This window comes from Coenobita brevimanus, chromosome 55 (genome assembly GCF_032717465.1).
Source record: "Coenobita brevimanus isolate Jiangsu-jjx chromosome 55, ASM3271746v2, whole genome shotgun sequence".
NCBI classification, from domain to species: Eukaryota; Metazoa; Arthropoda; class Malacostraca; order Decapoda; family Coenobitidae; genus Coenobita; species Coenobita brevimanus.
In genome coordinates this window covers 20,699,315-20,843,493 of record NC_137008.1, presented here as the reverse complement: position 1 = coordinate 20,843,493, position 144,179 = coordinate 20,699,315, and the positions used below count along the sequence as shown (strand labels likewise).

At 41.1% G+C, this 144,179-nt stretch overlaps 1 pseudogene; it reads left to right on the top strand.

Annotated features, from left to right (window-relative positions):
- The first annotated feature begins 53,483 nt into the window (after positions 1-53,483).
- LOC145401273 (uncharacterized) lies at positions 53,484-132,487 on the top strand (annotated as a pseudogene).
- The last annotated feature ends 11,692 nt before the right edge of the window (positions 132,488-144,179 follow it).

Genomic DNA, 144,179 nt, shown 5'->3' with positions numbered 1-144,179 from the left:
TTACACACGTTGTCCTTTGCCACATAGTAAAAACATTATTCTAGTTCAACATAGGCACGTGCTGTAGATATACCCGTTGTCTTTTGCCAGGGTGTGTAAAAGTTATTCTTGCTGAACACAAGTACTGTAGGCATGCCAGCCAGTGTAAAAGCCAGTTAGTTCAACACAGACGTTTAGATATGTTACTTGTCTTTCTCCTGGGAGCATAAAAATGGTATTAGTTCAACACAGACACTTAGATATGTCGTTTGTCTGTCTCCTGGGAGCGTATAAATGATAGTAGTTCAACACAGACACTTACTGGAGATATGTCCGCTGTTTTTCGCGCGGAGTATAAAATTTTAGTTCAGCACAGAGACGTTTTATCGATATGCTCGTTGTCTTTCTCCTGGCAGTGTATAAGTTACTTTAGTTCAACACAGACACATAAATATGTCCGTTGTGTTTCGCCTCTTAATGTTAAAACTTGACACATGCACGCTAATATGCCTAACGCCATAAAACAACAAAAGTGCTTCACAGGTTATGAAAGTGAAAAAAAAATCTGAAACCACAGCTTCTCTCAATCAACCTGCCTTATACTGACTAAGGTTATGCGGTTGTGAGAAGGAAGAAAGGATGTGACGGGGCAGTGAGAAGGTTGGGAACAGCATATGATATGGTTTGGTGTAGTTAGTTTCCTCGCAGTATGTAACACAAGTGTCTCGTTTTATTATTTAAATGATATATACAGTACGTGGCACCTCACTACTTCCAGGAACAGCATCCCATTCTCCTAACCCTTTCCACCCCATACTCCTTTTCCAACACTATTACTAAAGAAAAAATGTAATCTCTTGTTCCACGAGTACCAAGGTATAACGAGGAAAACTGCCTGAGTGTGCTACTTCATTTCTTCATTATACGCGTACTTAGTCATCTTCCCAACATCTCTGTACTATAACCCACCACCACCACCACCTCCAGCATCATTGTAGATGACATGTTCTGCACCAAATACCACTGAACGGCACAGGGGCATTAAGGACATGGCTCTGGTGAAATTGATGTTAGTGAGTGACCATGTACCCGAACAAAGTCAGGTAGGTACCAAATTGTTAGCTTCAAAGAGGTTAACTTAGGAATGGCCTTACCTGGCCACACCATTATTAGGGAAAATAGGATATTTTTCTGGTAATGGAAGTTGAAGGTGTGTAGGAAAGAGGCGGGAGGAAATGTGAAACCTATATCAGTACTGACAGTCGTCATAATACAGTGTGACCTTGAATAAAGTGCAGCAGAGTTTTTCTTCATACACGATTTCAAAGGCATTCGTAGAATATGGTATTAGAATGCACCCATATCTACCTCGAGGAAATGCAGTGTATGTATATTTTGAAAAAAAAAAAAAAAAGATAGCTAAGCCGTGACAGAATTTAATTTTCCACTTAACAATCTGTATTTAAAACCTGTAGGTTGATTAAATGCATATAGTACTGCTTTTGAGCGTGATAAACTTATATGAAATATATTTATTGTTTAACATTAATAACGATAAATTCAAAATGACTGCCAAACAGCTCATTTGGAGCTTTATTTTTCCGTGTACTTGTAATGACAATACTTGAACATGTCAATAGTACTTTCACTTTTGCGATTTCTAACAAGAAAATGTTTCTTTGGAATTTCCTTAACCATGAAATGTTTAGTGACAGTGTACTCGGTTGGTGACGACTGCGTCTTATGCGCTGCAGTTTTCTCACCTTAGAGGTAAGTGGAGGTTTCTATCATGCAATATGCTTTAAAGGATTTAAGTTGGTCTCCTGACCTAAAATTATGTACACTACGGTGGTTGCCTAACCCTGGACCCCTAAGCCTTGAAATTGACATTTTCAGTGTTACCCTACTCACTCAACAATCGTTTACACTGAGCGACAAGCCAAAGGGTTCCTTACAACCAGCAAACCGTTTACTATATAAGATGGTTATCATATAACCAATGAAAGAAAAGCATTCGGGAGCCGAATACTAATCTCCCGCCAAAATATGTTCTTGACCAAGTCCAAAATTTGGCCATATCTTGATACCCTGAAGGTTTCAAGCCGTTCATGAGATATAATGGTGCTATAGACGGGCGATAAAAACTAGTTGACCTTTGACAGCCATTTTGGTGACCTTGAACTTGACCCCGAGTGCCTATTTTCGAACTCGCCTAAGATATTAGCCATATCGTGATACCCAGAATGTTTCATGTTGATAGCTCAAGCCGTTCTTGAGATATAATGGGAACACACACACACACACACACACACACACACACACACACACACACACACACACACACACACACACACACACACACACACACACACACACACCGAGGCGGCCAATAACATTATTGCTCTGCCTTGTAAAGCGGACGAAAACAAACAGTAGCCTCATGATCTAGTGGGATAAGGCACTGCAGTAAGATGTGCTCGACAAGGAAATATATCTAAGGTATGGTCAAAATTTATTGTTTACAGACGCTTTAAAAAGATCTTTTCTGCCTTACTTGTTTGAACTGGACAGCTTAGCCATAGCCCATGAGTCACTCATTTTCTTATTGGCCAATGAAACAATGCTAATGTATGTATGATTTTTTCTTCTTTTTAGAATCAGCAACAGTGATGATAGATAAACATGTATCTAAGTGACTGAAAAACAATTCGGCCAGATCAAGTTTATGACAATGAAGTCATGTAAGGAAAAGAAATGGTTAGGAAGGGTATAGGGAACTAAATTCATGGAAGGTAATTATTCAGTTGCCGTTATGGCAAAGACACAATTAATATATAATCGGTGTGTCCTTCCTGTTATAATTTATGCATGAAAACAACGAGTCTTGACAAAATTCTTATAATGTAAACATAGGAGTCCTCAGGAAATGAATCAATTATGCTGGAGGTATCACACGGAGGGATAAAAGGAGAGCTTCAGGAATAAGAAATCAGGCGAAACTTGAGGATGCAATTAGCACAACGAGGTTAAACCGTCCTCCTGAATGATGGAAAGTTATTCGGCAGTGCTAACAAAGTTCTTCTACACCGAAAGTCTTGGGAAAGCCCATGCCACATATCACTTGGCAGTTTTAAATAGAACGAGTGTTTGATAATGGATAGAATCGTTCGAATGGATTCAATTTTGTTCGAGTCGGCTGGAATTTAATAGTCTTGCCTCCAGATACCTATCCATAAAAGAAAAAAATCTCGGAATAATGCATCACCTTGAAGTATGTTTTTGATACAAAATTTCTCTCTGAAAACTTTGCGGGATTTTGGTAGGTTTTGGCGTCATCCTATTGAAAAAGAACATAAATGGATGTGGAAGGAACAATTCCTTCTATAAAGCAGAAGGGCAACCAAGGTAACTGAATGACAACCCTGGGTAGAGTTAAAGGAAGAGGTATATAGAGAACAAGATGGCAAGTTGAGGTTCAGAAATGTGCTTGGAAGGCATAGAGCAGGTCAACAAGCAAGAGGTCAAAGAGGAAAAGTAGGAGAGATCTTTGTACTGCAGTGAACTGACTCAATCTGACGATGTGTGGAGTTGGTGGTGATAGGTGATGGTGTCGTTAAGTGGGTAGTGGGCTGGCTATACTGAGAGGTGATGATTTTGACGAAAGGTTGTTGTATGATGGGTAGAGGTGGAAGTGGAATGATGATGGTGAAAGTTTATGGTGATAGTGAGGGAGTTAAAGGTTGCTGCTGTTGTGATGTTGTTGATGATTGTGGTGTTAGTAGTGACGAAGTGAGGCATCAGTGTAAGTGATGATGGTGACAGGGGATAATGGCAGTGGTGGAGGTCGTGGGGGTGATAATGTTGTTAGATGTTGATTGTCTGTGGTCAAGGAATAACACTGACAATAAAAACAAATATGAAGAAAACATAAGTGACAGCATGGGTTACCCTGGCGGAGACAAAGGGAGGAAGGTTGATGGCATGAATTAGGATGGCTAGGAAATGGAAGTATACAGAGAGAGAGAGAGAGAGAGAGAGAGAGAGAGAGAGAGAGAGAGAGAGAGAGAGAGAGAGAGAGAGAGAGAGAGAGAGAAATCTTTGTACTACACCCGACTCTCTCACCCAGCAAGAGGGATAGAGGGAACGGTATGCATGGGGTTTAGTTGTGGTGGACAGATTAGGTAAGGTGTGTAAAACTTTGTAACAGAGTCTGTACAATATGATGTAAAATTGTATTGTGTAAGACATGCTGTGTAATATATTGTGACAGACGCGCTGTATACACACACTCAGACACAAGGACTCACACACCTCTCTTCCTGACATAATTTAGTACACACAGTACGCAGACAACCTACCGTACACTCATCTGACCACCCCTCTCCCATTCACCTTCTTAAACATAGCTTATCACACATTTTCTGCAAACAACTTACCACACACTTCATCTGACCCTCCCCTCGTCCCCATCATCTCTTTAACATAACTACTTATGCACATACTCTGCAAAAAACTCACCATAAACTTCTGATCTGATACCCGTCCCCCACCTGTCTTACATAGTTCATTACACACATATTCTGTAGACAACTCACCGTACATCACTTATCTGACACCCCTCTTATCTTTTCAAACATAGCCTTTTACACACATTCTGTAAACAACTCACCATACATCTTTCATCTGATACCTCCCCTCCCTCATCTATCAAACATAGCTTATTACACACACTCTGTAGACAGCTAACCATACATCACTCATCTGCCACCCCCCCCCCCTTCATCTTTCAAACACAGCTTTTTACACACATTCTCTGCAGACAACTCACAATACATTGCTCATCTGACACCCTCCCCCCCCGTCTCTCTAACAGATTATTACACACATATTCTGCAGACAACTCACACTGCTGGTCTGACACCCCTCTTTCCTGATCATCCCCAGTGCATCTCCGCCACCCCCTCCCATCCCGTGGAGCCTATGGTCCTTTCGCAGCAAGAAGTCCGTTCACGGTGTGGCAGAAGTTGGAATTCCCCCGAGTGCGACGTTGCCAATTTGACCACCAATTATCGGATTATCACTGAGCTACCCCCATCCCACCTGTTTCTCTCTCTCTCTCTCTCTCTCTCTCTCTCTCTATATATATATATATATATATAAATATATATATATATATATATATATATATATATATATATATATATAGATATATATATATATATATATATATATATATATATATTTATTATTTATTTTCAACTTTTTTTTCCACACCACCTATGAGGTAAAAGTCTAGGCGCATTTTATTTTTAAGAGGTTTCCCCTGTAGGCCTAATCCTCTCTCTGACCCTGGGTCCCTCGCCGACCTCGGCGTGGCAACATGGGAAAAAAGCATTGCCACGTGTCGTAGAATTCATTTAAATCGTTGTTATAATTCTAAAAAGTGATACTCAGTGTACTATATAGCTTCTTTTACTATATACAGAATATAAAATACAATTTCAAATAGCGCATAGATGGGAAATAAGAGAGAGAGAGGCATGTACTACGGTTGATTTGGCAGCATCGCTAGAGGTGATTCACCAGGTGGGCCCCACCCTGAACGGACTTCTTGCGGTGAAAGGACCATAATTCAGCTAAAGATGTCACAAGGGGCACAAAACCACACTCTAATAGATCACTAAAGGCAATATCCGGATACCCACCCGCCAAATGGTGTACAGTGTGTGGCTTGACAGCAGTAAAAAAGCAAGTAGTGCCTCTCCCCTATCTGCCACAACGTTTGCCACACACAGTGTCTAGACGACTCCCAGTCCAACTTTGAATGCACCACAGTAGGAGATCTGAGGCAGTGCCTGAACATCACTGATCCTGTTGTATACCTAACCACACCCGCTAAGGACACATCACCTAGCACCACTGCTTCCCCGTCCACCTCTGAGAAAGTAGACGAGTTATTCCAGCTAGATGCCACTTCGCTGGTGGACATCATCCTAAACCTAAGAAAGGAAAACAGGAGATATAAGCTCATCCTCAACTACTTCGACAGGATCTCCAAGGACTTGGCTGAGAAATGCAATGCTGTAGTAACAATCCTCAACTTTATAGATAACATCGCCACCACACAGACCAGCCTCAATAACTTGACTGTCAACAACATCTCCAGCTCTGCCCATGGCTACAACACTGACAAGGACAAGTAGAAACAAATCACAACTCACAAAGAAGCAAGGGATTGGTGGGCCTCAGGGAAATCACGTGCCTTACAAAGAAGCTTCACCAGCACCGTCACCACAGGTACACAAGTATACCTGCCTGACCCCCTGTCCATCTCAACACAGGTGCACATACCCAACCCAGAGGCTTCTTTACCACAAGTGCACATACCTAACCCCCTGTCCACATCAATGCAGGTGCACAAACCCAACCCAGTGGCTTCCCTACGACAAGTACACACATCTGACCCCTGGGCTCCCTCACCCCAGCCAAGTAACCCTTATCCACTGCCTCCACCTATCAAGACTGGAAGTACACCGGCAACGCCACCCATTACTCAATCCACCAATCTCATCAACTCAACTGACACGAACATCAGTAATACCAGCAACAACACTAGCAACAACAACATTAGCAGTGACACCAACAACGCCAGCAGAATCACCAACATCACCAGCAACAACTCCAATAATACCAGCAGAATCACAAACAACACTAGCAGAAAGACAAACAACAACAACAGATACACCAACAACACCAGCAGATACACCAACAACAGCTGTGGCAACAGCAACAGCACCAGCAGCAACTCCAACAACACCACCAGCAGCACCAACAATATCAGTGGCAACACCAACAACACTTTAGAAAATCATCCAGCTAAGAGTACCTTCATAATCTGCATCCACAACCAAAAAGGCAAAGCAGGTTGTTGCTTCAACGACAACAACAACAGCGAGAGCTTCCCACCACAGCCTTCTTGGACCTCTCAGGATCATAGGCACCCAGCTGCACCCCACTCGAAAACCAGGTGGACCTGAATCACAACCAGCCGACTCATTGCACCCTCCTGCAGTCCCCAGACATGACAATCTACCTGATAAGAAAGCCAAGACTCCCCCTCACACATCAATCAACAAGATGGACCGGCCAGCCCTACACTGCCGCACTGCATGTTCACACAACCCTCGTACAGTGACACCCCACCAACCAGCCCCACTACAGCCCTCGTTACCTACCCAAGGCTCATCAAAGACTTACTGCTACCACTGTAAAAGATGTGGACATTCTGAAAAAAATTGCCACTGGCTTAGCTGGTGTGACCACTGTCACCATGCATGTCACACCATTGAAAACTGTTGCACTCTTCAACCTCAGGAAAGGGAAGAAACAATCTCCCACCAGCTGTCACTGCTGGTTGACACCCTCAACAGGCACTTCTTGAGGCTTGCACCCGTCAGCGGCTCACCAACCACCCTCTCAAAACCCCATAACACACAATTCCCCCAATCATGCCGGAGTTATGCCAGCCGTTAATAATATAGAGAAATTGACCATCATTTCAGCAAATGTCAGGGGCCTCCAAACCAACATAGGAGACCTAAACCACCCTTTTATTATACCGCACAATCCAGATATCATTGCCACTGTTGAGACCTTTCTCAATACTTCAGTACCTGCTAATTTTGGCCAAATGAAAGGATACTCAGCATGGCATCAAAGGGATCGTGCCCACGGCACCTTTGTGGGCATCGCTGTCTGCTTCCGAGATGGCCTCGCTGTGATGGCCCTAGATGCTGACCTGGAGGAACACCTGGAGACGTCATTCTTCAAGCTATGGACAAAAAACAATGACACCTTCTTACTCTGCGTCTGCTACTGGCCTCAGTGGCAGGGAAGTACCCCCATCCAGTTCATTCATGCCAACTTAGACTCACTGCGCCTCCAGCACTCCTGCAAACACCTTATTATTGTTGGTGACCTGAACCAATACCTTGTGGCAAGACCATTTCAGGAGCTGTTAACTGATTATGGACTTACCAATCATGTCACTTTTCCCACCCACATCTCAGGCTCATCCTTGGACCCAGTTATCTCTGAACCTTCCACAGAAAGCGATCACCTGTTGCCCCTTGGGAATGGTGGGATCATCGGACCACTCAGCAATCCTCACCACTATCAGGACCTCAGTTGAGCGGGATGTGCCTGGCCCCGCACCAACTGTCTGTGGGCTCTGGGAGACTGGGACAGCCTCACAGGGGAGCTGGACTCAGTGGAGTGGACCTTATTACTCATTAGTGACATCGACTCACAAGTAGACGTCTCCAACAACGTCCTACTATCCCTACAGAGGAAATTCATACCCAGCCAAGAATACAAAACCAAACCTCGGGATCAGCCATGGTTTGGCTTTCAGTGTCGGACTGCTGCTGATGCCAAGAGCAGGGCCTGAACGAGGTATAAGTCTCACCCCTCACAGTAGAACAAAAATGCCCACAAAGAAGCCTGCAAAAACATAAGACGGGTCCAAAACCAAGCCATACAACACTGGAGAGCAGCTGTAAAAACTAAACTCAGTGGTCAGACTGTAAGCAGCAAAGAGTGGTGGAGTGGGGTTCAACAGCATCAGGGCCTGGTTGCTGACAATGCCATCCCACCGCTCACCAGGCCTGATGGAAGCATACCCACCCGGGCCACCAACAAGGCCCAACTATTAGCTGCTCACTTCTCCAAAATGTCTGTACCAGATCCCACACTGCCTCCCCCTAAGATTCCTCCTCTCACCACTGCCTCACTAGAAAGTTTTACCATCACCACTGAGGAGGTCAAGAAACAGCTGCTCCTGCTGGATCCCAAAAAGGCACTTGAACCTAACAACATCAGTCCTCACGTCCTTAAGAGATGTGCTGCACAGCTGGCCCCACCCCTCACCATCATCTTCAATAACTGCCTCTCCTCATGTAAGTGGCCAACGCAGTGGAAAGAAGCTAGAGTGGTGTCAGTACACAAGAAAAATAGCAAAAGTGACCCAAAGAACTACAGACCAATATCCCTACTCTCCATCGTTGGAAAGGTAATGGAGTCGTTCATGGCCAGCAAAATCACCAGCTTCCTGGATGCCCACCATCTCCTCAACACCAAGGAGTTTGGCTTCAGGAAGGGAAAGGCAGCTGCAGACCTCCTCCTCTTCAGTCCGCTGCTTGGAATCATTCTCTCGACAGAGGATTGGACACCTTCGTTGTGTCTCTAGACATAGTTGGAGCCTTTGACAGGGTGTGGCCAGTGCCGGATTTGGGATGTGGGGGACCTGTGGCCTGTTTTGGTGGGAGGCCCATCGCTAGCATCAAATTAGCATGATGCTAAATGAAGATACATTTTTAACCCTCTCACTGTCGCAACGATATGCTCGCTCGCTCGATACGACTCGCTCCAGACTACCCATGATAAAGTGGGGCCCCTCAACTAGCGTTTCTTCAGCAAGCGATTTCAGAACTAGCACTAGGATGGAAACTGTAACAGCCCCCATAACAAGTGCTAAAACCCCACAAACTAGCGATTAGGCAGTTTGAATTTTGGTCAAGATTAGTCAAAGTAGTCAGTGTTGCTCCCAAGGTATTTTGACTGATATTATGTTTATAAGGACTTTACCATATTGTAAACACACACTTGTGTCAGCTCCCCTGATGAAATATAGGCTCCAGTATTGAATTAAATAGTTCAGTGCACACAAACATAAAGTCGTGTGGGTGTCAGTAAACACAGCAAGATACGAAGTGAAACATGTGACCACACTATTAGTTGATCTGTTTTTGGCTACACACCATATCTGATATTATTTTTAAAATAATTCATTGCTTTCCTAGTCCACTGAGCATTACATTACTTAATAATAATAATAATCAAATGTCAAAACTTATTTTGACATTATTATTATTATTATTATTATTATTATTATTACTATTATTATTGTTAACAATAACCAGTACAGGTTATATATAAATACAGGTATATTCTTTCAGGGGTTAAAGGTTTTGACCAAGCAAGTAAGAGTAGAGTGCAGCCTCCACCAATTTAGAAGGTTTTGTTTGTCCAATCAGCTGATGGTGAAGCTTTTTTTTATTTCGATTCATATCCCGCAAAATTGCCTAAGCAGACAAAAAGAACAAATTTTTAAAGAAAAAAATAATAGATAAAGGGACACAGACACAAAGAAAGAAAAAGAAAAATCTATCTGTTGTTAAACAATACCAGATCATGCTTATTCATTATCAGACGGATTTTTCATTACCAAGTCGGCCCTGATCTGGTAGTGAAAAATACCAATTGTCAAGTTGCCCAACGTTTGGTGGGGGGCCCGGGGCCCAGGCCCCGTGGGCTCACCCCTGAGTCAAGTCCTGGGTGTGGCACCAGGGCATCATCGCCAAACTGGGGAGCCTGGGTGTGCGCGATGCCCTCCTGAACCTCATCCAGGATTGCCTCAATTGTAGGACTCTCAGAACGGTTGTAAACGGCCACACATCCAACCAATTCCCCATAATGGCTAGTGTTCCCCAAGGCAGGATACTCGGGCCTCTCCTCTGGAATGTATACTTCAACGACATCCTCCAACTCATCCCAGAGGCTAAAATATATGCGGATGACTGCACTCTGTCATTCTCCTGTGACAGAAGTGAGTGGCAGGACACAGTCTACCGCATCAACCAAGCACTAAAGAACATTGTGTCTTGGAGCAAAGGATGAGAAGTCACCCTGGCCCCTGACAAGAAGTCACAGCTCATGCTTATTTCCCGCAGGCAGGACCTAGTTGACTTGTCCCCACCGGATGTAGAGCTAGAGGGAAGAAAGCTTCTTTTACAGGACTCCATCAACATCCTCGGAGTAGAGTATGATACAGGCCTCTCGTTCACCAGCCATGCCAGGAAAGTGGCCAAGAATGCAGCCTGGAGACTGAACTGTGTCCACCAAGTGTCTCACCTGCTGGACGCCAAGGGAATGGCGGTGCTGTACAAGGCGTAAGTACGCTTTGTCATGGAGTATTCTCCACTTGCCTGGTCTTCATGCCCTCCCTCTTACCTGGCCACCCTAGACCGTGTCCAGGCCAGAGCTCAACGACTAGTGTGACTCAAAGCAGCCCCACACCAGCCTGCCCCCTTCCAACCCCTCCAGGTGCACAGAGACGTGGCAGGTCTGTGTGTGATGCACAAAGAGAGAGAGAGAGAGAGAGAGAGAGAGAGAGAGAGAGAGAGAGAGAGAGAGAGAGAGAGAGAGAGATTTCTAAAAGGGAAAAAATAGAGATACATTTGTCAAAAGAACATGCCGAGCATAATAACACAAATGTGAAACGTTTAGATCAATTAGATGATCCAATCCTGGAAAACAAATAAAACACAAATTTGTGGATGAATGTGGTATGTACTGCAAGAAAAGCAATGAGGAACGTGAGACAGAAAACATGGAGTCCATAGTGGAGTTAGGATCTGGAGAAGGAAAGGGATGTTGCCGTCATTTTGTATTATCTGTTCTTCATGAAGTGCACATATTAAAAGTTTTTGATGCAGTACCAAACATCATGATAAGCAAAATTTTAGGCACAGGCATGCAAAGTAACCATAAAAATGGCTGGCCAACTTTCCCTCATGCAGAGAGTCCCATGTACTCTATTAATGCCAAGTTTCCAAATTCAGAATACATTCCACCAGCGTCCTACGTGGGTTAGTCATATGACTATTTTTTTTTCTTTTACCCATTTCCTCTACGAACTGCTATCCCTTCTCCCTTGAGTAATATTACCGTACTGTCCTAAGCCGACGACCTGCCCTTAACCTCACAACACTCCAAAACTCAACAAGCAGCAGTACAGCTCCAACTCTACAATGCCTATCCGCTCGGCAGAACGACACTTTAGTCAAAACAAAATGACTACTTCACCAGCCAAATCATCCGTCACCCTCCCGACTCCCGACAAACATAAATCTCAATCACAACCTCGAGTTTTCTTGTTGAAACAATCTGTGTCACTGGAAATACACCCAAAATTTCCTCACATTCCAACAGAATCTGACATGACCTTTTCTCAAGAACAAGTAACAACAGTGCAATGGCTTGTCATAAATTATATGGGATGCCTTGAAAACAATCACTGGGACTGACTTCGGGTAACAGAAAGAATTGCTGAATTCTGTTTACAAACAGTTCAGTGATCAACAGCGAATTATGCTAATCCTGGCTAAGCTTCATCCTTACCAACACAGACTTGAAAAAGTTACAAAAACACAAAGCCGCAAGAATAATAAGAGAATGCAGTAAGTTCACAAATACTTATCACATACATTCAGAAACAGAAATACTTCCAATAATGGACAATGTGGATATGAAAGGCACAGAGTTCACCACTTCAGTTCAAAGTCCATCCCATCATTGTTTTCTTTTTAAGTTACATCACCCTCATAAACAACGAAACGGACAACTAAAAACTGCTGAACAATTCATAGGGGGTGCCGATACCCTCATTCACTTTCCACCCGACGTTGCACTTTGTATACACGTACATAAGAAAACTTCTTGCCAAATAGCATCCTTCACAAAAGCCAGCCATATATCCACTTCTCAGATATTGCCCAACGGAGAGATATAATTCCACCTAACCAGACTGCGACGCAACAGTCAATCTTCCTACTACAATACAGTATCAACAAAAAGTGCAGCTCAGTAATAGTCCACTGTCCACAATGCATTGCTACTTCATGTACCACACTATTACAACACAGATAGTCCAACTCTACTTCAAGAGAAGATATCTGGGACCACTCTGTTGAACTGGTCAGTTACCAGTCGTTGTCAACTCGGCTCGTTCCCCTTGAGCCTGGAGTTGCAACAACAACAACAACAACCCCTGACTACTGTCTCTTTACATTCCCCCATTTCGCTCTTCCATTATATATTTTCACAATCAGTATTCCTTGTCTTTCCTCCCATGTTGCAATATTCTCTCTCATGCTTGCCAAATGCATTTCGTCTAGGCCTTTCGCCTCCATTCCCATTACCCTCCTCCCTAACCCCGTTGACCATTACGTCTTTTATGTATAGTTTGATGTCACATAAAAGGTAGGTTATTGTAATGCATAACCGACTGAAACCTGCTTCGGTGTAACACGTTTGCGAAAAAACAAACAAACATAAAATCAGAGTCTAATATGAATCGTAAGCTGGATTTTGACATTTTATAAATACAGTATAGTTTCCTGTTAATGAACCCTGTATCGCTTTTATTTCGGATCTTGGAATACCCTTCATTATTAGTGTGAAGGTGGAAGGTGTCAGTTCACCATAATGAAGCAGCCTGCCTCTAGATGGCGATTGCAAATGTAGACAGCTTTAATTAACCTATGATATCACGTTATTGATACTTTGTGTCATTTAGGAACGTATCTAGTAAAATTTTTTACAAAGAAGGTGTCTCCTTAAGCAAAACTGAAGGGTGTCAGTTCCCTCCAAAATTAAACCATAAAATTTCAACCTCTTCTAATAATTTATAATAATTAAACAACACATCCTCAAAATTTCATAACTGAGCAAACTTCATGCATGAACATCTTAATATAGAAAAATTGGTAGTTAACATTTGAAAACATGGAAAAGAAGTGCAAGCTTAGGCCCAATTCACACTATAGGGTCTGCCGCACTCCGCTCATGGTCTGGTCAAATATCATTACATGCATTTCAGTGGAAGTATTCACACTGCCAATGACGGTCAAGGAATGCTCCACTCTCGCTCCGCTCACGATCCATTCAGAAGATATTTGCCCGGAACGAGAGTGGACCGTGAGCGGAGTGAACCGACAGTGTGAACACCCGCCACGGTCTCGCTCAGCTGCAGTCTTGATTCAGCCCTCGTACGGATGGATATTGCTGCTCTGAATCTCTTGGAAAGATGCCTTTCCTTCATGGTTCCAGACATAATGTAACACTGAAGGAATAAATGGTGATCCTCTGTACCTTTATCTTTTATTACCTTTCAGTCACGCTGAATGATTAATCTAAGTCACATCTTTCATTTACATTACCTTAGACACACAGCCAGGTTTTGCCTCAGAGCGATTGCTTCTCATGAATAATGTGTTTTCCTTTTTCAGGCCATCCTCAATTTTTTATAGAATTTTTTCAAATGTTCCTATGTTCATTCTAAAATAGCTGTGAAATATACTCTCATCATCAATCAGATGAGGAAACAGTGTATAGAATTCCTTTTCACTTTTCCTATCTTGCAAGATTGGATGTACCCACACTTTCTTTTCCGACTTTGTTTTCTTCTTGTTTCTTCTTCATCCAGTGCAATGACGATCATTGCCAACTCGGCTCGTGAAAAGACACACATCCTTCGTCAATGGTGGTGGCACTTCTACTGTTGAGGGAGACGGGATGACGGGACCGTGAGCGAAGCGAAAGCGGACCGGACGTGTGAATGCACCAGGACCGTGAGCAGAGCGAGAGTGGAGCGTGACTGGAGTGTGACCGTCCCTATGGTGTGAATAGGGCCTTAATGTGACGGTTTTAGAATGGGGTCAGCGTCATTCAAATTTGCTCGCGGTTGCACTTTTTCATTTTAGTAAAATTTAGGCTTCCCTAAAGTTTGTGGCTTCGTGAGTTTGAAATTTTGATAATTTAATATTATCCTTTGAATATACAGAACAGGTTGAAATATGATGCCCTACTCTTGTCCGTCTGCTATACGAAAGTGTAGTTTAACCTTTAGGAACGTTCAAAGAAGCCTGAATACTGATGGACTAGTTTTTGACGGAATTTGGCATTCCTCTGTTTGGCTGAAGAATAAAAATTTTTAAAGATAAAACCTTTCTATACTTTAGCCTTAGTTTTCGTAAGTTTTTGTTTGTTGGGGTAAGTCTAGAGATATCTGAGTCAGCAGTTTTATGGGCTAGGGCTGTTCTTAAATACACAGACTTAGGGTTAACGATAAAAGTAGACTGACAGGTGGATCGGTATACAGATAGATGAATGGATCAGATTAGTGGGTAGGTTGATAAATGGAGGGATATATAGCCTAAATATATGTGTGAGTAGTGACCACAAATGGCAGCTCTACCCACTAGCCTGGAAGTTGCCAAGCGTCCCTGGGTGCACCGCTCCCTAATGTGTATGAAGGTAATAAATTTTGCTGGACGCAAGCCCTTTCTGAGAGAGTCTGGCAGGAAACACATTGGCTGTTCTAGCGTTATCCTTTATGACAATATATCTAGCACTGTGCAATATCCTACATACAATGCCAGTGGAGCCTAATGGCCATCTTATTATCAGAACTACTGTAGTTTACCTGAGCATAATAACTAATGTAAGCAACCCCAGATATTACCGCAAAATGTTATTATCGTGAAGTGTTAGGCCAGTTTATCTCACTAATGCATTAGGGATGCAGTAACTCATTTAACACATGACAGTTCCGTCCATCTACCTGGCAGAAATTGGAGAAACATATACTGACGTTGGGGAGTGAGAGAGAGATGATAGAAGACTTGAAAGCAGGGAAGGAAAAGGGATATTATTTTTTTTATTTTCCTTAGCACTGGGAAAAGGGACAGTGGGGAGTATGAGAGTTTTCATGGTAAGTGCCTTTGCAGAGAGGTACAGTAGTCAGTGAGTAACCGAGTTTTTACAGTGGGGAGAGAAGGGGAAAAAATGCCCAGGGATGATTGAGAGAGCTTGTTTGCAGTACAGGATATTCATGGGGTTACAAACATTTGTAACCCAGTGAGTAGTAATGGATAGTTGAAAATTTTTTGAATTAAACAGCAGTGGTTAAAGCCAAACAGAACATAAGGCGACTTAATAACAACTGGACAGCTTTGGGACCACTTTGATGTTAAAATAGGCTTGAAGCAGAGGTGTGATTCTCTTTTGTTGTTCTGTGTAAATGGATCGAGGCATTGGGAAAGTCAAAGGAATGGCAACGTGAAGGCAGACTAGTGTGAAAATGAAAAGAAAGAAGTGTAGTAATAAATTATTCTCTTCTCTTTATGGGTAAAAAGGTGTTATTTTAAAATGAGGACATGGTTCTTGGAGGAATTTTGAAGTAACTCTGGAAAGGCACCTGGCCGATGAAATATAGGTGTGTAACGCACTACAAAAAACATTCTGTGAGACTGGATGGTTTGGTGATGGAATTTAAAGGAATTTTGCCTATTTACCAAGGCATGATAGCACGTGGCACTGATGAGGAAGTGAAGCCGTTGCGTTAGTCACGATAGTAATAACTGCTTTGACAGCATTTATGGAGGGCAGAAATGTGAGAATACACGTAAACAGAGCCATGCATGTTAGTATGCTGTAGTCAGTCTGACGGCTGTATGTGAAGGTCATGAGTTTTAGTAGAGAGGAGTTACCTAGGGAGATATTCATAAAAAACGAACACACAAGCTAGATGTTGAATTAAAAAACAGTAATTTCACACAAGGTTTTCAATCAGACTTCCATTTCTTTAAAGGCCATGTATCCTAAACCGTACAATAATTGGAGTGTGACTGAAGATTCCAAAACGCTGGGGACGATTTTCTGGGTAAATCAGAAAAAAAAAAACATAATTAATTAATTCCGAGTTTCTTTCCTAAGTCAAACAATCCCACATTTAGCCGAAAGCACTGCTATAAATTCTCATCCTTCCTCTCGACCACCACCCGGATCCACTGCCCCATTAAATAACCCAACATCATAACCCCACATCATAAATAGTTACAGGTACACTATTCAGTAACCGGCAGTTCCGTCCTCATCCTGCCCACTCAGCCGTCTAATGACCCTAAACACACAATCTCTCTCTCTCTCTCTCTCTCTCTCTCTCTCTCTCTTGGGTAATAGCTTCTTCCAGCTTCCCCCATCCACTACACCTAAACTCCGACATGAGATCTACACCACCGCCCCACCAGTACCCTCGATCACCACACACTCCAAAGAACTCAAGTGGCATCCCGTGACTTTCACGCATAAAACTTTACACTGCCTCATTCCCCTCTTGCTAAACGTTTGCTTCATCTGAGGGTTTTCCACTAATTACCATTATTATTTATTTTTATACATGTCAGACGCTGGGGATAAGTTTGGCATTCTGTTCCTTATGGGCGAGCATTCTTCCTACGTGCAGCACATCTTCAATTGTCACCCCGTCTGCGTTCATACCCAACCTTTTGTGGAATATATGCTAGGAAAGTCTCATGAGAGTATAAGCAGTGAACTCTTACGTCCTGCTGGTGGTTCTTGTGCAGGATCAGAAATGACTGCTTGCACGAGGTTTAAATTATCAAAATGTTACATACTCCTGCCTCGGCTCAAACCCGTCATTGTTTACAGCAGGTTAGTTCTATAAACAAGTAACCATCTTTGAACAAATGTTGTACAGATTGGCTCTTGTTTCTATTTTGATCACATACTGGCCATCCTAATAATAATATTACGCACATAATAGGATACAATTTTGTACCATTTGCACTCCCTCAAACATATGCCGCAAATCTAATCCTTCATACCCTAACCTGGAACCATTTCAACAACCCTCACAATATTTATCTCTGTCATCCCTACAGCAGTTTAACCCATGAAAACGAGTATGCCTTATGTGGAATGATTGTATGTTCATAACGGTGACAGCAACTATTAATAAGTGAAGTTTTCTTTCTGAAAATTTATAAGATGGTCAAATTGAACAAGAATGAGATAGCGCAACCCCTACGCCAATTCATTGGTAGGGAGATTATGTTACATTTAATATTTATATCAACTTAAAAGAGTCTATTCCACAACACTCGTGAATTCTCTAGATTACAGAAAACGAGGGTACACAGACCATCCAGTATTGAAGGACTACAGGATGAGGTGGTTTGGAACAGTGTCGGGATGCGGTCGCCATGGAAGAGAGTCAGCAATTTTCTGTATGGTTTCTCATGACTCTTTGTTGATGAGGGGAGAATCTTGATGACGAGAGAGAGAGAGAGAGAAAGAGAGGGGTGGGACTTAAAATACACGAAATTTTCAGCAAAAGAATATAAGCACAGAACTTCGTAAAATTTATTGACATTTAGAATTATTAGTCTCGGATAATTTTTAGCTAAGTATAACGAAATTTACGGCATTTCGGTGTTCATGGGTGCATTCACTTTAAATGCAAGAGATATTTACGTTGTACCCTATCATTTCACTAAGAAAGCCCATGGAAGTGGTGTGGATGGAATGAGCAGGTCTAGGGTAGTCTCCATAACGAAGGTACCCTGCCTTGTGAGGGATCCTTACTGAGTATTGACAAAAAAAGACGTTATCTGGGTTTACTCGTATTGCTGAAGCCATGCAACATCAACTAATCGCCCTTGGGATGAGTCGAAAGATCGTTGGCATGAGATATAAGTTTTGTCTAATGCCTGAATATCAACAGCCTCTTGTACTGGTCTTCTTACTGAACCATACGTTCTGATAAAAGAAACTGGACGTAGCCTGTGCTGTACTTATAAACCTGCCATGTGGAGACATTTCTGATGTTTTCATTGTAAAAATAACAGCTTGTAAGGAAGCGAGATATGGAAGTTAACCCTTACACCGCGGGCTTACTTTGCTTTTTCTTGCGGCTCCCGCGGGCATATTCGCGCTTCGATAGACTCTAAAAATATTTGCCAAAAATCAGTTATTAGTCCTAGAATATTAAAATAAAAAATGCTTATGGCACATACCTTCAGCTTTCTCCTGGGGTGTTTGTTGAGCCTTCGTCGAGTACCATAGGACTTCTGGAGACCTTTGAAGTTGGGTAACAAAGTCTCCACTTTACACTTCCCGACAACCCATAATATGATTACCACAGTCTGATATTATCACTAGAAACACTATTCTATGATTCTCAAATAGTCTGGAATCCATACTCCAAAAAAGAACACTGTGTAAGCAATGAAAATTACAAGGGTGTGTGACCTTCCCACTTGTGCTAGTTCGCCGCTGGTGTTCTGTCATTTATTATTCATAAAAACACTCACAGTTTATATTTCTATTACTATATAACACTTATATATATCTACAGTCTTTATCCATATGTTTCCTTCAATAATAGTAGTTTATTTTCACTGTAGGCATTCAATTTCTTTCAGTAAAATACGTAGCATTCACTTTCTCGTCCTGTATACTAGCATTGAGAGTGAATGTCACTTTCACCTTCAGTCTCATAACTCATAGTATTCATACATGCTAGAGTGAAACTTTCACTTTCATTACTCCTAGGGTATATACTCGTATTCTTCTAATACTACTCATTTTGCATTTCTATTTACGTTCTCTATTTTATTTACGTTATTTGCATTTCTATTTTATTTACACTGTGTTATGCACTGTCACTTGAAGTAACTTATAAAACTATTTTCCACTGTTCACGAATATGTACATTCATTGCTTTCACTTGCTGTTTCCACATTATTTACTCATTATTTACAATTCCACTTGCACTGTTTTACTCAATAGAAAGATTGTAGTCACTCTTTTATCATTTGTCAGCCCTTTACCTCTTTCCACACGAGGTTTAGTAGGGTGTAAAGGTCACAGGGCCCTTTTCATGGGGCTGAAAAATGGCGGTAGTTAGCAGGAGCAAACAGACGTACCTTCACTTTGAAAGACGACAGTGAACTGATAGTGGTGGCCTCCTGCCGCCTGGCTTGGGTGAGTGCAATACTACCAACTTTAACCTTGTGAGACCTGCTAATATGTAGCAATGAAATGATTGGCAGGAAACCAAGACAATACATAATAAATTAGGTAGTTCCAGCTGAATGTAAATATCACTTAGGCTTCTCCCTTGGATAAAATCAGTGGAAAATTCCAGGGAAGACTTACTTAGCGTAGAATACAGTGTGGTGGCCTGCAATAATTAGGTAGTCCCAGGTGAATGTAAATATCACTTAGGCTTCTCCCTTCCTTTCTTATATATATTTTTATTACGAAAATAGATTATACAGCATATTTCAAGGGGAAATAAACAGCGAAAATTAGCGAACGAGTGCACGTGAGGTGTTGTCAGGTGATAATTAGCCAATTCCAGGTGTATGGCACTCTTACTTAGCTTATTTCTTTCTTGTATATATTATTTGGTATAAGAATAGGGCATAGGGCTTATTTCAATGGATGAAATCAGTGAAAAATTCCAGGGAAGATTTACTTAGCATAGCACGGCCGGTTTGGCAAGAGGATAGGATAATGGAGGGGAGGTAGGGAGGGGAGTCAAGAACGGGGAGAAATGGCTAAATTGTCAACAATGGATGGGAGTACAGATGAGATTAGGAGTGCTGACCAGTGTTGGACATAGGCAGTACTGATAGATGATACAAGCCACCACTTGAAAGCCCGGGTGAATTCAAAATAACACAGAATCACAAAAGTGACGCCCCACGGTATGATCTCTTGCTCCCAAGCGTCACGAAAGTGATGCCCCGCAGTTAAGGGGTTAATGAGGCTAAGACCTGACGGATTCGACTTATTTGTCTCTCTGGCAAGTAAACTGAAGTATAGCCATAAAGAAATAAATCTCCCCAGTATAACTTCAGAGGGTTTGGCCAGGATTCCTTTTGGATTGAATGGCGAGTTAAAGAGTGTCTGGACTGTTTCACTGGGCAAAATGTGCTGTACTGCCCCCTTCCTCTTTCCCTCCTTTTTCCTATCATTTGTTTTGGAAAGGAGACGACGACGACGATGATGGTGATGATGATGATGATGAACTGCATACAGTTAATGGAAACATAAACCATGGTGATGTGGTTTACTTATTAGGTGGTAGATCCTGGAAGGAGCAACACACACAGTAGGTTTCCATTAGTGCCTTCATGTACAGTAAAGCTTGCTTCCTGAAGCATTCATATATTTAAAGAAATAAGTTGGAAATAGATCATTATATCGTAATAATCATGAAAGTTAGGTAGCCATCCTTTCCTATCTGCCAACCTGAGGCAGTGCCTAATACACACTGGGGGCATCACCCCTTCTGCATTGATGGAACAGTGTGGAGACCTTCCTGTCATGGCCAATCCCCCTGGTTGGGAGCTCCGTGGTAGAGCAAGGCGTCGTGGATAAGAAGCACACCATATATAAACATTCATTGCGGTAAACAGTAAATCAATAAATTATTTTCTACAAATAATCTTATTGAAAAATAACCTCCTCTTTTCGATTGTCTAACTCAATTTATGATGGTCCCAAATGGTCCAGGGAGAGTCCAGCTGCTGCTCCAGGAATCCAGGGGAGCGTTGTGGGCATCACCAGGCCAGCTGCTCCTCACAAGTCTACACCATTACATTGTTAGTTAACATATATAGATTTTTATTTTTTGTTTTTATCGTTTTTCTTTGAGCCCCCCCTCCGAACCATTACATTTTCTTCCTTTTTTTTTTTATTAGTATTAGTTTTGTAGGCTAAGGATTCTAGTTCATCACCATGTCTTCATTTTCAATAAAAAAGAAATATTTAGTATTTTTTTATTTATATCCTAAATTTGGAAACATATTACGCAGCCCCAGTGGAGACAAACATTATCTAGCCCCAGTGGTCTAGGGTTAATGGAAATATATTTTAATATTACACCAGTTACCAACCAGGCATTGCTACTGTGCCTGAGGTGGAGACTTGAGTTAAATCTTTCAGACCGATGGCGTATGTTAGTATTATATTCTTGCTAATACCAGAGAATTTTTATTTTAAATGAACACCTAATAGTGGAGGAAGTACTTATTTGTACATCTGCCTCCTGGAGTTTGAAATTCTCAAAGGTGATGAGTTAATATTGGGGGTGGGGTTGCGATGGGTAGATCGAGAAAGACGTGGGACGAGATCATTAAGTATGCTCTCAGGGGACTGAGCAGGGAGGCTGCCATAGATCGAGCAGCATGGAGAGCCGGCATTAGGTGACCAAGGCCGACGCATCCAAGCATGTTGGAGCCTACAAAAAACGAAACGAACCAACTGCTTTGCACCTCATTCCTAAAAATGGTAAATCTAATTTAAACAAAGTTATGTGGTACATCATATCTACTTAATGAAAACATTGTCACTGTTTTATGCTTTTAACACCATTTATATGTTTGCACAGTTCAGTAATCCGTCACCATGAGCCCTTTACCTATTCAGTAAGTATTAAATCTGCTGTACAACTCCCCCCCCCCTCCCTCTCTCTGATACTCCCCTCCCGTCTCATGAATCACTACAAATGAGCCAAAGACTGGAGATCCGCAAGCAAGTTGTCCCTCCACAGAAAAATTAAATACAGGATACCCCTAATCATGAACAGTTCATTTGGAAATGTCCGATTTCTTTCTCTTTGATCGACTGGATGTCATAGGCAGACGAAAATACTGCTTAAGAAGATAGTTTCAGTGTTGACAAGTTGCATATGTGAGCAACTGAAAGTTTTTGTTAACTCTACAGTAAAGAATATGACAGAAAATGGTTGAGAATGAATTGCTTGTCGGGTGTTTCGCGCCCATGGTAAACGGTAAGGGGTACAATATAGTGTAGGAGTAGTTACCGGCATCGTGACAGTGGAAGGAAAGAGATGCAACACTGCAGCAAAGAGAGTGGTTGAAAGGAGTCGTCATTGCCAGGGAGGTGGTGAGATGAAATATCTGTACTTTTTCTTGTCGTCTAATCAAACATATTGTCACTACTAAAGTTTACAGGTTGGACAGCATATCTAGGAGCGGGCCTGTCAGTCTGTAAATCGCTGATTATTTTCGGAAACGAAGTGCTCCATTTGAGTCCATTATCAGGGTGTGTTCTATCATATCTGTCTAGAGTACTTTTGTACTTGTTACATCACAGCTTCAGATGAGGTATTTATAATTTCTTTCTTGCTAACTATTACACGCTACAGATGGTGATGATGGTATATGAAGAGGCATATTCTTATATTTTCCCCAAAACTTGGTGTACCAGGCTAAGAGTAAATTGGTGAACATTCAGAGCAATATCATGTTGACAGAGTTTCGGAAGAAAGAAGGAAGGTGGAAAAAAAAAAAAAAACTAAGTAAATACAATTACGGTCTGCGTTACATGGTGGACAGCAGAATATGGCAGAGGAAGGCATAAGGAATTAGGCAGATGAATCACGGCAGAGAATGAAATGCAGGGGGGGGGGGAGGGTAAGGCAATGGAGGAAGGAAAAGAAAACTAGAAAAAGTTACGCAGAAGTAGTATGGCAAGAGAAAGCAGAGGAAAGATAGGGAGTAAGTACAGAAGGCTTGAGTCAAGTTGAGACAGAAAGAGTAGATCAAGGAGATTAAAGCAGATGAAGCGTAGTAGCGGGATGTAGAGGGAGTAAGGCAGGGACAGGAAGAGAATATAAAGTATAGAGTGTTAGACAGAAGGTGTATTGAAGGAGAGGCAAGAGGAGTAAGACAAGGAGCGGCAGAGCTAGTAAAACATAAGTAAGGCCGAAAGAGAAGTAAGACACAGGAAGGAAGTGTTAGGTACGGGAAAGTGGAGGGAGTAAGGCAGAAGGAGCCTGACAGAAAAATGTAAAGCAAAGGAAGGTGGAGTAGGTACGAGTGGGCGAGTAAAAAGGAGGGAGTAAGACAGGGGTAAGAAGAGGTAGTAAAGAATGAGAGAATGATTTAAGATGATCTGATCGGATTTTTTTTTTTTTTCCGGTGGTGGACAGTATGATTATACCATGAAACGTTTTTGTTTGCTACCATTAGACTGACAGTCCTCTCGTAGTAAGCACATGAGAATCATTCTGGAATAGTCTTTGCGGTACGATATATATTTTTGTTTATTGGTACTGTCACCAAGCGATTTTACACCAACACGGAACCCTTCCCTCCCCCTAGCTTACAGAAGTGATAAGTATAATGAATGGCATTGGTAAGCTAGAAAAAAAAAGAAAAGAAAGCTGACTATGTGGTATTTGAAACGTTAAACCCAAAGAACCTACCGGACAACGACTTATCTCTCCATCTGTTAACTGATGCTGCATCTTCTCTCAGCAATGATTTCGCCTTCCACGACACACCACCGTCATTATAATAAAAGCATCACATTATATCTCCACCCAGTAGGAGCAAGGGGTGGTGTTTATGAGAGTCGTGGGAGGAAATGTAGTTGCCGAATAGGACAAACAAAACAACATGAGCAACAAGTATTTGTGGACCTCTGCGACTACAGAAATATGCAGTACCCTTGCCTCCCTCTCTTGTCCTCCCACTGCCGTGCCCCTCTTGCCCTGGCCTACCCTGCCCTGCCGTGGTCATCTCTTTCAGCCCTCATCCACCTGAGACTGACTAGTGCCTCGCGTTTAATCCCAGGCCGGGAATACTTGGTTCAGAACGATGTAAAATTGTGTAATTAAGCGCAACTCGTACTGGCGCTGTTTAAAAGACGACCCCAGCTCAGTGGGATGGCTTGTTTGTCTGATATATCATGCCATTCAGAATAATCTCTCTTGCTTTCCATGACAGTTTTCAAGCAGATTTTTCATAATGTTCTTTCATGTTGAATAAACTGTAGCAGTACCAAGATACAACGTATTTGAAAGTACTTTAGTCGAAACTACTAAAACAACCCAGCACAATAAAAATGCATTAGACTGCTGAAAGAAAAAAGTTATAACACATGGACAAGGATGCAGAATACAGTATATTAGTGTCACATAAATATCTGATTATTCACACAGTACTGTTCTGGAAGGAAACAGGTGTTGCACTTGACACTGAATAACAAGATACTGCAAATTTTTTGTTATTATCAGTATAATATTCTGTAATATACTCTGATAAACTTAACATTGATTATTATCTATCCTGTTCTTGTGACTGTGTAATGACATGACAGGTACTATTGATCAGGTAATTTGCTTCGTGCGGCACCGTATTTCCTAAACAATACCTTCCAATCTCGTTACTGAAATGAACTTATTCTAACTTGAACAAAGGTGTGTAACTTGCCCTTTCAACTCGCTGAAGCATTACTACTGCTCTGTCTCTTTTTTGTGGATTTGCACACTTCATTTATATTAAACACATTTCTCTAGAGAAAATAGCTAAAACTTTCTCCACCCACGTCATTATTTGTCTCTCACATTATCGGTAAGTGTTCGGTCTGCTGCAGAAGCACACTTTATATCCATGGCTTAACAGACATGCCGGTATATTCTTCTCCATTTCTATTAATCGGTCTACCATACGCCTTTCATATAATTTCATGTGATTTATTTCTGGGTAAATAATTTGATCTTGTTTACCTTAACACGAAGACACAATAACAGCCTTCTTAAATCCACTGGTATAATTACACACATCTAAGCTTTATGACATATATTTAACAATGGTTTCAACGCACTCCGGTACATTTCTAAACAGCATCTGTCACTTTTGCCAGTGTCATTGAGATTTATCCTTTAGGACATGTTTTATTCTCTCTCTCTCTCTCTCTCTCTCTCTCTCTCTCTCTCTCTCTCTCACACACACACACATTTACACTGTCTGATGGTCCAATCCCCGGTCACATCTCATTCTACGTTGCCATTCCTCCTGTCATGTTTCTCCACTCCATTAATATTTCCATTCAATCAAGAACTCATACCCTGACACTAAGTACTGTCAGTTCATCCCATCACTACCTCAGTTATCTCAGGTCGTATATTTACTTCCCTGTTATCAACATTTCACCTCTTAACACCTTTAATCAGATAAGATATTCTTTTTTTAATTCTTTCAACCTTCAGACAATCCTGTTAAAGTTAGGAGAAACATTTTTATCTGTGGCGTTAGATAAAGCATTCGTTGACCCTTTCGTTACATCAGTTCTTCCCTGTGAATAATAAAGACTTCTGGGGATAGCAAAAAGAAATCAATAGAATACATCACCTGACTGAAAAGATAAATGAGCTTATGCACTCAGTACCTCGTTCTGGAATTCACACTAGCCCCATTATAGTAAATATATATGCATTTTTTCTCACTCACTTGCCAAATCTTTCATCTCGTATTACATCTAAAGCTACATAGCCAAGAACCCAGCCACCTACCCAATGCTGTGTGTCTCAGCAGCACCATGATGGCTAGTTTCAACAGAAAGACAAACCGACAGTCGGAAAGACAACGCAACTTTAAATATACAGTAATATGAAGAGACTCAGAGAAGTGATTATCCAGAAGCGTTCATGTTTTCTTTGCTCTTGAAGCAAGGTGAAGCTCGTAACAGACTGCACTGATTAGTATGAAAAAAGTACTGTAGGTTCCCGGCGAGCCTGTAAATGTTCGCACATCCGGGTCGCGTCTGGAAAAATCTAAATTCAGTTCTCAGGAAACTCACACTCTCGGACAATTTTTCTTTCCTTTTCTTCCCCTCCTTGCTCTATCAGCAGTAGGCTGCAGCTGCACAGCTTGATGCATTTTTTTCGTTGCGTGTTATATTGCAAGAGAACATTGCAATTTAGTATACGCTGACTCCATGCCCTTTCCCCACTTCAGTCAAGTGTGGCATATATGTTACATTATTTTACCATGAACTTCTTTGATTTGATTCACTTCATTTTCCTTTACAATATGTTTAATGGCACATCTGTTGTATAAGAAAGAGACTTGTACCAATGTGTAAGAATATTTAAAGAAGATTCTGAGCACATTCTAGTCACTGACGCTCTTTAGGACGGAAGTAACAATTTTACTGCTAGGCGAAAATGTCGTTTTAAAAAGTAAGTATTTCTCTGCCTTTTATTTATTTATTTATTTTTTAAGTGAATTACATAATACAAGGCACCACACCGCTGTCAGTAACACTGTAAAATTCAGTAAGCAGTATATAAATTTACACCATTTCATAACAACTGTGTCACATATGCTGCTTTAGGCCATTGTGAGTACCCAACATAACTTCTGTGTATCAAGGACAAACTCGAAGGAATGCGGGTATGGAGATGAGGTTTGGCAAATGCGGCGTTACTCTTCTGAAGAATATCCATTCCAAACCAGAAGATAAGAGACAACTCCCTTGCAACTATTATTTTTGGCAATCTTTTTATTTCTTTTCTTTCTCCTTCTAGATCACCTGAGTGATCAAAACTGTGGTGCTACAGGAACCACAGGAGACAACATGATAAGGAAGTCCCCTGTGAAAAACCACACCAGAGATGAAAAATGAAAGCTGAGGAACAGCAGGTTTCACAGTAAAGAAGGACACTTTCGTTGCTTTATGCCGATGGATGGATATATCATTTATTACAATTGCATGAACTATGTATGCATTCCAGCCACATAGTGAGGTGAAGACATATTCAAAGAAAGGTAAAAACAACACTGGAGTTGACTGGTGACCCATCCACCTGTCCATCCACCCTACCCACCCACCTACCAATCTACCCAGCCCATCCATCACATGCTCACACGGCCAGCAAGTTTTGACCTCCACAAGATGACTTGCAACTTTACACACACACACACACACACACACACACACACACACACACACACACAAGCGAGCGCAGAAAGACGCACAACTGTTTTTATACCATGGGTGTAAAGAGAATGGAGGTGTTGATGGTGGTGAAAATGGTATATGTGAATAATACTGAGGTTGAAAGGAGGCATGATAAAGAAAAAGGTAAAATTATTCTAAGAAAACAGGGTATAAAAACTGATAAAGCCAGAGAACTGACACCCATCGGAATGACTTGGTCAACTGTGTTTAGGGGGACACAGCACGTGCTTCATCACCGTTTTCAGTTTAATATTCATTGAATTGACGCTGTTTTGCAGGTTCCTGTAAGCTGCATTTCTAAAGGAGTTATGTGCCTATGGTTAGGCTATAGCTGGAAGTTGGAGCAAGGAATCGTAGTGATTGAATAATGTGTGAATAAGTGTCTCACCCTCGTTCATGCTTTCTTTTTATTGTTTGAAACCCACCCGCATCCTATCCTGAGATATTAAAAAGGGCCATGGTGGTGATAATGATGATGATGATGATAGCAGTGTTATTATTATTATTATTATTATTATTATTATTATTAATTATTATGAGTGTGAGCTGTGGGAGGATATAAGGATCCAGTCAGTAGAGCCAGAGGCCGAGGCAGGACATGTGGGACACTGAGACCTGTCATAAGCCGCCAGAATGACACATAACTTCTCTCCGCACGAGTTGGTGCCGGCCATTACTCCCAAATTCATGGAGGACTCCACTTACGTGCCCAGGGTTTTCCCTCCATACGTGCCAGTGTTTGCCTGACTTTACTTGCATTAAGTTGCGTTGTCTCGTAGTCTTTTGTTGTTTAATTACGTCTTCCGTAGTCAAATGTATATCTAACTGGGAACGCTGTATACTCATTGATAAAATTTCTGCATTAAGGTACAATCTACAGTCGAGGGTTGTCCAACTGGGAGGGTAGGGGGTATTCACAGCGGGGGGTGCATAAACGCTCCGTAGAGGGCAATAATATTTTGTACATTTCCACCATCCTATCAGTTCTAGTCTGTGTCTAGTTTTATCATATTCTATTTCTGTCACGCCTGAAAAAAGAAACAAAAAGAAGAAAACGAAGTATGCACTACTCTCCTTGATACTGACTTTAGTAAACGAAGAGTTTAATAATTGTCCTTAAATATTATACGACCATGAATTATGGAAGACGAGTACATTGGGAATCAAGGACAGTAAATAATCAGTCAGGCTCATGTTCAATGAAGTCAAACTAAAAATTTGTAAGGCGAGGATGCGTATGTTTAGGTGTGGAAAAAAAAAAAAAAAAAAAAACACCCGGTTCTATTCCGTTTCTCACGAATTCTAGAATCGTGAGGTTGTAAGTAGGTTCTGCAGTTGATAAGGTCACCCAGTGTTGATCCAGTTTATACCAAAGTTGGTAGAAATGATGTGGGTCAGGTAAGTGATTTTTTTTTTTTTTCATGTAAGAACAATCGGTTGAAAGTGGAAGAAGTCAGATTTTCGGCTCTTAGACTTATTGGTGTGCCGTGGCGTTGCTCTTGGACTGATTTTTTTTTTTTTCCATCCCTGATTTTATCTCGTATTTTGTGTCAAGTCTTCCATAATGAGTACACACGATACACACGACTCTTTATATGAAATGGTAGTTGTTTTTAACGAATATTTAATCAGTGTTACATAAAAAACTTACATCGATAATGTATGGAATATTATGAATAAATGAAGGGAATTTGAAGGTTAGGATTCATTTGTTTTGGCTGTGCACATGCTGATAAAACATAGACGAGAGAGAGAGAGAGAGAGAGAGAGAGAGAGAGAGAGAGAGAGAGAGAGAGAGAGAGCAATAATCCACCATATGTATCTGCAATGGGTACCTGTAAATACAGAGTAAGAATGTTTACAGTTTCAAGTACACTCCAGCCGTATCGGTATTTATATTATAGTACACTAGCACAAATCCTGCTACTCACATCACCACCGTCACGATCACCGTTGATGTAATAGCTGGTGCATTTAGCTTTCCTGTGGCCAGTTATCAACACCAACAACTTAACTATCATCAGAAACATCACCATCACTGCATTAACCCTTGTCGGTATTCATATGACTGTTACAAGCATTACTATCATCATTACTTACACCAATATCAGTTACATCATGACGCTACACGCACCAACGCCACCACTGCCATCACTGCAGTTTTTGACCGGGCACTGAGTAGCCTACTAAAAAAAAAAAAAAAAAAAAAAAATGCACGCAACCACAGTAGATACTGACAAACATCAGGAAAGTGCTTATACACTACAGAATGCACAGAATACACAAATCAATCTTTGACCTTCACTTCTGACCTTGACCTCCGATTGGTTGTTCTCAAGATCCAATTGCTTGCCTGAAATTTCCCACCAAGTTTTGGTCTAATCTGGATTTTAAAAAGTAAAACTGTTCAAGTTGTTGGTGTCATATGACCTTGATCTTCAACCAATTATTTTAAAAAAATAGTTTTGGCTGACCCGCAACACTTCCATAATGTTTCATCCAAATCAGATAAGAGATATTTTATTTTGTTCACACACAACCTCTCACGACTCTATTTCCCTGTGACCTTGACCTTTGATTGATTAGTCTCTTAATCCATTTCTTCTTGCCTATCCATGAGCCATTATACAATGGTCCATCTAAATCAGATCAAAACTGTTAATTCACTTTACCTTTCACTTTGATAATTAACCTATTGTTTGTAGAAACAACAATTATTCCCCTGGACTACCTCTCATCCTTTCATCAAGTTCGGTTAAACCAGATTAAAACTGTTTGAAAATACTTGTTCTTAATCCTTTAACCGCGGGTGTCATTCCAGAATGACATTGACAAAACTGGACCAAACCGCGGGTGTCATTCTGGAATGATCGTGAATATTTTGAACACCGCGCATTTTCCTGGCGCGCAAAGTGTCTCACGCAAGAGTAGCTGTCGAGTTCTTTCACGCCAGCCATCCCACACCTCCCTCCTCCAACCCCGAGGGGGCCCCCCCCACCCCTGCCCTGACCTGCATCAGTCAGTATCTGTCCAGCTCTGTGCGTGAGAATGGCACTCCGTCCCGACTCATCGTCGCTCGCTTCCTCCTCTAAAGTGATTAGTGCTAGTGTTCCCTCTACCTCTACACCGGTAAGGGAACTGCCGACGGCGAGGCAGAAGGGGTTGAGCACTCCTGAAATTAGAACTGAGCTGGACAAAACAGTAAGTACTACTCTTGACTGTGGCAGTGAAAGTGACACACTCACAGCAAGCAGTGACGATTTGGCAGTGATTGGTGGTGAACCATTTTCCATTGATAGTGACAGTGATGAAAGTGATCGTGTTGTTTCCCCCCCACCACCCCCAACTTACTCTGGGAAAGGGAAGGCTCCTATGGGCAAATCTGGTATTGCACGTTGGAAGGGAGTGAAGCGCAGGCTCACGTCTCCCACACCAGGCCCTAGTAAGCATTTCCCATCAATTTCCCGTTCCCCTAGCCCTATTGCCCTCACATCATCATCATCATCTGCCATGCCCTCTCCTCAGTCTACATCATCTGAGGAGTACGAATTCCCAGAGCCTGCAAAGCGAGGGAAGGCAGGCCGTGCAGGCCGTGCAGGCAGGGCAGGCAGGCCTAGAACAAAGGGGATGTGTGGCAGTTGGAGGGCAAAGCTGGGCGATAAGCGAGGAGATAAGCGAGGTGATAAGCGGGGTAGAAAGGGTCAAGTTTCACCACGCACCAGGTCAGAAACCCCCCCGACTGCCCCCCGCTCAGCTCCCTCACCCTCGCCACCCCCCCACTCACCGCCCCCGCACTCACCCCCCTCCCCATTGCCTCCTGCCTCACCCCCCTCCCGCTCACCTCCTGCCTCACCTCCTGCCTCACCTATTGCCTCACCCATTGCCTCACCCATTGCCTCCACCTCAGCTCCTTCTCACGGGGAAACGAGTGCAATGCAACCTGCCACTGCCACTGAATCACCCACAGGGAAAGTGGATGCATTTGTTTGGTCTGACGGTGCAGATTTTCAGCCACACAATCCACCGTTTGATATGACAAATGCTGGAATACAGCCTGCCTTCCCATGCAACACAGGAGATGACTTTGTTGACTACTTCCTGGCCTTCATGGATGATGAAATCGTGCAGCATGTCAGCGATGAGACCAATAGGTATGCAGCTCAGTGTGCAGCAGAAGGGCTGGGACCTATTGGCTCACCAAAGCAAGTGTCGTGGTTGCCTGTCGGAATCAGAGAGCTGTATGTTTTTTTTGCCCTAATGTTTCTGATGCCCCATATAAAGAGACATGAGTTGGAGGAGTACTGGCTCATGGATGACATTACTACTATCCCAATATTCGGGAAGTATATGTCACGGGATCGGTTCCGACAGCTGCTTGGATACCTGCACTTCGCTGACAATGCAAACCCGTCTCAAACTGACCCTTTGTGGAAAGTGAGGGATTTTCTCAACAGGATTAGGGATCGATTTATGCGATTTTTCCGGCCTATGCAGAAAGTCGTCATAGACGAACCCCTGGTATTGTTCAGAGGACGTCTCAAATTCATGCAGTACATCCCCAGCAAACGCCACCGCTTTGGGATAAAGTTTTATTTGTGCGTGTGACTGTGAGACGGGGTATATCCTGGATTTTGTCATCTACTCGGCTAGTACAATGGATGTGAACAGGAAAGACCCCCTTGGCTTCTCTGGCTCCGTTGCAAAAGTGCTGATGGAGAGGTATTTTGGTGGTAATCATGTGCTGTACACAGACAATTACTACACAGCACCGAAACTCTCCAAATACCTTGCTGAACACGGCATTGGAACTGTTGGCACTGTACGGAGCTATAGGAAAGAGTGGCCAAGTTTTCCCGAAGCATCATCATCATCTAAGGGAGATGTTCACCTGAAGAAGTCAGACAAGCTTCTTGCGATCAGGTGGCATGACAAGAAGGTTGTGAATATGATCAGCACCATCCACAAGAGGGAATTGCAGAGAACTGGAAGGTCAACTACAGGACGGGATAGCCAATCATGAAGCCTGATGCCGTCAATGATTACAATGTCAATATGAGACTTGTTGATAAGTCTGATATGATGATTGGCGAAATCGACTGTCTCAGGAGAAACACCCGATGGTACAGGAAGGCTTGCCTGCACATGCTCGATATGTGCATGCTCAACGCCTTCATTCTCTACAAGACACAAGTCGGGGGCATAAGGCAACCATCACTGAGACAGTTTTCCAAGACTGTCGTGCAGCAGCTACTTGCACGATTTGGTCAGGTGACGGCATTGATCCCGAGGCGACACTCTGACACACAACCTGACCGTCTTGAGTGCCGCAATTACATGAGCCGGCACCAGCTTGTGAAATTACCTCTTACAGCAGGCGGCAGGTTGTCACAGGGCCGCTGCAGAATATGTTCTAACACCACACGGAGGCCTAGGACGAGAAAAATGAGCACACACCAGTGCCTGGAATGCCAAGTCACTCTATGTGTAACTCCGTGCTTTGCCGAGTACCACTCTCTGAGTAAATACTGAAAGTGGCAGTGATATACAGTGATGCGACAGTGACGTGCTTTGCCAATAAATGTATAATGGATAATGTAGTACGGTAATAAGGGATATTTTGCCTAGAAAAAAATGTAAATATTGGCCAGTATAATAAGTGATATTGTAATAAGAGAATCTGCGGCACTTGTGTAATTCTGCAGCACTTGTGTAATTCTGTGATGCGCCAGTGACGCAATGTAGTAATAAGTGTAGTGTAAATATAATGTATATTGCCCAGATTATATGTAAAATAATATTAGAAGTTAGAAAGAATGAAAAGATCGGATGAAACGTCAGTGAGCGGGTGCCGCCGCAGTGAAGTGAGGCACAGCCGCAGTGAAGAGCGGGCGAAGCCGCAGGGAAGTGCCTTTTACCTACCTCAGTGAACACAGAGTGGGTGTTTATCGTATGTACAGTGTTCATATATGTTTATATTACTATTATGAGAGAGTGGTTGGCATTTGGTACTGGTGTGTGGGGCGTAAAATAGTTATTTCACACCCCTCACTTCTAACGGCTCTCCCCGTCCTGTGAAAGTCAACAAAGTCATGAAACCTACATCAATGGAAAGCTGAAGGTTAGTACTTTCTAATGGTACCTTATTTTTTTCTCTAGCTTTATTCTGTGCAGAGTTATTAAGGTTTAAAGGTTTGTTTACATTTGGCTGAAACCCCCGCTGGAGAGGACAGTCAGACCAAAACAATACCCGCGGTTAAAGGGTTAATAAGTTGGCCCTTCACTTATCGACAATTATGTCACATCATCAGTCAGTCAGTCAGTGGCAGAGTGTGATGTTGGGATGCTTATCACCACCTATAAATCCCACTGTGTGATGTGTTTCTGTCTAGCACCTCTCACAATCAACACATCACGACGATTCATGTCTTTGTTGTTAGCAGCTGTAAAATTTAACTTACATCTTCATTTGGCTAATCAGTTAATCAGAGCAAAGCAAACTCTCCTCGTCTCTGCCCATTACACACAGACCGCCTTGTCTCCTCCTATACAGGAACTCTTTTTTCACCTAAATTTTTGCCACTATTTTTTTTTTTTACAATATTTTGGCACAGATTTTCGTCCTTTTGCATCTCATTTCACGTAGCTCTTTGGATGAAAGAAACGGTGATGAGTCTCTACACCGTTTCCACAGAATCTCTTCATGATTAGCATCATGTACTAATTCTTATCTATTGGCACATCTCAACAGTGAATATCGGGAGATGGCAGTTTTAAGCCAAGTTAGAATAAAAGAAATGTGATAAATTAATATTTTCAGACCTGTAGAACACCGAATAGTAAAGATTTTAATGAAAGCCAGCGCCACCAGTTCAAAAAGTGTTCAGAGCTGGGTAAATCATCAAGTGGAAGAACTAGTACAATCCAAAGTGCTTCCTCCCATTAAAGAGGCTGATAGGACGTTCTGAACCACAGCACATTTGTCTATACAGTCACAAAGAAATTAGTCTTTCTGCTGCAAGTACAGTAAAGGAAGTAACCAGTAGCCTCTCACTGCAGTAGTCATCGTCGGTTATTTTCTTCCAATATGACCAGGAATCTAGAACTAAACGGATATTAATTTGGTTCCCGAATCCTCGATATTCTTCTAAAGGGATCATTAAGTTTCTTCCTTCCTTACAAACAAAAACCTGACTGCCCATGAACTTCCATCGTTCATCTGAGGCAGTTACGAATATGGAATGCTCTGCAACTCGTTTGTGAGGGGGAGGCGGTGGCAGAATCGATAGAGAGGCTGGGGCAGGGAACAGTTTAAGGATTTGAATTTCATAAAAAGTAGACTTTTCTGATCTACCAGATGACCAGCCGACATGTAAAAATGCCCTCGCTAATACCAGTACACCAGTCCTGTATGAGACAGCCCTAGCAAGTATTCAATATGGATGGTAGGTGTTAGCCCCGAAGTGGTGACATGTGGTGATGTAGGAGGACTACTGGGCCCCAAGGAGGACTACATGGGCCCTGAAGCCTTTGCCCAGAGTCGGACAAGTTAAAAAAAAAAAAAAAAACTGCTTGCTGTGAGGTCAAGTGGAGGCAGTTGGAGACACTGGCAGTGCAAATATAACCTAATTTCCCCGTATCCTTCTGGCCTCACCTAACCACAAAGCCTCAACGCGGATATACTTTTTGCAGTAAGGATATCATGCAACGTAAAGTGTTTTGGACACAGGCAAGCAAGATTATGTGTACAATCTTGTTCATGTAGTTTTACAGTAAAGTACAGGCTTAAGCTTTGTATGTATTCTTGTTGATTTTCCTGGCTGGGGTAGCCAATTTTTTAAAAATGCATTCTGTAATCTATATAATGTGGGTTCAATGCATATCTACTGTACATCTGGGCAGATTTACCAAAAGATATAAAAACCGTCATTCGAGATGGATGGATTTATTCTCACGGATTCCTTCTCACACCTACAACTTTATCCTGTAAAGACCAGAATGATTTGGAAAAACTGTGTCGTTAAACTCTAAGTACACGACCGGAAGTTGCAGATATATTTGGAACACATGAGTGTAACTCGACAACATACATTTCCTTCCCAAAGAATCCGCTATTACACTCTTTCCTTCCCTTGCCCCTTATCCCCCACCTTCTGCCAGGGTCCCGCCAAGGGTGGTCGTCGCAGGACGGGTCAGACTGGAATGCAGCAATATGACTTTCCAAAGTTCTCCTCTGTCTGCGTTTCGTCTTCGCCTTAGTTATTCTCTTCCTTTGCCCCATGTCTTTCCATTTTCCTTCCCCTGACATTCTTCTGTTTCATTTTCTGTCCCCAGGTCTCTTGCCTCTTTTCTCCACTGCTATATTTTTCTCTTTTGGAACCAGAATCTTGTGAACACATTGACCAAGATCTCAGGTTCTGCTGCCTCATTGTATTCCATTTCTGTTGCTTTCCTAGTCTTCATATTATGCTTTCTCTCTTTTTCCCTCTATAACAGATATATTACAATTTCTACACAATACTAATGTGCACAATTTTCTACAGTATTTCCAACAATAATTTTCATGCTCCAGATTCGTTAGCACAAGAAAATCATATCAAACTCTTGAACTCTTATGAAACTTGAAATTTGCTGCAACCCCTATATCACATATTTTATGTTTTTGATGCCATGGAAATATGATCTTTATAATAGTGATGCGAATGGGAAGGGGATTGAGAGACGAAAGATTCGAAGCATTTAGCAGAATAACTGATTAGAGGAGAATCAAACGTCCTGGATCTTAACTAGTTCAATCAGATGATGCATTTTATTTTCTACTAGCAGGGGTACCCGGCGTTGCTGGGTTAAAAAGGCGAACACTCTAAACCAACTTGTTCTAGTTCAATCTTTGTTTCTACTCCAGAAGGACCATGTACCTCTTATGCTTTTGAAGAGAGATAATAAGAGGTTCAGGAACTTTCTATTTTTATTTCTATTCCACCTTAGACGATTCCTGTGCTGTTCCTCCATCACTTCCACCCTCTGACTTCATAATGGCTGACAATAAACTTTCTTCAACTAATGTATTTTCTGCCAACACTGGCCTCAGTACTAACAAGGCATATGGGCCTGAAGGGGTCCCTCCTATTTTCCTCAAGAACTGTGCTTCTGTGCTTACATCCTGCCTAGGTAAACTCTTTCGCCTTTGTCTCTCAATTTGTACCTCTCCTTCTTGCTGAGAGTTTGCTCTCATTCAGCCAGTCCCAAAGAAGGGTGACCATTCCCAACCCTCTGACTATCCTCCAATTGCTTTAACATCCTGTGTCTCAGTGTTCGAGTCTATTCTTAACAGAAAAATTTTAAGCATATTTCCTATCACAACCTTCATTCTGATCGTCAGTATGGGTTCCATCAGGGACGCTCCAGTGGCGATCTTCTCACTTCCCTTTCAGACTCCTGGTCATCCTCCTCTCGGGACTTTGGCGACAGCTTTACCATTGCACTTGACATCAAAGGCTTTCGATCGAGTCTGGCATAAATCTTTAATTTCCAAACTGCCCAATTACGGTTTCTATCCTCCTATCTGTGCCTTCATCTACAGCTTTCTTTCTGGTTGTTTTATAGCTGCTATTGTAGACGGCCGTCGTTCTTCTCCTAGATCTATCAATAGTGGCGTTCCTGAGGGCTCTGTCCTATCACAACTCTCTTCCTCTTATTCATCAATGACCTTCTAAGCTGAACATCTAATCCTATCCACTCATACTCTATGATTCCACCCTTCACCTTTCCATTCAGTTCCCGCAACATCCATCTCCGCAGTTACTTCAACAAACAAGGGACGAGACTATGGCACATTTAATATCTGAGTTGGCTCTTGTCTCTGACTGGGGTAAGAGTAATCTTGTTGTTTTTAATGCATCAAAGACTCAGTTCTTACACCTATCAACGTGACAAAATCTTCCACAGGAGTACCCACTAATGTTTAATAGTATCTAGCTCAATCCTGCATCATCCTTAAACATACTTGGGGTTTCATTCTCTCGGGATTTATCTTGGAAAGATCATTTTACATTCTTGTAAAATCAGCTATGCCGATTCAGTACCTTCTTTACCCCTGAACAATTGTTGACTTTATACACGGGTTTTATTCACCTCTTTGTAGAGTATAACTCTCATGTGTGAGGATGTTCCCCACATGCAGCTCTTTTGAATAGAGAGGAGTCAAAGGCTTTTTGTCTCATTAACTCTCCTCCTCTTACTGGCTCCCTTCAACATTTGTCTCTTCACCACACTGTTGCATCGTTATCTCGTTTCTATCACTGCTTCAGTGGTAACTGCTCCTCTGAACTGTCTGCTTGCATCCCTCCACCTATACAACGGGCGCGTAGCACCCGTCTAGCAACAGACTCTCGTCCCTTTTCTGTCCAGTTCTGTAATGCAAGAGTTAACCGTTACTTCCAGTCCTTCATTTATGCAACAGGTCATCTCAGGAGCTGCCTCTCTCTATCTGTATTTCCTACTTTCTATGATCTCCAGTCTTTCAAGTGCAGTGTGTCCAGGCATCTTGAAATGAACGGATCTTGGATTTGGCCGTATGTTTTTTGCTTTTTTTCTTGGAAGGAACAGTTTGCGGGTTCCTGGCCTTTGTTTCCTTCTTCCTTGCATTAAAAAAAAATTGTGTGCACTTGTTTACTATTACCGGTGACCTAAAATGACCTTGAAGGTCGACCTCACATAGCCTATGTCCTAACTGGAGGTCATGTGAGTCTCCACGCCAAAAATGGGCTGCAGGACACCCGACGTTGCCTGGACCAAAAAGGCAAACACTACACCTGTGACCTAAGATTACCCAGATCTGAATTTGGTCCGCCTAAAACCATCCTTGGGTCACCTTAATTTAGAATATATTTGGGTTTGGGGGTCTCTGGCCCTTGGTTTGAGCATGATTGAAGAACAAACAAACAAACAAACCACATGGCCCTTATAATGGTTATTGCTATCGCCAGACCATTTAACCCCTTAACCGTGGGGCATCACTTTCGTGACATTCGGGAGCAAGAGATCATACCGCGGGGCGTCACTTTTGTGATTCTGTGTTATTTTGAATTCGCCCGGGCTTTCAACTGGTGGCTTGTATCATCTATCAGTACTACCAGTGTCCAGCTATACTCAGTTCTGCTAATGTCACCTGTACTCCCATCCACTGTTGATAATTTGGCCATTTTTCTCCTGTCCTTGACTCCCCCCCTCCTTACCTCCCCTCCATTACCTTCTCCTCCCGTCTGACCAGCTGCGATGTGCTACACAAATCCTGGTGGATTTTTCCACTCATTATATCCATTGAAATGTGCCCTTTGCCCTATTCTTAAACAAAATAATATATAAAAGAAAGAGAAAAGATAATTGATACTGCCATACATGTGGAATGAGCTAATTATCACCTGGCAACACCTCACATGCACTCGTTTGCTAAATTTACCTGTTTATTTCCACTTGAAATATGCTGTATGATCTGTTCTTATAATAAAAATATATATAAGAAAGGGAGGGAGAAGCCTAAGTGATATTTACATTCACCTCGGACTACCTAATTTATTATGTATTGTCTAGATTTCCTGCCAATCATTTCATAGTGTATATATTAGCAGCTGTCACCACGCTGTCATTGGCAACCCTTCACTGCCCCTAGGCCTCAGTATTCAGTATATTGTCATCTTTCAAGGTGAAACCACTTCAGATTCGCACCTCTCCAATTCCGCCGCTTTTTAGCCCCATGTAAAGGGCCTTGAGACCTCCACCCCTACTAAACCTCGTGTGTAGGGGTAAAGGGCTAAGTGACTCTGCTGTGGAACGTGAACTGGCTAATGTGTCAATGATAATGATGGACAGTGACTACGATCTTTCTGGTGACTCTAAAACAGTGCAAGTGGAAATGTAAATATTGTGTAAAAAGCAAGTGAAAGCAATGAATGTAAATATAACTGAACAGTGGGAATTAGTTTTATAAGTTACTGCAAGTGACAGTGCATAACATAGTGTAAATAAAATAAAAATGTAAAAATTGTAAATAGAATAGAGAATGTAAATAGAAATGTAAATAAGTAGTAATATAAAAATACGAGTATATGTACTAGGAGGAATGAAAGTGAAAGTGAAAGTTTCGCTCTAGCATGTATGAATACTCGGAGTTTGAAAGTGAAAGTGACAGCTTTGCTCTCTATGCTAGTATGCAGTACGAGAAAGTGAGTGCCTGGAGTGAAAATAAACAACTAGTCTATCTGTCTATCTATCTATATAGGCTGCTTCCCCCAAGGAAAGGGAGGTAGCCAAGACAGGACGACACACTCCCCATTTACTCCTCCATTCAAACACATTCGTTAGCATCTTAGCCCCAAAGGGGTGAAAGGACAGATCCTCACCACACCACACTGCACAAGGGTCAACTGCGCAGGGCAATTAGTGACATCCGCAGCAGGGCCCTACAGCAGAGCTGGTTTACCCCTGCCACATCATAATAGAGCCATCCCATTACCCGCACCTGACCTGACTAGCTGATCAGACCAAATGTGGGAGATTGTCCCCTCAGGGCTGAGTCATCATTTATTCATTCACAATTTCTCTCCATTTATTTCTGTCACACACAGTCACTCTTCCTTGCTCAACAGACATCCTTCTCACATCCAGCACTCTCTTCACACTGTCCATCCATCTTATTGGTGGTCTCCCTCTCAGCCTTACACCTCTCACATGAGATCTAGTTATCTTTTTCACCAATCGCTCATTATCCATTCTCTCCATATGCCCAAACCATCGCAACACCCTCTGCTCAACTCTATCAGCCATCTCCCGAACAACTCCAGTTCTCCTTCGCACTTCATCATTTTGCACTCGATCCATACGCGGCACTCCACACATACACCTCAGACACCTCATCTCCATTACATTCAAACTTTTCCTCTCTGCTACACCCATATTCCATGTTTCAGCCCCATACAACTCAGTCGGTGCCACACACCCTCATACAGCCTTCCCTTTACATCCATTCTAAGTGAACGACATCTAAACACCTTTTTCATTCCTCCCAGCACCTTTCCTACTTCATTCATTCTAAACTTCACTTCTGCATCTATTCTTCCATCCACAGCAACATGTGACCCTAAATATTTAAAACACTCTACCTCCTCAAACAACTCACCATTCAAAACTATATTCATCCCCCTACCATCTACCAACCTCGTACACTTCATCACTTTACTCTTATTCTCATTTACTTTCAATTTCCTCCTTTCACACACCCTTCCAAACTCCTCTACCAACTGTCTCAATCTATCCTCTGAATCAGCCACCAGTGCAGTATCATCTGCAAACAGCAGCTGCTTCAGTTTCCACTCTCCATCATCAACATTCACCAGACTTAGACATTCCCCTAGCACTCTTGCATTCACCTCCCTTACAACACCATCCATATAAATATTAAACAACCAGGGCGACATCACACATCCCTGTCGCAGCCCCACTCTCACAGGAAACCAATCACTCAACATTTCCCACTCTTACGCACGCTCTACTATTTGCATAAAAACTCTTCACCCCTTTTAATAACCTACCATCAAGTCCATACAATCTTTAAACAGTCCACAAAGCCTCCCTGTCAGTTCTATCATACGCTTTCTCTAAATCCATGAATGCCCAAAACACATCTTTGCCTTTCGCTAAATACTTTTCACACACTTGTCTCACAGCAAACACCAGATCCACGCATCTTCTCCCTCTCCTAAAGCCACACTGCTCATCACCAATCACTCCCTCTGTACTCTCTCTAACTCTCATAATTAACACTCTACCATACACCTTACCTAGAACACTCAAGAGACTTATACCCCTATAACTAGTACATCTATACTTATCACCCTTGCCTTTATACAATGGGACCACACAAGCACTTGCCCAGTCAATTGGCACCATACCTTTCACAAAGCACACATTCAACAATCTTACTAACCAGTCTACAATAGTCTCTCTACCACCCTTCAGGCATTCCACAGCACACCCATCCATACCTGCAGCTTTCCCTGTTTTCATCTCCTGTACTGCCTTCTCCACTTCCTCCTTCGTGATCAAAGAATCGTTCAACTCACCCAACACATTTATTCCTTGCACCCTTCCATCCGCCACAATCTCAGCCACACTTTCCTCCTCTACACTTAACAATCTTTCAAAATACTCTGCCCATCTCTTCCTTACTGCATCCATCTCAATTAACATCCTTCCATCCTCTGCTTTTACTCGCTCTTCCTTCCCAGTCTCTCCCTTTTGCACCCTTTTCACCTTCTTCCAGAACATTTTCTTATTCTGTTGAAAATTCTAAGTCAGCCGCCTACCCCATCTCTCATCTGCTGCCACTTTAGCATCACGCACAGCCCTTCTCGCCCTATTCCTCTTTTCCTTATACCTCTCATATGACCCCTCATCCTTCCTCTGCAGCCATGCTTCATATCAAAGTCTCTTCTCAGCCACAGCCATACTTACTTCCTCGCACTACCGTTCACTTCCTTTTCTTACACCACCACCCACACATCTCATACCACGCACCTCTTCTGCATGCCCCACCATAGCACTCTTAAACAACTGCCATTCCTCCCCCACACTGCCATTTTCCTGATCTTTCACTGCATTCCACTCATCTTTCAATTTCCCCTGATACTCTATCATTTTCTCTCTTTTATCCAACTCACTCACTTTCAAAACCTCCCTGCCACACCTAACCCTCCTAGGTCTCACCAATCTCTTACCAACTCTTAACTTTCCCTCCACCAGGTAGTGGTCAGACATACCTTCACCCTCCCCGCCCAGAACTCTCACATCCAACAAAATTCCTATTACATTCCTGGACACAACCACATAGTCCATCAAAGCTCTATCAACAACCCTTCCACCCTCCTGTCTCACCCATGTATACTTATAAATATCTTTCTTCTCAAACAGCGTATTTCCAATCACCGTCTCTCGCTCAACGCACATCCCTATCATTCGTTCCCCATTTTCATTTCTTCCAGGCACACCATGCATACCAATTAAACCTTCAAATGCTTCATTTCCCACTCTAGCATTCAGATCTCCCATTATTACCACATTCACATTCGCTCCAAAACTCTGCAGACACTCATCAACATCATCCCGGAAAGACTCCCTCTCTTCTTCATCCCCTTCACTACCAGGCCAATTTGCACTCGCAAACACCCACAACTCACGTTCAATTTTCGCTTTCACCCACATCAGTCTCGATGACACCTCCTTTCATTCAATCACACACTGCTGTACTTCTGGACTCACTAACAAGGCCACACCTTCTCTTGCCCTTCCTCTATCAACACCTGACAATCTTCCATTCACACTTCCAAACATAGACTCCCCCTTCCCTTTCATCTTCATTTCACTCAAAGCTAACACATCCAACTTCCTTATCACAAACTTTCTCCCAGTCTCCTCCCTTTTAGCCTCAATCGTACTACATCCACGCACATTCATAGACCCAGTCTTCAGGGTATGGGGATAACTCCATCCCCCATCCCTTTCTCTAGCCTGTCTCTTTTTAGGAACTAAAAAACAGAGGAGGGGGTCCCTAGTTCCCTCACCCCGCCCCTTTTAGTTGCCTTTTACGACATGCAGGGAATACGGTGGCAGTATTCTTCCTAACACAACCTGGCCACAGAGTAGTAGTACCACCCCATAGTGTGGCCAGATACCGCCACCGGGGAGGGGGGGGGACAACTAGTACTGAAAGAAGCTCATAGATAAATATTGTATATATAAATAAGTGTAATAAAGTACTAGGAATATAAAGTGTGAGTGTGTTTATAAATAATAAATGACAGCTCCGCCTCAGAATACCATCGGGGAACGAGCACGGGAGGAAAGCTCGTATGCGCTCGTAATTTATATTGCTTTCACAGTGTTATTTTTTTGGAAAATGGATTCCAAACTAATTGAAATTAATAGAATAGTGTTTGTTGTTATAATATCAGGCAGTGGTAACCATATTACGGGGTATTGGGAAGTGTAAAGTGGAGATTTCGTTGCCCAGCTTCAGAAGTCTCCATAAGTCCTACGATTGTCGATGAAGGCTCAACAAACATCCCAGGGGAAAGCTGAAGGTATGTGCCATAGGCATATATAATTTAATATTCTAGGACTAATAACTGATTTTTGGCAAATATTATTAAAAAGTCAGTTGGAGCGCGAATATCCTCGCGGGACGCGCAAGGAATGCAAAAACATCCCCGCCGTGTAGGGCTTAATGACCGAATTTATAACCAACGGCACCAGCACTCTAGTTTCATCACAAATACTTTACTTAAAATTACCCAAGGATACCATCCTTCTGTGGACGACATGGTATCCAGATGCACACTGTGTAAACGCTGCAGTTTAATTTGTATTCCTGGATGCAACTTGACCGAACCTAATAAACCTTCCAAACAAACATCCACATCTACTTTGTTACCTAATTATGGGAAAGAGAAGATCGATTAGGAAGGGCAGGAAACAAGGAAAAATATAATAGGAGGATGTTCTCGAATAAGGAGTTTGAAACTTAAGAGAAAAATTTTGGTAACTCTTGTAACTGACTTCCAAATGCAAAGGAAACCAGGACCTTTATTACTGGGTTTATTTTTTTTCTCGGTACTTTACCCCATCATTCTGTATCCGTTTCTCTAGTCTTAGTTCTGCAGTGGGCTTCTCTGAGGTGAATGAAGTCTTATGGTTCTGGCCCAAATAGATGACAGATATCTCACTTCCAGCTCAATCATTTAAATAAAACAGTTTTTAGTCAGTTGTATTGGTTATTTATTCATTTATTTATTTTACCGATTTAGAGTTTTCCGAGTACGGTGCGATCGTGTGGCTTAAGCAGGAAATAATTTAAAATGAGTAGTTTCCTGTAAGCCAAGAAACCATTTATAACGCTGGGTGGTAACGACATAACCAAACCATACGTGCTCCCTACGTGTCAGCAAGTGGGTTGGTGGAGGGTTAGTGTCTCTCCCCGTAAAACAAATAACTCAAAGTCAAATGGCCACCCCGTACGGCATTATGGCGTCTGGCAATAGACAGGTAGATAGACTTGCAAGGTAGAAACAAACAGTTACGGTGGGCAAGCAGTGCCTAAATGCTGGTGGCATGAGTGTGAGAGAGGTGACCCGCAGCACCTCCGTTTGATGACCCACCACGAAATCCATGACTCATGAATCTCAAGAAACAGAGTGAATTGTCTAAGTCCTAAGTCGCATACATCAATAATTTGAAATATTTGGGTGGGAAGGGAGAGAGATGTATAACAACTGAAACTACCTGGGAGGAGAAACTAAGAAGGGCTCTGAGGGAGGGATGGAACGATTGGGAAGAGGGAAACGAGAGGGAAGAGAGGAAGGAAGAAGAGAGAGGGCATTAGGGAAGCTATTTATAGAGTGGGAGCCAACATAAGAGGATTTGGGAAGGATGGAATTTACTTAGAGGGAGGGAAGTGAGAGAGTTGTAGATACACGAGTGGAATGGAAATTGTTAAAACCGTTTCGGTACACGAGTGGAATGGAAATTGTTAAAACCGTTTCATTATGTTTCATCTTCTTCTGTCTTTTTCCTACTACAGTTTGATGGTAATATTCAGAGCTTAGGAGAGACCCTTTGTTGTGATCTGTTAATAAACAATATATGTTAACGTCCAGCACAACAGGAGGTTTGTCCTAAAGTAAATTAAGTTTTCTGGCAGTAGCAAGAATAAGATAAAGACGCCATGATAGTGATGGAGAGTGAAGCAAGATAAGGGACAGGATGATGAATGCTGGAGTGATAGGACATGGCGTGAAGATTTAGTTATACACTAAGAGAAGTGGTTCGGAAATAGTGCAGAACAGGTGATGCTACATAGCGATGGTGTAGCTACTCTCTCGGCCTAGTTTAACTGGCAATTAAGAAACCCATATGATATTCTAGAACACAACACAGAACCATTGGTTTACACCACCAAAAAGTGACCAGTAAAAATAAAAATGACATGTAGCGTAAACCATAACGTGCTGATAGTTGTTTATATTTATGCATTTCCAAATACACTATACTTCAGCAGGTCAGTGCGTGTAACTGAAGGTGTTCCATTAACCCTTTCAGCATCAATGATTCATGCTGAGAATGATCTCTCTTAATGACAAAGGTCTCCCCTAAAGAAAATAAAAATGTTTGACAGTAACGTGAACAAAATATAAAATATGTCGTGAAGGAGTTAAGATGGTTGCCAGGCAGCTCGTCGGTATTTGTAACCCTATAACGTCCTGTGCAACAGGAAAAATGTCAACGTGTAACGAAATGACTCAAGATTCATTAAGAGATATTGCTATTGTTACTTGTAATTTTGTCATGGGTACCACCCGTGCTTGTGTGAGTTTGGTAAGTTGATAGCTCAGTGTCAGGCTAATGTTAATGCCGTGTTAACAATTGTGTAAGCTACAACACCTTCCTCTTCCCACCGTGCACCATATCCTCGTGGCGACTGCTGAGTCATACAAGTTTTGTAAATTTAGAATAAATAAATAAATAAATAAACATCATACAGTTTTTCTGGCTATGAGGCGCGGACCGCAGATAGTTGTAGAATAGGAGGCACAATGCATTTGGGATATGCCCATACCTGCTATGCAGCCAAAGGAGCTGCAGCCTATAATCTTGATGAATATATGCGCCTTAATGCTGTACTGCACACTAACAGTGTAAAACAGAATATCAATATCATCGTTCACACAATATATATACTGTACCTGTATACCTTAAAGCAAAATAATAGAGAAACTTCACAAAAACATCGGCATGTTAAAAGAACTGATATACCTGACCTCGTAATATGTAGCCACGTTCGAGTCTCGACGACTGTACAACAGATCGTTTGTTTATTGCTTGTCTCAGATTTGCATCCACCTTGTTAAGCTATATGATCTTTTCACCGGGAGATGTGAAGGTGCAAATCCGTCCTTTATCATATAAACGATTAACTTACCCCTTAGCTCGTCGCTTTTCACTACCTATTTACTATCCTCCCTACATTCCTTATTACCTACTCACTTTCCTACCTACCGTATATTGCAGCTACCTACCCACCTACATATTTGCCCACCTATTTACCCACCTTATCTCCAGGTTCCCTGCATACCCACTTCCCTCTCTACCTACTTAGTCCCCGTCTACTTGCCTACGTATCTTCCCGCTTAGCATCCTGCCTGCCTGCCTCGCATCATACCTACCTCCCTTTCTGCCCACTTGCCTATTTCCTACCTACGGTCTTACCTATCTTCCTGTCAGTCTCCCAGTCTTCATAACTACATACCAACTTACTTAGCTGCCAACTTCCTGGATATAATGTAGTGCTAAGTACCCTATTTCCGGCAGTATGCAAGTGTCTCGTGAGTTTCATCAACATTGCGAAGACAACATAAATTAATGAATTTTCTGTGTTCTTTCAAAATATAATATTTTACAACAGTACTCATGTAAATGTTGCTGCATGCTGTGTTGCCTCACTGTGCTCTTGGGACTGACCTGAGCGTCATTACCACCAAAGAGAGAACACACTGTCAGCTTAAGAGGACTGATTTGACACGGCAATTGCAAACTAATAAATAAATAATAATAAAGCATAATTATAACACATATAGCGCGAACGTCAATTGGTTCAGGAGATATCACTCCCAGAAAAGTGTTACTGACACTCGGACCCACATAAACACGCACGCACGCACGGAAAGACCAACCACTTGCTTCCACCTGCATCATAGGTGGGCGGAAACATAATTAGATCGACATCTATAACCGTTTTCGTGAAAGAAACAAACAAACGCACAGACAAACACATACAGAAAATGACTTTAATATCTGTCTATCTATCTATCTATCTATCAATGTGTATATAAGTAAACAAAGACTGAGAATCGGTGCGTGAACATTCTCGGTTATGTTTTTAATCAGAAAGTGGCTGGAGGAAGAAAGTTTTGTGGCATATGTAACAGGATAGTGAGAAGGTGATGTAAAATACTCCAAAAGATAAGGAAAGATTTTAAGATGTCTCATCCATTCTATGCAGGGAAGTAGGGCACAGTGGAATTCTTTCTCTTAACCTTCTTTAATTTATTTTCCTGTATACACTGAGCTGTATAGCCATTGGCACCGGAGACTTCGTTTCACCAATTTCTTTGCGATTAAAGTTGTATATTACCCATCACCGTTCGCTTGTACGAGTAGGAGTATGTCTCTGCGTTATTATATTTTGTATGAGTACCACAAATGACCGTTGTGAAGGTTTGAGATGCAGAGTAAACCGATGACAAAGGGGCATTTTGTCGTCACAAAAGACAAAATTATATATTAATGCCTTAGGGGCAAAGAGTGTAAAATTGAACTATTTGATAGATTTAGAATGAGAACAGTATACAACGCAGTGGCATCACCAATACTTTTCCAGCCAACACACACACACACACACACACACACACACACACACACACAGGCATATATATATATATATATATATATATATATATATATATATATATATATATATATATATATATATATACAGAGAGAGAGAGAGAGAGAGAGAGAGAGAGACAGACAGACAGACAGACAGACAGATATAGATATGGATATAGACATAGATATAAATACATATATAGATAGATATAGATATAGATAGATAGATATAGGTATAGATACAGATATAGATATAAATACATGCATACTGTACATAGAGAGAGAGAGAGAGAGAGAGAGAGAGAGAGAGAGAGAGAGGGGCATAGGAGGAATGATCAAAACGTTCGGCGAATAGTGCTGCTAAAAATCAGTGAGTTGAAGTATGTGAGGGTTGTTGGCGATTGTTATATGGTCCATCTTTCAAGCTGCCACCAGCCAACTGACACCACAACGGCACAGGCCAGTATGCAGCGGCAACACATACAGTGAGGTGATGTCTGTTGCATCTGACGCATTCGGGGAAATGCCACAGTTTGAGCAACTTGCAGTATCCAGTCATTACTGGCTGGGAAAAACATTCTGCTCGTGCCGCATCCACCTTATTCACCCGACTTGGCTCCTTGTGACTTCTGGTTGTTCCCGAAACTGAAGCGCAAGATGAAAAGGAGTAGTTATGAAACGGTTGAAGACATCCAATCCAAGTCGACAAGCCTTCTGAAGGAGATCAGAAAGGAGAACTTCCAACAATGTTTCAGGCAATGACAGGAATGATGGAACAAGTGTGTGTGTGTGTGTGTGTGTGTGTGTGTGTGTACAGAAGGGGAGTACTTTGAAGGGGTGGTCTATATTATGCACCTAATGTTCAATAAAATACGTTATTTTAACATTCACCGAACTTTTTGATTACTCCTCCTACGTACTTTATATATATATATATATATATATATATATATATATATATATATATATATATATATATATATATATATACAGAGAGAGAGAGAGAGAGAGAGAGATTATATATATATATACATATATATATATATATATATATATATATATATATATATATTGTTACATAGCCTATGATTTCATCATCCTTTGTATAATTCTAATGTACAGTATGCTGCATGTTTGATCACGATTCGCCACGTGGCTTCCATAGTGACCAGGCTTGCGTGTTCTACCTCACTCCCCCCTTCTCCCCCTTATAGTAGAGTAAGTCGTTCTTTCTGTTGTTCAGAGCAGGAGTGTCAACTCTTCGTCCTCTATGCCTTCATTTGCACGTCCTTCTTACAAGTTGAATCAAGCTCTGCCGGCCCCCTATATAGAGCTCAGTCTCTGCATTAGTTGCCACTTAGATCTACTCCTCATTCTGTTCACATCTCTGTCCTCCCCTGTACAGTATATTATTATTTTTGTGAGTGCTCAGGAAGTCTCCAACCATCTAGCTGCTGTATAATTTGAGTATAAGTGTTATTACCATTTTTCTTGTACTGTATAGCATAAGGCGTTATTTCGTAAGCCTGGTAATGTTTTTACTGTCAGCCAGTATTAGTAATATTTTGTATCTGTAATAATATTATATCTTGCTTTAACTGAGCATTATCCGGTTTTCTCATTTTATCAGGGCTGATCTAGATAAATTTGCTCTTGCTAAATTCGTGTTAATAGAGGCTATTGCAGTTAACCATATATGTAACCTGTTTTGCCATTACATTATCCTTATGAGTCCTGAATGTTTAGTTGTTAGTTTGAGCATTAAACTTTAACTTGTAATTTTACCTAAGTCTTTTGTTTTGAACCTGGAACTTTGCGGGACAGTAGTGATTTTAGTATTCTCACTTGAAGTGTTCATTATCTCTCTCTCTTCCGTAACATAAATTTGGCGACCTCTTGTCAGGATATTCAGGATATTATCATAAGGATATTGCTTGATATTTTGTGACTGTGATTTATTCATGATGTCTACTATTACTACTCTTGATGAAGCCAAAGATTTTTTGTCAAATGTGCAAACAGTGTGTGATGTAGAAAACAGAACAAAGAATGAACTAATGAACTTAAGCTTGTTGCTCAACAATTGGGAATTGCTGTTTGCTCTCATCATTCTAAAGATCAAATTGTTGGCATGATTAATAAAAGCTTGTTTAATGTAACTCCTCCAGATGAGCAAACGCAGATTGAAATAGCTAAGTTACAGCTAGCCGTGCAGGAGGCTTGTGCTAAGGAGGCTGAGTTTCAGGTTCGTGCTAAGGAGGCTGAGTATCAGGCACGTGCTAAGGGGGCTGAGTCTCAGGCTCGTATTCAGGAGGCACAGGCACAGGCTCAGGCACAAATTGAACTTGCTAGGATTCAGGCAGACCATGAGTATCGCATGAAACAAGGTGGAACTGGATCATCTAGCTCTGATGATTTTGATGTGGCTAAAAACGTTAAACTTGTCCCCCCTTTTAATGAATCTGATTTAACAAAGTATTTTCAGTTGTTTGAGAGGGTAGCTACAGGTTTTAATTGGCCCAAAAAGTATTGGCCAGTACTCCTTCAGAGTGTTCTCACCGGTAAAGCTCAAGTAACTTATGCATCTTTGCCTCAGGATCAATCTGATAATTATGATGTAGTTAAGAGCTTGATTCTTAAGGCCTATGAGCTTGTTCCTGAAGCCTATAGAGTAAAATATAGGACAACTTATAAGCAAGATAGGCAATCCCATGTTGAGTGTGCAAAAATCAAAGAAGATCTGTTGGAGCAGTGGTTAAATTCTAAGAATGTAAATTCTGATTTTGGTAAATTTAAGCGGATGATTTAGCTGGAGGACTTCAAAAGGTGTATTAATAAAGATGTAAGCCTATATCTTGATGAGAAAAGAATAGATAATTTGTCTGAGAGTTCCCAGAATTCTTTAACCGAGTTAACTGAACCTGCTTTGAGGGGTAAATTAAATTCTCATGATGAAGCTCCTCTTTTGAGCAGTAACGTGGGTAACACTCTCAAGAGTTCATGTGCTAATTTCCTGTCTGATGGTTTTGTCAGTCCTCTGGACGGTAATGACAGGAAATCAGTTAAAATATATCGTGATACAGGTGCTTGACAATCCCTTATGCTGACCAGTGTTCTGGGCTCTAATGTTCATTCCTCTAATGAAACTGTAATCTTACAAGGTGTAGGGAATAATTACTTCTCTGTCCCTCTGTGCAGAGTGAATTTAGAGTCTGGTTTTGTTGATGGTTCCGTTATGGTTGGGTTGGTTGAGACACTCTCAATGTCAGGGGTAACTTTCTTACTTGGAAATGATATTGGTGGAAGTCAAGTGTATCCAGCTCCTCAGTTGTCTAGTGAACCAGTGACTGCGACCCAGGATTGTGATATCACTGATATGTTCTCTGCATGTGCTGTCACTACAGTAGGGCTAAGTCTAAAGTTACTAGTGACTTAGAGGATAATGATGATGATGATGATGATGTTATCCTAGCTGACACTTTTCTTGCTAATTTGGACCACTCACCAGATGAGGCAGTACCCCGTAGTGTTGATAATTTGTCTCGTCAAGAGTTGGTTGAATTGCAGGTTGCTGACCCTGAGTTGAAAGGTCTAGCTAACTCTGCTTCCAGTGAGGAAGAGTCAGCTGGTGCTTCTACTTGTTATTATATAAAGTCAGGAGTACTTATGAGAAAGTGGAGACCCCCAACAGCATCAGCCGACTGTGAATGGGAGGTTTTACATGAAGTTGTCATCCCATCCCTCGTGTTTGTAGGCAGGATATCATTAGAGTGGCTCATGATTCCAGTTTGGCAGGACACCTTGGAGTGAGGAAGACTGTGGCACGCATTTTGAAACACTTCTACTGGCCAGGTATCTTCAGAGATGTTTCCTGGTATTGTAAGTCTTGTCACACCTGTTAAGGTGTGGGGAAGTGTAATCAGACCGAAAAGGTTGCACCTCTAGTTCCCATTCCTCCTTTTGAGGCGCCATTGACCCGTGTGTTGGTGGATATTGTGGGCCCTCTTCCTAAGACTTCTTCAGGATTTTTTTATGTGTTGACCGTGATTGATATGGCTACTCGTTATCCTGAAGCCATTCCACTTAGAAATATCTCAGCAAAGAACGTGGTTAAGGAAATGCTAGGGTTCTTCACCAAGTTTGGTCTGCCCAAGGAGGTACAGTCAGACCAGGGAAGTAATTTCATGTCAAATGTTTTCCAGCAGTCTCTGAAAGAGTTGGGCATCACCCAGATCATATATATATATATATATATATATATATATATATATATATATATATATATATATATATATATATATATATATATGTATATATATATATATATATATTTATATATAGATTTATATATATATATATATTTATATATATATATATATATTTATATATATATAATGAAATTTAACTAAATATTAAAAATGTTTCATTACAACATTACATTATTTTATGCTATTTATGGTATGACCGTGTATTCTATAATATGACTACCTGGCAGTTTTACAGGACAGCTAACTGCCCTTCCAACATACTTTCCTGTGTATATCATCGCAAGCAGTGACTGTTACAAACAACCGATTTTGTAAGTATATAGGCTGCTTCTGAGATAAGACAAAATAACAAGAAACACGCTCTTCTTACTGCAAAACAAGACATGGCCACACACACACACTTTGAACACGCACGTCCAACACATCACTACACCACAACGCCCATAAACACGCCCACACATTTCTACTCTCTTACACTCCATACCTGCACCGCCTCTTTGCTACTAGAGTTATTCTCCCACCTTAATGATCCTTTGGTGTTAGGCCTAATGCCCTATTAAGAAAAAAAAATATCGTGGGGTTTCGATAATAAAATATCCTCTGATTTGTTAATAGTTACTATTAAGAAGCAAAGTCTTACAGCTTTTTTTTTTTTTTTTGTGTCCGACTCTGGGCATAGGCTTCACAGCCTGGTATCAAGGCCCAGCAGTCCTCCTACATACCATACACCTCTACATGTCACCATTTCGGCGCTAACACCCACCGTCCATATTGAATACATGCTAGGGCTGTCTCATACAGGACTTGTGTATTGGTATTAGCGGGGGTATTTTTACGACATGTCGGCGGGTCTTCTGGTAGATCAGTAAAGCCTGATTTAATGAAATTCAAATCCTTAAACTGTTCCCTGCCCCAGCCGGGATTCGAACCTGGGTCCGGTGGGACTGCAGGCCACCTCTCTACCGATTGAGCCACCGCTATAAAATCTGGCCTTCTGTCGATGAGCAACTAATCCAGTAGTCCAACCATTATGATATATACAGGCAAGCTAAATGTGTAAATATAGAAAATAGGCTGTAGCTTGACGGTAACAGGGTAACAGTACTCATACTTTGATATTCGACGATTTGAATGAACCACTGTCACCCTTGATAAACTTCTTGTGGCTTAAGCCACACTTTATTAAAATCTGATAAAAACTAACCAATGCATAGGTGTTACTTATGTCTGTTTTATCGCTCTATAGAAACAGTTATGGATGTTCAACCACGACATCGTGTGAGGCCACCACGAACGAGGGCTAACCGTCCAGAGGTTATCTCCCATCGCACCAGGATTGTTGCTTATCACGAGTCAGGGAAGGGGATACGGGAGATAGGTCGCCTCCTCGGTATCTCCAGAGATACTGTTAGGCTTTGGCTGAGACGATATCAAAAGGAGTGTCACGTGCTCACCCGGCCCCGACCAGGTGGACCAAGAGTCACCACACCTGAGGAGTATGAACTGATAAGAAGAGAAGCAGAGAGAGCACCACTATCAAATGCTGTGAGCATAACAAATACAACCGGACTTCACTGTCACCCGATAACCACCAGACGACGCTTACAGGAGAGTGGGCTACGGTGTGTCATACCAGCCCACAAGGAAACCTTAACAGAGGTGCAGAGAGAGGCACGTCAAACGTTTGCCCAGACATATGTGAATGTGGGGGATGACTTTTGGAAATCGATTATTTTCACAGATGAAAAGTGTTTCACGTCTGTCTCGATAGCCACTCGCCAGTGTTGGAGATTGCATAATACGAGGTATGTGCGTAGAAACATTCAGGAGTTATCAAAAAGTGGGCGTGTGACAACCTCCCTCCATGGATGGATGTGGTGGGGAGGTGTAGGTGAACTGTCAGACATTGAGGGGCACATGAATGGAGAACAATATATAACTATATTAGAGACCTCCTTTATCCAATCGGTGCGGGCTTATGCAATTCCTGAACCACAGCCCATACATATGGTGCAAGACCGTAGCCCAATTCATACATGTCGTACGGTCAGGCGTTGGTTCGAGGCTCGCCCAGAAATTATTCTGTTGGATTGGCCTCCTAAAGGAGCAGACTGCAATCCAATAGAGAATCTCTGGGCATTTATGGTTCAGGAATGGGGTGTGGAGGAAAAAACTAGGGAGGCAGTGAGGCGCAAGGCAAGATTGGTATGGGAGGGAATAAGAAACAGGCCGAACATATGTAGCAATTTAGTAGAATCCATGCCTACAAGACTACAGAAAGTCATAGAAGCAAATGGAGGCTGGACAAAATACCAAACTAGGTCCAACAGGTATTTCAGCGATAGAGGCCTTGTAATGTAACTACAGTATATTACACGTGATATATGTTTGATAATGTTATTGTGTTGCAGGCTGGTAGTTGCACACTGCATACTGGTTGTTTCTATTTTATGTCTAAAGTGTTTGGGATACTTGTAATTATTATCTAAAATTTTGGGGATACTTGTAATAATTAGGTCTAAAATTTTTGTGAATTGTATTTAATAAACTTGACAAATATAAATCCGGTGTCATCTCATTATCCAACGCTCGTGTTATACAACACTGTCGATTCTATGTAATGTGAAATAATAATTTATATCTGAAAAGCATCACCATTTTAATGAGATTATCATATACGGCAGAATGACTGTAAGAATGAAGAATGAGTGTGAAGGAAACACTGAGCTTCAGGAGGAATCACGATCATAATGAACTTTCACTAACGTTAAGCTTACCAGATTTTCGTGCTAGATAATTATACACAATAGATACGAGTAATCACATTAAAGAAACAATTACTGAGGAAGAATCTTGATGTTACAGTACACACACACACACACACACACACACACACACACACACACACACTGAATACCTGTGTGTTCACTGGGTGGTATGGAAGTGCTTCGTTTGATTCGTAATTCTTAAAAACTTATGGGTATATTCCTTTGTGTCCCTGTTTAAGGTAAATATTTGAGGAATTAAAATGCAGTAAAGAAATATATTGATATTTTTGCAGCCAAAATATTATTGCATAGTATAACAACAGCAAGAGTTGTACGGTTTACATGACAGACAGTGAGTCAGGACTCTTTTTCTATTTTTCGAAGCTTATGTGTTCGTGTGTGTCTGGTCTTGTGATAGTTTGAGTGGGCTGTCGTCCAGAAAGGATCCGAGCCATATCTCCGGCCCAAACTCAGGTGGGCTAGAGATTGTGGTGCGTGAGTGTACATAAGTAAGTTTGATTTGTTAAAGGGATACTGGCAAGTACCTATGACTGAACGTGCTAGGGAGATCTCATGTTTTGTGACCCTAGGAAAGACTTTTGCATGTTCTGTAATGCCATATGGTATGAAGAATGCACCAGCCACTTTTCAGAAGCTCCTGAATGTTGTAACAGAGGGTTTGGCAGGGTGTGTTGTTTATATTGATGATGTATTAATCTTCAGTGACAGCTGCAAAGATCACCTATTCCATCTCAGTAAATTTCTTGAGCGTTTGGTTCAGGCTAATCTTGTAGCTAATTTATCAAAGTGTGAGGTTGGTCAAGCTAAAGTTCAGTACCTTGGGTACGTAATTGGTGATGGACACGTCGCACCACCAGGAGCTAAGGTTCAGGTTATAAGTGATCTTCCCAGACCTAAAAGTAGGAAAGAGCTACAAAGATTTTTGGGAATGGTAGGTTATTACAGGAGATTTGTTCTTAACTTTTCAATTCTTGTATCACCACTTACAGACCTACTGAAAGAGGGAGTTAAATTTGTCTGGACCGATAACTGTGAATCCTCTTTCAGTAAACTTAAAGCTATCCTATTAAGTCAGCCAGTGCTCGCTACTCCAAATTTTGCTAAGCCTTTTAAGATGGCTGTTGATGCAAGTGGTACAGGAGCTGGGGCTGTTTTGCTGCAAGAGGATGATCAGGGTATTGAACACCCTGTATCTTATTACAGTAAGAAGTTCACTCCACCTCAAAAGAACTACTCAACTATTGAGAAAGAGCTTTTGGCCTTGATTTTGGGTTTACAGCATTTTTCATTTTATTTGTGTTCCGGTTTTGACCCCATAGTCATTTATACCGATCATAACCCACTGAAACTTCTTAGTAAGTTTAAAGATAAAAATCAGAGATTGACAAGATGGAGTCTACTTCTTCAGGAGTATTCATTAGACATACAACATGTCATGGGGAAAGAAAATGTTATTGCAGATTGCTTATCTAGACTTTAGACAGATTGTTTTAGAGTAATAAGAAATTTCCTTTGTAAATTTCTTTTTCTTTGTGGGGAGGTGTTACATAGCCTATGATTTCATCATCCTTTGTATAATTTTAATGTACAGTGTGCTGCATGTTTGATCATGATTCGCCACGTGGCTTCCATAGTGACCAGGCTTGCGTGTTCTACCTCACTCCACCCTTCTCCCCCTTATAGTAGAGTAAGTAGCTCTTTCTGTTGTTCAGAGCAGGAGTGTCAACTCTTCGTCCTCTATGCCTTCATTTGCGCGTCCTTCTTACAAGTTGAATCAAGCTCTGCCAGCCCCCTATATAATGAGCTCAGTCTCTGCATTAGTTGCCACTTAGATCTACTCCTCATTCTGTTCACATCTCTGTCCTCCCCTGTACAGTATATTATTATTTTTGTGAGTGCTCAGGCAGTCTCCGACCATCTAGCTGCTGTATAATTTGAGTATAAGTGTTATTACCATTTTTCTTGTACTGTATGGCATAATGTGTTAATTCGTAAGCCTGGTAACGTTTTTACTGTCAGCCAGTATTAGTAATATTTTGTACCTGTAATAAATTTATATCTTGCTTTAACTGAGCATTATCCGGTTTTCTCATTTTATCAGGGCTGACTTAGATAAATTTGCTCTTGCTAAATTCGTGTTAATAGAGGCTATTGCAGTTAACCATATATGTAACCTGTTTTGCCATTACATTATCCTTATGAGTCTTGAATGTTTAGTTGTTAGTTTGAGCATTAAATCTTAACTTGTAATTTTACCTAAGTCTTTTGTTTTGAACCTGGAACTTTGCGGGACAGTAGTGATTTTAGTATTCTCACTTGAAGTGTTCATTATCTCTCTCTGTTCCGTAACAATATATATATATATATTACATAACTTTTTGATCACTACTCGTACGTGTATATATATATATATATATATATATATATATATATATATATATATATATATATATATTACATAACTTTTTGATCACTACTCGTACGTGTATATATATATATATATATATGTGTGTGTGTGTGTGTCTTTAAATTTGGTTTTGAGGTAGCTTTTACCTTAATCAGTAACATATTTTGGCTGGCAATTAGCTTTCGGCCCCAGAATGCTTTTGTTTCATGGCTCATGGAGAAAATTCCCTAATTAACTAATATTTTCCCATGGACATATATTCTCATAGAACTATTGTCTCCAAGGTCTTATTCTCACCATTGGTATTATATTCTCAAGGACCAATTTCCTTCATTAATTTACAGTCCCTTCATAGGCCAATTTCCCTTCTATGGATGTTTGCCCATTGATTTAATTTCCCCCTGGACCTATTTTCCTCATGGACCTCCTATCACTCATTTACAAATTTTGACCCAACAGAGGAAACATAGCATCTACACATGAACCTATTTCTCCCATGGGTGTATTTCCCCAGTGGATTTTAATTACCCACTCAGCCTAAGTTTAGATGTATTACAAAAGCGTGGATTTAAATCAGGTCCATATCCGAACAGCGCGTGATAACATAATGTATATTCATAAATGCATAAAGGAAGCTCAGTCATTCCATGCTTATTTCAATGAGCAGAGTGTTAAGCAACACAGCCGACTGTATTTGTCTTCATGAAAGTACTTCATAGCATTAGATTACAACCTAGATGGTTAGGATCACATATCAACCAGCAAAATTTGTAAGTTGAAAGAGACTGGAGAAAATGTCATCTCGCAGTGCAGCAGGTACATATTAATGAATCAGTACATGAGACCTTTGGATCTGCGTTTCAAGGCAAGGGTGTATGTATATCTTATGGGTACAAAAGAGCTTTATCCCATGCACACTATTTGATGAGAAAATTTTTTCAGATGCATTCACCAAATGCTGGATATACCATTTACACGAGGCATGGCGAAAAGGTACAAAATATAAAGACAACAGATAAACAAGCCAATGGTTGATTCTTTTGTATGATTTTCATTTCATTTTTTCACTGACCCAGCAGGAGGAAGAGATTGCCTTATTGATGTTTTGGTGAAAGACGCAACACTGGATAATAGATAACTGCATTATGAGGAATGTGTTAACAATTAAGTGTTATCCTTCTAATATCAAAGAGTGGTTGTTTCACCTGTCTCCCCGTCACAAATCGTTAAATCTTGTTGGATTCAAGGACATAGAGGCTTCCCAGGTAATACAAAGTTAGATTTCCTTTCCTAGCCAGCCAATTCCCTTCACCTTTCTTTCTCCAAGTCGATTCCATGCTCGGGTTCCTTCCTTCCTTTGAACTCTTACTATTGCAGGATTGGCAATCTCTCCACTCACACAAAAACACTAACAAACTATATTCTGTAAATCTTTTGCTTTTTCTTGATCCTGCCCTGGACACACACACACACACACACACACACACACACACACACACACACACACACACACACACACAAACGACGCTGGGAATCCGTACTTAGTCATCTTCGAGTACGCCATACTCGACTTACCCACGGTCACTTCATGACTAATGATCAGCCTGGCACTTTTCAGTGTTTCCCACAAACCTCTACACTGTCCCCAACTCGATAACATACGACAACTTCTCATTAATGGCTCGACTTCGTCGGATCCAAACATCAGTGACGTTCTACATAAATCTTGCTCCTTTCCCATGACTGGTATTAAGTCCATTCTCAGTCACAGTAACGTTTTTCCAACTTAAAAATCGTCTTTGCCTGTCTGCCGGATAATGTGTCTCATTTAGTTAACTATAAAAAATCTTTTTCCTCTCTTCCACCACCTTTCTCTACCACAGTGCCTAATGGCCTTTGTCACCTGCCGCAAGAATGCTCGTTCATTCATTATTCAGTCAACCTATCAAGTATTTTCTTAGAAATGAAACCAAATATTCTCCGGCTTTAATATCCTACCTTCACTTCCCAATGGTGATCATGGCGAGAAAAGACATTAACATCTGGCTAATGAAAGAGGCACGCCATAGGTTCAGTGATGACAAAATTAAGCCGCTACGCCGATAAAAAAAAATACAATGTTTCCTTGGATAAAAATGCGCTTATGATATGCAGATATGTACCTTTGTAAAACACTGCTGTGGTCATAATAGTGTTAATTTCCCAAGGGTCATATTTCCCGTAGACATATTTTCTTGCAAGGACCTGTTTTTTCAATGGCTCAGATCCTTATGAACCAAGTTTTCTACTACCAGCCCACCCAGTCGACCGACCTACCCTTCCGCCCACCTACCCCACCACTTTCCACCCAACCTCCAACCTACCTAATTCAGTCACCCACTCACCCATCTATCCACCATCCATCCCTTCACCCCACTCAATCCGAACCCTCCCAGTCGCTCATCCTGCCTTTGCACATATGCACTCGCCCACAGACACACACAATCCATTCACCCCATACTCATCTCACCCACCGCACTCACCCACCCACCCCACACACTCTGCTCAGTTTGTGCACCCCACCCCGCTCATCCAAACCACCTACTCGCTCATGTAGCCCAACACACACTGCTTACTCTGTCCAAACCACCCCGCCCACTGAACCCTGTCACGGGGTTTTTATAAAATATCACTGAGTTTTTAAAATAATTGCAAAATATTATTTAATTGATAATAATATTCAATAATATTGAAGAGCAGGAACAATGATTGTCTTGCTACATCAAGCAACGATTACTTTACGCTGGCTTGCGCACGATTCTCTAAGAACGAGAATTTATAAACTTTCTCAACAGTACACAGCAGAGACTAATTACTCACAAATGCTGAATTACTGTTAGCCTCTGGAGAAAGTTACTTCACCCCTGACAATAAATAACTAATACTAATAATAATATCAGATTCTTGCTGATGCTTAACTCCTAGGTGGCACAACGGATTTTAAGCTTAATACACAAAACTGGCCTAAGTACCAGTTATGAAAGGCAAACGTTTATGCAAGCTAGGAGCTATATGGGAAATAAGCTTAATTATGGAGAAATGAAACAAGAGTTTACATTACATTAAGCTCAAGAAAAAGAACTGTTAAATTTATTGATTACAAAATAAATTTAACGTTACAATTCAAAATCAAATTAATGAGATTGCACTCACTCACTCACGCAAAAGCTAAATACTTACACCTACGAAAAACACCTTAACTAAGCCCTTAAAACTAGGATAATACAAAAAGGAAATACTAGTCAATGAATGCTGCGTATCACCCAAAGCTGAACTAAGGATGGGAGCACTGGAGGACTGTGAAGTGGAGTTTGGGTACTAGCTGACCTCTCACACTGCTGGCACAGGACCTCTCTCCGTCCCAGCAACAACTGGACTGAGTAAGTCGTGGGAAAAAAGGGGAGCAGTAGGCCGCATTTTTTAACGGTCGAGTGAGCGAAACGCGCCCAAAACAAATCGCTCAGCGGAAGCGCTAATGTCTCACGCAAAGACAATAACGTATGACACTGAAAAATTGATTTGACAAAGCTTCCGTCCGAATGAGCGGTTAATTGAACGATAAACAGTGAGTTTTCCACTAATAGTTCGTGGCTTCTCACAAAAAGGAAATGTCACGAATTTGATTCGTGACATTACGCCCCTACAAAATTAAATTTTTTCCTTATGGGAAAAAATTTGTGGATATATATATATATATATATATATATATATATATATATATGTACACATCCTAACTCAGTCACACAAGATTCACACTGTGGTGTGTGTGCTATCCTGCTACAGGAGAAAGTCGCAGTCGCCAGTGAGTTAAAAAACCTCGTATTTACGTTAATAAAAGCAAGCTTGAGGGAAAAACTCCGTGACGACGGTGAAAATCCTGTACTCAGGTCAAACTGAGCGAAAAGTTGCTACATTTACACTGACAACTAATTGTTGTGTAGCGTGGTGTATGTAATACATGGTGTAGGTGTGACAGTTGTAGTGTAACTGTACCTATGTGTAAAATGACACAGTAAATAATAGGGCGACGACGAAGACAAAGGAGAAGAGGCGGCAGCGTGCGGCAGATGATCAGCTGGCCTGCACAGCAAAACTGCTACACCCATTGCTGTACCTGCAAAACCAATTGAGGTGGAGCATCAAAAGTGTCAATGAGACAAAATTTTATTATGTTACAATTACTCTCTCTGCCTAGCAGTCAGTGCTACGACGTACATTCGAGGTCGCCATTAATTATAGCACACGATTATGGTCGGCAAGTTGAGAATCCTTGTGCAAACTCGAGTCTTCCATAGCCTCGAACTGCACACGGGTCCTCAACCTGTGCCTTAACCTACAGCACTTATATTAATATCGGGAAGTTGAGAATCCTTGTGCAAACTCGGGTCTTCCATAGCCTCGAGTCACCTCTGCGGAGTTCTCACTTCCCTCTTAACCTACAGTACTTATATTACTATTGGGGAGCTGAGAATCCTCGTGCAAACTCGGGTCTTCCATAGCCTCGAGTCGCCTCTGCGGAGTTCTGTCTCGAAATTCCCCCTTAACCTACAGTACTTATATTAGTATCGGGGAGCTGAGAATCCTTGTGCAAACTCGGGTCTTCCATAGCCTCGAGTCGCCTCTGCGGAATTCTCTCTCGAACTTTCCCCTTAACTTACAGCACTTATATTAGTATCGGGGAGCTGAGAATCCTTGTGCAAACTCGGGTCTTCCATAACCTCGAGTCGCCTCTGCAGAATTCTCTCTCGAACTTCCCCCTTAACTTAAGGTACATAATATGTATGTACAGGCCCTGGACATAATGTGTCCTGTGGGGCCAACAAGTGAGACGTCAGGTCTACACTCACTTCACCACTATCCTGTCTCTCAACTGACTCAGAGATTACAGGTGTGGTTACGAACGGCACAGGAAGGGCATGTCCCTGATTAGTGGTGTTACTTTGACACACACTGCAGGAACGGACAAAACTATCTATGTCTCGTCCCATCTCTGGCCAGAAAAAGTCAGCTCGGATATGGCCCTGGGTCTTCCTTTTGCCCATGTGACCTCCTGAGGCTGAACAATGACCCCATCGTAACACTGCTAGGCGGTACTTGGCGGGAACAACAAACTGCAGTCGAACCTCACCCTCGGGTGTTCGTGACTCACGGTAGAGCCGTCCTTGTTTACGAAGGAACTTGGCTCGACCTCCCCGTGAATACTTTATCACTCGACCCTTTTCTTTGTTCCACACGGCAGCAAGTGTCGGGTCAGAATATTGTTCTTGTACAACAAGTTGACTACACATCAGATCTTGCGGCGATTCAATGATCACTGGGGTGACACAGTCTGGAGCCTCAGCCATGGCTCGTGTTACCACAGCCGAAGTCTGAGTAGCGTTATCATCGGAGCAACTATCCTTGACACCGGAAATATTGCCGATGATGAGTTCAAATAAGGGTTCTGGCATGACCACAGCAAGTGTCGTACCAGTATAAAATGGAGGTGCCACCTGGATACATGCCTCAGGGAACAATCTCACTGATCCATCAATAAGGTTTGCATGGATCTGTCGACCTGTGTACTGCTCAGGCCGAACTAGCCTCTGCTTGACAGAGCAACCTGAGGAACCATTATCTCTCAGGACCTTCACAGGAATGTCTCCCACAAACCCTTGCTGAACAAGGAAGGTACTGTCACCTGTGGGAGGGCCTGTGGAGGAAGCAGCTAGTCACTCATGAGGCTGCTGAATTGATGCGGCAAACATTGTGCCTTGAGGATTATATTGGGAAGATGGAATATTGGCCATCTGTGGAGGGGGGTTCACTGTCACTGTGGGACTAGCGAACTGTGGGGGAGTACCCATACTGGTAGGGACGTGACCACCGTGCTGCTGCTGAGGAATGAAGGCTGCTTTCGCTTCCTGCCTCTTTTGAGCTTGTGGTGAAAAAGTTTGTCCCGACGGTCGGTTGCGTGGCTGATACTGCTGCTGGTTAGGGTACTTGTTGTACCTCTTCCACTCAGGTTTCTGAGTGTTTTGCCCCTGGTCCTTCCACTGCGGTTTTGAACCTTGGCCATTATTCTGAGAATGGCCTTGGTGCTGGGATTCAGTCTGTGACAGCTTCTCAGACTTGGCAGTATCTTTTCTGCTCCAGGTGTTTTGCTTACGAGTTTGATACCCGTATGCAGTAAAGAATGCGTCAGCCTTTTCTGCCATTTGGCTGGCATCTTTCACCTGGCAGATTTTAAGCTGTGCTATGAGCTCAGCAGGCCACGACCTCTCTAGCTGTGTACGCAGCATAAGATCAATTATCCCCTCATGCGTGGAAGGAGTTTCATCTTTCTCCATCCACTCATTTAAGTAAGCTGTGAGACGATCGAGGAACTGAACAGCTGTCTCCTTGTCTTGGAGACGAGCTTGCACGAACTGAACTTTGGCGTCGTCTACTGTAAGACCATACGCCTGAATGAGTGCAGCTTTCATCATCTCATACATGAGATTGTCTCCACGAATTCTGTGGAGAATATCGAGGGCAGGGCCCTCAAATAAACTAAGAAATTGGATCCGCTTAGCTGCCTCATCCAGTTGATACATGTCTGCCATGTCCTCAAAACGAGCTATGTACGGCTCGATTCGCTCGCTTTCCTTGTATGAAGGAAGCTTGATGCGTGGGGTCGCCAGGACATGTGCAGGGGAAACGCTCGTGGAGCTTGGACCAACTGCACCAGACGTGTCTGAAGCCAAGGAATCTCGCTGGAGCTTCAGCACTTCAAGTTCATGTTTTTCTCGTGCCTCACGTTCAGCACGCTCGTATTCGCGTTGAATCTTACGCTCTTCACGGGCATCATTCTCGCGCTGCTGCTCCTGATTATGCCGTGACAGTATATACTCTTTAATTTCGGTTGGGTCCGAAAGACCCATTTCTTTGGCTTCCTGTAAAAATACAGTAGTAGCCATGGCGCTAATTTATTAAGCAAACCGAAACTGAGTACTGATTGCTTCGCAAACGAATGCTAATAACAAACAAAGAATACAGACACAAGCTAGTGGTGACCAGTCTTATCTAGTTAACTGGCAAAGATTAAAGCAAAAATGCAAATAACTGAGAACTCAATAATTAACACAATGGGCACGGTGGCTGCCCAGGAGCGAATAAAATCGTCTGGCGTTACCAAAAATAAAGTACTAAATAGAGTTAAATACTCTATGGATTGATAAAGCAAAAATTCACTTGCTAAATTAACGGTAAACACCAGTAAACTTGTGCCTATAAACTTTAATGATAAATACCTATATATGAACGAGTGAGTACTATCTCGTGAATAGCTTTAGAGCTAGGACTTAATATCCTGGAATGAGGTCGCCAATTGTCATGGGGTTTTTATAAAATATCACTGGGTTTTTAAAATAATTGCTAAATATTATTTAATTGATAATAATATTCAATAATATTGAAGAGCAGGAACAATGATTGTCTTGCTACATCAAGCAACGATTACTTTACGCTGGCTTGCGCACGATTATCTAAGAACGAGAATTTATAAACTTTCTCAACAGTACACCGCAGAGACTAATTACTCACAAATGCTGAATTACTGTTAGCCTCTGGAGAAAGTTACTTCACCCCTGACAATAAATAACTAATACTAATAATAATATCAGGTTCTTGCTGATGCTTAACTCCTAGGTGGCACAACGGATTTTAAGCTTAATACACAAAACTGGCCTAAGTACCAGTTAAGAAAGGCAAACGTTTATGCAAGCTAGGAGCTATATGGGAAATAAGCTTAATTATGGAGAAATGAAACAAGAGTTTACATTACATTAAGCTCAAGAAAAAGAACTATTAAATTTATTGATTACAAAATAAATTTAACGTTACAATTCAAAATCAAATTAATGAGATCGCACTCACTCACTCACGTAAAAGCTAAATACTTACACCTACGAAAAACACCTAAAATAAGCTCTTAAAACTAGGATAATACAAAAAGGAAATACTAGTCAATGAATGCTGCGTATCACCCAAAGCTGAACTAAGGATGGGAGCACTGGAGGACTGTGAAGTGGAGTTTGGGTACTAGCTGACCTCTCACACTGCTGGCACAGGACCTCTCTCCATCACAGCAACAACTGGACTGAGTAAGTCGTGGGAAAAAAGGGGAGCAGTAGGCCGCATTTTTTAACGGTCGAGTGAGCGAAACGCGCCCAAAACAAATCGCTCAGCAGAAGCGCTAACGTCTCACGCAAAGACGATAACGTATGACTCTGAAAAATTGATTTGACAAAGCTTCCGTCCGAATGAGCGGTTAACTGAACAATAAACAGTGAGTTTTCCACTAATAGTTCGTGGCTTCTCACAAAAAGGAAATGTCGCAAATTTGATTCGTGACAAACCCACCCACTGGTCAATGACAGTACGTCTATAAATCTCATTCAACCATCTATCACCTGTTTACCTACACACCTAAACACATTCCCCTCCTCCCTCACCACACCTACCCTTCACTCCCCACCACCACACTCTCCCCCTCCCCTTTCCTAAACCAATCCCACTCCATCCACCTACACATCAGTCCACCCTGTCTTACCAGCCACAGGACATTCACCCTGCCTCCAAACCCACAGACCCCACCCCATTCTCCAAACAACCACCCTACCTACTTTCTTCACCAGTCCCACATACCAACCCATCAAACCATCCCACCTATATCTATATCTATCTATATATCTGTAAACACACACACACACACACACACACACACACACACACACACACACACAGATAGATAGATAGATAAATATAGATATACAGTAGATATATATCCAGGGGCAGGATCCCTCTGCTACCCTGTGCGTCCCTAGGTGGCGGATAGGGGAAGGCCTTGTAGATATTCGAAATACCATTTTAGACGGCACGATCCATGGGACCCCCTATTGATATACAGAGCTCCACCCAATATGATGAATAAGGTGTACAAATATTACATCTCCTCAGAAATTCTGTGGCAGGGAGGTGAGAAATATTTGCCACAATCCCCCCAACCAAACATGAATTCTACTGGTAATGATTTCTCGGGCGTTCCTGTTGGATCATCGTCTGCTAAAGGTCCCACCCCACTGCTTCCTGTGCTTACAGGGGGCGTTCCACCGATAGTGAGTAGGCACTATCTCGGCGAATCAGAGACCGGGACATTAAACAAACATAAATCCATGAAGATCTACACATACAGTGTAATAAGCCTCGCAGAGGATTACAGACTTGCTACCTGAATGACTCTATTAGAAAACATTAGTTGGGATATTGTGGGTCTAGGTGATATCCAGAGAAAAGAAAAATTAATTCACCTCCAAGACAACAACCACCTATTTTACTATGGAGGAGGGCAAAATGAGAGTGAGTGGTGTAGGATTTCTGGTTAACAGAAATCTTGCAAAAAACATTGTTGAATTCAGCAGCGTGTCTGACAGAGCAGCATGGATTGTAATTAGACTGTGCTAAAGATACACCCTGAGAGTGTGACAAGTATATGCACCGACTTCTCAAAGCTCAGATGAAGAAATAGCAACATTCTTTTTTATACCTCCCAGATTATGGAAGAAGAAAAGACCAGATGTGCTGTAATCATTGGAGATTTCAATGCAAAAGATGGTAAATAAGAAAAAATGGAGATGAATTTATGGGAAAATTCAGAGTAGAAGGAAAGAATGATCGAGGTGAAATTGTGTTATATTTTCCTGAAATGTATAACATGAAAACCATTAAAACATTCTTTCACAAAATAACAGGGAGAAAATGGACCTGAAAAAGTCCAGATGGAGAAACAAAGAATGAAATCGAGTACATTAAAACAGATAAGACTGACACGATTATACAGTAAATATCACAGATATCAACAAAGTACATATAGGAAGTGACCATAGAATGTTGGGATGCACAGTCGGATTCAGTTTCAGAAGTGAGAGAAAGAAGCTGATTAAAAATAAAAAGATATGACCAATAAAAGAAAGAGAGAACAAAGCAGCCTTTCAGTTGGAATTAACGAATATATTCAGGCTCTAAGTTACGCTGAGTGTGACACTGATAATTGGAATGACAGGCTAACAAAAGTGCTAAGAGAATCAGTAGAGATGGTAGGGAAAGCTAATACAGCCAAAGCCAACAAATATTCAAAAATGACCCTCGAACTCATGAACGGAGTTGAAAGTTAAAACAAAGAGAGATGATTCAGAAAGAGCGATATTAAATGAGCTTATCAACAAGAGTGAGAGAGATAGAGAAGAATAAAGAAAGAGATACATGAATCCTATCAAAGAAACGATCAGAAAAGGAAAAAGTCTGAAACAGGTCTGAAGTAAAATGACACTGGGAAGACAACAGATTATATCGCTGAAAGACAAAAACGGCGAAGTCACCAGATGCAGAGATAGGATGGTGATGAGAGTTGAAGAATTTCACAAAGAACTGTATGCATCAAAGACAATAGTACCAATAGCTAGCTTTTCAGTTGAAACAAGTGAAATACCTGAGATAACACGAGACGATGTAACATTTCGCTTAAAAGTATGAAAAGAGGGGAGGCCCCAGGAGAAGATGGAATAGTAGCAGATTTACTGTCAGAGGAAGGAGTAGAAGGCGCACAATTGTCTACTCAGTGAATCAAGAAGAAAATTCCCAAAACATGGTGTAATGCAGTACAGTAGTTATTTTTTGCTTTACAAGAAAGGCGACTCAAAAGATCTTAGTAACTATCAGCCCATTGGCTTATTACCAGTTATTTAGAAAGTCTTCACTAAAGTCCTTACTGACAAAATAACAAATCTGGAACAAAACCAACCTCGTAAACAAGCAGGATTCCAAAGCATGTATATGACTATTGATTATTATCAACACACGATGAATCAGCTAATGAAGGAAACTACAGAATATAGTTAACCACTGTGCTTAGGTTTTGTTGATGACGAAATGGCATTCGTCTCAGTAGAACACATAGCAATCAAAAATTCATTGCGTGAACAAGGAGTAAACGAAAACATTGCAAAACTGCTCGAAAACACTATAAAGAGGGAACTGCTAGTTAAATTACGTAATGACTCGAGAAAAAGAAATAAGATTTAGAAGGGCGTGCATCAGGTAGATATAATTTCACCAAAATTATATACAGCCTGCCTAGAAAGTAATTTGAGAATGCCATACAGGGAAAATAAAGGAGAAAACATAGATGGATGAAACATAAACTTTTCATATATGCAGATGACATTGTCCTAATCTCAGAAAGAGCAGAGATAATGCAAGAAATGTTTAGTGACCTAAGTAGGGAAAATATCAAATCAGGGCTAAAAATGAACCACATTAAAACTACTGTTTTACACCAATACACCAAAGAGCGTCACCTGAATAAGGGAAGAAATTATTGAAGAAGTCGAGGAATACAATTACTTTGGGCAAATACTAAAGTTAACGAAACACCATGATACCAAAATGAAAAGACGCATTAAGTTGGATTGAAAGCTTTCGGTAAACATAGGCACATCAAGAAAAGTTGCTTGCCAATGTGTTTGAATCGAAATGTATATAACGAAATATAATTCCAGCTACGACGTTCACTAGTGAGACATGGAAACTGACAAAATCGATGGAATATCAACTAATCAGTTCCCAGATAGCAATGGAAAGGTCAATATAGGGAATATCTTGAAGAGACATGAAGAGATCAATTTCGATGAGAGAGCAGACTAAAGTCAAAGACATTATAACAGTTATAAAAGAACAGAAATGGAGGTGGCCCAGTCATGGAGCTAGGTAATGGGGATAACCGATGGAGCAAGAGGCTGACTGATACGACTCCAAGAGATAGTAAATGTGGCAGATAAAAGCCAGACAGCAGGTGGAGAGATGTGATAGAGAACTTTGCAGGCAAAACATGGCAGAAATTGGCTCAGTCATGGGATTCATGGAAAATGTCTGGGGAGGCCTTTGTTCAGCAGTGGACTTGCAATGACTTATGATTTTATATATATATATATATATATATATATATATATATATATATATATATATATATATATATATATATATATATATCATCAGCCGTTTGAGTATCCACTGCAGGACCGGCCTATCCCGACCGAAGTCGGGAGGATACAGCAAATGTATCTCTACTAAGTGGCTCACAGGCTGTCTGGTAGAGATTGTATGTAGGGTGAGAAGTGCTTGTAAGTGTAATTGTAGTATTGGAGTGGCTTTGGCTGTGTGTGTTGTCTGTGAACCAAGTGTAATCAGCCCGTGCAAGCCGACTGGGCGCAAGCATAGCGACACTGGTTCAATCACAGCACCCCTTGTGTCCGCCAGTGCAGTACATGGCCGAGTGAACACTCCCAGAGTTTATTACCCTGGCGGGGTTCGAACCCTGGTTCACCCGTGTACGAAACGCACACTCTACCACTGTACCACAGAGGCTCTCTCTCTCTCTCTCTCTCTCTCTCTCTCTATATATATATATATATATATATATATATATATATATATATATATATATATATATATATATATATATATAAAATGCAACTCACTCTTAATAGTTCGAATAGTGCTACCCCACAATTTACTCTGTAACTACTTTAACAGGTTAACTACTTACTGTTTTTCATATCTAGCATCGTTTGCCTTTGTACTGATATTCTGATTTTGCAGAACAAGCGTGCTACTTTTAGAGATTACCCCCCCCCTATTTTTTATCTCTTCTCCTTATGCTCCTATTTTTCTTATGTATGCTTAAGTAAGGTATCTTTGAATTTTTTTTTTAATACTTTTCCTGACTTTCATTGTTTTCTTTTAAACATTTAGATCCTCTGATGATGGAGTCTGTGTCTCCTAAACGTAAGGAACAATAAAGATGCTGTTCATCACAACGATGGTACAACTTTTCCTAGCAAGACTATGGTTCCGAAGAGGAAGATTTATTGCGGAGATTTTATACATACATATATACATACATAGATACATATATATACATCATATAAATAAACAGATAAATAAATAAATAAATATAATATAAATATAGATAAATAAATATAGAGATATATAGGGAAAAATAGATAGATGGATAGATGGATATAGATATATCATTTTATTGTTATATTTTTCTAATAAACCCCATTTTTGCTTATTTAAAATTTATTGCATGGTGTGTTGTGTGAGCATTTTATTCGATACACTTCTTCCCAGTAAATATATCAGCATCTTTTAAAAACTATTCTCATATATACGGGCATCTATTTAAAGATGTCATATGGTTTCAAACTTTCTACAGCAAGAGAAGATAAAAGCTGATATATAAATTGCCTCTAATTTTTTATTGCTTTGGATACAGCATCCAGTACCCACCGAAAATAGAAAAACGGATTTCTTAGTAATAGGTTATAAAACGCAGAGTAGTAAATGTGGCGCAGTATGTATTACATTTACCTGGCTTTTATCATCTTACATTTACCTGACTTTTATCATCACATTTTCTGCCGAACTATTCTGTGTGGGTATATATACTTCTTCCTGCTACTGTGTATTATCAGATCTTCAGTTTGTTCACACCTGGTCAAGTACATGCATTTTCTTTCTTCCTGTGCCTGTCCTGCGTCGCAAAACCTGACATATGGCACAGCAAATCCTCTGAACGACTGGGGGGAAACCAATGACTTCCTGGCAGCATCGTGTCACTGAACAATAGTGTGGCTTGCTTGACGAAGGGTAGGCAAGTCGACTGCTGGGTCAATAGAGGAAAGCTGTTGGACTACCTGACAGACCCAACATTATGTACGTACATGGAAGGTAGGTAAGAGAGAGAGAGAGAGAGAGAGAGAGAGAGAGAGAGAGAGAGAGAGAGAGAGAGAGAAGGAGGAAGATGCATAAAAGCTTTAGTCAAATTATACAAGTATAGGGAGCTGCAAAGGAGCCAAGATTCTCTAATTGTCTTAAGATGTTTAACACTCCATATAAAGCAAAGCGGAAAGACAAAGCACGATATGATGAGAAATACTAACACGAAAATCATACCTTTTGATATTACAACCATACTTTGTTTAGCATACCACATATATCTATATATATATATATATATATATATAAATATATATATATATATATATATATATGGCGCCTTTGGGGTACAGTGGTAAGTGTGCGTTTTCGTACATGGGAGAATGAAGGTTCGCGCCCCGCCAGGGTAAAAAAAATAAATAAATAAATAATTGGGAGTGTTCTCCTGGCCACGTACTGCTTTGGCGGACATAAGGGGTACTGTGGTTGAACCAGTGTCGCGTACAATAAAGTATGCTTGCACCCAATCAGCTTGCGCGGGCTGATTACACTTGGTTCACTGACAACACACACATCCAAAGCCACTTCAGCATAACAGTCACACAAGTGCTTCTCACCTTACATACAATCTTTACCAGATAGCCTGAGCGACTTGGTAGAGATACATAGCCTGTATCATCCCCACTTCGGTCGGGATAGGCTGGTCCTGTTGTGGATACTTAAACGGCTGATGATGATGATATATATTTTTTATGCAAGAAAGAAGGAACCAAAGGCCAGGAGCCCACAAACCGTTCCTTCCAAGAAAAAAACAAAAACAATACAAAAGAGAGCCAAATTCAAGATCCATTCATTTTGAGATGCCTGGACACACTGCATTTTAAAGACTGGAAATCATAGGAAGTAGGAGATACAGACAGAGGGAGACAATTCCAAAGTTGACCTGTTGCATAAATGAAGGACTAGGAGTAACGGTTAACTCTTGCATTAGAGAGTTGGACAGAAAAGGGATGAGAGTTCCTAGGTAGACGGATGCTATGTACCCATTGTAGAGGCGGAGGGATGCAAGCAGACAGTTCAGAGGAGCAGTGACCATTAAGGTAGCGTTAGAAAAGAGATAAAGATGCAACAGTGCAGTGAAGAGACAGAGGTTGAAGGAAGTCAGTAAGGGGGAGGAGAGTTAATGAGATGAAAAGCCTTTGACTCAACCCTATTGAGAGGAGCTGTAAGTGGGGAGCCTCCCCACACATGAGAGTTGTACTCTACACAGGGGCGAATAAAACCCGTGTATAAAGTCAACAACTGTGCAGGGGTAAAGAAGTTATGGAGTCAGCTTAGGACACCCAATCTCTTGAAAGCAGATTTTACAAGAGATGCAATATGATCTTTCCAAGATAAGTCCTGAGTGAATGAAACCCCAAGCATGTTGAAGGATGAGGCAGGATTGAGCTGGATATAAATAAACGTTAGAGTGTACTCCTGTGGAAAATTTTGTCAGGTTGATCGATGTAAAAGCTGAGTTTTTCATGCATTAAAAACAACGAGATTATTTTTACCTCAGTCAGAGATACGAACCAAGCCAGACATTAGGTGTGCCATAGCCTCATCCCTTCTTTGTTGAAGTAACTGCTGAGATGGACGTTGCGGGAACCGAATGGAAAGGTAAAGGGTGGAATCATCAGCATACAAGTGGCTAGAGTTAGATATACAGTTTAGGTCATTGATGAATAAAAGGAAGAGAGTTGGTGATAGGACAGAGCCCTGTGGAACGTCACATTGATAGATCCCGGAGACGAGCGATGGCCGACTACAACAGCGGCTATAGAATGACCAGAAATGAAGCTATAGATGAAGGCACAGATAGAAGGATATAAACCGCAAGAGGGCAGTTTGGAAATTAAAGATTTATGCCAAACTCGATCAAAAGCCTTTGAGATGTCACGTGCAATGGTATAGCTTTCACCAAAGTTCCGAAAGGAGGATGACCAGGAGTCTGAAAGATAGGTGAGATGATCACAAGTGGAGCATCCCTGATGGAACCCATACTGATGATTAGAAAGAAGATTTGGATAGGAAAGATGCTTTAAAATTTTTCTGTTAAGCATTGACTCGAAAACTATTGAGACACAGGATGTTAAAGCAATTGGATGATAGTTAGAGGGCTCGGAATGGTCACCCTTCTTTGGGACTGGCTGAATGAGAGCAGACTTCCAGCAACAAGAAAGTAGAGCAAGTTGAAAGACAAAAGCAAAAGAGTTTACCTAGGCAGGGTGTATGCACAGAAGTACAGTTCTTGAGGACAACAGTAGGGACTTCATCAGGCCCATATGCCTTGTTAGTATTAAGGCCAGTGATGGCAGAAAATACATCAGTTGAAGAAATTTTAATATCAGCCATGAGGATGTCAGAGGGGGAGAAGTGATGGAGGAACAGCACCGGAATTGTCAAAGGTTGAATTGGAGGAGAAAGTCTGAGCAAAGAGATCGGCTTTATCAGTAGAAGAAATAGCTACAGAGCCATCAAAGTAGACAAGAGTAGGGAAGGATGATAAGTTAAAGTTGTTAGAAAGGTTTTTGGCAAGGTGCCAGAAGGAGCGGGAAGAAATTGAGTTAGAGAGTTGAGAGCATTTGGTACGGATGAAATTATTTTTAGCAGAGCAAAGAACAGACTTAGCACGATTCCGGGCAGAAACATCAAAATTTGGCTCTGGTACCTTTTAAGAAGTCATTGCATGATGGTATTGTGATCCCTACCCTGACGTATGGAAGCGAGGCGTGGACATTGCAAGAGGGGAACAAGTCAAGAGTGAGAGCGGTGGAAATGAGTTACTTGAGAGGAGCATGTGGAGTGACGTGGAGGGACAGGTTGACGAATGAAGAAGTGAAGGAACGTTGTGGGGTAGATGTGAATGTGGTTGAAAAGATTAGGAGAAATACACTAAGGTGGTTTGGACATATGGAGAGAATGGAGAATGAAAGACTGACTAAGAGGGTGTATGTAGGTGAGGTGGAGGGAGGGAGAGGGAGGGGTAGACCGAGGATGAGGTGGAGGGATGGAGTTGAGAGGTATATGAGGGAGGGGGGGGTGAGTTGGGGGGAGGGGAGTCAAATGGTGGGTGACAGAGTGACTTGGAGGCGTTTTGTCTGCGGCCACCCTTTGCGGGATTAGGGCGTCGGGCTATAGATAGATAGATAGACCTTTTATAGGCCCTTTCCTTGTTGTGGACAGCATTAGAATATGCGTGATTAAACCAAGGCTTTCTTGCATTTGTCAAAGGATATGAGAAGGGATTGTATGCTTCCATGCCGGAGAGAATAACCTCCGTAATGTGCAAAGCAACTTGAGATGACTGCCGGCCATGGAAGCAATAATCATTCCAGGAAAAATCAAAGGAGTACTACCTGAGGGCCTCCCAATCCGCAGCTCCAAAGTGCCACAGTTGACGTTTCTTTGGGGGGTCTACTGGCCGTACTGGAGCAATAGGACAGGTCAAGGTAATAAGGTTGTGAATGTAGGAGCCCAACAGAGAGGAAAGATTAATTGCTTAAGCAGAAGGATTAGTTGTAAGGAAGAGGTCAAGTATGTTGGAGCTCTCTCCAAGGCAGTCAGGAATACTGGTAGGGTGCTGTTCAAGCTGCTCTAGGTCATTAAGGATAGAAAAGATGTAGGCTTATTCACCAGGTGGATCAGTGAAAGGAGAGGAGAGCCAAAGGTGGTGGTGAACATTGAAATCTCATAGAATGGAGATTTTAGAGAAAGGAGAAACGGATAGAATGTATTCCATTGTAGAAGTAAGATAGTTGAAGAATTTTTCATAGTCAGTAGAACTGGGAGATAAGTAAACAGCGCAGATATATATAGTCAGAGAATGACAGGGAAGCCAAAGCCAGAGAGTAGAGAATTCAGAAAAATAAAGGTCAGGAACACGAGAGCAATATAAGACGTTGAATACATATACACAACAGCCACCTTTGGCTTTGAAATGAGTACAAAGGAGTACAAAGGAAAGCAAACAGCAACAGACCTTATGGTCCTTTTGAGGCTGTTTGGTACAGAGTAGACTATGACTACAATATCTAACTCTCCATGCTGAAGGATAAGGATAGTAAAGCAAGAAGGCTCCCACCGCCTCCAAACCCTCCAGCCAAAACTGGCAAGAAAAAGTGAGAAAAACCACATGCAGCATGGAAAAACTGACATGGAAATTTCATAGGAAACTCTGAAAAGAAAAACTACATTCTATAATACATTATCTATAAGCTACCAGTATGAATAACCTGAAAGAGAAAGTAGTAAAGTACAATGAGTAATCGAATAAATAAATAACTAATGCATGTCGCTGTACGGGTACATTGAGTTGACGGGGCGTCTGCAGACACAGCGTGGAAATTGCACAGTGCACAGTGTGGATATTCAGGGGTAGTGTGGCAGCCTTGCCTGGCGCTATTAAGGTAGGCAGCAGTCAATCAGGCCCCAGCTCCATTCATTCCACTAAGACTAGGAACTTTCCCATGCAGGACAAGCAAACAAGTCACCTCCTGAAGCAGTGACCCCTGGTACATTAAAAAAATCCTGATGGTGGCCACATAACTAACAGGGACCCTCAGTGATCCACAGCCCATCACAGGTCGATAATATGAGTAGTGACCGTTAACTCAGGGCTATCTGTGCATATCCTAGTCTGTGCATATACTATATTTGCATTTAATAAATTGATCCAGGCTCTAAAAAACTAAAATAAAAACAAAACAAAATTATACGTACACAAGTGCTTTATTCAGGAGTAAACATATTAAGCTGAGGGTTGGATGCCAAATACTTATCCAGGCGACCTTTAAAGGTTTGTACTGTATTACAATCTATTACGTTGAAGGGCAGTTTATTCCATATATTTACAACTCTATTGAAGAAGAAATGCTTAGCTTCATGCGACTGGAATCGTTTGCCAATTATTTTGTGCCCATTGCCTCTAGTGTAGTTCGAGTGATCAACTGTGAAGTATTTATCGACAGCCATGTTATCATGTCCTTTGAATATCTTGAATACTTGAATTAAATCTCCTCGTATCATCCGTTTTGTTAGGGTAAAGAGATTCAGGGCTTCTAAACGTTCCTCGTACGGTTTATTTCTCAATCTAGATATCATCTTTGTCATCCTTCGCTGCACTCTTCCAAGCTTTTCAATATCCTTTTTATAATACGGTGACCAAAACTGAACGCAATACTCCAAGTGCGGGCGTACTAAGGAATTATACAAAGTGAGGACGATATTATCGGATTTATATTCAAATGCTCTGCCTATGAACCTAATCAATTTGTTGGCTTTTTTCACAGCTTCTGTACATTGTTTGCTTGGTTTAACATCATTTGTTATTATAACTCCTAAGTCTTTTTCATGGTTTACTCTATCAAGCTGGACATTATTCATGCTATAACTTGCTCTTACATTTTTACTGCAGTGTTTAACACTTTGCATTTATTAATATTGAAATCCATTTGCCAGACTTGGGCCCAGATAAACAGTTGATCAAGATCTCTCTGAATTGCCTGTCTTTGCACTGCTGTATCTGCTCTGTTACCTATTTTAGTATCATCAGCAAATTTTGAAATCTTACAACACAATCCTTCGTCAATATCATTCACATATATTAAAAAAAGAATAGGACCTAACACTGAAGCCTGCGGCACTCCACTTGTAACGTTTATCCAGTCTGACTCTTTTCCATTTATTACAACTCTTTGTTTTCGTCTGGTAAGCCAATCTTCTACCCACCCGAGAACACTGCCGCTGAAACAGAAAAGGGTTTGCTGTCAGTTGCCCCAGACAGCTGAGTCTCTGTCAGGAACAGAAGGTGAGGTTTAGGGAAGGAGAGGTGGTGTTCGACAGAGAGAAAGTTAGAGGAAAGGGAGTAAATGTTGAAGAAATGAAGAAGTGAGTCAGACAGTGGTTCCAGGCATCTCGCTGAGTCGACACCAGGAGAGGGGCGGATGGGGGCATTTATGTCCCCCTCCCCTTTGGGAACTCTGAGGCCTGGTTTATCTGTGCTTTTTTTTTTTCTTTTAATTTTGAAAAGGAAGTGTAGTGTGTTGTGCATGTAGATTGGTGTTGACAGTTAGAGAAACTAGTACTGGAGAGCATGCTGCCCTACTCCCTGTGTTATTGAAACACTGAAAAATTCAGCAAAGGAAAATGGTCAGGAACTAGTCCCGAGCACTGATGAAACGGGAGCTCCAGCTCTCCCTGTTAACAGCTTTCCATCCATCTTGGGAGTACTGCCCCGTTCGACTGGTGTTACAGTCTACATAAACACACACACACACACACACACACACACACACACACACACACACACAAAATATATATATATATATATATATATATATATATATATATATATATATATATATATATATATATATATATAAAATGCCACTTAGTATATGTTTTGTGGATTTTGAAAAGGCGTTTGATAGTGTTTCACGTGGAGCTATGTTGAAAATTATGAGATTCTATGGTATACCAGAAAAGTTTGTAAATATTATTAAAAGCTTGCATGAAGGTACTTTTACTAAGGTAATGGTGGGTAGTTCTTTGAGTGATCCATTTCAAGTTAGATCAGGAGTGATTCAAGGAGTTCTTTCGCCATTGTTGTTTGTTTTGGTTATGGATTATGTTATGAAAAAGGTTGTAAGGAGAACAGGTGCAGGAATTAACTGGAAAGAAAATAGGAAGCTGATGGATTTGGACTATGCTGATGATATTGTACTGATTTGTAGAAGTATTTACGAGATGCAGAGGGTGCTTGATTGTCTGGTGGAGGAAGGAGAAAAAGTGGGATTGGTAATAAATTGTGGAAAGACTGAAATTATTAATATGAACGTGGAGAACCAAATCGATTATGTTATTGGGAATAATGTGGTGAAGAATGTAGAAAACTTTAAATATCTGGGAACGATTGTATCATCTAATGGATCATTAAACAATGAAATTGAGGAGAGGATTAGACAGGCTTGGCGAGCTGTTGGAATGTTGAAATCTGTTTGGAATAATAATATGTTTTCGGTACATACTAAAGTGAAAATTTACAAGTCCATGGTTAGACCAATTTTAATTTACGGGCATGAGTCATGGTACAGTACAATTGCAACAGATCAGAAAGTATTAGGATTTGAAAATAAAATACTGAGAAGGATTCTTGGGGTAAAGTGGCAAGACAGAGTTACAAATGCAAGAGTAAGGGATATTACGAGAGTGGAACCAGTTAATGAATATGTGAGACTGTCTCGCTGGAAGTGGTTGGGGCACATATACAGAAAAGAAGGTAGTTTAATACAGGATGTGCCAGAGTGGACTGCTAGAGGAAGAAGAGGTAGAGGTAGGCCGAGGGAAACCTGGCTGAGGACAATGAAAAAGAAGCAGGAGAGGAGTGTTGGTGGGACCTGAAGGAGATGGCAAGAGACAAATATTGGTGGAGAGAGTTCATCGAGGCCCTATGCATCCCGTGGGGTGCCACAGGAAATGATTGATATACATATAGATAGACAGATTATATATATATATATATATATATATATATATATATATATATATATATATAACTCAATTTTTTTTCCAGCAACTGAAGAACACAATGTGTGAGTGCAAAAGGATCAGGAGGAAAGAAGAAAAATTTGCTATTTTTTACATGGTTTTTGAGGGGTGGCGGGCTAATCTTATAATCACATAGTTCTCCATGTACCACAATGCTTCGTCCGTGTTTGATAATGATTAGTGCAGTTGGAGGGCCGATACTTTTTCGGTTGGCTGTATCTGGACTCTGTTTTCGTCTAGACCACTTAGTTTTATCATATGGCGTTATTACCTTAAAGAGAAATGATATCAGCAATGAGACCTGTGTCCCCTTGTGTCAACACCACCTTCTCATATAGGGGGTTTGTTGGCCACTTGTCATTCGCCTCCCCATGGGGGGGTGGAGAGGAAATCTTTCGTTCGTTTCAAGATTCCCTCCACCTATAGTGGAGGCCTGGCCATACATTGGCCTGGTCGGTGGGGGTAAGCGTTTTCATAGTCAGTGGGAAGACAGGGCCTGGGGGGTCCTGAGGGGCCGCCCAGCACACACGCCCTGTCTTCTGCTGTTTGTTTTTGGTGTGCGTGGGGGAGATATGTTGTTGTTTAAAGATTTTCCTCTGCTGTGCAGAGGATCGGGCCTTATATTGGCCCGGTCGGGGGAGATAAGAAGAGACGACTTTTAAATGTCCCTTTCGACTGAATATTTTTATGTAAGAAAATGGCATGTATACTTACATGTCGGATAGAATAACCTCAGAAATGTGCGAGGCACACTCAGATGGCTCTCAGCCATGGAAGCAATAATCATTCCAGGGAAAGTCAAAGAAGGGCTGCCTGAGGTCCTATCGACCAGCAGCTCTAAAGTGCCACAGCCCCCACTTCTTGTGTCGGTCCACAGGCCCTACTGGAACGATAGGAATGGTTAGCGTGATAAGGGTGTGAATGAAGAAGCCCAGCAGAGCTAAAAGAATAGTAGCATAAGGAGAAAGATTAGTTGTAAGGAAAAGGTCATGTATGCTAGAACTCTTGCCAAGGTGGTCAGGGATACGGGTAGGGTGCTGATACATACTGATTGCATGATCAGAGGTCGTTTCCATTAGAAAACAGTATCATAAACGGTTAACGACATGACAACACTCGATTTGTGGATTTTTTTCCTTGTGTGTGTGTGTGTGTGTGTGTGTGTGTGTGTGTGTGTGTGTGTGTGTGTGTGTGTGTGTGTGTGTGTGTGTGTGTGTGTGTGTGTGTGTGTGAGAGAATCAGGAGAGGATTAACGTAAAAGATATCTAAACCGAATAAAGAAAGGCTGAAAAGTAGGCTTGAATATGACACGTTTAACCCATTCTAGAAAAGGAAATGAAGAACTGGAATGTGCTAATATACATATATACATAACACTGGCAGTCTTGGCAGTGCAAGTTCATAAGAACGAAATCAAGCAAAGAACAGTAATTGGCCTGAGGGCCTCTCCTAAGCAATGTGATACCTTGTAGAATATGAATAATTTTCGTCTACTTAATGGAAACTGAAGATTGTATGATAATTAAGTTGTCCCCGTTTAAGAGAATTCATTAGAACACTAAAGTGTTACAAATTACACAGACCTTATATTTGTGAGTGATCAGAGAGAAATGGAGAGACATATCCTGAGCTTTATATGGAAAGACGAGAAGAACCTCAGGCAGTGCAACACCAGCGCCGTACACTCAATCTTAATGTCCAACCACACGATTATTGAGCATCTATGGTTTTGCATTTATGGTAATGAAAAAATGTTCGCTATTAATAAGATAGAAGTGATGAAATGAAGCACAGTCCTGACTTTGTTCTACGGTTAATAATTTCATTCGTCACTATGCTTCGAAACGGATGAACAGTGCGCTCGAACACGATAAATGGCCCCATGATGGTGTGGAAGGGCCTAAACCTAACCACTGAGATGTGTGGAAGGGCCTTAAGACCTAACGTTTGTGCTGCCCTGTACCCTTAACCTTTGAATAATTTATCTCAAAATAATATTACTTCGCCCTTGCCTGACACTCAGCCCATTCACCAAGTGCAGCTGAGATAAAATATTCTCACTTGACCTTGGTCTGCTCTATGACCTTGACCTTCGATCTTTTATTCTTGGCTGGCTATTGCACTAAGTTTCATACAAATCAACTCAGTTCTGCTTGAGCTAAATGACCGAACTTTTGACCTTGCCCTGTGACCTTTACTTTATACCAATTTTTCTCATATTTGAATCCCTTCCTCATTTCTTCTCTTTCAACCCTTCCACTTTTTTTTTTTTTTTAATAAAAATTGGATGAAAGAGGTTTGTGTTGACATTGCCCTTGACCTATGATCTATAATAATTATTTGCTAAAAAATAATTGCTTCTTCCTCTGATGATCCGTAATCATTATGCCAATTTTGATGCAACTTTATCCAATACTGTTTTCGTAATTTTGCTGAAAGACAGACATACATTCAGACACAGAGAGAAACACAAACAAATCACGCCAAACACATAACCCCCTCGCGCGTTCATGTGCTAGTTAATAATTATATGTTGTACTGTACTGTAGTGGACAATAATACCGTTCCAATTTTAGTTAAGCATATATGAAACTCCGACAAAATATTCCTGAATGTTTGCTGGATACCAAAGATCTCATCACTAAAGTCTGAAAGTCATTATTCACTATCTCGTTATTTATCAAAACAGTGTAAGTTGTTTCGGAAACAGACAAATATTTGGTTATGCTAACCCCCGCTGAAGAGTAGGTAATGTCAAGGGAAAGGACGCAGAGGACAAGATGGATAGATGGGATTTGCCGATCTGCTAGAACTGAATGGAACAGTTATACAGACAAATGGCATGAGTGTAAAAAACTGGGAAAGCCCTCCGTCTAGCAGTGGGTTGTCTCAGGCTGTTGTTAATGATGATAATAAAGCCGGTACTTTATGCCCTCGTCCACGTTTTACCACCCATTATTATTCTCTTCTTCTCCTTGCCTTCATTTTCTTCGGGCTCGACCTTGCAATTATGTTGATGGAAAATATTCAGGCCCGGCCAGCGGGGTGAAGGAGGCGGCTAACGTATTATCCCTACCACATTTTTCCCCAACAACTTCTTTTTTCAACGAGTAAAACAGTCAGCACTGAGTCATGGGCGCCATTTGGCCATGAATCCGGGAGGTTTGTTATCTTTATTCTGTTAAGGATTGAAATTTTGTGCTTACTGGCGGCAATGACAGTAATGTATCCTAGTGCCTGATAAATCCAGAATTACAGTGCAAAATCAGCACAACATCCACATCAAATTATTTACTGCACTTATAAGTTTTTATTATTATTATTATTATTTTCATCCTTGCAACCACCTGACTATATTATTCAGCTTAGCAGTGGCTTCTTGTATGGATAGAGGTGTATGAAACTTGTTTTCAGCCCCCTCCCCTCCCAAGTAGAAAGTTTGCTCTTTGCTGAATGACATCGCTTGGGCATACAAAGAAAAATGCAATTGGAGATAAAGTTAGTATTGTGCTGTAAAGTACTGTATTTTATATTAAATTTTACAAATGATTCCAGACTTATAGGGCACTCAACAGTATTCTACATAAAATATAGACCTTCGTTGTTGACATTACGGGAACTACCGGATACCAAATATAAGTGTAAAGTGAAAGTGGCTGCTTGGCATCATTCCATCTCTTTGGAGCGTCTTCTGCATTTTTTTTTTTTTTTACCTTGATCTGGTTACTGCTTCATTTTCTTTGCACTATAATGTTATTTTTAATCGGTATTTATGTAGCAAATTAATACATTCTGACAAATATGTGCTTTGCTTATTGCAATAACATCTGCATATTACATTCACTCTTGAAAGTTCGTCTGCCTTTGTTTATTTTTTACCATTAAGCAGTAATCGATGCAAATACCTTTCGCATATTAGTACCGACTCATATTTTTTCTCTGCTTTATCTCTAATCACACACAACCATATCCAATACCCTCTATTGCACTAATAATCCCTCTTATTCCTGGATACCAAGTAGAATAGTTGAATGGTGCACTCGCTAATCATATAAAAATTCCTCACTCTCCACCTCCACCCCTGGCTGGAAGGAATTCGTAGCCATTGTTTGAAGGCGTTAGATAACCTGTTGTTCAAAGTTAAGGTGGCATTTGAAAGTTTTGCTAATAAAAGCTCCGAACAACCACCAACAGTTCTTCGTTCAGTGTAAAACCGTGGCTACGACTTCTTTCAGCGAGGAGAAGAATTAGTGGGAGAGCGGAAACTATTTCTCGAGAGTGTGCTACCGTTCAGTGCCGAGCCGGAATTGTAATGTGCCTGACAATATTATGATGGCAAATTTGGAGTTCATCAGGCGGTGGGAGGAATGGCAACTCTTGAAAACACTGAAATAATGGTAAACTTTCATTTTGCCAGGGATAAGAATAATGTGAGAGACGACGATAAGTAGTGGAAGATAAAAGGAAGAACTATGAGAGGGAAACAAAGCAAGAAAGAAGCTGTACCAGAAGCACGATGAGAGAAATTACCAGGAATGTGAAATCAGTGAAATGGTGATGGAGAGATTGTGAGACAGATGTGGTGGAGAGAAGTGATAAGAAACAAATGATGTGTATATACTGTATATGGATGCAAAGGGGGCTGAAACGGAGTGTAGGGAGTATTGATGGAAGAAGTAGCTAAAAAAGAAGAAAAAAGTGAGAGAGAGAGAGAGAGAGAGAGAGAGAGAGAGAGAGAGAGAGAGGAGACAGGAAAAATATTACTTGAAAGGAAAGCCGTAAAGAACCAAGAAAAGAAAACGAGATGGGAGTAGAAGAAAAAGGGCCGAAGGGTCGAGGCATGAAGAGGACTGGGAAGGAGGAAAAGAAAGAGAGGAAGTCGTTGCAGAAAAAAGGAAATGGAAGAAGAGAGAGATTGTGATCGGATGCAGTTGGCCAGAGACGTAAGGCCGAGCAAATATACTTAATAAAAATACCCAGAGAACTTTAGCCTTTGAGCCAGAGGACATAAATTTTACGCTGGTCTTCCTATTTCCTGGCGATTTTTATTTATATCATAATAAACTTTCGGAAGTGAATGAAGCATGCACAGCCTTCATTAACCATTTTCCTCTGCTGGCTCTCCTTTGCTGAATAAAATCATCTGGTGCAAAAGTGAAATACATGGATAAATGAATAAATAAACTGTGTGGTCATCTATACATACAAGCACTGCATCCATTTGTCCGAATACACAGCGATGCTCACACGGTTTCACCCGACAATACCTTCAGGAAAATGGACGTATTTTCCATTTTCTTCTTGGTACTGCTTCTCCAGTATGTGAGAGTAACTTTTTTTTTTTTTTTTTTTTTTATGCGAGGAAGAAGGAACCAAAGGCCATGGCCCGCAGTAACAGTTCCCTCCAAGAGAAAAACAAAATACAATAGAGAGCCAAATTCAAGATCCGATCATTTTGAGATGCCTGGACATACTGCGTTTGAAAGACTGGAGATCATAGGCAGCAGGAAATACAGACAGAGGGAGACAGTTCCAGAGCTGACCTGTTGCATAAATGAAAGACTGGGAGTAACGGTTAACTCTTGCATTAGAGAGTTGGACAGAAAAGGGATGAGAGTTTGCTGCCAGACGGGTGCTACGCGCCCGTCGTAGAGGTGGAGGAATGCAAGCAGAGAGTTCAGAGGAGCAGTGACCATTAAAGTAGCGATAGAAAAGAGATAAAGATGCAACAGTGCGGCGAAGAGACAGAGGTTGAAGGGAGTCAGTAAGAGGAGGAGAGTTAATGAGACGAAAAGCCTTTGACTCCAGCCTATTGAGAAGAGCTGTATGTGGGGAGCCTCCCCACACATGAGAGTTGTACTCCACACAGGGGCGGATAAAACCTCTGTATAGAGTCAACAATTGTGCAGGGGTAAAGAAAGAGCGGAGTCGGCATAGCACACCCAATCTCTTGAAAGCAGATTTTACAAGAGATGTAATATGATCTTTCCAAGATAAGTCTTGAGTAAATGAAACCCCAAGCATGTTCAAGGATGATGCAGGATTAAGCTGAATATTATTAAACATTAATGGGTATACCTGTGGAAGATTTTGTCGGGTTGATAGGTGTAAGAACTGAGTCTTAGATGCATTAAAGACAACCATATTATTTTTACCCCAGTCAGCGATACGAGCCAAGTCAGACATTAGGTGTGCCATAGCCTCATCCCTTGTTTCTTGAAGTAACTGTTGAGATGGGCGTTGCGGGAACCGAATGGAAAGGTGAAGGGTGGAGTCATCAGCGTATGAGTGGATAGGGTTAGATGTACAGCTTAGAAGATCATTGATGAATAAAAGGAAGAGAGTTGGTGATAGGACAGAGCCCTGAGGAACACCACTGTTGATAGATCTAGGGGAAGAACGATGGCCGTCTACAACAGCGGCTATAGAACGACCAGAAAGGAAGCTAGCGATGAAGGCACAGATAGAAGGATAGAAACCGTAGGAGGGCAGTTTGGAAATTAAAGATTTATGCCAGACTCGATCGAAAGCCTTTGAGATGTCAAGTGCAATGGCAAAGCTTTCGCCAAAGTCCCGAAAGGAGGATGACCAGGAGTCTGAAAGGTAGGTGAGAAGATCGCCAGTGGAGCGTCCCTGACGGAACCCATACTGACGATCGGAAAGAAGGTTGTGATAGGAAAGATGCCTTAAAATTTTTCTATTAAGAATTGACTCGAAAACTTTTGAAATACAGGACGTTAAAGCAATTGGACGATAGTTGGAGGGTTGGGAGTGGTCACCCTTCTTTGGGACTGGCTGAATGAGAGCAAACTTCCAGCAAGAAGGAAAGGTACAAGTTGACAGACAAAGGCGAAAGAGTTTGCCTAGGCAGGGTGTAAGCACAGAAGCACAGTTCTTGAGAACAACAGGAGGGACCCCATCAGGCCCATATGCCTTGTTAGTACTGAGGCCAGTGATGGCAGAAAATACATCAACTGAAGAAATTTTAATGTCAGCCATGAGGAAGTCAGAGGGGAGAAGTGATGGAGGAACAGCACCGGAATCGTCTAAGGTGGAATTGGAGGAGAAAGTCTGTGCGAAGAGATCTGCTTTATCAGTAGAAGAAATAGCTACAGAACCATCAGAGTAGAAAAGAGGAGGGAAGGATGATGAGGTAAAGTTGTTAGAAAGATTTTTGGCAAGGTGCCAGAAGGAGCGGGAAGAATTCGAGTTGGAGAGTTGAGAGCATTTAGTATGGATGAAATTATTTTTAGTAGAGCGAAGAACAGACTTAGCACGATTCCGGGCAGAAACGTAAAGATGATGTGATTCAGGGGTGGGTTGGCTCCGGTACCTTTTGTAGGCCCTCTCCTTGTTGCGGACAGCATTAGAACAAGCATGATTAAACCAAGGCTTTCTTGCGTTAGTCAAAGGATATGAGAAAGGAATGTATGCTTCCATGCCCGAGAGAATAACCTCCGTAATGCGCGAGGCACACTCAGATGGCTCCCGGCCATGGAAGCAATAATCATTCTAGGGAAAATCAAAGAAGTACTGCCTGAGGGCCTCCCAGTTCGCGGCTCCAAAATGCCACAGACGACGTTTCCCTGGAGGGTCCACAGGCCGTACCGGAGTGATAGGACAGGTTAAGGTAATAAGGTTGTGATCGGAGGAGCCCAACGGAGAGAAAAGATTAACAGAGTAAGCAGAAGGATTAGTTGTGAGGAAGAGGTCAAGTATGTTGGAGCTCTCTCCAAGGCGGTCAGGGATACGGGTAGGGTGCTGTACAAGCTGCTCTAGGTCATTAAGGATAGAAAAGATGTAGGCTTGTTCACCAGGTGGATCCGTGAAAGGAGAGGAGAGCCAAAGGTGGTGGTGAACATTGAAATCTCCAAGAATGGAGATTTCAGAGAAAGGAGAAATGGACAGAATGTGTTCCATCGTAGAAGTAAGATAGTCGAAGAATTTTTGATAGTCAGTAGAATTAGGGGATAAGTAAACAGCACAGATATATTTAGTCAGAGAATGACAGGAAAGCCGAAGCCAGAGTGTGGAGAATTCAGAAGAATCAAGTTCAGGAACACGAGAGCAAGATAAGTCGTTGCGTATGTATACACAACAGCCACCTTTGGCTTTGAAATGAGTATAGAGAAAGTGGGAGGATACAGAAAAGGGTTTGCTGTCGGTTGCCTCAGACAGCTAAGTCTCCGTCAGAAAAAGAAGGTGAGGTTTAGAGGAGGAGAGGTGGTGCTCAACAGAGCGAAAGTTAGATGAAAGGCCGCGAATGTTGCAGAAATGAAGAAGAAGAGAGTCAGACAGTGGTTCCAGGCACCTCGAGTCGTCACCGGGAGAGGGGCAGTTGGCGGGGGCATTTATGGTCCCCCCCCCTGGGGACTGCGAGGCTTGATTAATAGACGCCATTTTTGTTGATTTTTGAAAAGGAAGTGTAGTGTGTACTGTGCATGTAGTTTGGTGAAGATAGTTAGAGAAATTTGTACTGGAGAGCATGCTGGCCTACTCTCTGTGTAACTGAGACACTGAAAAAGTTCAGCAAAGGGGGATGGTCAGGAACTAGTCCTGAGGGCTGATGAAACGGGAGCTCCAGCACTCCCTGTCATCAGCTTTCCATCCACCTCGGGAGTACTGCCCTGCTCGACTGGTGCTACAGTCTACTCCTACCAATGTTGGGTTTAGCTGGAATTTTCCTTTACTTTCCTATTCTCGAGCATTTCTAATCTGAATGAAATAGTGGCAACAGCAAATAAAACGTTAATGATGCCCTCTGGCAGAAGGGATACCGGGTGCAGGCCGACAACATATGTGGGGCATGAGAGGGCAGAGAGTGAGTAAAAATAAAAAAATGACATAGCTCTCAAAACACTCTACAAAGACTTTCTGTAGTTACTGAATCTGAGGTCGGGATGCGAGAGCTGGTGCCGTTCTGAACTGCGCAAGCGCACGTGTGTGTGTGTGTGTGTGTGTGTGTGTGTGTGTGTGTGTGTGTGTGTGTGTGTGTGTGTAAACAAAATCTGGAGATCCGATTTTAACCGAACATGGCGGAGAGAACAATAGGCCAAAGGTCACAGGCCAGGTGAAAAGCTGACCTAACAAAGTCAGTTTTAACATGCTATCCAGTTTAGACCAAACACGAAGGAAGGTTAAAGGGTTAGAGAGGACAGAACTGATTAACTTTTGAGAATAATAATCAGTCAAAGGTTAAGGTCATAAGGTAAGGCCAATTTTCGTCTCGCGTGTGTGTTGTTATTTCAGTAACTCAGTTTTAACTCGATTTTAACCAAACATCATGGAAATGTTGACGAGAGAACCATACGTCAAAGGTCGGGGTTACAGGGCAGTTCAACTTATATACTGTATATATATACTGTATATATATATATATATATATATATATATATATATATACTCTATATATATATATATATATATATATATATATATATATATATATATATATAATGTATATATAGTTTTCGCCGATTTGAACCAAACTATGTGGAAGACTTGAGACTTAAAACAGCAGTTAAAATAAATAAACAAATATAGATAGATAGATAGATACACAGATAGATAAATATCTTTTGAGAAGTCACGAAGGAACAAAGGCCACGGTCAGAGAAAAATTCAGCTCACACCTATTTGATATGATTTGAAGTTAGCATTGGAAGTGTTATGGATCAGGCGAAAACGAAGGGAACCAGTTTTGACGGTAATCAGTCAGACGTCAGAGTTATGGGGAAAGGTCAAACTTCCTCTCTTGTGTCTGTGTATGAAAAAAATTACTGAAATAGTTTTAATCTGATTTGGCTTATACTTGATAGATAAGTTGAGGAGCACCTAAGAGGTTGACCTATTCTTTATTAGAACAGTAAGTCAAAAGTTAAGGTCACATAGGAGGGTCAACATTGACAGTTTTACACCATGTAGACTAAATTTCCTGGTGTGTTCCAGGTTAAAGCAAGGATACAAACATTCGATTCCGTAAACACTGTCAGATGTCTAGGTCACAGGGAAGGGCCAGCGGTTAAGGTCACTGAGAAAAGTCAAGTGAAACAGAACTAATGTGAACCAAAGCTAGTGGAAGGTTAAGAGTTAGGTGGGAAGGAAGTAATTTAATTTGGAGAGTAATCTGTCAAAGCTTCTAGGTCACATGACACAGTCAAATATTCGCCTCTCAGAACAGTTCGTGGCCGACGATGTTGCGCTCTCTGAGTACTGCTGCTTGTTATATTATTTTATCTATTTAGTGGTATCTCCGTTTGTTTTCAGTCAACTTAGGAAAAGCCTCTTTCATTGGAGGGGTTTTTGAAGCCTGTCTGCATCAAAATTTTTCTTCAACGTTAACTAACATTAGCTTGTGGTTGAAAGCGTATAATAAAACAGACGTCATGGTGAAAGAGGTCAACCGAGCGGAGGAGGTGCGAAGATCAGTGTGAGACAGATGTGTATGGAGGGCTAAACAAGTAATGGCGTGAATATGCATGTATTTGGCTAAGTTAAGCAGGACTAGCAAGAATTATTAACCCCTTCAGTCTGATGATCATGTATTATATAAGCTGTTATCCAAACTTTGAAACTGGCTGCCTCTCTCTCTCTCTCTCTCTCTCTCTCTCTCTCTCTCTCTCTCTCTCTCTCTCTCTCTCTCTCTCTCTCTCTCTCTCTCTCGAATATCAGCAACCGAGGATCCAGTAGCTAACCTGATGTATATAAAACTGAAGATCAGGACATGGAGACGATGAACTGGGACCATGTTCGAGATTTAATGAGTTGAGTTGGATTACCTCGAAACATCAAAACTGCATATATATATATATATATATATATATATATATATATATATATATATATATATATATATATATATATATATATATATATATATATATATATATATATATATATATATATATATATATATATATATTACCATGATGGTGGATATTGGTGGAGAGAGGATTGGCGCCTTTCACTGATCATTGCGAGAGGCACCAGGTTATGTGGCGTCACGGGTACCGTCGCATCCCACTGGTTGTGTAGGCCACTGGGTGGGACGTTAGGCAGTGATTTAGTCACCTTCCATTGACAACGAACTTAGTCGAAGGAACCAACACGGGCAGGAGGATGAGTTCCCAGAAGACAAGGCACGTTACCATACACTAAAGTTTGCACTCAAAGCTTATTATATTAAACATGGAGGCTATACCTCTCAAACAACATTACTTCACAAAAAGTTCATATCTTTGAGATTATATTTAGCTGCAAGATAAATCTGGCATAGTTTTGACATAATCCAAACATATCTGGCTGTTTTTTTTTTATGAAGTTGTTAATAAATTTGCGGTTGTTTAAGCTAAAATACAGTTAAAGTATTTTTCATTTCTCCTTTTTATGTGGGTACTAGAGAAGGGATCAAGGATAGTGATACATAAAAGTCTAACGCCTCAGAGAACATAAGGTGCTTCAGCTCCCCTATGAATGACTAGCTATAGGAGTATATGCACTCATTTTGAACTGATGGATGGAACTGTAACAATATGAACTACTTCAGTTGTCCATCAGTGCGTTTAGTTTTTTTTTTTTTCTTTTTATGATATACCGGTAAACATTTGCGCAGTTATCATCATCCTCTCCTTTGGTTTCAGTGTATAAGAATGGAAATCACCCCTCTGCCAATAGGCCACATGCATTGTAGAAGGTGGTTTGGACTTGGGATAATATTCGTTGTTCGTTCTGTCACGGTTTAATTTCCTAATACCTCGTAAAATGAATTTTCTTTGTTAATTTAATTATTCTGCTTCTACCTACACTTCAAATGTTTGGAAAATAAACTAACTTTCCGAAGACGAGTGACAAATATAATGTGTTCCATATGACCTTGTAAACTTTACATACCAGGGGTCGAGGAACAGCGGTTAATTACCTCAAGTGAGGTAAAAATAAAATCGAGGGTAAAGTGTGCGGTATGAGAGGTAATGAATGCGGTATATTACCGATTTTTCACATAAATTATGTAAGTTTAGATGTAAAACCATGTATCATGTACCATGATATTTGTTGTTTAGCAGCCGTACTATTAACAAATGTCTATGCAGACGTGACCTTTTTTATTTTCAGATGGGGGAAATTTCATTTTGCTCAAATTTATTTTCGGGTAATACCCTAAAAAAGTTCCCCGACCCTTGTTGTAAACCAAATAGCGAAGAGTACACTCCTTCAAGTAAATATTCAGCTATAAACAGCAAATAATAATGTAGCACCATTTCATCAAATTTAGTATAATGTTTGCATCAGTTTACTTCATCCTGCACGAGGAACTGGGTCAGCCTGTTCCCAGAGCAGGCTGACGCACCAGGTTGTTGTGAAGGGAATAGCCCTCTAGTGATGGTGTAGGAGAGGCCCATATCCGATGAGGTGTAGTCAGAGACGAGTTAAGGTTATTAGTATCCTTGTTATTTCCATACGATTTTATGCTCTATAATAGTGACCTTATGACCAGATGAAGCTTCATTACTCGTTCTCTTAAAGACGCCTTCCCTGCATTGGACAGAATCTTCTGGAAATTACAACAATCAACCAAAATCAGACATCATCGTGTTCAAGGAGTTAAGCTGACCTTGGGGAAAGATGTTAGAGGTATGTAAACACCTTAGAATAACAAGATATACATTTTTTAAATTGCTCTATTGTTTTTGACACCTTTCAGTATTTGTTCCGTCTCTCTGTTTAAAAACAGATCTACTTTCTTACCTCTAGAAAGTTTGTTTTAATTTAAGAGAGACTTCGCAATCTGAAGAGTTAGATATATCCTTAAAAAGGCCATTCACTATAACGGAAATCTTTTCAGCTTAACACAGTTCTTTAATAGGAGGAAGGGGGCAAAACTATAGTGATCATAAGGAAGGCGTGCCACGGAAGGAAGAAAAAAATGAGTACTTATGAACCTCAGTACCTACTGAAAATGCTGGAAGAGACCAAGGCCCGTATTCTCGTAAGGTAAGGAAACTATCTAGCACCTCCCCCTTAATTATAGATTTCCCAAACTTCCCATTAATACTGGTGTGTGTGTGTGTGTGTGTGTGTGTGTGTGTGTGTGTGTGTGTGTGTGTTCGTTTGTTTACCTTCCACCTGACAAAGTCAAGGAGGATGTTGTTATCACTGAGATAAATAGGTGTCCGTCTGTAGAGTTGGCGGCAGGGTGGAAGGACAGCTGGCTGGGTGTACAGATTTCGTTTCTGGGCCAGAAATCATAAAGTATTTCACAATAGAGTCATGAAATTTCACATAGTCATGTGTCTTATGGCGAACTGGTGTCTTTTGATAGGTGGAATGCTGTGTCTTATGTAGTTTTCTTCAAAAAAAATGAAAAAATATATATATATATATATATATATATATATATATATATATATATATATATTATTTCCAGAGATTTCAATGGGACCTAAGCAAAGAATCTAAAGGGCCCAGGTTACGTGTCCTCAAAGCGTTCTCCTTACGCCCATCTTAAAAAAAAAGATTGGGGGGGAGGGCCGATTTGAGCTTGGTTAGGTGCGCAGGGAGGCGGAGGGGGTATGTGTTTGGTCAGATAGGGGGTTGCAACAGCGTAGCATTGCCTTGCTTTTTCTTTCTTTCTTTTTTTTCTTTTCTTTTTTTCTGCTTCTCATATCTTTATAATGTTGACAAAAATTACATGAAGAATGCATAAGAATGCAGTAATGGAGCAGAAGCGGAAATAAACCGGTAATGAAGAGGTGTTAGTAAGCTTCTTTTAAATGTCAACAAAGATTGCATGCATAATACATAAGAATATAGTAATTGAGCAGAATCGGGACTACATTGGTAAGGAAGAGGTGATAGTAAACTTTTTTTTTTTTTTTGTCAGCAAAGATTCCATGAGTAATGCATAAGAATAATGTAAGGGAGCAGATTCAGAAACAAACCGGTAAGGAAGACATATTAGCAAGGTTCCTAACTACATGAAAATACCACCCCAAGTGATTTGTCTTGCCCCTTCCTGCCTGCCATGTACAGTGCCCTGCCCTGCCCTGTGCTGCTCATCTCTGCCAGCCCTTCCCAGTATGAGAGATGGACTGGTGCTTCTCGCATATTTCCGGGCTCGGAATCCCTCTCATGGAATGGGAAGTACTTTGTGCACTGAAGTGAAATTCATATTAGCGCTGTTTATGAGACAACCCCAAATCAGTAAATGGCATGCTAGTCTGAAATATCATGCACTTTATAATTACTCTCTTTACAAGCCGCGATAGTGAAGTTGGTATTACTTTTAACCCGCCGACTCCTGTTGACGTATATATACGTCCACACATTTTGTCACTGACTCCCATTGACGTATATAAATGCACAGGAATTGCAAAGTCCCTAATTTGCACAATTTTCATATTTTGAGCATGATTTTTGGTACATATACATGGGACACCTTCCTCTACAAGATGCCAGGCAGGGTCAATGCCTTACCCCGCATGTCTCGACAATTCACCTGTTACCAGTGACCTGGCCAGTAAAGACATGTCGTGCCACGGTATGAAATTCAAGGCTAGAGTGATTCCCCAATCGATGACAATGTGGAGGACAAAGTTTACATAGCATTAGAGGAAGAAACATTCAGAAATGATCAGGTAATGTCACCAAAAAAGATCAGGTATGTTGATGTGTTTGGTGAGTGAAACAATGCTTATATTGCCTATATTACTGTGTGAAAACCAATATACTCTCGTACTACATATAAATTCGTACCAAATAAATAAATAAATACCGTTTATGAGTGGTGTGGAATAGTTACCCTCCCATAGAACTTGTTTTCTTTGGAGCCAGCCTGATAGAAAACACAGTAAGGTAAGGGGTACCGCTACCTGTATTCAGTATTTTAAACCTTTGGTGAATTTTCGATGTTTCTCACCAAAAGCGGAGATTCAATCCAAAAAAAAATTTTCTCGGGTTAATGTGTGTGTGTGTGTTAGCATAACTTCGCAACCACTCAAGACATCATCACAAAATTTTCCAGGTGTGTAGTGGGGATGAAAATCTCTTACAAGTATTGTTTTCAGTTTGTATGTGTGTCTGTGTGTCTGTGTGCCTGTTAGCACCATACCTTTGCAACCGCTCAAGATACCATCACAAAATTTTTCAGGTGTGTAGTAGGAATGAAAATCAATGAGTTCGAAATTGGTGAAAGTAGGTCAAATTCTTTGTGTCTGCTGCCGTGATATCTTTGCAACCGCTCAATATATCATCACAAAATTTTACAGATGTGTAGTAGGGATGAAAATCCAAGAGTTGGAAATTGGTGAAAGTAAGTCAAGGTCAAGGTCATATTCCGAGCCATGCTAGATATGTATCTGTTTGTGGCTGGTGTGATTCCTCCCTTGGGGTGGCCTCTAGTGTCTTCATTAATATTCTACTGTATATATAGATTCTTCATGCTAACCTATTATGCCCGAGAAAACTGATGCAGTCTCTAAAATAGCGAACCAATAAATCTGAGGAATCCCTCATAAGGTAGAACTATATGATCTCTACTCAAAAAAACTGAAAATTACATAGACAAATAGTAACCATGCAAGATATGTCATATGGTAATGGCACAGTAACTAAATACTTGATCATCTATACAGCACAGTTACAAGGAGAAATACATTTGTTTCGCTGATCATTATAACAAAACACTGCCACATTTGACTGCTCATTCTTTGCAGGTTGAGTGGGTTTGAGGTCAGATATTCATGTGACTGAGGATTTTACAATGATACCTTCTCCCTCGGTCTTGCAACTGCAAAGTGCACAAGTACAGCCGCGCACACAATATCACAGTACAGTCAGCGTTGCAAATCCTGTGGGTGACCCGGGTTCAGAGTTTCACAGTATCGAACGTGCGGGGGAGGGAGGGAGTAGAGACCTGGCTGGCATGTGAGGCGGGTATAGGCATACTGGGGATAGGGGGAGGGGGGAAGGAGGAGGGGGAAGGGCGGAAAGACAAGAGGGATGAGAGGCGGTTAGTGAGTTCAGTAATACAAGGCAATGTTTTATTATAGTATAAGATATATATATATATATATATATATATATATATATATATATATATATATATATATATATATATATATATACACACACACACACACAGAAAGAGAGAATAAACATATCAGAATATAGAATAATCTCCATAGGATCTATGACAGCACTTTACACTAATATACATAGCTTAGTGTAACAGGTTACCATACTATGAACAATTCGTGTTTTGTAGGGAACTGTCAGAGATCAGGTGATTCCGATGGTGCTGCCCTCGAGGGGGTCTGTTAGTTGCCGAGCGGGCGCGTGTGCCTTGCATGTTTAGGTTCGTGTGTGTGTGTGTGTGTGTGTGTGTGTGTGTGTGTGTGTGTGTGTGTGTAATATAAGAAAAATGTATCATGATCCCGTTTACCGTCTCTAAATGTCCGCTTATGTCACTAGGTTTTGTTTGTCAGATACAGTGATTCATTTGGTAGGTTACTTATTTGGAATATGAAATGCTTGGTGCATTTATATTTATTATTTATATCTGACTTATGACACCGTTCCGTCTACTCATGTTGGAATAGGTGCAGTGCACTGGGAAACAACGGCTAATATATATGAACACATTAGAATCATGATCGAATGCATAATTATAGGACATCATATTTGGGAGAATATGACATGCTTAAATTTCACCTGATAGGTGAAGGAGAATATAACATGCTAATGTGATGTCGACTCACTAGTCCCTCATGACACTATTATTAAATCGTCTCTCCAAATACTCACAATTCTCGAACACCTACTTAGCAACTGTCTCCAATGGTTTCTGTGTCCAACGTGTGCCAATTGTTAATCATTGTCTGTCGGTCGTGTATTGTATTTGAATAAAGTGTAGATGGAAGTAATGTTTGATTATGCGTTAGTTTCGTAGCAGGTTTACTTTTACCCATTCTTTAACGATTGTTTTAGCACTTTAATGAATGAAATGAGACCCACTGTACTGGTTTGTTAACAGCGAGAACAGGAGCGCGTCGGAGGACAAACGCGGAACCGGATGGCATGATTGTGGCAGCAGCTGAAGCAAACCCCTCACACTAACGCCGCGACTATCGCACAGAACCTGCAGTTGCATGTCAGCGCTATGAATGTAAGGTGCAGACTGTACGAGAGGGGTATACAAAACAGAATTCCTGTACAGAACGAGAAACTAACTAATGCTCACAGAGCCGGGAGGCTGGAATTTGCACTACTCCATGTTGAGCGAGACCTTCAGTTCTGGGGACGTGCAGTATTCACAAATGAGAAAGTATTCTCCTCTACTTCTTATGGCCAAGGCCATTGCTGGAGAGTAAATAACACAAGGTATATTCATTAATTGTTAGTTAATAAGCTGCAGCCTAATTGCTTGTGGAGGACTTTGGTGGAGGACTATAAATGTGGCTATACGATACAGGGACAGAGATGTCGTGCAGTCGCAAAACTGAGTGTGAATGGGTCTGGAGACGTTTTACAATGCACCAGGACCTGCAGCCAGGTAATTATGTTGCAGTAAATAATGGAAATGTAAACAGCAGGTTTTTCACAGTTATGTATCAACTGTAACTGGGTAAGTTATTTATGATATTTACTTACCTGAATGTTACGTTAACCTGATTTATGAATAATAAATAGTTACGATGTATTGAAATATTTAAACTTAACCAGTTTGTCCAATTTGCACATGAACATAATCATGTGCATTAATTCCCTTAATGTTCTGTAAATGATTACCACCCTGGAGATTAGGTAATGAAATATGTAATACTTAATACCTAACAGTTCATCACATTAAGATAACAAATCCGTATGCAAAAACAATTACATAAAAAAAAACATACAATTTCAAATACCTCAGTTGAAGAAAAATAGCTCCAGGTATAACAAATCATGTGGCATGCTAAAATCTTAGTTTTCTTTACTGAGGTAACAGATATTCATATGGAATATTCAATTAATATGTCAATATTGACAGTGTTGTTTCAACTGCGGTCTAGCGGTATTAAGTGTTCCATGCCTGGTAATTTGGTCGTGAAGTGTGGACGAGGTGGTAATTATGGATGGCCTGCCGGTTTACGCATGAACATTATATTGCTGCTCTGGCGAAAAGGGATTTGTTTTAATGTATGTTTATGGACTAATACATATATGAATACACAATGTTTATGCACAGTTTTAGGCGTAATATACAGGAAAAATGCACATACGTCAATAATCCACTACCTCGTAAAATGCTTGCTGATACGAGCATCGTAACATCATGGAGGTAGCTCGTTCTGGCAACGTCACCTGCAATGTGTGGGGCTGGATCTCGCTGCATGGTGCAGGTGACGTGTTCCAAATTGAGGGGCGCTTCACAGCAGATAAATACATTGAGATGCTTGAAGAGTCCTTCTTGCCATCCCTTCATGAGAAGGATTTTCCGTTTCCACCTGGGCCCATACTGTTCTTACAAGACAGGTGTCCCGTCCACGGCTCGCACAGTTAGACGCTGGTCTGACGAACAGGACCACTTTCAGATCCTGCAAGTGCCCACCAAAAGAGCTTATATGAATGCAATTGAACACATTTGGGCACAGATGGCAAACACTTGGGATATGGCACAGGAAAGGAACAACCGGGAGGTCATGGCACACGTCTCTGAATCGTGGGAGACCTACAGACGCCGACCAGAGATGGTGCGACGTCTTGTTACGTCAGTGCCAGACAGACTGCGCGAGAGAGATTGCGCGTCGTTATTGAAATGGGTGGGGGTTGGACTGGCTATATAATAAACTCTTGTATTAAGTAGTTTTTGTTTTCCTACGGTTTCCTTACAAAGGTTAATTCTCACGGTTATCAGAAACATTCCATTTACACACTAGTGAATGTTAATCATAAATATTTCAGTGTTGCTGGGTATGTGATAGCAGTCATAAGCACTGTTTGTGTAATAAGGATGAGGCACCATCCTCCCCTCCCCCCCGTTCTTTTTATTTCCTGGAATTTCATTACTAACTAACCAGTGCTATCTTAAATACTTAATAGTTGCAACTGGAGAGGTCAAGGATTCATGGAAATACTGAGCAACAGGTGTTGAAAGTTATCCTCCCAATTACAATATACAGTATCAGGTAAAGTTTTAGCATGTTATATTCTCCTTCACCTATCAGGTGAAATTTAAGCATGTCATATTCTCCCAAATATGATGTCCTATAATTATGCATTCGATCATGATTCTAATGTGTTCATATATATTAGCCGTTGTTTCCCAGTGCACTGCACCTATTCCAACATGAGTAGACGGAACGGTGTCATAAGTCAGATATAAATAATAAATATAAATGCACCAAGCATTTCATATTCCAAATAAGTAACCTACCAAATGAATCGCTGTATCTGACAAACAAAACCTAGTGACATAAGCGGACATTTAGAGACGGTAAACGGGATCATGATACATTTTTCTTATATTACACACACACACACACACACACACACACACACACACACACACACACACACACGAACCTAAACATGCAAGGCACACGCGCCCGCTCGGCAACTAACAGACCCCCTCGAGGGCAGCACCATCGGAATCACCTGATCTCTGACAGTTCCCTACAAAACACGAATTGTTCATAGTATGGTAACGACCTGTTACACTAAGCTATGTATATTAGTGTAAAGTGCTGTCATAGATCCTATGGAGATTATTCTATATACTGATATGTTTATTCTCTCTCTCTCTCTCTCTCTCTCTCTCTCTCTCTATCTATCTCTGTGTGTGTGTATATATATCTATATATATTGTTACATAGCCTATGATTTCATCATCCTTTGTGTAATTTTAACGCACAGTATGCTGCATGTTTGATCACGAGCGTGTTCTGCCTCAGTCCCCCCCTTCTACCGTTATAGTAGAGTAAGTCGTTCTCTCTGTTATTTAGAGCGGGATTGTCAACTCTTTGTCCCCATGGCTTCATTTGTGCGTCCTTCTTACAAGTTGTATCAAGCTCTGCTGGCCCCTATATAATGAGCTCAGTCTCTGCATCATTGCCACTTAGATCTGCTCCTCATTTTGTTCACATCTCTGTCCTCCCCTGTACAGATATTATTATTGTGAGTGCTCAAGAAATCTCCAAACATCTAGCAGCTGTGTGTCATTTGAGTATAACTGTTGTATTTTTTCCTTGTGCTGTGTAGCATAGGGTTAGTTCTTAGGGCCTAGTGAGGTCTTTGTGATTAATGTTGGGTTTTATGTCAGTCATTTTTTATAATAGTTTGTATCTGTAATAATTTATCTTGCATTAACTGAGCATTACCAGGTGTATTTTCATTTTATCAGGGCTGACTTAGATAAATTTACTCTTGCTAATTTTTTGTTAATAGAGGCTATTACAGTTAACCATATATTTAACCTGTTTATTTGCCATTACATTATCCTTATGAGTTCTGAATGTTTTGTTGTTAGTTTGTGCATTAAACTTTAACTTGTAATTTTACCTAACTCTTTTGTTTTGAACCTGGAACTTTACGGGACAGTAGTGATTTTTGGCATTCTCACTTAAAGTGAACATTATCTTTCTCTGTTCCGTAACATAAATTTGGCGACCTCTTATCAGGATATTCAGGATATTATCATAAGGATATTGCTTGATATTTTGTGACTGTTACTTATTAATTATGTCTACTATTACTACACTTGATGAAGCCAAAGATTTTTTGTCAAATGTGCAAACAGTGTGTGATATAGAAAACAGAACAAAGAATGAACTTAAGCTTGTTGCTCAACAATTGGGAATTGCTGTTCGCTCTCATCATTCTAAAGATCAAATTGTTGACATGATTAATGAAAGCTTGTTTAATGTAACTCCTCCAAATGAGCAAACGCAGATTGAATTAGCTAAGTTACAGCTAGCCCTGCAGGAAGCTCAGGCTAAGGAGGCGGAGTCTCGTGCTAAGGAGGCGGAGGCCCGTTCTAAGGAGGCTGAGGCACAATTTGAAATTGCTAGGATTCAGGCAGACCATGAGTATCGCATGAAACAAGGTGGAACTGGATCATCTAGCTCTGATGATTTTGATGTGGCTAAAAATGTTAAACTTGTCCCTCCTTTTAATGAATCTGATTTAACAAAATATTTTCAGTTGTTTGAGAGGGTAGCTACAGGTTTTAATTGGCCTAAGGAGTATTGGCCAGTACTCCTTCAAACTGTTCTCACCGGTAAAGCTCAAGTAACTTATGCATCTTTGCCTCAGGATCAATCTGATAATTATGATGTAGTTAAGAGCTTGATTCTTAAGGCCTATGAGCTTGTTCCTGAAGCCTATAGAGTAAAGTTTAGGACAACTTACAAGCAAGATAAGCAATCCCATGTTGAGTATGCAAAAATCAAAGAAGATTTGTTAGAGCAGTGGTTAAATTCTAAGAATGTGGATTCTGATTTTGGTAAATTTAAGCAGATGATTTTGCTGGAGGATTTCAAAAGGTGTATTAGTAAAGATGTAAGCCTATATCTTGATGAGAGAAGAATAGATAATTTGTCTGATGCTGCAGTTTTAGCTGATGAATATGTTCTCACTCACAAGAGATATTCTAGAGAAAAAAGGAAAGCTGAGAGTCAGTACATTGCCTCTACTCAGAGTACAGGTAACAGGAAAGAGAATAAGGATGATGTTTCTCAGGAAGTAAATACCAGCTTCACCTCTAGATTTCAGAAAAGTAAATGTACTTATTGTAGTAAGCTTGGTCATACTACGGAGAAATGTTTCAGGAGACAGCGTGATGTGAACAAAAAGGAGTCTTTAAATATTCAGTCAATTGGTCTAGTGTCCACTCTTGAGAGTTCCCAGAATTCTTTAACTGAGTTAACTGAACCTGCTTTGAGGGGTAACTTAAATTCTCATGATGGAGCTCCTCTTTTGAGCAGTAACGTGGGTGACACTCTCAAGAGTTCATGTGCTAATTTCCTGTCTGATGGTTTTGTCAGTCCTCTGGACAGTAATGACAGGAAATCAGTTAAAATATATCGTGATACAGGTGCTTGCCAATCCCTTATGCTGACCAGTGTTCTAGGCTCTAATGTTAATTCCTCTGATGAAACTGTAATCTTACAAGGTGTAGGGAATAATTACTTCTCTGTCCCTCTGTGCAGAGTGAATTTAGAGTCTGGTTTTGTTAATGGTTCCGTTATGGTTGGGTTGGTTGAGACACTCCCAATGTCAGGTGTAACTTTCTTACTTGGAAATGATATTGGTGGAAGTCAAGTGTGTCCAGCTCCTCAGTTGTCTAGTGAGCCAGTGGCTGCGGCCCAGGATTGTGATGTCCCTGATGTGTTCCCTGCATGTGCTGTCACTAGGGCTAAGTCTAAAGTTACTCGTGATTTAGAGGATAATGATGATGATGATGTTATCCTAGCTGACACTTTTCTTGCTAATTTGAACCACTCACAAGAAGAGGCAGTACCCCGTAGTGTTGATAATTTGTCTCGTCAAGAGTTGGTTGAGTTGCAGGTTGCTGACCCTGAGTTGAAAGGTCTAGCTAACTCTGCTTACAGTGAAGAAGAGTCAGCCGGTGCTTCTACTTGTTATTATGTAAAGTCAGGAGTACTTATGAGGAAGTGGAGACCCCCAACAGCATCAGCCGACTGTGAATGGGAGGTTGTACATCAAGTTGTCATCCCTCGTGTTTGTAGGCAGGATATCATTAGAGTGGCTCATGATTCCAGTTTGACAGGACACCTTGGAGTGAGGAAGACTGTGGCACGCATTTTGAAACACTTCTACTGGCCAGGTATCTTCAGGGATGTTTCCTGGTATTGTAAGTCTTGTCACACCTGTCAAGTTGTGGGGAAGTGTAATCAGACCGAAAAGGTTGCACCTCTAGTTCCCATTCCTCCTTTTGAGGCGCCTTTCACCCGTGTGTTGGTGGATATTGTGGGCCCTCTTCCTAAGACTTCTTCAGGATTTTCTTATGTGTTGACCATGATTGATATGGCTACTCGTTATCCTGAAGCCATTCCACTTAGAAATATCTCAGCAAAGAACGTGGTTAAGGAAATGCTGGGGTTCTTCACAAAGTTTGGTCTGCCCAAGGAGGTACAGTCAGACCGGGGAAGTAACTTCATGTCAAATGTTTTCAAGCAGTCTCTGAAAGAGTTGGGCATCACCCAGATCACGTCTTCAGCTTACCATCCCCAGACCCAAGGAGTGTTGGAGAGATATCATCAAACACTCAAATCGATGCTCAAGAAATACTGTTTGGAACATCAGAAAGACTGGGATAAAGGTCTTCCATTCGTTGTGTTTGCTGCAAGAGAATCTCCAAATGAATCACTGGGCTTCTCACCTTTTGAACTACTGTTTGGCCATGAAGTAAGAGGACCCCTTAAGTTACTCAAGGAATGCTGGCTGTCGAAAAGATGACGTCAACCTGCTGGAGTATGTGATGAAGTTCAAAGAACGGGTGTCCACTGCTTTACAGCTGGCGAGAGAGAATTTAGGAGCTGCTCAGGAGAAGATGAAGACTTGGTATGATAAGAAGTCCAGGTTACGCCACTTTCAGCCAGGAGATCAGGTTTTGATTCTGCTACCAGTTCATGGGCAACCTCTTCAAGCCAAGTTTAGTGGTCCTTATTTCGTGGAGAAGAAACTCAGTGATGTCAACTATGTCATCGCCACACCAGATCGTAGAAAGAGCAAGCAACTATGTCACATCAACATGCTAAAGTTATATCACAGGCGGGACGAAAATAATCCAGTCTGCACTGTAGCTGTTCCACCCGAGTCTGCAAGTGAAGCTCTCCCATGCAGTATGAGCCTGAGTGATAGTTTGGGGAAGAATCCTGATATCATGAATGATCTCCAGACTAAGCTTTCTCATCTACCTCCCAAGGAAAGGCAGGAGTTTTCGGCATTACTGCAGGAGTACCCGCAAGTGTTTCGTGCCACTCCAGGAAGAACCACTGTGTTGATGCATGATGTCGATGTTGGAGACGCAAAGCCAATTAAATTGCCTCCTTACCGTGTGAACCCAGTGAAAGTTCCTCTCATCCAGAAGGAGCTTGGCTACCTGTTGGACCACAAGATGATTGAGCCCTGTCAGAGCGAGTGGAGTTCTCCTGTCACTCTGGTCCCTAAGCCAGGTGGGTCACAGCGGCTTTGCATTGACTACAGACGTGTTAATCAGATAACTAAAGCAGACACTTACCCTCTCCCTCGTGTGGAAGATTGCATAGACAAGATCGGAAAGGCTAGGTACATAAGTAAGTTTGATTTGTTAAAGGGATACTGGCAAGTACCTATGACTGAACGTGCTAGGGAGATCTCATGTTTTGTAACACTAGGAAAGACTTTTGCATGTTCGGTAATGCCATATGGTATGAAGAATGCACCAGCCACATTTCAGAAGCTCATGAATGTTGTAACAGAGGGTTTGGCAGGGTGTGTTGTTTATATTGATGATGTATTAATCTTCAGTGACAACTGGAAAGATCACCTATGCCATGTCAGTAAATTTCTTGACCGTTTAGTTCAGGCTAATCTTGTAGCTAATTTATCAAAGTGTGAGTTTGGTCAGGCTAAAGTTCAGTACCTTGGGTATGTAATTGGTGATGGACATGTTGCACCACCAGGAGCTAAGGTTCAGGTTATAAGTGATCTTCCCAGACCTAAAAGTAGGAAGGAGCTACAAAGATTTTTGGGAATGGTAGGTTATTACAGGAGATTTGTTCTTAACTTTTCTATTCTTGTATCACCACTTACAGACCTACTGAAAAAGGGAGTTAAATTTGTCTGGACCGATAACTGTGAATCCTCTTTCAACAAACTTAAAGCTATTCTATTAAGTCAGCCAGTGCTCGCTACTCCAAATTTTGCTAAGCCTTTTAAGATGGCTGTTGATGCAAGTGATACAGGAGCTGGGGCTGTTTTGCTGCAGGAGGATGATCAGGGTATTGAACATCCTGTATCTTATTACAGTAAGAAGTTCACTCCACCTCAAAAGAACTACTCCACTATTGAGAAAGAGCTTTTGGCCTTGATTTTGGGTTTACAGCAGTTTTCATTTTATTTGTGTTCTGGTATTGACCCCATAGTCATTTATACCGATCACAACCCACTGAAATTCCTTAGTAAGTTTAAAGATAAAAATCAGAGATTGACAAGATGGAGTCTACTTCTTCAGGAGTATTCATTAGACATACAACATGTCAAGGGGAAAGAAAATGTTATTGCAGATTGCTTATCTAGACTTTAGACAGATTGTTTTAGAGTAATAAGAAATTTCCTTTGTAAATTTCTTTTTTCTTTGTGGGGAGGTGTTACATAGCCTATGATTTCATCATCCTTTGTGTAATTTTAACGCACAGTATGCTGCATGTTTGATCACGAGCGTGTTCTGCCTCAGTCCCCCCCTTCTACCGTTATAGTAGAGTAAGTCGTTCTCTCTGTTATTTAGAGCGGGATTGTCAACTCTTTGTCCCCATGGCTTCATTTGCGCGTCCTTCTTACAAGTTGTATCAAGCTCTGCTGGCCCCTATATAATGAGCTCAGTCTCTGCATCATTGCCACTTAGATCTGCTCCTCATTTTGTTCACATCTCTGTCCTCCCCTGTACAGATATTATTATTGTGAGTGCTCAAGAAATCTCCAAACATCTAGCAGCTGTGTGTAATTTGAGTATAACTGTTGTATTTTTTCCTTGTGCTGTGTAGCATAGGGTTAGTTTTTAGGGCCTAATGAGGTCTTTGTGATTAATGTTGGGTTTTATGTCAGTCATTTTTGATAATAGTTTGTATCTGTAATAATTTATCTTGCATTAACTGAGCATTACCAGGTGTATTTTCATTTTATCAGGGCTGACTTAGGTAAATTTACTCTTGCTAATTTCGTGTTAATAGAGGCTATTGCAGTTAACCATATATTTAACCTGTTTATTTGCCATTACATTATCCTTATGAGTTCTGAATGTTTTGTTGTTAGTTTGTGCATTAAACTTTAACTTGTAATTTTACCTAACTCTTTTGTTTTGAACCTGGAACTTTACGGGACAGTAGTGATTTTTAGCATTCTCACTTAAAGTGTACATTATCTTTCTCTGTTCCGTAACAATATATATATATATATATATATATATATATATATATATATATATATATATATATATATATATATATATATATATATATATATATATATAATAAAACATTGCCTTGTATTACTTAACTTACTAACCGCCTCTCATCCCTCTTGTCTTTCCGCCCTTCCCCTCCTCCGTCCCCCCACCCCCTATCCCCAGTATGCCTATACCCGCCTCACACGCCAGCCAGGTCTCTACTCCCTCCCTCCCCCGCACGTTCGATACTGTGAAACTCTGAACCCGGGTCACCCACAGGATTTGCAACGCTGACTGTACTGTGAAATTGTGTGCGCGGCTGTACCAGTTAAAATGCTTAATATCTTATTTTGACTATTAGTATTATAAGTAACCATGATGCTTAAAGAACGCATGATGAAAAAGAGGACTTATGTATCTAAGAGGAAAATATGGAAGCTGAAAAACCGAGCAGTAAGGGATGCCTTCTATAGTGAGATGAGGAGAGTGGTGGCTGAACAGAGAGCCGTGGACAGAGGCATTAATGAACAGTACAGAGCCCTCAAGAACAACCTCTTGAGAGTTACTGATGCAATATGTGGTTGGACAAGAGGCCCACCAAGACATAAAGTAACCTGGTGGTGGGATAAGGGTGTAGAAGCTGCAGTTAAGGAGAAAAGAAGGCTTTTCTGGGAACGGAAGAAGGGTAGTAACAAGGACGAGTACTTGACTGCCATGTGTTAGAGAGGTATACATGGCGAAGCCTGAGTCACAGAGACTTTTACTAGATAACCTAAATCATGTGGAAAGGAAAAATATGACATTTAAGGTGGTAAATCAGATGAAGTGGGATAACCGGGATATTATAGGTGAGCAGTGTGTGAATAATGATGAAGGAAGGGTAGTGGTGAACAGTGAGGATAATAAAGATGCATGGAGAGAGCATTATAGCTGGTTGTTGAATAGGGAGTTTGACTGGGACAGGGAAGGTTTGGAGCCAGCAGATCCAGTGTTTGGCCCTTGGCCTTTGATTGATGCTACTACTATGAGTGAGGCAATAGGAAGGGTGCAGGTGAGGAAGGCAACAGGTGTGTCTGGGTTGACTGCCTAAATGTTGAAGGCCTCAGGAGATATAGAGGTGAGGTTAGTCACTGACCTGATAACTATAATTATATATGAGTGTGTTGTCCCAGACGATTGACTGAAGAGTGTAATTGTAAAGGTGTGTAAAGGGAAGGGTGATGCCCTGGAAAGAGGAAATTATAGAGGTGTAAAGCTTTTACATCAGTTAATGAAGGTAATGGAGAGAGTTCTAGAAGGTATGATAGAGACAGAGTGAATATTGATGAGATGCAGTTTGGGTTTATGCCAGGCAGGGGGACCACTGATGCCATATTCATTGTTCGACAGTTTCAGGGAAAATATATTGGAAAGAAAAGGGATCTGTATTTTGTTTTTTGTTGATTTGGCAAAGGCCTTTGACAGAGTCCCTAGAGAGGTGGTGAAGTGGGCAATGAGAAAGCTTGGGTAGGAGAAGTGGCTGGTTAGGGTGGTTATGGCCATGTATGAGGGTGCTCGCACCCAGGTAAGAGTGAATGGAGATAATGAGTGATGAGTTTTCCGTGAATGTTGGTGCGCATCAGGGGTCAGTTTTGAGTCCCTTGTTGTTTATGATGGTACTTGAAGCCCTCTCACATGACTTCAGAAATGGACTCCCGTGGGAGATGTTGTATGCTGATGATTTTGTGTTGATTACAGAGAATGAAAGTGAGGCGGAGGAAAGACTTAGGAAGTGGAGAGATGGTATGGGGCTTAAGGGCTTAAGGGTAAATGTAGATATAATAAAAGTGATGATATCTAAGGTTGGTGGTGGTACAGTCAAAGAAGAGGGAGAGTGGCCATGTGCAATTTGCCACAAGGTCGTGGGAAGTAATTCCATCTTGTGCAGTGTTTGTGATAAATGGGTGCACAAGAGATGTAGTGGTATTAGAGGTAGCCTGCGAGAAAATACTGATTTTATGTGTGCAGTTTGTCAGGGAGAGCAGGTGGAGATTGTCAGGCGTGAAAGGACTGAAGTTGCTGGTGATTCTGTCGAGTGTGTGGAAGAGTTTTGTTATTTTGGAGACATGTTATGAGCTGGAGGTGGGGCTGGAGCTACCTCTGTGGCCAAGGTGAGAAGTGGTTGGAAGAAGTTCAGGGAGCTGTTGCCTCTCCTAACACTGAGAGGACTCTCCCTACATGCTAAGGGGTCTTAGTGTGCAGCATATATGGAGTGTTATGCTGTATGGTAGTGAGACCTGGGCAGTAAAAGAAGATGATATTTTGCAGGCTCAAACGTACAGAAATGACAATGATTAGGTGGATGTGCATTGCATCTCTGCGTGCAAGGCCTGGGGGTGCTGGGTTTACTATGGAAAAATTGAGAGGTAGGATGGGACTGGAATGTATTGGTGTTGTGATGAGGAGAGGTAGATTGAGATGGTCTGGGCATGTGGAGAGGATGGGGGATGATAATTGGGTGCAGAAGGAGAGAACTGTTAACTAGGAATTTTTAATATTTCATACTGACTGAGCCAAAGAGACACAGAAAAAGTGCATACATGAATGAACAGTTATGGCACTGAGATTGGAATACATGAAGGTTGGAGCTATAAACTCGAGTTCTGGTGGATGAATTCAAGTTCAGAATAATTTATTTGACCACATAGATTTCAAAAACATATCCCTCACTATTTTTACCTGTGGGAGCTTTGATATGTACACGTTGATATATATAGCGAATCCTCAGACAGCGGAGGAATTGTGGCCATGTGTTTGTGAATGCTGAATACAGACACGACATGTCACAGACAACATAATAAATGTTGGGCAGCCAATGATGTGTCGTGGTGAACCATACACTGTAGCAGGGGGAAGTATTTTGCGTAAAACCACATAAACATACTGTCATGTATAGCAAAGAATACAATGAATCATAAAAGTTCGGGTTTATAACTCCACACACGTTATTCCTATCTCAGTGTTCCAACCACTCATTCATGTACAGTACTCACTCTCCAAGTGCCTCTGCCCCATATATTTAGTATGAAAATTCGTAGTTAATGATCAGTAATTCAGTTTTACCACAGTTACTTAATTTTTTAAATATCCTGTACCTACAAAAAAAAAAAAAAAAAAAAAACAGAGCTAGACAGTTTATCATAAAGACTTTGTGATATAGATTTACCTAGGATTTTCTTTCCTTCAAAGGAGGAGACCAAAACTCTAAAATATTGATCATGTCTCTGCGTAGACCTTTTTAATAACAAACAGTGAAAACGGAGTTCATTTGCTGAATTATAGCTGAAACTGGTTTTGCAAACTTCTGGGAACAGCTACAGCGCCAGAATGCATTTTTTTTTTTTTTTTATGTAAGGCTTTTTTTGACTCGCTCTCAGCTGAGTACAATCGTCTGACGTTTGCTGGAATAAAGGTCAATAGTTATCTAAACAACTGTGGGTCACTCTTGGCAGCATCAACATTTACAGGTTCGTGTGGCTAACTGTCGCTGTGTATGGTTGTCAGACATACCCTAACTTAAGATGGTTATTGGACTATTGTTCGTATCTGCCGGACAGAACATTACATTTCTAGTCCGTCATATTTAGCTAACACAAAGACACTTCCCGTCTCCTCGTTTCCTAAATGTTGCCCCAGGTTCATTCTTGCACAGTACGTCAGCGCTGAAACCATGTATTAGTAGTCTGTGTTTACCTTTGCTTTATTTTCATTGTACGAGTAGTGTATCTGACCACTTAGTTTTATAACATACGACTAAAAGAACTGTTTTTATGTCACATATAGGTTTCTTGTCGTTTCACTGCTTTGTAACCATGATTGCACCTTCCTTTCAGATTTGTCTTTACTTGTGCCAAAGACAGTCTTTTCCCTCTTTGTCTTCTAGCACTTCTTTTCCAACCTTATACCAACATATTCCACATTTTTCCGTCCCTCTCTTTTCTTTTTCCCTGGGGTTGCACATGCACCTTTCTCTTCCGTAAAGATCACCCTTCCTTTCCTCCCTGAAGATCATCACCAGACATTTGTTTTTCTCTGGAGTAAAGACCTGCCACATTAATGCGATTACTTTCCATCGTTTCCCCTCCTATTCATCTCGCTGTCTTCTTTTGCTTTTCCGTCATCCCCCACCATCCCCTTCATCTCTCATCCCTGTTGTTTTGTCCTCCCACGCCTTCGGCTATTACGCTCTCTGTTATGCCTGTATTTACAAGGTTAGGCCTAGCTGCATTTCCTCCCTCCTTTAGGATGAGAGAGAGAGAGAGAGAGAGAGAGAGAGTTTTGCGAGTTGAATGTAAACTGGAGAAGTCAGAACATGGGGAAGAGAACGGGAAAGAATTTTTTTTATGAAAGAGTCATTGTGGCTGATACAGAAACCGAAAGAAAATTCATGTGAAAGGCGATGTAAATATGTGAGTACGAATGTTTTCTTTTTCTTTTTAAGAGAAACGACCAATTAATATTATCTTGACTCCTAATCCTACTGATATTTAGGATGGGAAAGATTATGAAATCGAATTAGGATAGCAAAAGAATAGGGCAATACAGAGTGCCCTATGAAACTGACCACACGTCCAGTGACTCGTCCATCAAATATCAAAATTTTCGGATCCACATGATGGACACAAAACGGTGTTTAATGTTGTCTCTTGGAAAAAGAACATTCCTTCGACTGCCAAGGTATCAAGGGGTGAACTCTAGTCATATGTTTATCCTCACAAAGTGGTCCCTAACATTTCAGTCCATCCTTAATTATTTTGTTTTCTGAAATCCATTGATGGATTACAGCTAAATCACAGTGTTCGAAAAATTTTCTCTCAAAAAAATAATAATAATAATGATAATATTTCGTTGGAGATATTGTGTATGGAAAATACATCCACTGGAACTATATGGTATGTATTGGGTAACATAGTCAAACTTGGCTCAGGCCCTGTGAAACATGGGTGCAATGGAGGAGCTGATCAGGAGTCTTATTTTAAAAGTAGTAGTGTACATTAAACACTGGACAGGATAGACGATATTATAAATACTGTAGAATAATATGTGGGCAAAATTTGAGCAACATAGACACTTCAGGGAGTCTCCATGGAGATATAAGGGTTCAAACGAAACCACCTTGTTTATGAGGGACGACTGGTGTATGTGTATAGATTTTACTTTTACACCGTGTCCCCATATTTCGATAAGGGCTAAGGCATTGCCCCTGGGTAGAGGACTTTGATTTTGGAGTGTGTAGCACTGTATGACCGGATGTCCTTCCTGATGTCTACCAGTGACCCTTGGGTGGACTCGAACCTCCGACCCTCCAATCAGAGCGCTCTAACCCACTGAACCACGGCTGATATATATATATATATATATATATATATATATATATATATATATATATATATATATATATATATATATATATATACACACACACACAGGGTGAGGCAGTCTTCATACAAGCTTTTTATTTACAACTCCAGCTGATTAATTTTATTAACAAAGTGTCGAAATCCACTGTTGAAGTCACTAAATATGTTCGATATGTTTGTCTCCGAGGTCATGGCCAAAAAGACTTAGGTATAAGGCTAATCCTTGGGTAAAAACAACCAATGTTTCTATGGAGACTTTTGCCTCACCCTATATATATATAGATAGATAGATAGATAGATAGATAGACAGATACAATTATTCAAAAGCATAATTAAGTTCGTCTTCACTGAGGCGAAATTCCTAACGGACAAAAATAATGTCAACAGAATTCTTGTTCAAGATACAGACGCTACCTTTCCTTCGCAATACACACACTCTCTCCTCACCTTTTCTGCTTCTTGCATAATTTCTACCTGGCACGAAGATCTCCATCCACACCAACATGCACAAAATCCATCGCTACTTACACGCAGAAGTACAAATAAAAACATACAAGCACAAACACACAAGTACACAAATACAAAAACACAAGCATTAACACTTTTACAAACACAAGGGCACGCATAATCACCCAGGTACACACACACACACACACACACACACACACACACACACACACACACACACACACACACACACACACACACACACACACACACACACACACACACACATGTACAATGACATACACATACATACATACATACTGTACATACATACTGTACATTCATAGAAAATTACAAACACATACGTATGGGCCTGATGGAGTCCCTCCTGTTGTCCTCAAGAACTGTGCTTTTGTGCTTACACCCTGCCTTGGTAAACTCTTTCGCCTTTGTCTTGCAGCTTGTACCTTTCCTTCTTGCTGGAAGTTTGCTCTCATTCAGCCAGTCCCAAAGAAGGGTGACCATTCCCAACCATCTAACTATCGTCCAGTTGCTTTAACAAACTGTGTCTCAAAAGTTTTCAAGTCAATTCTTAACAGAAAAAAATTAAATCATCTTTCCTATCACAAACCTTCTTTCTGATCGTCAGTATGAGTTCCGTTAGGGACGCTCGACTGGCGATCTTTTCCCCTACCTTTCAGACTCCTGGTCATCCTCCTTTCAGGACTTTTGGGAAAGCTTTGCCATTGCACATGACGTCTCAAAGGCTTTCGATCGAGTCTGGCATAAATCTTTAATTTCCAAACTGCCCTCTTACGGTTTCTATCCTTCTATCTGTGCCTTCATCTACAGCTTCCTTTCTGGTCGATCTATAGCTTCTGTTGTAGACGGCCATCGTTCTTCTATATCTATCAACAGTGGTGTTCCTCAGGGCTCTGCCCTATCACCAACTCTCTTCCTTTTATTCATCAATGATATTCTAAGCTGTACATCAAACCCTATCCATTCGTAAGCTGATGATTCCACCCTTCACCTTTTCATTCGGTTCCTGCAACGTCCATCTCAGCAGTTACTTCAACAAACAAGGGATGAGGCTATGGCACACCTAATGTCTGACTTGGCTCGTATCTCTGACTGGGGTAAAAATAATCTTGTTGTTTTTAATGCATCAACGATTCAGTTTTTACACCTATCAACCCATCAAAATCTTTCACATGAGTATCCACTAATGTTTAATAATATCCAGCTCAATCCTGCATCGTCCTTGAACATACCTGGGGTTTCATTCACTCGGGATTTATCATGGAAAGATCATATTACATCTCTTGTAAAATCTGCTTCCAAGAGATTAGGTGTGCTAAGCCGACCCTGTGCCTTCTTTACCCCTGCACAGTTGACTTTATACACATTTTTTTTTTTTTTTTTGCCCCTGTTTGGAGTACAACTCTAATGTGTGGGGAGGCTCCCCACATACAGCATTTCACAATAGGGTGGAGTCAAAGGTTTCTCGTCTCATTAAGTCTCCTCCTTTTACTGTCTCCCTTCAACCATTGTCTCTTCGCCGCACTGTTGCCTCTTTATCTCTTTTCTATCGCTACTTCCATGGTCACTAATCCTCTGAACTGTCTGCTTGCATCCCTGCACCTCTACGACGGGTGCGTAGCACTAGCAGCAAACTCTCATCCCTTTTCTGTCCAACTGTCTAAAGCAAGAGTTAACCGTTACTCCCAGTCCTTCATTTATGCAACAGGTTAGTCCTGGAACTTTCTCCCTCTGTCTGTATTTCCTACTTCCTATGATCTCCAGTCTTTCAAACGCAGTGTGTCCAGGCATCTCGAAATGAAATCTTGAATTTGGCTCTCTTATGTACAGTATTGTTTTTTTTTTCTTTCTTGGAAGGAACTGTTTTGCGGGCTCCTAGCCTTTGGTTCCTTCTTCCTCGTATAAAAAAAGCACAAGCAGATACACTCAGTCATACATACGCTCTCCCTCCCTCCTTCCCTGTGTGTGTGTGTGTGTGTGTGTGTGTGTGTGTGTGTGTGTGTGTGTGTGTGTGTGTGTGCGCTAAGGAGCGATCTCACAGTGCCAAACTTCAATCTGAACTGAATTTTACTGCATTGTTTTAATCAATATGTGAAAGCATGATGTATATGGCAATCATTAATCTGACACTTAGTCCAAATGAAATAAACAACGTGATATAGAACATGATATTATATATGGATTATATGGATTATATAATTTATTCTCCGAATCTAAGTAGTATAAATCTAGTCACTGGAAACTCGAATGGTAGCTGATATAGAGCAATATTATAATAATGTAATGAAACCTCATGGGCAATACTTGTTGATTAATCACTATATCATGCTACATTATTTCATAAAGACGTTTCGTCTGGGCGGCTACTGCCAATTACCATTTCAACGCCTCACATCTGACCTATCGGCATATTGGTGTAGCTGTGATGACGATGATGGTGCTGGTGGTGGTGGCTGTGATGAAGATGGTAGTGGAGGTAGCTGTGCTGGTGGTGGTGGTGGCAGTAGCTGTGGTGGTAGTGGTGGTGGTGGTGGTGGTGGTAACTGTGGTGGTGATGGTGGTTGTAGCTCTTCATAAATGGTTCTCATTTGGGCAAGTGTTTGCTGCCCTATAGGGTAGCATAACACTTGCTCCAAAGGGAATCATGTTCCAGAGACTACTCCAAACTGGACGAGTGGTGAGCGGTTCGACAGTGCCGCAAGGCTCTTCTATTCACTAGAGCAGGAGAACTGAGGTGAAATGATTGATTTAGGCGATACTGCAGTCTTTTACGCATAGGTGAGATAGGCAGCGATGTACTGGAAAATGAAGGCAAAGAAAGTTAAGGCGATGGTGGAAAAGAACATCAAGAGCGCAGTGGAACAAGTTCTCAACGGAAAAGTACGATCCATCTGAAGAGGTGGAAGGGGAATTTATGGAAATTAGATCGAAGGGGAATAAGTACATGGAGAGAGAGAGAGAGAGAGAGAGAGAGAGAGAGAGAGAGATGGGGGGGAACCATTAGCGAGTCACATTCAATGCATGATTATTGAAGATAATACCAGTTAAGTGAATCCACGTTCAATGATGGAATTAGAAAGGAATATAATTATATTGGTCTAATCTCTGATAGCTATTATTTTTAATGAGTACTGTATCTATTCGGTCATTTTAATCAAGCTATTATGAAGCGGTTTTATTGGTCAGATACAATATTTCGACTAATAATTTGATACGCTTACTTTACTGTGTGTGTGTGTGTGTGTGTGTGTGTGTGTGTGTGTGTTTTGTTAACAAGTATTTAAATGTATTTTTCATACATTCTATCAGAACTGAATGTACTCATCGAAATGTATAAAACTAATATTTTCAAAGTGCTTACTAGTTACATGAGATAATTACAAAAGATACGAAAGTTTTTTTTTTTTTTAATGTGAGGAAAAAGGAACCAAAGGCAACAAGCCCGCAAAACTGTTCCTTCTGAGAGACAAACAAAATACAAGAGAAAGCCAAATTCAAGATCCGATCATTTCGAGATGCCTGGAAACACTGCGTTTGAAAGACTGAAGATCATAGGAAGCAGGAAATACATACAGAGGGAGAAAGTTCCAGGACTAACCTGTTGCATAAATGAAGGACTGGGAGTAACGGTTAAGTCTTGCATTAGAGAGTTGGACAGAAAAGGGATGAGAGTTTGCTACTAGATGGGTGCTACACGCCCGTCATATAGGTGGAGGAATGCATGCAGACATGTCAGAGGAGCAGTGACCATTGAAGTAGCGATAGAAAAGAGATAAAGATCCAACAGCGCAGGGAAGAGACAGAGGTTGAAAGGAGGTAGTAAGAGGAGGAAAGTTAATGAGGCGAAAAGCCTTTGACTCCACCCTGTTGAGAAGAGCTGTTGGGGAGCCTCCCCACACATGAGAGTTGTACTCCACGCAGGGGCGGATAAAACTCCTGTATAGAGTCAACAATTGTGCAGGTGTAAAGAAGGAACGGAGTCGGCTTAGCACACCCAATCTCTTGGAAGCAGATTTTACAAGAGATGTAATATGATCTTTCCAAGATAAGTCCCGAGAAAATGAAACCCCAAGCATGTTCAAGGATGATGCAGGATTAAGCTCAATATTATTAAACATTAGTGGGTATACCTGTTGAAGATTTTCTCGGGTTGATTAGTGCAAAAACTGAGTCTTTGATGCCTTAAAAACAACCAGATTATTTTTACCCCAGTCAGAGATACGAGCCAAGCCAGACATTAGGTGTGCCATAGCCTTATCCCTTGTTTGTTGAAGTAACTGCTGAGATGGACGTTGCGAGAATCGAATGGAAAGGTGGAGGGTGGAGTCATCAGCGTATGAGTGAATAGGGTTAGAGGTACAGCTTAGGTCATTGATGAATAAAAGGAAGAGGGTTGGTGATAGGACAGGGCCCTGATGAACACCACTGTTGATAGATCTAGGAGAAGAACGATGGCCATCTACGACAGCGGCTATAGAACGACCAGAAAGGAAGCTACAGATGAAAACACAGATAGAGGGATAGAAACCGTAAGATGGCAATTTGGAAATTAAAGAGTTATGCCAGGCTCGATCGAAAGCCTTTGGGATCTCAAGTGCAATGGCAAAGCTTTCGCCAAAGTCCCGAAAGGTGGATGACCAGTTGTCTGAAAGGCAGGTGAGAAGATCGCCTGTGAAGCATCCCTGACGGAACCCATACTGATGATCAGAAAGAATGTTGTGATAGGAAAGATGCTTTAAAATTTTTCTATTAAGAAGAGACTCGAAAAATTTTGAGATACAGGATGTTAAAGCAATTGGACGATAGTTAGAGGGTTGGGAATGGTCACTCTTCTTTGAGACTGGCTGAATGAGAGCAAACTTCCAGCAAGAAGGAATGGTACAAGTTGACAGACAAAGACGGAAGAGTTTGCCTAGGCAGGGTGTAAGCACAAAAGCACAGTTCTTGAGAACAACAGGAGGGACTCCATCAGGCCCATATGCCTTATTAGTATTGAGGCCTGTGATGGCAGAAAATACATCAGCTGAAGAAATTTTAATGTCAGCATGAGGAAGTCAGAGGGGGGAAGAGATGGAGGAACAGCACCGGAATCATCTAAGGTGGAATTGGAGGAGAAAGTCTGAGCGAAGAGATCTGGTTTATCAGTAGAAGAAATAGCTACAGAGACATCAGAATAGAAAAGAGGAGCGAAGGATGATGAGGTTAATTTGTTAGAAAGATTTTTGGCAAGGTGCCAGAAGGAGTGGGAAGAATTCGAGTTGGAGAGTTGAGAGCATTTAGTACGGATGAAATTATTTTTAGCAGAGCGAAGAACAGACCTAGCACGATTCCGGACAGAAACGTATAAAAGATGTGATTCAGGGGTGGGTTGGCTCCAGTACCTTTTATAGGCCCTCTCCTTGTTGCGGACAGCATTAGAACAAGCGTGATTAAACAAAGGCTTTCGTGCATTAATCAAAGGATATGAGAAAGGAATGTATGCTTCCATGCCCAAGAGAATAACCTCCGTAATGCGCAGGGCACACCCAGATGGCTGCCGGCCATGGAAGCAATAATCATTCCAGGGAAAATCAAAGAAGTACTGCCTGAGGGCCTCCCAATCCGCAGCTCCAAAGTGCCACAGACGACGTTTCTTTGGAGGGTCCGCAGGCCATACTGGAGCGATAGGACAGGTTAAGGTGATAAGGTTGTGATCGGAGGAGCCAGAAATGATAATTGGATTAATGGCAACTCTGCTTTTGGTAAATTTCCCTTGATCTGATAAGAAAATAATTGTGCACATTCAAATTGTTACAGAGCATGAGGGATCGAATGGCCCGCATACCCACAAGTTGCTCGTGCTCACCGTATAATCTTGTGTCATGAACTTATGCAGTAATAGCAGCTACCTAGGATAACAAAAACGATTAATACACAGAGGAAATTATACTTCGCACTTCAGTTGTGCAGTAAGAGATTAAACGACAGAGTTAGGTAAATAACCGAAGAATTAGTTGATGAACAAGAGGGTTTTAGAAACGGGTGAGGCTGCGAAGATCACATAGTAGTTTAGAGATACTTAGTGGAAAAGCATCAGGAAAAGGGAAAGGAACTGTATTCTGCATTCATGGATCTGGAAAAAGCATATGACAGAGCTGGTAGACAGGAAATTTGGGAGGTGCTAAAAATATATAGATTAGATGGGAAGTTAATGAATGTTGTGCAGAGCATGTATGAGGGCCATAGGGATGTAGTGCGTTTGAATGATGGATTTTAGTGAGTTCTTTGATCTCAGTGTTGGACTGAAGCAAGGGTGTTTCTTGTATATATGGAGTTATAAAAGAAAATCTAGGGCAGTGAATGATGGCGTGTCTTTAATGATAGACAATAGGTGAGGAAACTTCCTTTACCGTTGTTGGCTGATGACATTCTAATTTTAAATGAAAGCTGAATTTGGACTACAAGTCTTGATGAATGAGTTTGGGTGTGTAGTTGGAGAGTGTATGTAAGAAACGGATTCTAAAAATTATGGTAGATTAAAGTTATGGTCTTTGACAAATGAAGTCACAGCATGAAGAGGGAGACTGGATGGGGATGAAATGGGGAATGTGAATGCATTCAAGCACTGAGGTAGCGTGACTAATAGGTATCGGAGTTAAGAAGGGGAAGTGGTTGAAAGGGCACAGCTGGGTAGATAGGTTCCTGTTTCACTGAATGCAGTGATAAGAAGTAGGGATGTGTGCATGGAAGGAAAAAAAAAAAGGAAAGTTGCTGCATGCCTGTACTGGGACCACGGCTGTAACATACAGAACTAAACTCTGGACCCTTTTGGAGGGACACAAGTCAAGAGTGAGGGCAGTGAAAGTATAGTATTTGAGAGGAGCATGTGCATTCACATGGAGGGAGAGAAAGATGAATTGAAAATGTGAAGGAGCATTGTGGTGATAATATGAATACAACTGAAAGTGTTAAGAGAGGAAGAGGGAGAGGCCAATGATAAGATGGAGGGATGGAGTGGAGAGATATATGAGGGGGGGGTGTGTGAGATGGACAGAGGGCAGCCAAATGGCAGGAGAGAACAACGTGGAGGCGATTTCTTTGTGTTCACCCCTCACGAGAGTAAGGCACTGTCAATAGATAGATAGATATATAGATAGATTTGACTCATAACTTCCTCTTGCTCTTGTTCATGTTCGTCTTATTATTATTCTTATCCTTATTTTTTCTTCTTTCTTTCATTCTTTCTTGTTATATTGCTTATTATTGTTATTATTATTATTATTATTATTATTATTATTATTATTTCTTCTTTCTTTTTATATTAATTCTTCTTCTTCTTCTTCTTATTCTTCCACTACTACTACTACTACTACTACTACTACTACTACTACTACTACTACTACTACTACTGTCATTGCTGCTGCTGCTGGTATTACATTATTATTACTATTATTATTATTATTATTATTATTATTATTATTATTATTATTATTGCTGCAGTGGTATATTGTTGTTGTTACTCGTGAAATTTTGTATCCAACATAGAAAAATATATTATAAAAAGGCACACTCTGAAAAGCGCGAATAATATATTTTATTGGATTCATTTTCCAGTGCATTTTAGCTTAGTTGTTTCACAGATATTAATACTCCTTTCTTTGTTTTTTTTTTCTTAAACGCTCTCGAACCTCCAGCACAATTAACACTTTCACGACTGCAGGGGTTAATGGGCAGTAAATGCTGGCAAATTTTTCGGTTCTCTTCCAGCCTGGAATTCGAAATAGCCTCGAGCAATTTCCGTCCTTTCTTTTATTTCCTTATTTGCCCCCCGTTTCTCGTGGCCTAGCGAATTTTTTTTTTTTTAATAATTTCCACCATCTATTGCAATTATTTTTTATCCTAGTCGCCCGCTTTAGTGTCTGTTATTGTTTACATTCTCAGTTACTAATTTCTGATCATTTGTTTATTTTGAGTCACATCTTGATTTCCATCTATCAACTTTCTCTTCCTTTTCGTTCCACTCTGTTATCGTTCCTGTATTTCCTTCTTTCTTTCATTTTTCAACTTAGTGCCATTGATCTATTTCTTCACCAATTCGCTTCAGACATGGAACACTTGCTCCTTGGACCAATAACTCCAGACTCTCTTATTTATTATTATTTTTGTTATTTAGGTTAAGAATTTTTGTGCTTCAGAATGGAGAGGATTCATGATACTTCGGTGGTCAAAATTAGCCGTTAACTGTGGCTTCTTCATCCTAAAGGAATATATAAGTGGAAGGAAAATCTCTTCTACGTCAGACCCACCAGGGTTCTCGACTTATCTTTGTGAATTTTACTTAACTACCCACAAAGGGTTTGTAGACATCAGTTACCAGCGAAACCTATTACTTTCACCAAAACTAATTATCTTCTGCCTTTAGCAAGGCGAGACAATATAGTTTTTATCAGTGTGTGTGTGTGTGTGTGTGTGTGTGTGTGTGTGTGTGTGTGTGTGTGTGTGTGTGTGTGTGTGTGTGTGTGTTGCCAAAATGTCTACAAAAAATTGCGGAAATTTTTCCACCAACTCTCCAGGGAAGAGCAATTATGTGAATGCGCAAAAGTATGTTGCTTTTGATGAGGATTTGATAAAAGACAACCAAATGCCAGCAACGATATATACACCAAGAAAGGCGAGACAGTATAGTTTTTGCTGGCATCTGTGTGTGTGTGTGTGTGTGTGTGTGTGTGTGTGTGTGTGTGTGTGTGTGTGTGTGTGTGTGTGTGTGTGTGTGTGTGTGTGTGTGGCGAAAATATCTCTAAAAGTCATGAACGAATATTCACCAATCCTTCAAAAAACAGCAACTGTTTGGATGTGCAGAAGCCTATTATTTTTGCTGAGGATATGGTCAAAGGTGACCGAATGCTTGCCGTCACATAGTTTTTAATATGGACTGCCTCTTCATGAAATGCAGCGATAGAATTCCGTAGAGTTCTGCGAGTTTTCCTCCTATTTGGTTTGTAGGCAGCTTGTACCTTAGCCAACAACAATTTTGGCTGGCAATTAGCATTTGTCCTCCAAATGCTTTTGTTTCATTATTATTATGGATTGGCTCTTTGTGAAATGCGGCTGCTGCATTCCATAGAGTTTAGGTAATTTTCTTCACATTAGGTTTGTAGGTACTTTACACCTTAGCTTAAAACATATTTTTGAAGGTGATTAGCATGAGGCCCCAGAATGCTTATGTTTTATTAAATGAATGATATGCCAGTATGGGCTACTGTGACCCGCTAACAATGGAGGGCACAGGGCACAGCAAGGTTATCACTGACTGCCATTGCCTTATTACATCTGGTTCCTTAACCCTTGTAATCACTCTCTTTGCTACCCACCAGTCCGACTTCATTAGCATTTTAGTAGGCTGGCAGAGGTCAGCGTTTCAGCTTCTTTTTCTTGATTTTTCTTTTGTGTTTTTTTGTATCAAGAATTTTGCCTGTGGGGTCTTGGAATTTATTACGAGGTTTTGAGGAGGACAGGATACTCTTAGTGTAATTCGCAAGAGCACTGTAATATAAAGATGAAGGATATTTCCCCCACCTAATGTGTATTTTTACTGCTATCAAAATTACAGTATTGCAGTTAACTTTCTTGAGCAGTCAGAATTTAATAGAAATATTTGTTTAGAGATACTCCGTGGCCTAAAGATGAAGTAATGGTTTAGAAGTTTATAGAACCAAGGAAGAGGACACCTTAAAAATTCCCCTGCTGTTGAAAATACTGATACACCGATCTCAACTTCAGTTAGCCGATTTCTCCACTGTGACAAAAATACTTTCAACGCCTGTTCCTCTCTGAATAATATATCAACAAAGACTCTTGCATTCAACTTTCAGCTGAATTTTTAAAACTGATTAATTGGAAGTAAGGTATGGAAATAAAGAGCGTTGTCATTGACAAGAGAATTATCAAATAACTACAAGCCTTGACACCGGAAGGGAAAGATCGAAGAGACATTAAAGCAACTGGGTAAAAAATGTGAATTTCAGGGGGATTATGTGTCAGCATTTCACGCATCATGGTGGATGCGAATAAGACCACACACACACACTAGTAGCAGACAAGATAGTCACCCAAATATTCCTATAAAATACGATACGCAACCAGTGATTTACATTTGGGTCCATATTTTCAGGAATATTTATAAAAGCTTGGACCTTGTTGGAGGGACAGACGTGAAGAGTGAGAGCAGTGGAAATGAGTTATTTGAGAGGAGCATGTCGATTCACATGGAGAGACAGACTGACAAATGAGGAAGTGAAGGAGTGTTGTGGTGTGGATGTTGATGAGATAGGAAGCGTTAGGAGAAACACACTGAGGTGGTTTGGCCATGTGGAGAGGATGGAGAGCGAAAGACTGATGAGGAGAGTGTATGTGAGTGAGGTGGAGGGGGGGATAGGGAGGGGGAAGCCAAGGATGAGATGGAGGGATAGAGTGGAGAGGTATATGATAGAGGGAGGTGTGAGCTGAGAGCAGGGCAATGAAATGGCGGGGGACAGGGCGACATGGAGGCGATTTGCTTGTGGCCACCCCTTACGGTATTAAAGCGTCCGGCAATAGATAGATGGGTAGACTTATAGAGAAATAGTGCTGTGAGAATCTTCCCAAATATCTAATGGTTGGACCCGACGATCGAACCCACAAATATAGCGCGAACTACACTTTATTCAAGTGTAAGTCCACTTGGACTGGTAAAACAAGTAAAGCATGAAGGTGCCTTTCAAACTCTCTCTCTCTCTCTCTCTCTTTCTCTCTCTTTTAAATAGACCGCTGGGTGATTTGTGGGTCTTAATCTTCAGCCCTGCTTTTAACAGATTTCTCCTTCAAAAAGTCCTAAGGCCATCACCAATTAATAACTGGAATTGATAATGACTTTACGTGATTCGGGTAAATAACATCTGAACTCCTACAAAATCTTCCTTATTTTTATTTATGTAATTATTATCCTACACAGACAAAATGTTGTGAAGAATTTTACAGTAAAGCAATGGATGGAAGGATAAAGTTTTATAAAGATCACAAGTGATGGTTACATGACAAAGTCAAATTAGCATTGGGGCTATTAACTTTCATAATTAACTAGTTCATTATTATCATCATCATCATCATCATCATCTGGACCTCCTTTTGTCACCCTAGGGCAGGGTGAGGAGTAGCGACGTCCAGACAGCCCAAGTTTGCCCAGTCTAATGGGCTACACTTCCATTCACTCATCATTCAAGCCACCGGAATCCTGGCTCTATCTGATACGCCAAAAACATTCACCACATTCTGTGGCTTTACATAAACGTATCCGATAAAGTCAATCCAGACGCTGTCACGTTAAAATGGGGTGCCAAATCCCTAATCATGCGCTTCTTCTCACAATATTCATCCAGCCAGCTCGATCTCTTGTCAGTTCCCTAGCCTCACCGACTTCCAAACCCTTCTTCCTCACACACTCATCCACCATATCCCTCCACCTTTTCCTTGGCCTACATCGCCTCCTCCCTCCTTCAGATTCGCTCAGATATACTTTTTTCACCAATCTATCATTATCCATTCTCCCCACATGACCATACCATCTTAGTACACTCTCTTCGATTCTGGTGTCCACAGACTTCCTTACTCCACATCTTTGACGAACCACATTATTTCGTATCCTATCCACTCTCTGTACTCCACATACATTCCTCAACAGTCCCATCTCCACTGCCTTCACTCTTGACTTTTCATTTGCATGCCACACCATAGTCTCACATCCATATGTTAAAGCTGGCACTAACACTCCTTCACGTAAGCCTCGTGCAGCTGCAACACTCAAGCCTCTGTTTCTTATCAAGGCTTTCGTACCACCAGCTATTTTCCTTCCTTGTGTCACTCTACTTTCCATTTCTTTTGCACATTTACTTCTCATTTCTATCATTGTTCCAAGGCATTTGAACTCTCACACCAATTCCAATCTCTCTCCATTTACTGTAACATCGCACTGGGAGTCACCTTCTCTCTCAATAACCATCACTTTACTCTTTTCTACATTTACTCTCAAGGCACGATGCTCACAGACATCAGCAAAACTCTGCACTAGTCTACCAAGTTCTCGTCCGGCATTTGCAAGTAGTACTGCATCATCAGCATACAACAAATCTGAGATATTTCATCCATCACCATTCATTACCAAAGCCATCCCCCTCTCCATTACTCGTGTTTTTACTTCTCTCATCATCCCATCCATATATATATATTGAATAACCATGGGGACATCACACAACTTTGTCGCACGCCCACACCAATCGTGAACCATTCACTTAGATGCCCATTAATCCTTACACATGCTTCACTACCATCATAAATACTCTTGACGGCACCTAGCAGCTTACCATCTACACCATACATCCGCAAAACCTTCCACAATCCTTCTCTCTCTACCTTGTCGTATGCTTTTTCCGGATCCAATAATACCATAAACATCTTATAGTCCTTCTCACAAGCCTTCTCCAATATCCGTCTTACTGCAAATATCTGATCCACACAACCTCTGCCACTCTGAAAGCCACTCTGTTCATCACTCATTGGGACTTCTAATATCTCTCTTACTTCCTCTATGATAATACTTCCAGATACCTTCCTTACCACACCCAATAAACTTATGCCACGAAAATTCTGGCACTCACTTCGCTGACCATTTTTGTACAGTGGTACAATCACAGCCTTTTTCCACTCTGCTGGCACAGTTTCACTCATCCATGCCGTCTTAAATATCTCCAGCAAGCACTTCATTCCGCTCTGTCCACTGCATTTAATCACCTCTGCATACATCTCATGAACCCCAGCTGCTTTCCCATTTTTCAGCCGCATCACAGCATTCTTCACCTATGTAAGTGTCACGTTTCCTGGCACTGCATTCCTTCTCTGCACACCTCCAAAACCAATCATGTTTACAGTGGCTCTGCTCTCTCTATTCTCAGTCATCAGACTTTCAAAATATTCTTTCCATATGGTCCTTCCTTCATCCCCATGGAATAATAATCTACCAGATATATCCTTCATACTTTCACATATGTTTTCGCTGTCACTTCTACATTTCCTCACCTCTTTCCAGAATAACTCCTTATTTTAGGAGTAATTTGCATTCATTTTTCTTACTAGATAATCATTTATCTACTTCTTTTTGTTCTTCACTAGTCTCTTTACGTGCTTCTTGCTCTCAGTATATTCAGTTCTTATTTCAATTGAACCCCTGTCCTGTAACCACTCTAGCCACTTCTTCCCCTTCTCCTCCACTGCTTTCTTAACCTCTTCATCCCACCACGTCGTGCCTTCTTCTTTGTTGTTACTCTTGCCACACAACACACCGCTTTAGCATACCTAACTAAGCAATCCCTATATGTATTCCACAAGCTGTGCAGATCCAATGCTTTCCAGTTAAGTTGTACAATCTATACAGGTAAGTTTAGTCAGTCCGTTTGATTAGCATACTAGGTACATTATGAAAGTTAATTTAAGACAATCAGTTCAATTTAGCTGTTTTGTAATTTGTCCTTTAAAATAAAGAAATAATTAGTTCTGTAAAATAAAGAAGTATTCTGTCCTGTAAAATAAAAGTGGAACCAATATACCTGTAGATATGTAATGTATATTCTTACCTGAGTCATAATATTGCAAAGAAATGAGAACATTGCAAACTTGTCTTGCTCTTGTTCCTAGAGAAAACTCTAAGGTAAATCTTCACTCCAACCACATCGTTATCCTTATTGAACCCAATTTTACAGGGTATAATCTGATGGATCCTCTCTGTCTCCACCACATCTCCAGGTCATCCCAACAATTTCTTTGTCTGCCACGCCCAGTTATCCCCCTCCTGCCCCATTGCGGACTCATTAATTCTTGGAGGATATTTTAAAATAAATTTTAACTACACTTAAGCCACTAATCCCACAGCACGAATTTCTGCCGTTTTTTTTTTTTTTTTTTTTTTTCACCATCGCACAAAATTGTCAGACCATCTCACCCATTGCTCTGCCCACCATGCCCATTTTCTTACCTACCCTCCCCCCCTCACCTTTATAGTTTCATAGTGGGATAATACAAACAATGAACGCTTTTGTTGCATATTATGGGTCGCATACGAGTATTGCCAGTCAGTCTATTAAGCTACGTTTTCAATCCGTGTTGAATGCATTTATGGTTCAGTCACGAGGTTATATGATCACAGTAACACATAAAAAGAGTTCACGTGCTGCAGACCAAATGGGCCATGCTAAGCAGCTCATTTAGGAAAGCGACCAAGCTACTTACCGGTAGTGTACTTATTATATCCCTGGTTTCAGTCAGTATTTCAAGAAACCGATACGCAATTAGTCAATTACCGTTGACAGATTTGATTTTAATACAGACATTTTGAGACAACAGGACTGCATAACGATGTGTTGGTGCCTACATTAGTATGGACGTGAGACTTTGGTGTGGCACGAATGTGAAAAGTGTAACTGTATGTAGGTTTCATAGTACTGATAGGAAAGGAAATAGAAATTTGTGGAAAATGTGGTGTAAACAAATATACGAGTATTGACAATAAAACAGAAGAACGTGTGTTTAAATGAAATCGTCATAATGTGAAGAAGTGGTGGTGAAACAGGATCTCTTGGAGCTATAACGCACCTTAACTTCTATCCCACTCCCTTTCTTTTCTTAACTATCTGGTACCCTCCAGGTGTGTATGGAGAGCTGTCTTCTTTACTGTCCTTTCAAATTCTGGTAGTCTAGGTTTCTTCTTGGCAGGGTTGGCAAAAAAAACCACTTTTTTTTTTTTTTTTAAGACCAATCCACCTGGGTTTTTTCATTTTTTTTTTTCACAAAATATCCCCAAAACCTAGGCAATTTTTTTTTTTTTCAAAGTTTACCTTAAATTTAAATAAAATAATGTTTCCGCTATACATAATTATGAATAGCCCAATAAAATCTTATTTTTCACACAGTTATTTGAATGAGGGAAATGAACACAGTCATGTTTTGACCTGTTTGGCTGTTATTCTTGGGCTGCCTGTTACACAGCAAAACATGCTTCAACATGAGAGGCTTGAGAGCACTGCACAACTCATGAGCTGGCAAAGATCAGTGCACACTACACAATAGTAGGAGAAGGAGTCAGTTGCCTTGCTACTCTCCTTTCTTTGGTAATTATATACTTGCATTTCTCAATCTTCTAAATAATTATTATTGAAAATTCTGTTGCATAAGTGATTTCACACATTATCTTAACAGTAATAATAGCTTTTGGTAACCAAATAGCTAAGCCTATAAAATACATCTATTTTAAACAGAAATCAATGTTTATATTTCTATAGTATTATTGATATTTGGTAATGATATGAGACAACATATAGTATAAGTTAACCCCAGTAATGATTAGTTATATAACAAATTTACCCCACTCCTTAATAAAACTAAAAACTATATCTATCAAAAACAATTTTACTCTTAATTTTAAAACTTTCAAAGTTAAAGACAGGTAGTGCTGGCTGTGAAGTTTGTATTCACTAGATAACCAAGGAAATTTACCTTGAATTCAAGCTACATACTATTAGGATTTTTTAACCAAGTCTTAAGCACAGGTGTCATGTTTACACTCATTTTGTAGAAAAGTATGACCAATGTATTAGTAAGAATGAAGAAGTTGAGTGCAAAATTTCTTGTTTTTTTCTGAGATCAGAAATATGCCTCGCACAGCTGGTTATGTTAAAAAAAAACAAAAAAAACAACAACAGTAAAGTGGGTAAAATAGTGGGTTTAACTGGAAAAAACCCGGGTGGGTAAAACCGGGTTATCCACTTTGGTGCCAACCCTGCTTCTTAGACATTAGCTGCTTAATAAATGCAATAGGCCTACAGTAACTATTTTAATTTTTGTATCCTATAGTCTCCTTCCCCATTTTTCCCTATATTTATCGCCTGCCTTTAGCAATACGAAGCGATATAGTTTTGTGTGTGTGTGTGTGTGTGTGTGTGTGTGTGTGTGTGTGTGTGTGTGTGTGTGTGTGTGTTGCCAGAATATCTTGAAAAGTTGTGGACAAATTTTCACCAAACCTTCATAAATAGCAACTATGTGGATGTGCAGATGCGTATTACTTTTGACAGGATTTGATCAAAGGCGACCAATTGCCAGCCACCATATATTTTGATTAATAATGCTTCCACAGCTCAAACCATGAAAAATGCGAAAAAAGTGGGTTTTCGGCCGTTGTTAGGCAACGAATAGTTGCCTAGAAACCAAAAGCCTGCGGACACAACTAGGTTATAGGCTGGTCATTGTGTCCAAGTTTGGTCGGAATCAGTTGATTCTGAAGGGTAGAAGTGCCTGCAACAAGTAAAAAAAGAAAGAATGCAAAAGGGCAGCATGGAGCTGCCCAGTAACTTAACTGCCCCAACCCGTGTCAAGCGTTTAAAAAAAATCTCCTTTCCACCAACCTTGATGAATGATAAAGATACTGATAAAGTGGTTTAATTTCCTAAAAGTAAATGTGATTCGACTCTTGCCAAATATAGTGGAAAGTCTGGGGGCATGAAGAGCATATATTTAATCGATTTTGCGGCCAAAAGAAAAAGTTTTATGGCAAAGTGACAGATTCGGGCCATAAATCATTGGTAGTGCACGGGTGATCCACTGTTTGAGTTTTCCGTCTTGTTTAATTCATTTTTCAAGAAAAACCTGTAATTCAGTCAGCTACCACCCTCACGAGTATTATACACTATCTTACGTACTCATGATTGCTGCCATTAATGTATCTTGCTATTCATTACTGTGATTCAATGACCTTCCACAGTGCATGCCAGGTTACTGTAATGACTTTACATTCATCACTACTAAACACATTCTTCTGCCCCCAATATCTTCAATACTAGATCTCCTTATTTAAAACTATGATTAGTACATCCCCAGAGCTAACTCAGTATTCTAAAGCAGATCCCTCCGCGTGACATGCCAAGGCAGACAAGCAAATACACAAAAAAAGGAAGATATAGAGACAGAAGATACAAAAATAAAAAAAAAACTGCATTAAAAACTACGACGCTGATTGTTGGTTGGAGAAACTCCATGAAAAAGACAGGATGACAAATATTCAGACTTAAACCTTTACTGCAAGTGGAACGTACCTTAGCCTACCTAACACCTCATCTTCATAAAACGCAGAGAGAGAGAGAGAGAGAGAGAGAGAGACCTAAGAAGACTGACAGACAGACTTACAGAGACCTAAGAAGACTGATAGACAGACAGACTGACAGAGATCTAAGAAGTGCCATTTCATGTAAGTGGCTTGACAGTTTTTTAAACTAACTTTCATGTAGAGAAAACTTTAACAATCCTCTAGATTTGGCCACCCAGTCTCATCTATTTTACCTTGGTGGACATCATCGTCACAGCTCTGCATTATGTGCTTAAACACTTCATTCTGATCAAGTAATTATTTAATTTTCGCTGCCACAATACAATTACTTTCAGCTTGGGTGAGATTTCCTGGACGGAAAACTTCGCTAGATATCTGTTTGAATATTAATAATTTCGTCTTATGGGAGCAAGATTTAATAAAGAATGTCTAATCACTTAACTGTGAACGTCTCTCCTCAAAAGAACAAACCCGTCTATGGGTAGGAAACAAAAGATTTTAAAATTATCATCGCAGTATACTCGCCCAAAATAAATTCTGTACTCGGGAAAAACTTCTTGCACCATTTTCTTTCTGCCTTCTATTCTCTGAGGTTCTTCATCTTTTTCCCTCTCCCTTATTTCATCGTTACTTCCCATGCATTGCTCTCTCTTCCCCCGCCTACCTTACTCCCACTGCCTTACTCTCTCCCGCCATATTCCTTCTGACTTAATCCTCCTTCTTACTTCTGCTTCACTCCTTCCGCCTTACCCTCGCTATCTTAATCCCACAGCTTCCCTACTTCCACTGCTTTTCTTTGCTTTACTTGCTCTTCGTTACTCCTTCTACCATACTTTCTCTGTATTACTACTGCTTTCCTCTGATTTACTCCTATTGTCTCCCTTCAAATCCCTTTCGCTGTTTTCTTCTCTTGCCTCATTCCTGCCTCACCCCACTCGTCTACCTATCTGACCCGCCCCTCCTACTTAATGCACCATATCACCCTTTTTTACCTGTCAACTTCAATTTCTTGTCCCCACACCCTACTTGTTCTCCTTTGCCTCTCCACTCGTCTGGTCGTCCCTCTCGCGAGTCCTGCCTCACCCCGCCTATGCTCTAGTCTCATCCTGCCTTATTTTTCTTACCTCCACCCTAGTTCACCCTGTCCTCACCTACACGTTCCTTCAACCTTCCATGTCCTTTGTATCCCCTTCTCTGCGATTCCCTATCTTTTATAAATTCTTTTTTACTCAGCTTATGAGAGCCTCACAATAATAAAACTGGATATAAAAGGTTGCTGCAAATGCACACTAACCCTTCCAGATAGAATAACCTCCCTTGGACCAAATAAATCATCTGGAAGTAGGTAAAGAGTTATGTGGTCGAAGCATTACTGCATAAAGGAGGAATCAAAAGCATAATGACCACCAAAGTGTCTATGAAAATTACAACAACAAATCCCAGATCTAGTTATTTGCTTCGAGATGGCTGAATATCCGCTACATCCTGTTCCTGCGACAGATTAACCCTTGATTATGATGAGATCTGTTTTTCTTGCTACTTCCATACAAAATATATTTAACCGAAAGAAAGCCTTCCTACAGTAAGAGTAACTGAAGGCTTCATCTAACCTCATCTGTTTATAATGTCAGTTCTAATGTTTAATGAATTGGTTATGATAAAGCAGGAATAAAATATATATGACAACAGATGAATGAAGCGGCTGATTATTCTTGTCAGTCAAGCTTAACCTGGACAGTCACATGTTTCAGCGCACTGTTTACTTGTCAAGCCCCCCATATAATTCTATTTCTAAGAGCCCTGTTTACCTTTTCCTTATTGATAACCCTGTAAATCTGGTAATGTCAGTTTTTTTCGCACTACCACCAGGGGATTCTAGGTCCCAAACACGGGATATTTTCCCTGTTTCCTCAATAGATACAATATAAAAAAAAAAAGAAAACGAACATGCTCATCTGTTTAGAGCAACTCTTGCAGAGAATGGATCCATGCCACATGCAGCACATTAACAAATATCAGACAATACCACAGCACTTGGGTACGTGACAGGTGGAAAACATGCACAAACATTTCTCCTGTGACACCAAGGATAATTCCACCCACCCCCTCATACAGTCTCCTGCTCACAGAAGCTTTACCACCACAACTCAGCCCTTGTGTACAAACACTGCACCAGCAACACTGATCCATCCTAGACGCACACCTAGAACACGCAACATTGGGACTACATGCGAATGACCTCCATACCAAAACACCACAGACTGAAGACTCTTCAGGTACACAACATACAGTTGCACTCCTGCAGGCAACATGGTCACACGCATACACAAAACTCCACACATCAGACATTACTCACACTTTCGTACAAACAGAACTGATGACCATAAAGGAAGCCTCATCACCTACATTTACACATCCATTCTCCACAAAGGCACAACATGGACAATACAGTCACTTTTCCAAAATGGCACCAATTTGAAATAGTAAAACCAGTTTCAACGCTGGTTATAAACATGGGGGGAGGCGGTGGCTGAAACGGTAGAGAGGCGGCCTGCAGTCCTGAAGGACCCAGGGTCGAATCCCGGCTGGGGCAGGGAACAGTTTGAGGATTTGAATTTCATAAAAGCAGACTATCCTGATCTACCAGATGACCCGCCGACATGTAAAAGTACCCCCGCTAATACCAATACACCAGTCCTGTGTGAGAGCCCTAGCATGTATTCAATATGGACGGTGGGTGTTAGCGCCGAAGTGGTGACATGTGGAGGTGCAGGAGGACTACTGGGCCTTAGCATAAGCTACTGCCCCCGAGATATAGGCCCTGACGCCTTTGCCCAGGGTCGGACAAAAAAAAAAAAAAATAGCCATGTGTTTAAGCAGTCCAGAGCTTAGTCTGCAGCAGATGTATGATAGACGAAAGTGTAATAGATAACATATATTTGTTTCTAGATTGTGCATTATGATTATGGTGTATTTCACATTTCGGTGGCCATGCCTTCTCCATTTGAATCTGTTACGACCCTCTCAAAAGTACGTTTTTTTCTTTTTTTTTCTGGAGCATAAGGCAATCTTTGTATTTTTTGACGAAATCGTAGGACCATCACATACTTTACTAATTCCATTAGTGACACACAGCTTATCGTCGAATAATATACGACAGTATAACTGAAATACAATATACAACAAGTATGACAGCGTCATCCAGTGCTGTGTACGTGAATTAAGTATGATCAGTTACGTTAATATGATTATCTACTTTAGGTCGAAGCACTCACCAGATTAACCTCTACACTGAGCCGCCGTAGAGAACTCTGATAAATGTCCATTATGCGATTTATGTCTTTATTTCATTTTGAAAATGCCTGTTGTATTTCACCCGTGATCAAGGGCAGTCATCATTTCATATTTGTCTAACCTAAATAATTTACATAAAATCTCTATCCCGGTCATTTCCACATATTAAATTTTTATTCCACAGTATCACGAAATTCTCTCTCCTCATTACCTTCGCATTCCATCCCACTGCGGCGTTAATTGAGTGCCATCTCTCTCTCTCTCTCTCTCTCTCTCTACTTTATATAGGGTTTTTGTGTACTATCATACAATATCGTGTGCGCGTAAGTATGTTATGTGCTGCCTACATATTATATAGTATATGTCTTAATGTGTTTGTGTACAATATTTGTATCGTTATATGAGTCTGTCAGGGTGTGTGACTATGTGTATGTGCGTATATCAGCATGAATGTATTGCTTATATGTGTGTGTGGGTGCATGTGGGTGTGTGTCTGGGAGGCCTGGGGAGGCTAACTGCGCCACGGGGTTAGTTCCTTCTGGGAGAATTATTACTCTGCTTGTGAGGAGAGTTTTGGCCATGAGAATAGTTCCGACCGTGAAATTAGATCCAGCCGTAAGAATAGTTATCTCCCGTCAACGGAATTCGAGGTAATTATGTATTCCTCCCTGTCTGTCAGTTTGTTTTTTGTTTGTACCCATGGTATCTCAAAAAGTTATTCGTGAATTTCAGTTAAATTTTGTGGATAGGTGGGATAGGATCCAAGGAAGAGTTGATTAAATTTTGGTGGTGATATGAGTTGTCCGGTATTGGCGTTGGCGGAGGTATGGGCTCTCTGAGTGTTGTGAGAATAGTTCCGTCTATGAGAATAATTCCAACCGCAAGATTAGTTCTGGCTATGAGGTTAGTTCCGGCCATGATATTAGTTCCGACTGTGAAATTAATTCCGACCTTGAAATTGATTCTGGCAGCAAAATTAGTTCCAGCCATGAAATTAGTTCCCGGCAGTGAGATTTGTTCCGGCCTTGAGATTGGTTCAGACTCTGAGATTAGTTTCAGCTCCAGCCGTGAGATTAGTTCCGACACTAAGATTAGTTCCGATCCTGAGATAAGATCTGACAAGGAGATTAATTTCAACCAAGGCCTTGATTAGCCCCTGTCACACATACACGACTCAAGGCCCAACTGCGGCGCAACTGAAGGTCGCAACGGCTTTTATCATCGGTTGTCCCTTGATTCTCCGACAAAGCCAGGACTCTGGAGGGCGGTCGTGAGCCGCTGGGACGACTCCTCGAGCCTCACGAATTTTTAACGCGTGCATTAAAAAATTGTGGCCGCCTCAAGACTTGCCAAAAGCCTGGTCACAGTTGCATCGTAGTTGGGAGTGTCCAAGGTCAGTCCTGAAGCAGTCTTAGCTCAACTGGATGCGTCGTGATGTGTTCGTTGCCTGTCAGCATGCAGTCGCCGACAAAAAAAACGTTACAACTGCGTCACGAGTCGCCGACCACGACCAGACCATGATGAGACAGCAACCAGACCCCAAGCCGACCATGCAATGCATTTTGATAGTCCAGTCGGCGATTCGGAATCATGGCTCAAGAACATGTGACAACTGCAAGCAGACCACAAGCAGACCACACGACGACTGGGCTATGACCGATCCCAGACCGTGCAAAGAGTGTGCCAAGAGTCTTGGTGGAAAAGCAGGCATGGTCGGCGATCTGGAAACACCGGTCACACATGGCAACTGTGTGCCGGCGAGCGAGCGGCATATAAAACGTGAGAGGCCCGCACTTGCCATCGTGGGGGGGTCGGCGGGGGGTCGGGGGAGGCTTGGGGGGGGTCGTCGTGCATTCTCTGAATGCCTCTTGGGTGGTTGCATTCTTGGGTGGTTGTGCCTGACAAAAATCCGTTAATATTTCAAACTTGAAGACTCATTGCTCCATTGCCCCATGGTTGCCTTGCGGTCGCCTCGCGGTCAACTTGTGATCAGGTCGTGTTCTTGAGGACATCACGACCAGTCGTGAGGCAGTCATGAGGAGATTAGATTCGGGGCCAGTCGGGAGGCGTGGGAGCCAACTAGGACATGACCTTGATAAAACCCACGCTATCTTCAGCTCATCTTGTCATTATCAGGATAGAAATACACTCAAATCCAGAATCATCACACATCACTTACAAGAGAGCAGACTGGAAAACAATTACCAAGGAAACAACAACATCTCAGCACACCAAACAAGAAATCCATGAAAGACACTGGCTGGCACATTACAAAATTAAACATCATGCAGACAAACCCCACATTTCACTAGGCAAGAAAAGATACTGCAATCCACTGAAAGTCATAACGACCCAGACACAACTCTTCACCCCCCCCCACACACACAGCACCATCAAAAGGGTCTTATAATTAATATACAGAATTGACAATAAAATTAGAACAAAGAACGTTGAAAATTTGAAAGCTTTTAGAGCAACACTTAGCCACTCACTGATCCATCACGGCTTTACAAAAGACCTTGGAGTATTACTAAATCAAAAATATGCACCTCCAAGACCACGCTACCACCACCAACACACACCACATCCCGTCGTACAAGGAACAAGCAGATATACTCGTGGACCACTCTGCAAATATTAAGTAAAATTACAACACGCACCGAGTTTGAAAAACAAGCTTTTCTGCATATACAATTCTTTCCAAGTGACCACAGCTTGACCATCGTCACGCCAAAAAGACAGATATCATTTACTGAAAAAAAAAAAAAAAATCTACAGACACAGGTCCAGGTGGCATCAGCAGCCTAAGCAGAAATATGTGCTGTACAACCACAAAGCCTCCAGGCTGTCACACTCATCAGCAGTTACTCATAGGCTCATTGTAACATCCTCATCATTTGGAAACATGGAACAGTTATCACTATTCTTAAACGAAAAATAAACCAAGCACACCCGTCTTTGGACACATCCATAACAATACTTATCACATCATCTAAGATAAATGAACGCCTAATTGTAACAAAGTCACACCTCATGTCCTTTTTGTTCCCTCACAACACATCTTGGGGGCACAGTACTCCACAAGCACCTTACTACCCGCCCTTAAACGGAATGACGGAAGCAACTCCATTAGATCCGCAGAACGTACACATCTAGCAACATTAAACATTAGTAAAGCCATAATGTTATACTACGACGCAAATTAGTCACTAAAGTCTAAACACACACACATGGTGAATAACACTAGTTGCTGCATTGCATATTACACTTCAGGGCAAGTCATCACGAAAATGACATTTCCCTAACAGAGTTCCCCAGGACTCGGTCCTTTCATCCAGACTTTTAAACCTTTTTATGCATAATATTATCACACCACATCTGGCCATAAACATTCCTTATATGCAGATGACATTATCGTAAAACTTCACACTACATCGTAGACACAGTTTGTACACTGCAACAAGACTACCTCAACACGCTTCAGACATGGATCGATAAGAAAAGGCTGACGATCGTTTCAGCCAAATCCATCACCATACTCATGACCTGCAGCAACCACGAACACTATTACATTCTTAAAGGCACATATAACAACGTACCTGTGGCACACACATATTCCGCTGATATCTTTTGAGTCAAACACGAGTAGTCGTATGACTTTGATCTTCCATGCCATCGAGAGGCAGTGCACCCCCAGACTCAACGCAGTGAGGACATTTACAGGAACAGACACTGGGGAACAAAACCGAACACTCTTCCTGCTTTGCTAACGATATATTAGATCTGTGATGCACTGTGCTTCCCAAGCATGGGCCCTCATCCTATCTAAACACACCTCAACACCTTCCTGACAATACAGAACAATGTTCCATGCATCATCACTGGCCGCACCAATAGCATTCCCATAGCTCACTTACACTTTGAAATTAATGCCCTCCTTTTTAGGATAATATCTTGGCATTAGAGATACACTTCAACATGACAGCCTGGCCTAACGCACAACGCACTGTCATTACATGACAGAGCTATACAACACAAGGAGCAAAAATCAATCACCACACAAACATTACCACACCCTACACAAAAGCATCCCATCTCCAAACACTCTGGTGAAGAAAATTTACGTGCAGTCCTATACAATGCCTCAAACAGAGAACTAGACTACATGTCCCACCCACCGATATCCATCCTTCAGAGGTATTCTATTAGAGCGGATCAAGTTCACCTAACAAGGCATAGATCAGGAAATAACCCAACTCACCTTTGTAATCAGCTTATATCTGAGTTGGGTGGAATCACAGATGATACTACCATGCTTGTAAAATAGGCACATACAGTATAACCCACATACTGGAGCACTGCACAACACGTGCCACAGTAAGACGGAAACACCAACAATTAATGGAAGCTACTGTATGAGGCGACCTCGTAGTGGCAGTTGTTTACCTGTGGTCGATGGATCTACTGAGCCAGGCAGTCCGCGGTTGAACAACAGCACCAACAACAGCAACAGCCAAGCATAAAATTTTACATAAATTTGGGGAAAATTTTCGAAGGAGAGATTTTTACTTTTCTATAACCCGCTTAGTGGGAAAGACCAATTTACTCCCAGTAAATCGTTTCTAGGTCACAAGAAAAAAAATATTAAAGGAAATAAGGTAGATAATATTCCTTTTGTGCGTGCATTTCTTAAACAAACTCATTCCTCACTCCTTCATGCCTGAACTGTCTTCGTGCCTGCCACTGGTAGCCCAATCTGCCAGAGTATGTAATGTTTCTTTTCTTCTTGATGCCGGCAGATTATACATTTGCTCGATCTAGCGAAACTAGCGACAACACTGTTACTTACTTCGTAATTAGTACGGTTATGGACGCCTATATTCCATACAGTAGCAAAACTGTTATTTGGAAACTGTTGAAACAACAGTGGATCTCAGCACATAACTGAAAGATTCTAAAGAAATAATCGGTATTACTGCCGTGACTTTTCTCAAAATTCGCAACCACATTGCTGATGAATGCCAAAAAGCTATATGGTATCTTAGAATCTGTTGAAGTTATAGGAGACACGCCCACACTGCTGACAAGCATATAGAAAGCAAAGGTGTTACTGAAGCTTTATTTTATTTATTCCCCATCAAATTGCTTAAAATAAGAGTCAACCAGCGCCAAAATGAGCAGTCTGTCTCTCCAATTAACTCCACATGCGCCTCTCAGATAACTCATTTCCACTGCTCTCACTCTTGACTTGTGCCTTTCCAACAAGGTCCACTCTTCACTTCCATACATTAGAGTTGGTATCACAACACTGTCATGCAGCAACTTTTTTACTTCCATGATCACTTCCCTGTTCCTTAACACTGCTTTCAGAGAACCAGCAACATTTCTTCCCTGTTGTACCCTTTCAATCACTTCACCGCTTAAACTTCCATCCTTACTCATCACACTACCCAAGTACTTAAATGCACTCACATTTTCCATTTCCTCCTCATACATCCTCACTGTACGTTCAGTGGCTTCATTTTTCTCGTCCCTGCATTGACCTTTATATTCCGTTTCTCACACACACACTCCCAGACTCATTCACCAAGCCTTGCAGCTCCCCTTCGTCATCACTTAACAATACAGTATCATCTGCAAACTACAGTAAAGGGAGTTTCCAAACATTGCCCTCCCTCATTAGGGCCGCTCCAACATCCACTGCCCTACCTTGTACCTTATTTATAACCCCATCAATATCCAGACTGAACAGCCATGGGAACATGACACGTCCCTGCCAACATTCAAACTGAAAAATTCACTCTGTTCGCTGTCCACACACAATGCAACAATGCAGTCTTAGCCCCTTCATACATTCTCTTCACGGCATTCAACAACTTCCCATTTACTTCATAATTTCTTAATACTTTACACATTCCCTGTCATATGCCTTCTCCAAATCCATGAAGGCCGCATACAACTTCTTTCCCTTTCCTTTATTCTTTTCCACTAAAGACCTAAGAATGAATATCTGATCTACACAACCTTTTCCCTTCTTAAAACCTCCCTGTTCTTCTCCGACTAACTTCTTTGTTATTTCCCTAACTCTGTCAGTAAGTATCCAACCACAATTATAATTTTCCTATTACACTAAGAAGACAAATGCCCCTATGATTATCACACCCTTCTTTTTCCTCTTTTCCTTTGTACGGGAGAATAATATACCCGTCTTCCAATCCTCTGGGACACTACCTTCCTCCCAAGCCATTCTGCACATCATCCATATCCATTTCATTACTATCTCTCAGCATTTCAACACACACTCGATGAATTCCTGGGACTTTCCCCATTTTGATTTTCGTCATTACTTCCACCACCTCCATCCTACTGATTTCTTCCTCTCTTCTCACCTCTCTCCTTTTCCCAGCCATTCCCCAGCCACTTATACACGCATTACTTTCATTCTCTATGTTCAACAGTTCTTTTAAGTGTTCTCTCCATCTGCTCACTTTTTCCCCTCTTTTCCACCAACAATTTACCATTTTTATCTTTCACTCCCCGACTTTACTGCTGGAAGAAAATAAAAAATAAATTAAATAATGAATGATTAATAAAAATAAAAAGTCATAGAATGAACACAAAAATGGGCTATCTCAGACGTTGTGAAAGCTACAGTTAAGCTATGGACATCGTAGAGAAGTTAGCTGAACATTAGTATAAATTAATGGAGTGAATTTTCTCAAAATCTTCAAATATATAGCTGGAAAAAGCCAAAAATATGCCAAATTAAGCACCAAATCTGCGTGATCTTGGAAAGTACTAAAGATTCAGCGGACCGATGCATATTGCACATCCTTGGAAAGCTAATGGCAACAGCTTGAGGTGCAGTTAATAAAGGAAAAGTAAACGGAGGCTGCATGTGACATGTTCGTTTCGACAAGTCTCTCTATAGAAGGCAATATTTGAATACTCGATGCGTCCTCGGGTTGAAGTGAACGTCAGCTGATGGTATGGGCATCTGTCGTCAGCGTACTGAGTTCTGTGCCAAGACGTGGCAGCATAACTGATTTAAATGAGTATGTGGTTAGGATGAATAGTATATATAGAGGCGGTGGTCGCGTGGTTAAAGAAACCCTCTACTGTCTGAAAAGTCCCAAGTTCGTTCCCAGGCTAAGGGAGATGGCACTCTGATGATTTCATTTTCGATCGAATAGAGGTTACTGATGCTGCCAACACACACACACACACACACACACACACACACACACACACACACACACACACACACACACACAGTGGCAAGTACCATCACGCAGTTACGGAATGAGACAGTTTTATCACGTATGAAATATCGAGGGTGGATACCAGTGCTGAAATGGTGACAAGTTAAGATACGCGGCACATAGCATTGTACTGCCTTAGTGAACGAACGGTCATGTTTATACCCTGAGCCGTCTTTTGTACTTTATTCCTGCATCTGCTAAGCAATTTATTTCAGTGCCAGAGAACCACTGTGAAAACAGAGTAAATAAAAGTATATAAAAGAATTCCTAATAAAAAAAATCTACCCTAAATTTAAGTAATCAATAGATATTAACAAACTTATAATACTGTATATACTACGTCCTCTGGCTAAAAGTGTTTGTAAACTTAACGTCTTGCCTCTTCCCCTCTATGCATCAAACATCCAATCTTAGTTTCTCTCTTCTTCCATCTCCTTCTTTCTGCAACGGTTTCCCTGCTTTCTTCTCCCATTTTATAGTCCTATGGCGTCCCCCTGTTTCCATTCGTCACTCTCCCCCACCATCGTATCAACTTCCCTTTCATGGTTCTTTACGGGCTTTGAGCACTTTTGCCAACTGGAAACTTTGTGTGACATATTTTCCACTGTATCCTTTCATCTCCAGTCCACTCTCTCTCTCTCTCTCTCTCTCTCTCTCTCTCTCTCTCTCTCCCTACCTACCTACCTACCTATACTTTTACAGCAACTTCTTTCTTATCTTCCAAGTCGTATGATGGTGTTGATGGTTTAATCATACGAATAGCCTAATCAATAGGTAAGGAATAATATGGATCAGAAAATTCACTCGAGTGTTTGGAGCGACAGTGTATGACAAAGAACTGTTAACAATCTATTACCATCTGACTGTTAGATTTTCTACCTTTACTAATCGTCTGGTTTTAGCCTGAATGAAACGTCTTAAGCTTGTAAATTTAAGCAAAAAGCGACATCGAGACAGGTTTTAATCAATTGACTGCTAAAATTTCTTTCATTTAATCAAAAACGCCTGTAGTTGGTCTTCTTAAATCACCTGAGCATGTCCTTATCCATGAAATTATTAGCTAAACAGCCAACAACTAACGGAAGGCTGGCCAAACGATTCAGAGAAGGTGGAGATATGGTAATAGGTGTAAGTCTAATGTAACTTTCAGAATGGTATGCTCATCCCATTAGATATTTTACTCCTTGAAGAAGGTGACGTATTGCATCGGTTTACTCCTGTTACCTCATGAAGTTTTTTTTTTCCCTCTGACTAGAGGCACTGTAATGAAGGAGTCATTGAATGCTATACCTAACCCTCTACAATAACGTCTCTCCCAAGCCCAATAATATGATCTCAAAGTAACATAAATTATATAAAGAATACCACAGTTGATTGAAAAGGTTAAACTCGATGAACATATAAGTTGCAGTGTGTCAGTTAGTGCGGGGATGATAAGGCAACGTGTACGAGTATATTCAGTTTATAAAATTAAGTTGTAATGGAGGAAGTTCAAGATAGATGTGGATGCACAAAGTATTAACATGCAGCTTAGCCAAAGCCTACTGGAGTGGAGTTTTCGTTTCCAAGAATGCTTTGTGAGTGACTGACGGACAGTCCCACTGCCACAGATGCTCGTGCATCTAAGAAATCATAAACATATCATGACCAGATACAAGACGGGGATGAATGAAAACTTTCTCGTCTAATCAACCCCCTCGTCTCACTAACTCCCAATACACTGTCTTTTCTCTCTCCGGTGCAGTGTTTATCCTTTCTCTCCTTAATCGCTGTTTCGAGTATTATTGCTCTTGTGAACTACCTCTTGTATCCCTCACCGATTACAGCGGGACACCCGACAAACACCGCATTATCACCCAATTTTTTTTTGTTCTTTAATGCAAAGGTTTACGATATTTTTAGTTTTTCATATATGTAACTGATCAGCTTGAGACTATTTTCCTAGTCTCTGTTTTCGTTTAAGTATAACATCGGAACGTTTAAAGACAATTTATTCAGGCATCTCCAAATGAACTATTCTTGATTTCTGGTTATATTTTACTAAGCTTTTCCCTTGGAACACCAACTTTCTTGCAGGATTCCAGCCTTTTTTTTTTTCTGTTTTGTATTAAGATGTGAGAGAGAGAGAGAGAGAGAGAGAGAGAGAGGGCGTTCATAGGAGAAGACTTAATGCTTGTTGATAAGGAAAGGGGAACTTGATGAAAAATTAACTTGCATCTACTATCACTGGAAATTGGATGAGATTTAACTGATGTGTGTAGAAGCATATAAATGGGAAGAACTGTGCTGCAAAATTTTGTTTGTGTTAGATGTTTTGATAGTTCTAGTTATTTGACCTTAAACCATTAAGGATGCAGATTAAAAATGACTGAGGAATCTTTCCAGCAAGTTATACCTTACTGCAAAATTATGTTAACATTTCGATGTTGTCCATTTTAGTATAAGAAGCCGTATACACTCAGTTATCAACTATTTAACCAAATGAATGCACATACAAGCAAATTATATACGGTAGTTAATTAGCAGTCACATACCTGAAAAACCCTAGCATACCAAGTTGTTGTGGAAAAAGAAATACTTTTTCGTGACATCCTTCCTGTTCAAAAGTAAGTCTCGTTTGAGTGACGAACAGTAGACATCCATGGTTGTGGTGTTCTAGTGGCCACATACCTCTCCTATAATGCCCAGAAAATTATTTAAATGAGAGTGCAGGAAATGTAATTTGAGACTCGTGTTGCAAAGTGGTTTGTGACGTTCTCAAACAGTGACTCAGCAGTCTCAACGCAGTTTGAATGTCTGTATTTTCATAGAAAAATTTTTAAATGAAACTTAATGAAGTCCAGGTGTCATGTTCACAGAATACCTCAATATTTTCAAACTTTTGAGCAAATATCAGCTTCATTTTCAGGGGCACAGCGAATACTCCTTTGGCGCTTTCATAGCTAAGGGCAGGACACGTTTACAGAATGTATTCGAAACAGACACTGTCCTTGTCTAGTGCCTTGATGTAATTTCGTGGGGTAATCAGGAATCTGGAAATATTATTCATGGCTTTCGGCACGGGAGATGTTCAGGTCGACCATTCTCTTTTCATCCAGTGTTCTGATTTGACCCAGCTGCCCCATTCAGTCCTGTAACAGAGCATTTTGGTGTACCCACACTGCAAACCTAGAAGCATACACATCAGCCATGTCCGTGATTCAGTGGCTCACGTCACAGCATTGGAATGAAAAAAGAGTTGGCTTTTTTATTTTCTATGCTCTCTAGTCTAAGCAGTTCAACACACTATCTGCAGACTTTATGTAGAATCCGTGACTTATCTTGATTTCCGAGTTTGATGCCAAATTAAGCATGATGCGCCTGTAGTATAATCAACACATAAAAAACAAATATATCTGGATTGTTTCTGCGTCTTTTGATTGCCACCATACCTAATATGAAAGAAAAACCCAGCATTAGTGTTCCATCGTCATCACTTAAGCTAGTTTAATGGTACAGGCATGTAATGCATATCACAGACGAGTATGTGAAATACGTAAAATACACGTAAATGGGAAAATGAGTCTCACGTATTGGGGAAATACGTACTTCATGAAAAATGGGCAACATTTTAAAAATTCAGTGCATCATTACACACACACACACACACACACACACACACTCACACACACACACATAAACACACACACACACACACACACACACACACACACACACACACACACACACACACACACACGCACAAAGAGGCAAACAACCAATGTTGCATTGTGATATGGAATTTGGTGGTTGTTATTTCATTCAGAGTATAGAGGATAAATAACATGACTTCTTTCATATTAGAAATATAATTTGAGAAAAGAAATGCAGAGCAACAGGTTACGAAACACAATCGTTATTGAAATTAGTTGCCAGAGATTTTATTTGGTGCTAGTTCAATACAGAGTTGGAAGAGCACGTGGGAAATTATATCACGCCACTATAAATTCCAAAGCCACAAGTACCTTGAACAGAGCAGAACACAAAAGTAGCGAGCCGGAAAAAGTGAAAGTATGTTGCCTTAATGACAGTAAGCGAAACGATTTTTAAACGTAATCGCAATGCAGGAATAATTTGATACGTGCTGTTCTACTGAAATAGTATAATTCGCAGGCAGTGTCATATATCATTTGGCACGTCTTCCTTGGTTAGTGCTATTTTATATTTTCCTGCATTTTTATCATGATTAGATTTCATAGTAGTGCCATGATATGACGAAGTGATGATTTCTCAGATTATCATATTTGTGTTTATTGTGACTTCTGCATTTTATTATATATGAACTGGTAGCATGAAGAATCTGCATTTATAAGTTACTGAAAGCAAGGGAATAATTTTAAGGTGCATGATATTTCAGACACGAAATCCCACAGAGCTGGGGTCGTCTCATAAACAACGCCAAGATGTCTATCTATTCTATTTATTGCCAGACGCCTCAATCCCGTTTGGGGTGGCCACAAACAAATCGCCTCCACGTCGCCCTGTCCCCCGCCATTTCACTGCCCTGCTCCCAACTCACACACCCCTCTCTCATATACCTCTCCACCCCATCCCTCCATCTCATCCTCGGCCTACCCCTCCCTCTTCCCCCCTCCACCTCATTCACATACACTCTCTTCGTCAGTCTTTCACCCTCCATCCTCTCCACATGGCCAAACCACCTCAGTGTGTTCCTCATAACGCTTCCTATCACATCCACATCAACACCACAACGCTCCTTTATATCCTCATTCGTCAGCCTGTCTCTCCATGTGACTCCACAGGCTCCTCTTAAATAACTCATTTCCACTGCTCTCACTCTTGACTTGCGTCCTTCCAACAATGTCCAAGCTTCACTTCCGTACGTTAGAGTTGGTATCACAATACCGTCATGTAGTAACTTTTTCACTTCCATGCTCACTTCCCTTTTTCTTATCACTGCTTTCAAAGAACCAGCAACCTTTCTTCCCTGCTGTACCCTTTCAAGCACTTCACCCTCCAAACCTCCATCCTTACTCATCACACTACCCAAGTACTTAAATGTACTCACATTTTCCAATTCCTCACCATCCAACCTCGCTGTACATTCACTAACTTCACCTCTCTCAAAGACCATCACTTTACTCTGCGCCTAAATGCACAAATTTGTTCCCGTGTCATGAACTGGATTCCGAGGCCGGTATTAAGCGACAGGTACCCATCTAATATACCGTATGTGTGTGTGTGTGTGTGTGTGTGTGTGTGTGTGTGTGTGTGTGTGTGTGTGTGTGTGTGTGTGTGTGTGTGTGTGTGTGTGTGTGTGTGTGTGTGTGTGTGTGTGTGTGTGTGTGTGTGTGTGTGTGTTACAGCTAAAGGATTTTGATGAACCTTGGCAAGCATGGTTGGAACTGGTCCCCAGATGCGTGAGCTTCAATTTAATGTCAATTGATTTTCTCTGAAGGGGAGTTTTAACCTCTAATAATTGCCCCCATTGGTGTTACAATACATGCACATGGCAGAGGTGGCGGGTCATTTCCACAGAGTTTCATTCACCTTTGAGGAGAAAGAGAGAGAGAGAGAGAGAGA